The sequence below is a fragment of the Alligator mississippiensis genome, chromosome 1 (genome assembly GCF_030867095.1).
Source record: "Alligator mississippiensis isolate rAllMis1 chromosome 1, rAllMis1, whole genome shotgun sequence".
NCBI classification, from domain to species: domain Eukaryota; kingdom Metazoa; phylum Chordata; order Crocodylia; family Alligatoridae; genus Alligator; species Alligator mississippiensis.
In genome coordinates, this window is record NC_081824.1 from 256,485,029 (window position 1) to 256,629,207 (window position 144,179).

General features: G+C 42.2%; 2 protein-coding genes across 9 annotated transcripts in view; both read right to left on the bottom strand.

The window, feature by feature from the left end:
* ABHD10 (abhydrolase domain containing 10, depalmitoylase) overlaps positions 1-1,543 on the bottom strand; it is a 9,850-nt gene extending 8,307 nt beyond the window's left edge. Inside the window, exon 1 of one of the 2 annotated variants that reach the window (XM_059720530.1) lies at positions 1,357-1,543. In XM_059720530.1, coding sequence (XP_059576513.1) covers positions 1,357-1,528 — 172 coding nt within the window. In that variant the 5' untranslated portion in view covers positions 1,529-1,543. Of the gene's footprint in view, positions 1-1,306 lie in introns of both variants that reach the window. The other variant, XM_014599186.3, reaches the window with a different exon arrangement.
* Positions 1,544-6,470: 4,927 nt separating this feature from the next.
* Positions 6,471-104,900, bottom strand: PHLDB2 (pleckstrin homology like domain family B member 2). 7 transcript variants are annotated; one of them, XM_059720528.1, is made up of 21 exons: positions 104,801-104,876; positions 104,127-104,393; positions 84,624-84,733; positions 79,427-80,775; positions 67,916-68,299; positions 64,626-64,769; positions 63,641-63,778; positions 50,511-50,639; positions 42,002-42,157; positions 39,507-39,617; positions 38,782-38,871; positions 34,811-34,954; positions 32,496-32,636; positions 31,876-31,975; positions 22,669-22,704; positions 20,319-20,526; positions 17,396-17,486; positions 15,425-15,571; positions 13,124-13,343; positions 10,000-10,085; positions 6,471-9,106 (listed from the first exon to the last, which is right to left on the bottom strand). In XM_059720528.1, the coding sequence occupies exons 3-21, from the start codon at positions 84,670-84,672 to the stop codon at positions 8,966-8,968; spliced, it is 3,864 nt and encodes a 1,287-aa protein (XP_059576511.1). In that variant the 5' UTR covers positions 84,673-84,733; positions 104,127-104,393; positions 104,801-104,876; the 3' UTR covers positions 6,471-8,965. The 7 variants fall into 7 exon arrangements, with proteins under 7 accessions (XP_059576511.1, XP_059576512.1, XP_006270635.1 ...); XM_059720529.1 differs by lacking the exon at positions 104,127-104,393 and having other exon boundaries at positions 84,657-84,733; positions 104,801-104,900; XM_006270573.4 differs by lacking the exon at positions 104,127-104,393 and having other exon boundaries at positions 104,801-104,900.
* Positions 104,901-144,179: the final 39,279 nt, after the last annotated feature.

Below are 144,179 nucleotides of genomic sequence, written 5' to 3' on the forward strand. Positions count from 1 at the left end.
AATGATGCCAGCATTTGGACTCAAGCAAGCACCACCAGCATCAAAGCCATGTTTTATATAACAGAGCTGGTGCCATATAGGACATGTCATAGGTGCCTGATAACCAGATCCCAAACAAAACAGGTCCTATACTCCCAACTCATTGATGGTCACTGCCCTGGAGGTGGGCAAAAGAAGAGATTCAAGGACACCTTAAGGCCAACCTGACAAAAGGCAATATTAATTTCAATACCTGAGAGACTTGAATCTGTTCTGACAGAGCCATGCTGTATGACAAGACATCAATTATTTCAAGGAAACTTACCTTGCTTCAAGACTTCACACAAAAGGTAAAGAATTTTTTTATATCTAGGGAGAGCACACAGGACATTACCTGAACTAAGCCACCTAACCCAGTTAAAGACACAGTTTAACTAAATTCCCCTGTACAAGCAGGTTTTGATAATCTGAGCACATGCTCTTATCCGGGTGCTAGACACCTCCAGAATTTCTGTGATGGGCACAAAACAGACAACCAGTTCGATCTGAGCATCTTGCTTTGCAGCAAAACCCAAACACATCAGCTTGTGGTCCCAGGCCTCTTACAGCCATACAGTTTCACCTGGGAGAGTCGCTGCTCTGCCAGGAGAAGCCAGAAGTGCACAGTTCAGTTTTTTTCCCCTGGAGTAAAAATGGCTGCTGCAGGATAAAAACAACCAGATTAGCTCCCTCCCAGATTTTCTCCTCCAAAAGCAAAAATGCCTGTCCATGCAGTGGTGTCTCTCAGAAGACAGCAGCTTCTGCTACTCCCCCAAAAGGGATCCTTAGCCTTGCTGCACTTAGACTCACTAGACTCTGCTGCACCAGCTGGGAGCAAAAAAAGCAGTGTTGCCAAGTCTCAGGAGAAAAAAAAAAAGCAGCACTGCCTTTAAAAACAAGCTCAACCTATTTCAAACAGATAGAAGTGGGTTGAATCTATTTTTTTAGTTTTTTTTTAATCTAAAAAATTAAAGCGAGTTAAAATCACAAAACAGCCCAGTTCTTCTAAGTGGACTTGGCCACACTGAAGCCCATCGTCCCCACTCAGGCCATAGGCACCGGAGTCCTGGGCACGGCTAGCCAATCAGGACCGCGCACGCACCGCTGCCACCGGCTACCAGACAGACTAAGGGGGCCTGCAGCGCACGAACTGCGTGCGCACAGGGCCCCCCTCCCGGTCGGGAACACCTGCACAGGGTTCCGAGAGCCCCAAGACGAGCACAGGAGAGCTGCCCTGCCCCGCACCGCCTACACCAAGACTCGCCGCCGCCCCCACTCCACCACTCACCCGGCACAGCCCACAAGCCATCCCCAGCTCCGGGGCACCAGCGCACTGACCCCCGCCACAGCGCCCGTGCAGCCGCCGCTGCCATCTCACCGCCCCGCCCTCCAGCACTGCCAGGTGCGCATGCGCCCCGGCGAGCGCTCCTTTCCTTTCACTCCCCGTTTCCGCATGCGCTCTGAACCCCAGAACAGCTTGGAGGTAAGGCGGGGGCGAGGAAATGCGCATGCGGAACAGATTGTCTGGTTAGCGCATGCGCCACAAGCCTGATGCGCGTGCGCATTGAGCTGCTTTGCACCGGCCTGAGGGGGTGGGAGGGCGGTAGAGCGTGGGCTCTGCGCCTGCGCGGCACTTTGGCTGGTTCGCTCAAGCGCCTCTAGCCTCTCAGGATGACGGAGTCCGCATGCGCCTGGAGCCTGATGCGCGCAGAAGGTTGCGTATGCGTTTGGAGCTTGTGAGACCGTCCCCGCGCACTGCCCCAGGCCTCCCGCGGGGCGGGATGGGGGAACGAGGAGCGGTGGTGATTGGTGGGATCGGGGGACGGTCCGGGAGCATGCAGGCGTGCAAGCGCGGCCCGTAAGCGGCACCCGGGTCTTGGCTACAGAAAAAGCTGGTCTTAGTAGTTTTGTAGGAAAAAAAAGCAAAACAGCAACCTCCCTCCACAGGGCTGCCTGTCTATAAAAAGTCGAAAAGCACTAGAGGGTGTAGGTTGTAGGACGTAGGACATAGGCGGACAATGTTCTTCGGGTGAATCCTGCATTTCTTATTGGACTGACTCAAATAGTTGGAAAAATTCTTTGCAAGGTTTGGGGTACAAATACCCCTTGATGCTTCCTAAGCCTCCTGAAGGACATTTGTTCCTGAAAGCTCACAAAGAAAGTTTTGTTCTAAGTATTTGAGTTGGTCTAATAAAAGATACTGGATTTACCCAGACAACCTTGAGAAGCCCTACACTAACTCATTGGGGCAGAAGCTTTCCTAAGCCGTGGCTCACTTCAGCTGCCCTGATTTAACCTGTGCTTGATGGCCATTCTCAAGGACAATTTAGGACCAGGCCAGGGAGTTAGCCAGGGAACGCCTGGGGTGCCATGTGCCCCATTGGAAGTTGCCTCAACATTTGCATGGCTAGGTGACCCGTGAGAGAAACCCAGAAAGATTTCAACCAGGAATCCCCAGTGCCCAAAACATTTTTCACCTGTTGTGGGTCCCCCTGAAGTGGTTGCAATGCAAGACCTGCTCTATAATTTTCCTGTAGTAAAAAAACAAGTGACAACCAAGAACTGGCATTTTCCAAAGGGGTGTTTCAATGTGGAAACAAGTTGAGAGCTACTGGATTGGTCTTTTTGTCTCTTGTGCCTCGGTGTCATCTGCTCTTTGCTAGCTACTACTCAACTGCTGTATAAGGGTGAAGTTACTGTCATGTAGAAAAAAATGCTTTAAATTTCAGACTTGACAAAGTTACAGATCATACATACTAAGGGCATGTGTTCTTCTTCTTCCTTTTAGCTTCACTTGGGTCTGTCATTGTTTCCTTACCACCCTTTCTGCATAACATTTAGCCAAAGTAGTCCAGCAAGCAAAATGCAGCATGTTTACTATTTCATATAGCTACCTGATTTTGATCACAGTGAGGGTCATTTTTTAAATTCACGCTTGTTCATTGTGTTAAGGTTTTTCACCTCATAAGTACAAACCTTAGTTCATTAAAAATAGTTCATGAGACAATCTGATAGAAAGGTTAGGCTGAGCCTGAACTGCAGGTCATCTCCTGCCCTCGTATTTTGTACCTGAAAAGATACACGTACATGTCAATTGCTTTGTTGCTGTTTCTTCCGCTTATTAATCAACATTTGGATTCAGCAATTTCTCCATCTAGTGGTTGTTTGCAGTCAGTAGCAATTTGTAAATTTTTTTGCCTCAAATTCTGTCTTAAGTTATCTCCACATGGTTGTCACTCAGGTCAATTGGGCTGAAGCTCCTTCATGCTCCAGCCAGCCTCTCTCCAGCACATTCAGAAATGAGGAGCAGCGCTGGGCTGGCAATTTGACCCCCGGGATCCTTGCCAGCTGGGACCCCTTGCCAGCCAAGGCTGTTCTACCCAGGCTTCACGTGCTGTACCTGAAAACACTGGAGCTGATTGCTCTGGAGTTAATTGCTTCAGGTACAAGTTCAAGCAGCATGTCCAAGAGCAATTTACTTTGAAGCAGTAAGCGCTGCAGTTTATTCAAGTGCTATAACTGCATGTGTAGATACACCCAAGGAATACCAAAACTTCACTGTGATACACTGGGGTGCTTGTACATGAGACATTTACTGCGGAGTAAACTAATTAGCTCTGCAGTAAATGTCTCAGTGTCTACACGTACAAGCTATTAGGTTGGAGTAAACTAATAAACCCTTGTACTTGTAAATACCTAGCTGAATTGGCTGTGGCACAAGTGTGCTTCAGTGTGGGGGCTGCCTGTTGGCTAGCCCCACACTAGCCCTTGTGCCCCCTGCAGCCCCTCCGGAGAACGTTGAGCCAGCTTGGAACAGCCCCAGGTTGGCAGGCTGAGCTCCAGGGCTCTCTGTCAGCTAGGGCTGCTCTAACTGGGCTCAATGTGCTGCAATCCCTGATGCATGTGTAAATGCGGCACCCAGGGGCAATGAACTCTGGCACGACAAGTGCCAAAGTTTATTGCATTGCATTAATATGCACATGTAGATGCACCAAGTTAGAGTTCAAATAGTTCTATCGTGGTAAATCATGAGTCTGCTGCTGAAATAACTTGCAAATGTTCAGTAAATTACGACATCACAGTTTGGGGGCAGGAGTTACATCAGAGTACTGAAATTTCAGAAAAGACTTTTGATATGCAAAGTAAATTTTGAAACCAATCAATAGGTTTTCAAATTCATAGATGCTAGGGTCAGAAGGGACCTCAATAGATCATCGAGTCCGACCCCCTGCATAGGCAGGAAAGAGTGCTGGGTTCATATGATCCCAGCTAGATGCTTATCTAACCTCCTCTTGAAGACCCCCAGGGTAGGGGAGAGCACCACCTCCCTTGGGAGCCTGTTCCAGACCTTGGCCACTCGAACTGTGAAGAAGTTCTTCCTAATGTCCAGACTAAATCTGCTCTCTGCTAGCTTGTGGCCATTATTTCTTGTAACCCCCGGGCGCGCCTCGGTGAATAAAACCTCACCAATTCCCTTCTGTGCCCCCATGATGAACTTATAAGCAGCCACAAGGTTGTCTCTCAACCTTCTCTTGCTGAGGCTGAAGAGGTCCAGGTGCCCTAGTCTCTCCTCATAGGGCTTGGCCCGCAAGCCCTTAACCATATGAGTGGCCCTTCTCTGGACCCTCTCCAGGTTATCCACATCCCTCTTGAAGTGTGGTGCCCAAAACTGCACGCAGTACTCCAACTGTGGTCTGACCAGCGCCCGATAGAGGGGAAGTATCACCTCCTTGGATCTGTTCGTCATGCATCTGCTGATGCACGATAAAGTGCCATTAGCTTTTCTGATGCCTTCGTCACACTGACAACTCACGTTCATCTTGGAGTCTACTAGGACTCCAAGATCCCTTTCCGCTTCCGTTCCACCAAGCAGGTCATTTCCTAGGCAGTAGGTATGCTGGACATTTTTCCTCCCTAGGTGCAGCACTTTGCAATTCTCCTTGATGAATTGCATTCTGTTGTTTTCTGCCCATTTGTCCAACCTATCCAGGTCGGCTTACAGTTATTCCCTGCCATCCGGCGTGTCTGCTTCTCCCCACAGTTTTGTCATCTGCAAACTTGGACAGAGTACACTTCACTCCCTCGTCCAAGTTGCTGATGAAGTATTGAAGAGTATCGGTCCAAGGACCGAGCCCTGCGGGACCCCACTGCCCACACTCTTTCAGGTCGATACCGACCCATCCACTACGACTCTCTGGATGTGACCCTCTAGCCAATTCGCCACCCACCAGACTCTGTAGTCATCCAAGTCACAGCCTCTTAACTTGTTCACCAGTATGGGGTGGGATACCGTATCAAAGGCCTCCCTGAAGTCTAAGTATACGACATCAACCCCTACTCCTGTGTCCAGGCGTTTCGTAACCTGGTCATGAAAAGAGACTAGATTAGTCAGGCATGATCTACCTGCTACGAACCCGTGCTGGTTTCCCCTCAGCATAATTTGTCCTGCCGGGCTCTCGCAAATGTGAGCCTTGATAATTTTTTCGAAGACTTTGCCTAGGATGGAGGTGAGACTGACTGGCCTATAGTTGCCTGGGTCCTCCTTCCTCCCCTTCTTGAAAATGGGGACCACATTGGCCCTTTTCCAGTCCTCCGGGACCTGGCCCATGTGCCATGAGTGTTCAAATATTTACCGCTAGTGGCTGTGCAACGATGTCAGCCAGTGCCTTCAGTACCCTCGGATGGAGCTCATCCGGGCCTGCCAACTTAAAGGCATCCAGTTGCTCCAAGTGACTCTGCACCATCTCAGGGTCTACGCATGGCAGTCTGGTGCCTTTCTGCTGCCTCTACAATCCCAGTGAGAGCCTTGTCTTGCCCCTCACTTAGGAACACTGAGGCAAAGAACTCATTGAGGAGTTCAGCCTTGTCCCTCCTGTCCGTCACCAATTGCTTCTGCTGATTTAGTAGGGGTCCTATTCCTCCCTGGGCCTTCCTTTTACTCGCTATATATCTAAAAAATATTTTTTTGTTATCCTTTACTTGGGATGCCATCCTCAGCTCCATGGTAGCTTTGGCCCGTCTAACTGCCTCCCTACAAGTGCAAGCAGAGGAGGTATACTCTTCTTTGGTAATCTCTCCCCATTTCCACTTTTTATATGCCCCCCTTTTAGTCCGCAGGCTGCCCTGGGAATTCATAGAATCCCATTTTAATCCTTAGTTTCCAGGACTGGAAATTCACAAATTTATTCAGCGTAAAATGTATTATATTATATAAAGAAGCCAGATTAATGAAGGTATATGAAAAGGGTATATGAAAAGGGTGGGACTACTAAATCTATACTTATTTTCCCCATAATTATTTTATGGAAGATTTGTAAAATAGCTTTTCTTTTTTAAATTTATCCTCAGTATTAAAAATATGTGCAATACAAATAATTATACTGAAAAGAAAGGCAAAAATATTCCATAATGAAAAGAACAACCACTACTATTAAAAATTCCAAAAAGAAACATCTTTTTAAAAACATTTATTTTACCATCTTCATTGCATCATGCAGGATACAAAAATCTCAATTAGAAAACTTGTGTAACCATACTTAGAAGTAAAATCAAGGTACATCAGAAAAAAATATATAATTACAGAAACCAAAGTAATTCATTTCTGATTTTGTTTTTATGTTTTAATCTCATTAGATTACAAGATTCTTGTAGTTGTGATCTGCACAGAAGAGAAACATTATCCTTTGTGATAAATTCAATCTTTCAGGATTCATGTCAAATCTGGTGCATGTCACATCTAATAATATACTTCTAGAACTGTGTGACCTGTGTATACCACAAAAAACTATTTCATACCTGTACATGCCAGATACTGAAATTTAAATCGTTCAATATATTGAGTAAGCATATTTATTTCTGCTTTCAGCTTTCAATTTGCTTAATCAAATGCCATTATCTTTTTTGGAGGGAGGTAGGTCATTATTTTGTCTGCTTCAATTACATGTTCATTATGGCACACAAAAATCCAGAATACTAAAAACTTCATAAAATTATATAAAAGATTTCCTTTAAGTTTAGGTTCCATTCATTAATATTTTATTGTTACACAACAATTATCAAGGGTGAGAAAAAGATTTAAAATAGAAGAATATTTGCAAGGAACGTATCCAGTTTAACATACAGATCCTTTTATCCTCTTTTGTTTAAAAAAAAAGTGGGGGGGTTGTCACTTTTCATAGTTAAGTTTTGTGTTTATATTACTGCTTAGCACACACTTAGGGTTTGACCCCTTTCAGCTCTAACCTACTGTATAACATAACCAAATTCTAAGCCAACGCCTACCTTGAAAAATTTGCTCCTTAAAATACTTGCCTCACTTAAGTCAATAAGAGTTCAGGCAGTGACTTCAGTAGAATCAGCCACTGGTATCACTGAGGTCACCACATCATGTTCAACTGTCTTAGATTTAGGCACAGAAGCTGCTGCCTATACATGTACTGGTTTAAATTCTAATTAGAATGCATCAGAGCAGACTTGATTAATCGAGTCTGTTCCACATTCTAATTAGAATGCTCCAGCATAGCCTCACTGTCAAGTGTATAAACTCCTTTGTGTTTTACAATGGCTGTAGGGGTGCTTTATTTAAACCTTGTCAAATGAGGTTGAGATAAAGTGTTCCACAGCCATTTTTAAAAGTACAGGGGGTTAATACATGCGACAGTGAGGCGTTTTAGTTAGAGCAGCTCTCCGGAAACCACTTTAATTAAAACCCTACTTCCCACTCCTAAGCATGTGTATAGGCATCCAGAAAAGCCATTTAAGATTAGTGATTTTCAAGCAGGGTGTTGTAGCACCATGGGATGCTCTAAGATACTTTTAGGGGGTGCTGCACAGTATTAGTACTGTTGGGTGTGCAAACACCTACATATGTTTTACAAGATAAACTCAGAGTTTTCACACAGGAATCCATAGTGCCAAAAACATGATGACCTGTTGTGATCCGAGTTCTTTGAGCTTGTCATTTTTCCATAGTCAAAAAAATTAGTGAAAGGTAAGAGCTGGCATTTTCTGAGTGGTGCCTTGAGTCTAACGGAGGTTGAGAACCATTGGATTAGAATCATATTGATAGCAAGACTTAGTTGTATGAGACCAAAATTGCTTAAAGATCCAGACAAAGAATCAACATAGTGTATTCAGCATGTGGAGCTCAGAATGCCTCTAGTTTAGCTGATATTCTTGTTTCAGCTCAATTTTACCTTGTTCTATAAAAGTTACACTGCTGCTTTTTGTTCCTGAGCTGAAGTGGCTTTATACATACAGTTTGTGCCACTGGTAATTTAAGAATACTGTAGCAATAGAATTATATTAAAATTTAGGGGAAAATGGCATTGTTCCACTACAGAAAGCTAAAGCGCAGCTAATAATTTGAAATCATTCCTGAAGAGGAATCATGTAAATCTTTGGCTTGGTAGTAATACACTTAACTACTAAGGTAAGAACTGCATGTACTGTCGGGCTACTTTTTTATTAAAAAAATACTTAAGTGAAAGAAATTTAAAAAGTCAGCTAATCACTTATAAATGTCAATTACTGCATATTAAAATATATGCTATTATACCTTTCTGTTCCATTACTAAAACATCTGCATATCAATGAGCACACACAAACCATTTTGTAAACTGTTTAGTATGAGTTTATAAGCACACTTTCTGTGTAGGAGAATTTGTAAGAAATAACCATTCAATCAAAACACTATGTTTAAGTCAACTTGGTTATCCATGTGGGTGCACAATGATCCTTCTACAACTTCAGTTCTTTTGTTACCATAATTAGCAACTAAAGTAAGCAACCAGTCCCCCTTTTCAATGCGTTCATAAACCCTTTCATTTTCAGAGCTTGCATGCACATCATAGGGAGGATACTTGTGAAAAATACCAAAACTTGATTGCATATGGTTAAATGCATAAGATGATTGCAGTATGTCCCATGAATGAGCTGTTACTTGATTTTATAACATAAAATGTGTGTAGCCTTCTGCTCCTGTAACTATTACATCCATCCATATCCTCATGGCTTCTGGTGTTGGGGCAACCATGTAATATATCCGGTCATGTGTCTTAACACTGAAAGTGAGTAATGGATTAGGACTCTAAAAACAAAAAAACAAAAAAAAAGAAAGAGAAAGATAAAAGCTCAAATGATTAAATGAAATCAAGTTACAGATACTAGAAAAAAAAGATGCGTTAGGTCCTGCCTTACTCAGGATTTGCTTAGCTCCTGCTATGTGTAGGGGAAATGGAGAGGTGTTGGGAGTGAGTGTGTAGATACTCTGTGGTCATATCTACATGTTATGCTTTACTGTGTGGTAAAGCGCCACTGTCTACACATTCACATTTACTGCGCAGTAGTCTACTGTGTGGTTGCCTACTACTAAATACACAGCACCTATACACGTGCACTGAGGTTCCAGTGACAAGCTTTAGTTAAAGCCCCCCTGCTGCCATTTTTCAGCACAGGGACGCTGATGTGTGACGCTCTGGGCACTTTAGTTACAGAGGCTCTGAGAGCTGCTGTAATTAAAGTGCACCTCCATGTCTCCCGGAACACATGTATAAACGCCCACAGGTAGTAGATCAATCATGCAGTAACTACTGTACAGTAGCACATATGTAGACTGCTGACCAGAAGCAAATTGCTCCTGGTCAGCCCAGACAGCAAGGGGTGGGAAAACTGTCCTTTCTCCAGGGCAGCTGCTTCCCAGCCCTGTGCCCAAATATCAGCGCATCCCTTGTCAGATCAACTGTCTCTCTTTTATTTCCTGTGTCATTTTACACAGAACTGTCAAGATAAAGTGTGCCAGTCTTTGGCCACACAGTCTGTACACATCTATACCCATCTGCACCGTGTGTGTGTGTTGTTGTTATTAAAACTGCCAGCTTGCAGGGCATGTGTATTCTTATAGCTATATAGCTACTAACATTTTAGATGTTACTGAATGATAAAAAACAAAAAAACCCCAAAAACAACAATAATGAAGTTTACCTTATAAGCATTCTTTAAGTGATCATAATAGACTTCTTCAATGGCTTGGAAATATATTACTCCTTTTAATTTAGTTTCATGTTTGTCTGCAATGACAGAGTTTTGAAAACTGACATGAATAATAAACCAGAATGACTGAAGGGTTAGAAGGCTGTGTATGGTCACTCAGAAAGTCACATTGACTGGGCAAGCACCCCCACCCCATCCTCCCTATTTGAATAGACTATTTATCATAGATTAGCAAGGTAACAGCCAAAATTGCTGCAGTAGAGAGAAAAATCTTAGAAAACTGACACTTAGCAATTCTGTTTTTAAAGAAATTGCCAAATACTTTTTATAATTTGAAAATATCCTTCCTGTTTGTGAAACCTCTAAAGCTTAAAACAAAAATTGGTCTTTTTAGTCAACAATGATATAAACAAATTCAGGTGATTCTGAAACACTACTGTAGTAATGGTGGCAGGAAGAGATCAAAGAGAGGTTTAGTGTTTTGCGTCACTTTAATAAGCAGAATTAAATATGGAAAAAAAAAATTAAAAAAGAAAACAATCTGGATTTTCTGCACAGATTTTCTCCAAGGTAGTGTCCAGACGAACACAGCCGTGTGGTATGTGGCACCACACACACACACACCCCTGCAATGCCATACACCACATATTCAGCTATACGCCTCGCTACTGACCCCACTGGATATCCAGGGGTCAAAAGCCTCGTGCAGAAAATACCAAAAACCCAAAGTGGCACACATGGGGGCAATGCACGCCACTCAAAACCAGAGCCTGGCCAGCCAGAGCCACACACTGTCTGCCAGCCAGGCTCTGAGTGGCAAGATTGCTGCTGCTGCGGCCCTAGGAGGCCCCCAGGGCCCCATTAAGGCTGGTGGAGCCACTCAACGCTGGTCCCAGCCTCCCCCACCCCAGCCAGGGTAACCTGCCACACTCGAGAGGGCGTGTGGCACAGGCATGTCCCTCTGCTAGTTGTCCCAGGGAACCAAATGTCTGTGCTCATGTGGGTGCAGCCCTAATGGCCACTCTTTTGTGATTTATTCCTGTTGTATATGAAGACACAACCACACAGAATGTGTAAGGTATATTACATGTGCCTGCAATTTTGCCCTAAAATGGGAAGCTTTAAGTCTGGCTTTACAAACGCACGTTGCCTTGGAGTACAGAAACTGTTCTCATAGTTTTGGGACAAACGTCACCCTGAAAATGAAATATCCAAGGCTCAAACTATACATGCACAAACTCTGTTCCAGGAAAGTTCTGTATCATTTTCAAGTCAGGAAATAAACACATTTTACTTGCTACGCTAAGTTGAAGGTTTTGGTGTCTATTATTTTTTCAGTATACTTGGAGTCCTAAAGATGTGATTATGTGAGAGCCATATACTATACATTTATAGCATAAATATATATATTTTCGAAATGCAAAATGTTTTTTGAGTCACAGCTTCTAACTCATACCCACAGCTGCATTTCTGTTTAGCTGGTATAAAATTTGAATGAAATGTTTGATGGCTCGAATCCTCAAGACAATGAAAAGTTTTTTTTTTGGTAACTGAAATTATATTACAGCAGCTGTACTACTCAAAACTGAAGCTGGTAACTATAAACTAACTACTTTTTAAAAATCAATACCAGATGGGAGTTCTACACTATATCCAGTGGTTTATTCATTTGCTAATGAATAAACCAGATACTGTTAAAAGTAAAATTAATGTTTGCATTTTTCATAATTGATATCAACTACTGCTGTAAATCTTATGGAATTTTTCTGCATATTTAATGAATACAGGCACCAATTATTTCCAAAAGATAGACTGCACAATTTGGAAAAAAAAACATTTCCAGCACCAATGTTAAATACTATTGAGCTAAAGTTACTTTGTCTTTATATACTCTTGATATTGCCTTTATAACATCCTTCACTCCTTTGTTAATTTTTGTGTAACCAAGATCCGTTTTAGTTTGCTCAAATAACTGTAATTTAGCCCTAGTTGAGACTCTGTTTTGATTTTTACATTGCTTAGCATAAGTATAACAGTCATTTTGTTTTATGATTTTGTAGGTTACATATAGTATAAGAGACATAGTATAGCGTATATGCAAGGCCTGTGGTATGTCTGGGACGTTTGAAAAGAGGTAATGAAAGAATAAACAGTACATGTGGAAATGCGTATGTTGAGACAGTCTGTCTTGCACCTCAGACTAGAAGGATAGAAATAGCCTTCTGTGATTTAACAGTCAAAGGTTACAACAATGTCCAAGATTATCAGTTAAAAATTACAAAATACAAGATCATGTTTTGTTCCAATGGCTGAAGAAATTGCTGACAACAGATGGAAGAAATTGCAGACTAAAGCCTGAAGAGTCTGGCAATCATAACATCACAACAGAAGAGGAGGATCATTTTGTCACTGAGGGGATGTGACACAGCAAGACCCATAGACTTATATGGGGAACAATCACTATAAAGATGGACAAGAACAAAGACGCTTTGGGTCTGTCCTGCACAGAAGCAGCAGCAGCATTGGTACATGTCCAAGAAGACCTGGCTTCATTCTCGTGGTTAACTTGGCTGGCCACCAAGCTAACCCGAGCATTTTAAGGACTGGTAATACCTTAATATTTGCAGGACTGTCTCTTTTTGTATGTATGTGAATAAATGGGTATGTATGCGAGTGTATGAGTATGTATGTGTGAGTGTATGAAAGAAGAAACACCACCTTTTTGTTGTTGTCCTTAATTTCCTTGTCTTATGTTTTCGATAAGTGCGGCGTTGTGCCTTATCCCCTGATAAGATTCCCATTTGTTTTTAATTCACACTTTATGCCCCATCCATACAACAATACATGCTTTTAATAAAGTGTCCCATGAAGAAGTGGAGATGTCCTATTTTATCCAAGATATTCCTTTGCTTGGAAAGGAACGTGTCAACTGTGGTTACATAACACCAAGCTTATTAATTTAATGGGATCCTGTTCTGACCACAGACTTTCCAAGTATCCACAACATGAACAAATACAAATCAATAAAATTAGGAAAATGATGTGACCACCCTGCATGACAACAGAAGAATGGTTCTCTAACAATCAGTCCTAGGTATATAAGCCCCAAACCTACCTGAATAATATGAAAATGTTCTCTTGTTTCTGTCAAAAACAAACCATCGTTTTTTCCATGTTTTAATTTTTCCTCCCATCTTAATCAAAAAGCCTCGGCATGTCTTCTCAGTCAGTGAGATGTGGTAACAGGTTTCAATGTTGTGTCCAGCTGTTTCAATGTGACTTCGTAGATCAAAGTCTTCTTTTCTAATTGGCAAATAGCGAGTTAAGGGACGGGCCTGCCAGAGAGCAGAAAAGAATAAATCTCTATCTTGTATCTTTTTTTTTCTTTTTACGTGCTGTAAATGAGTAAACATGAAAGCAACACAAAATATCAAAGGATGAAGGTAGCGAAAACTAACTCCTATGTTGCAGCTTTATATACTCTTAAAAGAACAGACGCTTAAGAAGTTTGCGATGAGTAACTGTATGACGTCTTGAATGCTTAAATAGGAATAAATTCATCAGGAAAGAATATTGGTTGCTTGGAATCATCAGGTAAGTAAATTGCTAAGATGAAGACCAAAGCAAAACAAGGATGTTTGGGGATTAAAGCACAGATCTATAGGTGTAAATACCACATTCACCTGAATCCAAGATGATCTGAACTTAAGACAAGCTCCAATAATTAGATTCTATGCATGTAAAATGTGTTATAATTTTCCATATGTAGAATCTAATTATTGGAGGGAGGGTCATCATAAGTTGCCCCCCATCATTGCTGTAGTGGAGAAAGCAGTGGTAGGGAGGGTCAGGTGGTAGGGGGGCAGATGGGGCAAGTGGCCTGACCTCTACCTCTTTGCCCCCCGTCGCTCCACCACTTGTCCCCCGTGTTGCCTGCCTCCCATGGTGCCTGCATCCACTGTCTCCCCCTCCCCACTCCTTGCCTGCCCCTCTGTACCTATGTCCCCTGGTGCCTGTGCTCCCTGCAACCTGCCCCACTGTTGCATACTGTCAGTTTTGATGGTGGCCCTATTCGGGCCTGGGGCACAGAATACGTAGAAGCACTGGCTCTGACTCAGCCACACAGCAGCAATTCCAACCCCAGGATGCTGGAGCTGGGGCCATGATTGCTGCTGCTGCATGGCTGGGCCAGGGCTGGAGCTTCCATGTGCTCCATGCCCCAGGCCAGAATAGGCTGGAGCTGTGACAGACAATAAGTGGCTGGGGGGAGGCAGAGGTTGGTGGGGGAGGGTGGGTGTAGGCAGGGGTGGGAAGCAGAGACTGCTGTGGTTCCAATTCCAGCCCCAACCCAGCTTTGGGGTTGAAGTTGGAGCTGCAGCAGCCATCTGCCTCCTTCCTCTTCTCCCCTGAATCCAAGGTGAGGGCATCTCTTTCCCATGTTGAAAGGGAAAAATAAACCTCACTTTGGATTCAAGTAAATATGATACCGGTAGCAGGTTGGGGAGGGGAGGGGGGGCGAGGATGAGGGGAACAACTAAATTTATCTGGGTGAGTTGACATAAGTTGGTTAACTTGTGCCACATTCTCTCCCTGTCTATAAATGAGTTAGTTCAATTATCTCCCATTATTGTTTTTCAAGTACTTGGAACAGTTATGGGAAATACTGTACAAATGCAAAGTATAATTACTTTAAAAGGTAGAAGTGGCAAGGATGGAAATGAACTGCACTACATAAGTTCTTTTACAGCATATCTGAACACAGAATTGTAAAGAATTAATTATAATTAGTGTCTAGTCCACCTGTTTGGAATACAATGAACAGTCAGGCATATCCCTTATGGGACAGAACTAGACACAGAGGTAAGCCATTACTGCTGGCCTGGCAGGAGTGTGGGAAATGGAGCCTCCCATACACTTATTAGACACAGAACTCAGTCTCTTGTCATAGCTAATAAGGACGGTCAAAAAATGTATGCTGTGTCTTGCTGGGATTGGGACTTGGATGTGAACAAAGCAAAAGCAGCAGAGATGATGCAGACTTTCGTAGTTGAGAGTTTGCTTACTTTTTATAAATTCAATTCAAATTCATAAATCAAATACACAGGTTCAACAACAAACCCATTAGGATTAATATAGTGTATTTACAATGCTGATGGAAGCTAGAAATAAACACTAATGTTTATTCAGATTTAAACAGCTAAAAAGACAATGCAAGATTCTAGATAACCCAACCTATAATCAACATTATAAACAAACCTCAAAAGCATAATATTAATTGATTTAACAGTAATGCAGCCAGCCAACTACATTCAGAAGCCCCTTTCCTCCTTTTCATTATTGTAGAAGTTTGCCATGTAAGTTTGCTATCTATATAGACAGACCCATGTTATACAGCCATACACGATAAACAGCATACCTGTGCTCTTTGTTTCTCACGTATTTTGACTTCTTTTTCAATTAATTTTTGTCTCTGACTAGTTTCTTCTTCTAATCTTTTCTCTAGTTGTTCTCTGCGACGTTTTTCCTCTTCCAGTGCTCTTTTTTTAGCTTCCATTTCCCTTTCCTAAATATCATAGCACAAGCAAATGTCAGTTACAGGCCAGGTAAAATTATACCTGCTAAACATTAAAAACAATTTGATCCCACAGGGCGTGTGTACACATGCATTTTTGCTATCTTTACTGCGCAGTAAGTGGGAATAGGCTGGTGTCTACATGTGCAAGAGTTAAAGCGCATTAACGCTGTGTGTGGACTGACTTGGGACTAAAGTCAGTCCCAATTCAATCCACACACAGCGTTACTGCACAATAATTAATTGAGCATAAATTGCCATATTTACTGTGCAGTATGGGTGTGCACGTGTAGAAACATGCCCCTACTGAGCAGTAATTTCAGTTACTGTGCGGTAAACGCGCACGTGTAGACATGCCCACTAAGAACTCCAATAAACTCCTTTGTGACTCTCAAGAAGAAAAAAAAACATATACAAATAAACATACACACACCACCTACTCATATTTACTCAATTCTAAGACAAGTTTTTTTCCCCATTTTTCCATGGGAAAAATTAAACTTCATCCTATAATGGAGCTGAGTCCTGTGCTGCTCTCTGCCTCTGGGCTGATTCCTCCAATTCCAGGCTGGGCCAGGAAGCAGTAAGGGAATCAGCCCAGAGCCAGAGAGCAGCCCAAGAGCCGTGAGCGGCATTCCCTAGCTGCATCTAGCCTGAGATCTGAGAATAGCATTCCCTTGCCGCACTCTGGTTCTGCACTAATTCCCCTGCTGCTCCCGGGCTCAGAGAGAGCAACAGGACACAGGATGTAGCCAGAAGACAGTGAGGGTCTTGCTGTCCTTTGCTCTGTGCTAATTCCCACACCACTCCTTGGCTCCCTGCTAAGCTAGGGATCAATGTGGGACCTAATGAAGTGCCATCTGGGAGCATGGCATGTGGTAGTAGGGGAAGTAGGTGGTAGGGGGTGGCGGCTGAGTGGCTGGGGGCAGGCAGGGAAAGGTACGTCGGGAGGGGAGGGGCAGACACTGGGTATAATATACCTATATATTTTCTGGACAAAAAAGACCCAAAACAAAACTTAGGGCATAAGACTTAGAATCCTGCAGATAATGAATTAACATAGGTGATCTATGTAGAATAGATCTAAGACAACAGTGACATTTTAAGGGGGGTAGGGGGACAACTGGAAACCCGAGGAGTAAAGTTGACTGCATAAATTCAATACAACACAGTTCTCAAATAGATAAATATCGAAGTCCATGTTAATGACGATTGTGCTTAGACTCTGGTGACATTTATTAGTAGCTACCTGATTCTAATAACAGTATAGGCAAAGCCATATTAAACAGTGTGATAGAAGAAAGTAACTTGCTATTAAAAGAACTGAGTTATATTTAAACTACATATGAACAACATAATTTCTTCATACTAGACTCCACTCCTCATCCTACATACTGGTATTATAAACAGTTGACTGGTTGACAAGGTCTAATTGATTTCAGTGCTCAGATTAACCTGCCAAAAGTATCCTGCCATTTGAGGTACACTGGTTCAATCCCTGGGGCTGGTATCTTGTTTCTGGACTCTAGCTAGGATCTTAGAGGGATAGGACAAGCAAGTGCTTCTCATCAGCATCTCTTCTAGCAGAGGAAAGCACATTATTAAGTTCCCTCCAGTCCTCATCTACAAAGATGGCAGCTGGCACAGGTTTTTAGGGTGGTGGGGTGGAAGTGGGATAATTATGGGAGAAGCAGAGGAGGAATTCTGTACAGCTCTGTTGAACAAAAGCACTTAAAATATAATGACAAAATGAAACGTGTATGATAAGAACAAGAGCATCTGCTAATTTTCCTGTTCTATACATTCTTAAATTACCCTGGATTCCAGCAGTCGGTTTTTTTCAGCATGAGCTTGTTTCAAAAGTCTCTCCATCTCTTCTATTCTTGCAACATTTGAAGTGCTGGCACTGCAATAAGTGAAAAATGAAAACTTTAAGCAAGTCCTTTTTGTTTGAAATTACAGGGTACAGATGTAACTGGATAATTTAGGAAGAGTTGACAGTGTTATGGTCTAATATAGCACAGCTCACACCATTTATAGTAATGCACAAAGTATTGTATACTCCATTAATAAACATACTCTCACATCTAGAGATGCCCCAGATGTAGACCCAAGAGTCTAAAAATGCATCTTCTCCACTCCCTGTAGTTTTCCATCTCTACAGAACAGAAAAGGAGCTACTCTTTCTTTCATATTGTACTGAGTAATGTATCCAAATGATTAATGGTCCTTGGTGACCTGGATTCAAAACTCCTGGACCCTTGTGCTGTGACACACAACTTCAAACAACTTTTGGGGGATTTTTCCACTTTTGACTGGCAGATGGCCTGACATGAATAATTTTAGGAAGCAGTTTATATTATACATAGACTAAAGTGCAATGAAATGATTCATTTGTACTGTCAAACTTTAGGCTTGTTGGTTGTGGTCGTGTTGGTCTAAGAATACAAGCAGGCAAGGTTCTTTGGTAGATGCAATATCTTTATTACACCAACTAAATAGTTGGAAAAATTGTTCTTTGCAAGCTTTTGGGCACAAATACCCTTCTTCAGGCAATAGGGAGAGTCTGTATCAAACTTGGTATTAATTATCATGTTTACAGTCAGAGTAAAGTGAAACAGGGGAGACAGGAACAAGTTGTAAGAAATCCAAATATATGTCTAGGGTAGAGAACAGTTATAAGACCATACATTTATCTCTCAGCATATGCCTCTGATTCTTGGAGATGTTTTCTCTGGCATCTCTAAACCAAAAAACTGTAGATGCCAGGGAAGGTATTGAATAGGGCTAGTCTCTAGAGATACCCAGTTCGATGTTTTCCCTGCATAGCATTCACTTCTGATTATAGTGACAGGGAAATATTATGCTTTTGAGGTTTGCTTTTGGAGGCATAGGTACTGGGCTAGATGGACCATTGCTATGGCCCAGTATGGCACTTAATATGTTCTTACTCTTTGTGGGACTGGGATTCTGTCAGCAGTAGGCCTCCTGCTTTATCTAGTGAGTTTTCTTCATAACAGCACCAAGTAGAAGTTTAAAAATATTCAGATTGTGATCTCCAAAAAGAGCTTGAAGGAATTCAGTGTTCAGATGCTAAAGAAATCAGATGAAAACTTTGGTACTTAATTCCCTTTGGTACATTCAACCTCTCAGACCAAAACTTACATTTACATGCTGGCCTCTTGGCAGGCTAAGCATGTGGCAACCTTCTCAAAGGGAATCAGAGTGCAGCAAGTCAGTATCAGCCAAACTGGCATACCATTAGCAAGTGTAATGAAAAAAAAATCACTGTATAATTATTCTTGATGAGGTGCCACTCAGCCCAGAATCAGAATCACTGCATATTTATTAAAAAGCCTATAGCATCTGAAGCTATGTACATATATACCTATAAAAGAAGAGCACATCAACAATAAAAGAGGAAAGTAAAGGGTTGATCCTCAAATTGCTCTCTCACAGGAAACAGATGCTACAGAAACATAACAGGACAGCCAAAAAGCTGTCCTTGGAATAGAGGTCCTAATATTGTGATGATGTTGCATTTCATTGATGGTATCCGCTTACTTTCTGACACTACCCAAATAGCTCTTTCATCTCTGTCCAAAATCCTATCACTGGAACAGTACAGTAACAGGGGAAAGGGTTGTCTACAAGTAGTTCTGAGAACAGCTGGGCTAAGTACAGACGGTCAAAAAGCCTACGGCTGAATATATTCAATCTTCGCAGGTCAGTCTAAGCTGCATAGATTGAACCAAGAAGCTAGTGAACAGACATTCACTTTTGATTCCAGAAATGCAGCCATATGCCTGCAGTGGCCCAGGCCAAAAGTACGGGGGTGCTAAAGCACACACCCCTGCTAGGCTGAAGCAGATGGCTTGGGCAAAAGCTAGCCTGCCTACCTGGCAAGGAGTTGGGGCGGGGGGGGGGGGGGTGTCGCAGGGGAGATGCAAAGCATTCTGGGATGCTGGGGTACTGTGAATTAACTTGAATCTGGAGGGGATCTGGGACAGAAGTCCAATAAGCCAATTTAACCTAAACCAGTTAAGTCTGATACTACATCTGTTCAGGCTGATCTTAAACCAGTTTCAGCCATTTTGGCTAGGGATAGAAATTACACATAAACAGATATAAATGATCAAAAACCGGTTCAAATCTAACACAACAGAAGTTCAGGGCACATAAACCACTTTCAAAATGGCTGAAACCGGTTTCAGTAAACCCTATTTACTCATCCAAGACAAAGTTTTTTTCCCATTCAAAATCTTGGATTTGACTATTGGGCCTAGAGTAGGTGGTGGTTCAGCTCAGTCTTTGGCTCTGGGCTTGGGACTGAAGTCAGAGCTGAGTCACTGCCTGCTCCAAGCTGGCGTGGCTCGTGCAGTGGGGAAGCGGGATTATGGTGGACAGAACACAGGGAAGACTGCATAACCTTTCCCCCTCCCACCCTCCCCTCACTATCCACTTCTCCCACTGATTCTGGCCCTGGCCTCCCCAATAAACAACTTTATAATCTTCCAGGTATAGAATCTAATTATTGGAGGGTTGTCTTAAATTCAGAGTCATTTATGACTGGAATAAATGTGGTACTTCTTTTCTCACCCAGCTAGTAAAATCTTTTTTCCAATATAAAAGGTAAGCAGAACGTTTCTGTGGCCCTATATTCAATATGAATAAATGATCCTTTATCTTAAATGTTTACAAATGTTTCTTTTTTAAATCAGGAGTTAACATTATTTACCTGGAAATATTATCAGGTGAACATGCAGATATGCTGGTCTCCATACTGTCAGAACTATCTAAGCTTAATGTATCAAAAGCATGATCTTTGTAACTGTGATCAGGGTAATGAAAGCTATTTAAATACACATTAGATTCAGATGCAGTTCTGCTGTAGAATTCAGGAGACTTCTGTCTTTGTTCTTCACATATATGTTGATGATTATACCCTACAGAACAAAAAAGGCAAAATTATAAATTACAGTTTCATCTAATTGTTAACACTTAAATGTTTTGGAAACTTTTTGGCAACTACATGGGTGAAACTAAACAGCAGCTATGCACCAGAATTAACTTTCACGAAAGAATATAAAGGATAGAGAGAGAAACTCACACACACGCCATTAGGAGCACATTTTCAGAACAACTACTCCCTCTCTGACCTCACTATCCTTCTACTCAAGGGAAATCTACTTAATGCCTTTAAAAAGTGAGCTTGGGAAGAAAGATTCATAAGCTGACTGGACACTAAGGGCTCCTACGCACATGCAGGGAGGCTGCTCCGATGCGCTATAATTACATTGAGTCAGAACAGGCTCAATTAAACAAGTCTGCTGGAGCATGGTAATTACCTTGCTCCAACAGACTCCAGCGTCACGTGTATCAGTGCCCCCATGCTGAAAAATGGAAGTGGGGTGCTTTAAACCAAAGCTTATTCAACAAGCTTTAGTTCAAAGAGCCCTACCACCATTTTTCAGCATGGTGATACACATGATGCTTCAGGTGCTTTAATTAGTGCAGCTCGCAGAGCTGGGCTAATTAAAGCCCCCCCGCAGTATATCTATAAAAGTCCTAATAATCAATGACTAAACAATGATATTGGCTTTATGGCATATTATAATTTACCTGACTTCTGAATTCTTTCCACACATGAAAGGCAAGAATGACCCTTCTCCTTTTTGATAGGTTTTGCTTCCTCAGTATTCAACTTCTTTTTTTCTGCTAATTGTCTTCTGCTTTCTCTGGCAATTTCTCACCTCCTCCCACAACTGTTCTTTACTATGCTGGGCTGGGCTTGTTGTGCTCAGACCTGATGAAGAACGTCTTGCATTCAAAAGCTTGTCTGACTCTGGTCTTTCATAGTTTCTCCTGGAAGAGCGAATGTCTGTGGTTTCTCAGCTTCACCCCACCCAGGAGACAGCGTGTTGCTCGCTGGACTCTGCTGCTCCAGAACACTTTCCCTTCACAACCCCTCAGATTATACTATATGGAAATATAGGGTGAGCATGAAATAAGTCAACCAATTAGGGCTGCCTTATGAGCTGCTGTGATCTGTTACCAGGCAGACTAAGGAAGCCTGTAGAGTGTGCATGGGGCCCCCCATTCTTCCAGCTTATTTGAATGTGTGTAGGCAGCATCTCTCCCAACTGTTGGTCCTATAAAAGATATCACCCTAAGAAATCCTTGCCTCTAGCATAATTTCTGGATTCTTATGACTACAATGTCATTTTTACACTACCACTAAATATAGAAATATCATCTCGAATTGGGAACATGTTTCTGCTGGTCCAGTGTGTACACGCAAGTTCTTTTTGCTGTCTGATAGTTTCTCAGATATGACAGAGTAAGCAAAAATCCATTTCACAAAGCTAAAAGATGTTGCCTTCTTTTTCGTTAAAAGAAGAGCCAAAATACTCTCAAAAAGAAAACTGAAAAATGCATGACTCACCCCGTCATTAATGACACTAGTTTATTAAGAAAAGCATGCACTATGCACATCTTAATTTTCTCCCTCCCTCCTTCCACTCAGCGGCTGTATACTTTCACATAAACAATGCATGCTGATCCCTGAGATGCTAATAGCATTGCAGCTGCTACTTAAAGAGATATTAGATTACAATAAACTTTCACGTTAACTGGTTAGTAGATTTTAAGTGCCATAAACACATTTCATTTTTCATAGGCTACTTCCAGACATGGAAAAAAGCAATCTAAACTCTGTGCACCCCTGCACCACGCCCAGTGCAGGCCCAGAAAAGTTATCATGTTAGTTGGACCTGGCTCACCCAATGTCTGTATAGATTAGGCATTTCAGAGGGCTTTTATCTAATAGCTGATTCAATCAGATTTAGATAAAATTGCCATAAAGCCCCACTGAAGCACCCAATCTATACAGATGCTATGGAGCCAGATCAAACTAAGTCATTGCTTCTTCCGGTCTTCTGGTAAACCATGTTATTTTTTCTCCCCCTCATGTCTGTCAGCATCCATAGATAATTGCACCATGGAACACAGATTATGTGTAGCTTGTTTTTATCACTGTCATGAGAAAATGCTGCTAAGATGTTATTTGCAACATTTGATAAAATTACCTTTAATACTTGAACCTTTGGAATGACTAATTGCTCCTTTTAAAAGGTTTTCAATTATTCATTATGCAAAAGAAAGAAACAGAAATTATAAAAAGGAGAAATATTATTCTAATGGACATATTATTTATAAATCCATGTTCATTCATTCAAGTTACTTACGAACATTTCATTTTACTTGAAAAATTAAATATGCTACATTTCACTGCAAAAAACAACCATCACCATCTACAACACACAGTGAAACATAAGATTTCTATTGGTAGCAAAGGTAAATTGAGTCTTAGCTGTTGTGTGCATGCTTTTTGCCACCTACAGTTCACCTACCTTCACACACACACAAAGAGAAATCAAGATTCATTAACTGTATGAAGAATAGCAGAAAAAGTGCTAAAGAAAAGGATAATACATAACTATGAGTCCTCATTAAACTGGAAAGAAAAAAGTAACACAGGAGAAAAGGAAAATGCATAACTATGAACACTAATTAAAATAATAAACACCATTTTCTGGGAAAATATTCCATTTATTAAATGTTAAATATTGTTCCTTTAGGTAAGTTTATTCAATTTTCCAAATATAATTAACTAACGAACAACAGTATTTCATTCTTTGTACTATAGTATGTAGGTCACTGAACTACTACATGCATTCAGCTACAGAAAATATAATACCATGTTCTCCTCTTCTCTTCATGCCCTAATGAGTCAGGCAGTTCAGTTTATTTACACTGCCAACACTGTTCAGTACCAGCTACTAGGGGCACCAAAATAAAATAAAACAAACACACAAGCATCCTATTTCCAATTAAAGACCAGCTAACTTTTCATTAGCTGCCACCAGAAATCTTGTCAGAAACAAAAATACCCCAGTCAGCATTAAAGTATTCTCTGAAAAGTGAAGTACTGACTTAAAGCTTCTAGTTTAGATATTTAAAAAAAATATCTAAGGAAAAGGTTATGGAGGAGACAACAAGGATCAACACAACCCTTTACTTAAAAGAATTTCTGGCGTTCAGATTCCCAGCCACGAAGTGTGATACCAAAACTACTATTTTTTTTTTAGTTAGAGGTCACGTTTCCTGAAAGACTGTGCTGTTAGAGCAAACTGACATCAGAACAAAAGAGCAAAATTAAGTTTTGCTTCTTTAGTAAAAAGTAACCACACTGCCAAGTCAAAAAGTACATCAACAACCACAAAAACAGATAATTTAAAGCACTGTTGTATTAGAGCCATAAAAACATCATTCTATCACCACAGAGTAACAGTGAGGTGAAATTAGAATAAGCTGCTTCCTACATGCAGTTTCTAAAGGGGCACTGTCAAATTTTCTTAAAAAATGGGCTTTTAAAAACTCTTTAACATATTGTTATATACAGAGCTAAAAATGCCATCTTTTTTCTAGTGTTCTGCTTTTTTTTTTTTTTTTTAATGCAAACATCAACATCTAAATATTAAAACTTATTTTAGTGGAACCCAAGTGACACTGCTGTATTTATTTTGATGTATTCAATTACAATAGGCCAGCTGATTGAACAGTCAGCTCTGTGGTCCCCTACATACTTCTAAGCTAGGAATTAAAATTATTAGGCACATTCCTGGGCTATGGCTCTGCAGGTACTTCTTGACAGTGACCCTTAATATTAATTATTTCAAGAAAGCATCTCAGGGACACACACAGCCAGATAAGAGAATGTTCTCATACCTTTTTTGTTTTTTCCTTTTGTTTTTTGTTTAATAAGAGGGAAAAAAAATAAAATAAAAAGTCACATTGTGTTTTTTAAAGCCTCATGTTTTTTGAAAAAGATATTCTGACTATTGTTTGTAAGTAAAATGAGTTATGCTCCAAGATTTGAGACTTATAAAAGTGCTTAAGTGACACACAAAATGTACAAGAAAAGCTTTCCAAGTGGGTGGCAAAGTGACATCATAGAACTTACTGGTGGGAATGACCAATTCATTATCAAGGCATCATACTGGTAGTTGATGCTTGAGGACTGCCAACACTAAGCTATTTATTGCTTTTGTAACTCCCAAGCAATGGAACCGTGATGACTTCCTTTTGGAGACCGCTCCATAACACCATAGAGACAGTGGGGTCCCAGCTAGCCTTCTAACTGCACAAGTTTCTAACTGTGTAGACTTCCATGTCTCCCTCTCACTTTCTCCTCTTCCTCAGGTGGCTGATAGTCTACCTTTTGCAGACTGTAATGTAGATTGCAGCAACTTTCTGCTCCCAGTGGAACTGTGTTACCCAAGCTACATGCAGCCCAGACCTAGAGGATAGGGCTGGCTTTTTCCCTTTGTTTCTTTTGATGGTCCACTGCTTGAGTCAAGCCGTGTGGTGGGGTCGGCTGTGGCCGTGAGTCAACCTGGGTCCTTTTGGAGTTTGTCCTGCAGTTTCGCTTCAGCAGGCCATATAATCCAGCCCAGAAGTTTTGGGGTGCGTGCATGCTGGCTGCAGCAGCAGTCACTCCCCACACACACACGCACGCACACACACACAGCCTCTCCGTTGGAGCAAAGATTGGCACTCTACCACGTCTCTAGGAGCAACGAGGGGCAATGCAGAAGGACCCACACACTCGAGCAGTTCCCCACAGCACAGCAAATCCAAGAAGCTCAGGACTTTGGTGTGGGCCCTCCTCTGCAGCACACTGCTGAAGGGCAGGTATGGGGGTGCAGGCCCCCAGAGCTACCTACTGGGGAGTCCCAAGTCCTAGACTGCCTGGGTATGGGTGAGGCCCCCCCAGAAAGATGCCACCTATAGACTTTGCTTTGTAGTTAAGAGTGTTTTAAAATTATATTTAATGTTTTCTTTTGGTTTGTTTTATTCTCTGTAATAAATCTCGGTGCTTGGGTATTTATACTGCTTGCAAGAAGGGTTTTTTTTGTTTTTGTTTATATGGGACACCCCAGCAAATTTAGGGTTCCCAGATTTCTGGGTGGGGGCTTGAGCCTCTGATATAATTTATGAGGGGCCCCAAAATTTGAACTCGGCCCTTTTTGCTGCCAACTGGTACCTGGCAGAAGGGTTACATAAATAAAGTTTATTAACAGGGCTTAGGCAAAATTGGTTTAACTTCTGCTCATACTGATTTTGGTTTCATGCTCAGTGTTTTAGAGGTCCTCAAGTCACCCAAATCCAGTTCTTTTTTACTTTAATGGAAGCCCATGTATCAACAGTAGTTGAACAATCCCAAATATTTTAATTTAACCATATTATTTACAACAGTCTGTCGATCCTCAATCAGCCTCATTAGCCATCTTCAGACCCACAGATAAGTCATTCATGGAAGACAATCATCCTCAACTGTGAGGGAGTGTGGAAAAAGAAAGTTTAGTATATTTAAATAAACTAGCCTATATTTGGTACCTGGATGGTATATTTAAATAAAAGGACAGACTGACATTTTTAAACCAACTTGCACTATTCCAAAGCCACACACTTTTCCCATTTCTAATATAAAAAGAGAATGTAAGCTTTTCCAAAAAAGTTGGGTCAGGTCCTTTGTTGTTCTTGGATTCTATCTGCATGCATCTCTTAAGTCCTAGGATTCTCAGTACTTGAAACTTGGTCCTCATGTTTGACTAAACGTTTTTTTTAAATTTGTTCCATGAGTTGTTCATTGTAAAATAATATTTAATAAAGTAATCTGTAGAAGTATTCTGAAAACATTCTGGGGCAAATATATGGGGGTACAGACATTTCCAAATCTTAAAGAGATTTTAGGAACAGGAAAAATTATTATAATCTTCCAACTCCTTCCACAAATACAAATCCCTGTACTTTTCTCTGGATGGAGAAGGTAAACAGATGATCAACTAATTACCAAGAAAGGTGACTGAAATGGAAACTGTTCTGATTTTTTTTCAAGATCCTGGTTGTTCCTATTTTATTAATCCTGTGTCAATGCAAGCAAAGCAACTGGATACAGCAAACAGCTCTGTTCCTTCTTCCAGATCCTTCAAGTTAGGCCACCTCAAAAGTTCATTTCTTCCAGTAAGTATCAACACAACCTTGTAATCCTCCCTTCATTTAGGGTGCTTGTACACAAGTGTAGAGGCTGTTCCAATGCACTGTAATTACAGCGTGTCAGAGCAGATTTGATTAATCGAGTCTGCTGGAGCATGGTAATTACTGTACTCCAGTAGCCTCCTGTGTCTCATGTATCAGTGTCCCCGTGCTTCGAAATGGCAGTGGGGGTACTTGAACTAAAGCTTGTTCAACAAGCTTTAATTTAAGCGCCCCACTACAATTTTTAAGTGTGGGGACACCGATACATGATATACTATGGCATTTTAATTAGGGTGGCTCTTGGAACTGCTCTAATTAAAGCGCCACCCCCACACCCTTGGAGCATGTATAAAAGTGCCTTTAATGTCTTCTCTTTGCTATCCTCTTTACTGCCTTTTCGATGGAAATAATCATAATCCTGTGGTGACGGCAGTTAACAAAGCCCTCATTATTGCATAGAGCATGTAACAAATGCCTTACACTATGACAAATATACCTCTTTCTGTATTCTCTCTCTCTCTTATTCAATCTAAAGTTATTCTTTTATTCTTTCTTGGCTACAATATTACTAAGATGATTTATTTCAGCAGTTCATCTGCCCACACTCATCGCTTTTTCTTTATACATATATGAAAGCAATTGTTCATGTAGCATACCTTGGTTGAAAGCCAACAAAAGAGAACTGTGTTAGAGCTTGCAACATCAAGGTTGGGCAAATTCTTTCAGAATTAGCGGATCTATCCTTCCCTGAGGGCCAATGTTGTCAATTTCTACGTTCTTAAAAATTCACAGATGTTTTCAATTACCTTCATTAAATCCCATCCTCAACTAAACTACACTTGTAAAAACATTCCAGCTTTCACGATTTGCAATTTCTACTTTTGAAAAACAAAACAAAAAACTGTTCAACATACATCTTGTATATATTTTCTAGCCAACACAAGCAGACTATTGTAGACCAGAGAGGAAAAGTGTACACATGGGCAAATTTTCTAAGCTACACCGTTTGCTAAATTCACCGAAGTTTTCCAAGCTCATAATTAAGTCAGTTTGTCTGGCTGCAGGTGAAATAATTTAGAATGAAAGTTACTCAAATACAGCAGGTTTCTGCAAGACTCCCAAGAAACTAAAGCTATAAAAGGGACATATCCACCAAGTCTGGTTCAACTTTGTAAGGTAACTGAAAAATGCTGCTTTCTTTCACAGGAAATATGCTCCATATGTATTTAGCCATCTCTCTTAATTTTCCTATACTCTTGCTACTTTTAAAATCTATCAGTTCTGAGTAAGCAAAATAAATAAGGGAAGGTGAAGTCGATTCCACTGCAGGTCATTCATGCACAAATGAAAAATACTACACCTGTGAACAACCTTCCTACTGCTGAATACTTTTGGCAATCATGCACATGCCAGAAGCAAAGGAAACTGACTCTCAGCTCCCCTTTATTGAGGGGGCTCCGAGCTGTGGGGCTACACACAGCCAGGATGGAGTCCTGCACCTGACAGGGCTCTCAGACCCAGCTGTGCCACATAGGCAGCCAGCATCGAGAACCCCGCACCTGACAGGGCACTGCTGCACCATGGGGTGCTGCTGCAATCTCCTGGCCACAGGGGTGCATGAAGCATTCCAGCACACCTTTGGGGCTAGAGACAGAAATTACACAAAAACCGGTTTAAAGTGATCAGAAACTGGTTTAAACCTGTAACAGAACGGAAGTTCAGTGTGCATAAACCAGTTTTGAAATGGCTGAAATTGGTTTAAGATAAACCTTGTTGAATGTAGTATCAGTAGTATTAACTGATTTATGTCAAACTGGTTTATGAAACTTCTGTCCTAGACCCCTTCCTGGTCCAAGTTAACTCACAGTCCCACAGCATCCCAGAATGCTTTGCAGCTCTGCTGCCTGCTCCAGAGAGCAGGGTTGGCCCCACCCCTCTGCTCCCTAGCTGGAGCAGTGAGGCCTGGCTGACAAGGGGCTCAGCCAGAGTGGGAAACCCGGCAGGGATCCACAACTGGGTCTGCCTGTGGTGGGGTTGCAGCCCCTGCCAGATATTTCCCCGCTGGAGCGGCGGGGTGTGGGCAGGCAGGATCAGGTAGAGACTGAGGCAAGCAGTTGATAAGGGGAGGGGGCGTAATACCCCTCATCTCCCCAGGCCATGGGGGAGAGGGAAGACGCTGGGAAACTGGGGCTGGAGGGATTGGTGCCCTACCACCAATGAGTACAGGGCCAAGCCCTGCTGGACTAGACTGAGAGGTGGGAGGTGTTGGCAAAGACCTGGCACAATCATCACATGTATGTGCTGGAGATGGAGCTAAGGGAACAGGAGAGGGTCCCAGGCTGCTTGAGCTGGTGTAAGCAAAGAAAGCAGAGCACTACATTTACATTATAAAGCAGAACCTGTAAAAGGTGGGAGACTGGAATACCTAAGCAGAGACAACAGACGCTGAATGCATAGGAGTCCTGCCGAAGGTGCTATAGGTAACAAGCATCTAATGTCAAGGCACCCAAGGGGGAGAAGTGGGTGCAAGTGTGCCTGTAAAAACCCAAGTAGACCTGAGGCCTGTGGGATCTCCACTCCAATACCTAAGACCACCTGCTGGTTCCCCAAGAAGGACTTTCTGAATACCTGGCTGTAAGCAGACATTCTGCCCTCAGGATTACATAAGACTTATGCAAGGCTTTCTCTGGTTTTCTTGGTTTATTACACTCTATTTTAAGTTAGACTAAGTTGTATGTGCTCTCACTGTGTTTTACTGGGCTGCATCTTAGCTTAGGTGAAGATTGTTGGTTGTTCTTTGTTGTGTGCTTGAGGTTGTAAATTGCTGTGTTCACTACATGCTCGCTTCAGAGAAAGGGCTATTCTTGTTCAAGCTTTTATGAATTCAATGTCACTATCTTTTCCCCCTCCTCATCCCCTCCTCATTCCCCCCCAGCAGGAAGCAGGGGGTGGAGCATAAGCCTGGCAGACGTTGCCCTTCTCCCTCCCCCCCCCCTCCAACAGCACACCCTTGCTGGGGTCCTGTGCGGGTCAAGGAGGGGATTTAAACCCCCACCCTCAAGCATGCTAGCTCCCAGGCTCGGGCCCCCTCTATTTGAGCAAGGATGAGCGAAAAGCCTTGGAGCGTCAGTCCCTTCCCTTTGGCAGTGGCTGGCAGGAGTGCTCTAGCGCCCCCACCCCGCCAGCTTCTGAGCCACTGCAGGCATGTGGCTGCATTTCCTGACTCAAAAGTGAATGTCTGTTCACTTGTTTCTCAGCTAATCTCTGCAGTTTTAATTAACCTGCAAAGACTGAATAGATTCAGCCTAGGGCTTTTTGACTATCTGTACTTAGCCTGTGTGCCCACATTGACTGTAATCTCCTACCCTTGGGGGTGTGTAACAGGGAACCCTAGCCCTGTTACTAGAAGGCAGGGCAGTCCCTTCAAAACCAGAACTTTCTGGGCACACTGTGCTGGTAAGGTGTGTGTGTGTGTGGGGGGGGGGGGGGGTAAAAGCTGAGCCAGGCCAGCCAGTCAGGTGACCAGAAGGGGGCAGGCCAGGACTATAAAAACCCTGGGTTTGGTGAGCATTCCAAAGGCTGAAAGAGGGGAACTATGGAGAACCTTGGAGAAGTGGCAGCAACCCCAGAAGGACTGTAGCTGATGGTGGGGACCACAAGCATGAATCCCTGCATAAATGTAAGCTGGCGTGCTGCCTTCTTTAATCATATATCTTTTGGTGGAGGTTATTGCCCATGGACAGGACTGTTCATATTTTTTTGTTACTGAATAAGACCGGTGGTTTGGATGAGGCTATTGGGGAAGGAGGCGGCCTCATGGGAGCCTCACTATAGCATGGGGCAGTGTTTGGGGTGCACAGGCCCAGCGACAGAGGCGCAGTATTTGAAGGCACAGATCCGGCACCAGAAAGGACAAGCCTAAAAGGCCAGGGTGGCCTGGTGCACTGGGGGTGTGATTATGTACGTTTTTTTTGGACTGGGATGGTGGAGGTCCGGGGCCGTTGTCCAGCTTCACACTTACGACCCCCTGGCTGTGGGGCCGATGGATGGACCTCTGGGCCAGGTAGGCTGTGCTCCAGACTGGAGCAAAAAGGAGGGCCACGAGCCTCAAGACTAGAGAGCTAAAGCCTCAGAGTCAAACCCTATCTGGTAGGTTTAGATGGGGAGACCTAGGTGGAGAAAGACTGGGGTCAAGGCCAGTGGTGGTGGAGGACTCCAACATATAAAAACAATAGGCAGTGTCCTGCTTACAAAAAACAAATCGGTATAAAATTTCCATCAAGACGTGGCAGACGAGTAGAGAGTATGACATGAGAAACCTTAAAGTGGACTCCAAGGGCGCCCCACATAGGGCTTGGATAACAGGAAAGATGGCGCCGGGGAGTTGTGCTTCCCAGTGCCTGAAAGATCGCAGTAGCTGCCATCTCCCTGCAGACTGCCTACACATGCAAATTAAAGCTGGATAGAAACCAGCTATAAAGTTATTACACATTTTTGAACAATAACTTCATAGCTGGTTAAACTTTTTTAAGGCAGGATAGTTAATCTGCATATGTAGCCAGTCTAAATTTATTGTGCAATTAACAAGGTGATTGCACAATAGATATAAGGTGTAGAGGGGGCCAGAGATGCAACTGTTCATCTTTAACAACCAACCTCTTTTGTTATCTTGACCACACATTTACAATAGACTAAGAAAGTTGTACCCTATCATAATAATTCAGCTGTGAGTCAAAGTCATTAATCTAGCAAGTTACTCTACCCAGGCAAAAGCATTTACCTATAGAGAACAATTTATATGATAAAAAAATTACAGAGAATGATTCTCTACAAAATAAAAATGTAAAAAGCAACGATAGCCTACCCCCTGTTATTAAGACAAAATTAAATGGACTAAGTTGTCCAGTTTACCCGACACATCATATTCAGCATACCTTTTTAGCACTATATTTACAATAATTATATGCTTTTAAATTAAAGTAAGAAATTTATAAATAGATACTTGTGCTCCTTTAATACTACTAATATCATATCTTCATCATCTTTGCTGGAGACTGTAAATTGTATATGAAAGTTCCTATTTTCATTAGGAGAAAAATATACTATTTTAAAGCCCTACTACTTTTGGAGTTACTAGTCATGAGATTGAACATTGCATATCCAGGAATAGCAATGTTTTAAAAAGACCTTACCTTTATGCATTCTTCTTGGTTCTGACTCTTTGGTCATGGTTGCCAGACAGTGAGGAAGTACACTGCCACAGCTGTTGCTCTGTCCTAGAGGTAAATGACCCTGCATGAAATTTTGTAAATACATAGTTAAGAACTGCATACTTTTGCACTTATGTCAGAAATTTCCTGAAAAACAAAAACACTTTTTTGGCATGAACTCATCTGAATCAGTTTGAGTTATTTTAATTATATACATCCTCTACTTACTGAGAAGCTTTCAAAACAATTTCCCCGCTAAAGATTATATGAAAGCCCCTCTTGCTTTGTTAACTGACACTGCTACAGTTTAGATATCATTTTCAGTTGACATAACCTTATCTTCCCCCTCCAATAATATCCTGAGGAAACCAAAAATGATACAATTAACAGGCCTCTGAAATCAGTTTAATCTAATCAAAGTTCATTTTTTTTATCTTAACAGGCTTAATTCATTTCCTAGGTTTACTATTTTTAACTTCAGGAATATTACAACAAATTTATAATGTCTTTGCCCTTATGTTGACCAAATTTATTTCCAACTCAAAATATTTCTTACATGGAAATTAGAAATGGGAAAATCTATATATCAGTACATTACTTACTTTGGGATTTACACTTCGTCCAAGAGTAGAACTATTGAAGTGCGGTGATACAGAGGGAGTAGTTTTCTTGCGAGGTAAAGTATCACTCATATACATGCCTTCCTTGTGCTGTTTCTTTCTTTCTTCCAGATTTCTAAAGTGCTTAAAATGTAATTTGTAAAATAGTTTTGAAAAAATGTCCAACTTTTTAGTGAATTATGTTTCATGTGGAACATGCTGAATCCTACAGTTTGGAAACTTCATTGTAAATCTAAATATTCAGTTTTATATTCTTGTTCAGGTTGATGCAATATGGGATTTCACAATACACACTTTTCATAGAAATTATACAGTGAATGGTAAACCAAGAATCAGTCATTCCCAAAGTCAAACTATCAACCAGTCTTGGTTTACATGAATATTATGAATTCTGTAATGCTAATAATTCATGTGCAGCCTACAGATTTCTCAATTAAGCAATTATTATGAATGAATTCTACCAATATGGAAGTTAAATGGCCAAGATAAGGTAAGGTAAAGAAAAAAAACCCAACAGCCCAATATTCTAAGATATAACTTTTTAGAGGCTGGGGCCCAAATTGAGGACAAGGGGATTATTTTTAAAGTAACAGTTTCAGTTCCTCATCACCCTAACCCTTAAAGTTTGTTTCCATAAAGGTAAGCAATTTAGAGATTCACCTTAAACGCTGTTCTGAAAAAAAGAAATCACGCCTATGGAATCAAAATGGTTTTCTGAACAGACTGTAAAGCTGAATGTTAAACAGTCACCAACTAGCAAGTGAATCATGTTATAAACTAATTGTCCGTAATTTTAAGAAAATTTTTAATCAGTAAATAACATGCATAAATGTAGAAACATGTTATGACTTGCATCTATTTTTACAAATTGAATCTTATTAGGCCAAACCTCAATAAATTCCAAAGAACTGGCCATTTAAAACTGATGTATTTTTGGAATGGTTATACTTCAAAAAATGATAAAATCCCCTCAATATAATTTTGATTTTAAATTTAAATAATTCATTATTGCAAATGCTTCTGACCACTGAAATGGCATTTCCCATTGTGTTATTCATTTATTTGAATGGCAAAAAGACATAGCCCATGTCTATTTTGAGATCTAGATTCTTTGTTGTGAAAACTATTTTTATTCAACAGCATCTAGTAATAATCCATATGAAATTCAGCAAAACCTTTAGGTGCAGTACTCTGAAAGTTTGATGAAGAAAGGGTTCTTACTAATGTTATACTGAAAAGTTCATGGGTAAATGGCATCTTTGTTACCCATATTAAAAATCCCAGATGGTCAGCTTTGAAGTTACCTGTGGTTGCCTGCGGTGTTTCTTAGCTGGGAGAGGAGGAGGTGTATCAGATAAAGGTAAAGGATCTACATGTGTAACCATGACCTCAGGCCAATGGACTGATGGAAGTTGAGCAATAGAGCGAGGAGAAAGAGAGTGAGGAAACACAAATCCAGAACAGAGAGGTGATCTTAGCTTTATAGGAAAAAGAGAAATTACACACAAAGTTTTCTACTTGGAATTACTCAAGAGGCATGGCACATACAAGCTGCAGTTTATAATATGCTTTTATTTGGAGAGTTTAGCACAGATGGAGACTTGTTAGTAGAAACTGGTGAAATACATTTTTAAATATTTAAAACAGTGTCCAAAACAACGAAGTCTAAGTTAAATGGTAAATGATAGTAGCACAAAAGTAAATATTTTCCATTCATAAAGTTAATCCATTTTTAAGCAACTGGGCTTATTTGGAAAAAATAAAGATAGCTATAATAAAGCAAAAAGTCAAAGACAGTATAAAAAAGCCAGAAAGAACATATTGGAATAACAAACACAAGTAAGAGGTATTCATCTCATCTCCTCTCCCCTCCCATGCCCCCTCCCCCTGCCGCCCACAATCCCTACAAAACCCAAGGTCAGTATGTTCCTTGCATAACATCTCTAAATGAACTACAATAAACTGTTCAGTGAACACTTTACCCTCCACTGTACATATGGACATTAAAAACATAACTACAGACTACTTTTCAAAAAACATGCTACCTTTTAGCATTTGAAAGACAATGATCAAACTAGTTTCTGATTGGCTCATTATTCTTATTGGCCTCTAAACCACTATCTTTAAGAACAAAGACATTTTATAGCTGGAGAATTCATTTGGGTTTCTTATCCAATCAATACCTGACCCTACATTGCTCACAGTCTGTTTCAGGGTTACATTTACTAGATGATGGGACAAAAAAAGCAGCCGTGAACAGAATGATGTAAAGAAAGGGAAACATCTCTCAAACAAACCTCTTTATTTTGTGGCTGGCTCACCAGCACAGCCGTGGAAGGCTCGGTAGCAACAGCGTCAGCATCTGTGGGGGGCTGAGTGGAAGGGGGTATATTCGTGGAATTGCCATACAGCTCACTAATTTCACTTACACTGATATAACCCTAAAAGGAGGAATTCAGAAGTTAAACACAAAAAAGGAGCAAAAGCCAAAAGGCATGCAAGAGTATTAATGTACCCAGTACAATGAAGGTTAGTGTAGAGTGATACAGCCAAATATATCTGTGTTTATTATCAAAATGATAGTTTAAAGCAGTAATAAAATCACCACCAGAATTTCAAAATATTTGAATACCGAAATATTAAAAAAAAGTGTTATCAAAAGGAAAATATACTTTAGATAATCAAGAGACACTATTCAAATAACGCCTTTAGCATTTTTTTAGATTAACATGCTTTAAATTTAAATACCATCTATAGTGTATCCATCACCTAGATTTTAAATATAGCATTGACATTTCTTTAAAAAAGGAAAAGAAATATGCTTGCTCATTTTTAATTCTTTGCGTTTCCTTCTTTTCCTTTTAATTTCCTGTTAATAATTTTGTATTAAATACGCCTCTTGTGACTTGTAACTGTTGTTACTCTGTAAATTGCTCTACATACTCTCTAAATTCCTCTAATCAGTAGTGTTTAACAGTTGCTACCATCTATCTGATACCTGTTGTAAGACTCAACGTTGATGATATAAGTGTAATTCTATTAGGAAGTAGCCATCCAAATTTCTATTTTTTATTAGCAATGGTGGAAGAGGGCAGAGGCCAAGGACTAACAGAATATGGATACTAGAGAATACATCTGGCCCAGAACAGGCTCATCTAAAAGAGATGAAACAGGACAACTGTTATACATGTTCTGCTGTGAAGAGAAATTCGGTCTTCAGTGCTACCAAATAAACCTCTAGAATAAAAACCAGAGATTCAATACAGTGGTCTAGAGGACATCAGATTACACCCAAGTCAAATGTCCACTTTTTGATCTGTAGGAGGGAAAAAAAAGCATTTTAAAAAGCGAAAAGGTCACTGCTGAGAGACAGTGTATATATAGGTAGGTTGAAATGTATTGTAAAGTTATCAAGACAATGCTCTGCTTGTAAGCTGAACAGGTGAAATGGGTATGGTTATAAAACTGAACTAATAAATTATAGCAAGAGAGATGTCATTTAGGAATTAAGATGATCAGAGCAGCGACAACCTATTGCTACTGTCTCCTCAGATTAAAAATACAGAAATTTAAGACTACACAAATAATTTTGGGGCTGCAGGGAGAACCCGCTGCAATGATTCACTAGCAGTTAAGAGTATTTTATCCAGGTTTTCTTCACCTGGAAAACAATTTGGGAAAACCAAGCAAAAGCCCTTGTAGAAGTCTCTGATACAAGCTAGAAGGGAATGCAAGTTAGCCTTCAAATACAGTAGAGCACAAGCTTTATACTATGAATTATTTACTAACAGAAGTGGACAATCTAATAAACTGTTTTCTCAAAAAGAGAGGATAAATTGGAAGCAAGGTCAAATCAGGGCCATAGCAGTAGTATATATGTATAATTAACTTTGCTACATGGTTAAGTGTTACTATTACGCATTTTAAACTGGGGAAAAATCCACAAAAAGCACAAAAGTACAAGGACTCAAACCATTGTGCAGAGACAATACTGCATTCATTTCCATTGGCCATGGAAGGGAAATCCTGAATGCTGCAGAAACTATATATATATATATATATATTTTAGCAAAGGCATAGCAGTGCACCTCCACATTCAGGGCAGCCATGTAGCATGTGGGACAGTGCCAGTGCCTGCCATGCTGATTGCAGCACTGCTATTAGCTGCCACTGTGGCAGAAGCTGCTTTTCTGCCCTGCTACAAAGGTGGTGCACAGGACTGCTGCTCTGGTGGCCCCACTTCAGTTACACTTCTGTAGCTTAAAGACTGTAAAGCTTGTTCCCAATTTCCTTGAAGTCAATGACGTAAGTCAGAGATCTCACTGGGCACTAGCTTAAGTCCTGTAGCCCAAGTGGATTAAAGGATGCTTTAAAAATCTCAGCCTTGTAGAAATATCAATATTCCCATCTTCTCTCTCTCTCTCTTTTTCTTTTGCTGTGGGCTGAACAAGCTGTCTTTTTACTCAACAGGTCTTCTAGTTCCTTTCTTACGCGTGCATGTGCATGCAAATTCTCTCTCTCACACACACACCACACACACAGTCATGGTTTCAGAATCAAGACTTCTGTTGGGGGAAGGAAATAAAAGAGAACAGTCTGTGTCTCCAAATGCTCCTTGGGATCAAAATGGATCAATTCACCCCTAGGCAGAGTCAGCCTAAGGTCTATTTGCCACTAAATGACAGATTTTTAAAGCTATCCAGGTGTCTATCACTCATCTGAATAAAATACTTGGGACAAATTAATATTCAGTTGCCATGTCTACACGAGATGCTGACTGTGCAGTCATTTAGTACTTGTTTATATAGATGACAGAAAGCATTTGTTTATATAGGTACTAAATGACTGTGCAGTAACAACTGTGCAGTCAGTGTCTTATGTTGCTAAACAAGTACTAAATGACTGCACAATAACTGGAGTTATTGTGTAGTGGCACCAATGAAGACCAGTTTTGTGACACTAATGCACAGTAGAGTTGTGGCACGGGTTTTGCTATGTGATGCTACTGCACAATAGTATCAGGCTACCGCACAGTCTGCATCTCGTGTAGATGTGGCCAGTAGGTGCAATCACTGAAACTAAGACAACTGGCAGGAAGAACAACTTTCATCTTATACAAGTTGGACAGTATAAAGACTTAAATTATATAAAACATTTAAGATGTTTCTCTTATTTTACCTATTATAAATTATAAGTAATTTCATTGAAATGAACAGAATTACTCTGCTAAGAAACCAAGTGAAATAAGAGGAAAATCTGTCTCATAAAACAATCTCAGCCATTTAAAATATTGAAATGAGTAGTTCATAATTCTGGTGCAGAAATTAAGTCTAAGAGAGCATGCTTTTCTAGTAAAAAAATAAAATCAAACTAGACCCTTTGACGGAAGATAAAAATGTAGACAAATATATCTGAAGAAGACTACCATTTTCTGTTTCTTTGATTAAAATTTAATATTTAGCCACAATTCAGAGACGCATACACTTCATTAGGATGAAATAAGATGATGTTGACAGAATTTGATCAACTATAGTTTAGCTGAATCACTACACCTACAATTACTAAGGACTGTGGTTCATATTTATTCAGAATTCTTTCAAGGCTTACAGGCCCTCAGGTTGTGACAGCATGCAGTTGTAAGCTAAAAGCTATTAACCTTTAATTGGGTAGCAGTAAGTTGTAGGTCTCATTTCACAGTATCACCAAATTAATACCTCAAGCAAAAATTATAAGATCCTAAACAGTTTTTCAATAGGTAGATCTAAAACAGCTCAAAGTATTTAGCCCCATATTTAAAATGCTAAATACATGTTTATAATACATTTCTTTCTATCCCTAATAAAAATATGACCAAAAATATGACCAAAAATGTAAACATCTAAAAAGCAGGAAGACTGGAATTCATTCATATTTGTCTGTAGCTATTTCTGGATTTTGTTTTTCCTCTCCGTTATATTTAATGCTCTATTTAGAGAAAAAACAGATTCTCTAATGAATGTAAAATGGTAATTTATTCAGGGCAGAAGTCTAAGGCAATGCCCACTACAGCTGGGAAAATGTCAGAGAAGCTATTTTTGCCCTAATTTGCATGTTCATATGTAACAGAACTAAGTTACCTAATCACGGCAAAAACAGTATATTGAAATTGCAGGAATACCACTTACCAAATCATACAAGATTTGCCAAACTCTAAATAACTGTTGCATCAAATGTAAATAAAAAATAAGTTTATCAGATGATCAGGAAAATAGCAGTTAACACTGTTTACCTCTTTCAGACTACTTGGACTGACAGGAAATCCTCTTCCTCCAGAAAGTCCAGAATACTTCTTTTCCAGATTACAAAGATTCTCTTTTTCCTGTGAGTAATTGAAATAGCTTTATTTTTAATGTGAATATTTATTGAACTAAAATTAATTTCTATTTATTTAAAAGGTAGAAACAAACCTTCTGGTGAGGCTTAATACATAATAGCAATTTCAGTGTCATTTATTCACAGCAGCACTCAGACTCTGCAGCAGTTCTTGACACAGCTGGGATTGCCAGAAGTGATTAATGATTTCAGGCATCTCATTTTTGGGAAGTTCCATTTTGACAACATAAAGAGGCCTAATTTCATAAGTGAGGGCTCAGTACTTTCTGAAAATTAGGTTTTACTTCAGGTGCTCCATGCTGGGAAATCAGAGGCAGCTGGAAACACCAGTCACTTTTGAAAACACTGGACAGTAGCTGTGGTCAACCAAATAACTTCTGCTTTCCATTCTCAGCCTTCAAGTAGACAGAGCAAACAGAATTTGAATCCCTGGTTGACATGCAACCAAATTTAGGACCAACAGAAAGTACAGCTTTTCAACCCAGATTTTTATTAGACAGGAGCTAGACAGACAAACAGCTTGATTTGGGAAATACTGCCCACAATATTGTAATTACTTTTATTGTAGCATTGTTGTTGATCTTTAAACTAAACATATCTTACAAGATAAGAATTGCCTACCCTTTGCAGCATCATTATTAAATTATTCTTTTCTTTTACAAAATGATCCTGTTCTCTCTGAGCTTGCTGGACAATATGATTAGCTTGCTTCTTGAGAGCAGAAATCTTCTCCTAATATGAAAATATAAGAAAATTTTAGAATATTCCTATTTGATAGCACAATACATATCCAGCCTAGATCCTGTTCACAGATGGTACACACAGCACAGGTATATTTCATCCGTGAACTCCACCAAACAGATCAGGGTTAGTTAATAATTATTTCTTAAAATTAAGACTACAATAAAGCAACTTAAAACATTTATAAAGTAAATATCCTTGGGGAGTCCCCTATCTAAAAATAAAAATAATTGTTTTCCTCTTTCCCACATTTTCTTCTTCTTTGGCAGACCCTTGCCATCAAGGATGACTGTTGTCCATGACCGTCTTATCTATGCATTCAAAGATGGCTGATGCGGCCTATCTAAGATCAACAGACTCTGCTGTAGCTCACATACGTGTTTTGTTTCCATTCGGGGTGGGTGGTTCTGGAGGTTTCAGGTCCTGAAAATGATGGTGTGCCTTTGCTGGTATTTTTGACTACTGTAAAGGTGATCTCACTGAATGCAGTTATCCAGCCAGGAAGAAATACAGAATACTGTATTAGACAGACTATGTTTAGGACACCTTTTCTAGCCCCCTCCCCATGTGGGGTGACCAGAGCAGATCCTGACAAGGCCTGCTCAGTCACAGTTACAGCAGCCGAATCACACTCCTGTCTCATCCAAGTGCTAGATGACCTTCTTGTAACTGCCGCCTTCATGCTAGTTCATGACTAGGAGCTTCCAGACCTCACAATCCTGCCCCTGTCGCCCTTAGGGGGTCGGCCAAGTGTTTCAATGTTTTGGAAAAGCTGTTTTCATGCAAGGCACCTGTGCGTAACTTCTTTTACCATGAAAAAGCTGCTGCACATCAACTTCCACACAGCTCTTGACAGAATGGGACCTTGATCCAATGGCAAGGAGACCAAGACAACTGGGGATTTCCCACATTATAATATACAATAAAATAAATTATGACTTTTGCATAGGAACTTGTGAACTATAGTTCCTGCTCTGACCTTTATTTTCTCTAAGGCCCTAGACCAGGGGCAGGCAATTGTTTTGGGCAGAGAGCCGCTTACTGAGTTTCGGCAAGCCATCGAGGGCCGCATGACAAGCAGCCCAGGGCAGATTAATATTAATTTTCTAAATTTTTTAGGGGCCCCGTGGGCTGGATAGAATGGCCTGGTGGGCTGCATCCAGCCCCCAGGCTGCATTTTACCCACCCGTGCCCTAGACACATAATACCTCTACCTTGATTTCTGTTCTGACAAGTTGGGATAATAATACTTGCCAGACATTTAATTACCAGCAGATGCTACATATTGTAAAACTGAAACATGCTGTGTAAGTCTCAAAATTTAAGAGAGCAGTGCACAAAAACAAAGAAAAGCCCATTTATTATCAACTGCTCGTTCAAGCTAAATGGGGATGACAGTCTAGGATGTAGATACTAAGGACATCTTCTCATATGCTGAAGACAGGAAAACCAAACAAGAAAAACTGCAAAGATATGGACATTCTTAATTACAGTAGAAGAATTAAATAAATTAAGTTGTAGTCTGCAACAATGCTTAAATCTATTGTCTAATTTTGTTTAAGAAGAAAAGTTATGAAATCGAGTCCAAGTATGAAACAGTAGCAAGAATTTAGCAGTAGTAATAACTATTCTCCAACTATTTGGGTTGGTTTAATAAAAGATATCAAATTCACCCAAGGAACCTTGTCTGCAGTAGTAATGAAACATCTTTCCTTTACTGACCTTTGAATTGTCTTTACAAGAAGATAGTGAAAATGAGCCAGCAAATATCAGCTCACCAAGTCATTCCATAGCAAAAAGGGAAAGGAACCCAAGACCTTGAATGCAAGTGCCCCTTTACTCAAATAAATCCTTGAAAGAAATGGGTGGAGGTAGTGCAGGGGGAAAGTTTCTGCTCCGTGGGAACAGGGGCCCAGGCTTAGAACCAAAGGTCCCACTTCCTTTCAGGTCACTGAGTCAGATGCCCCTCATTTGCTCTCTTTTCTGGCCCAATACAGCTCTCTCTCATGGCTGCACATGGGGTCAACTTCAAAAGGAGTGCTGGAAAAGGGACTTGTTAATACTTGACCTGTAGTGTGGCAGAGTGAGAAAGACAGAAAAACCCAAGTTCAGACTTCTTCTAGGTGAAGCTGGGGCCTACAAGCTAGGTCTTCTGGCCTCCTAAGTGAGTACCCTAGCCACTGAGTTATTTGGAGGGAAGAGCAAGAAGCATATTTTTCACACTCTTCCTCTTGTTGCCAGTGTCAGTCATCAATATGCAGCAGGGATAGAATTTCCTGTAGACAGCCCAAAAATGGCCACTTAAACAACCAGAGAATGTTACCCTTATACAAATCAAAGAAACATACAGCTGAACCGAATTTTCATTCTATTACCTTTCTACTGACAATGCTGCGCTGATACTCAGCTACTTCACGCAGCAGCTGCTGTGTCAGATTCTCCTTCTCCTCATCTAACCTACTCTCATGCTCAAGCTGCTGAAACTCCAGGTCTTCAAAGTGTTTGCTTTCTATGTCCAGCAGATCAGCATCCTTTAAAGAAAAACAAACAAAAACATTGCATTTATAGCGCTCACCAAAGAGATACGTAAAAGCCAAAAAATCAGTCTGAAATGATTATTCAAATTAATTCCATAAACATGTCTATCGAGTAGCTCTTAAGAGCTACAATCAAAGTGAAGCAGACACAGCTGATCCTTTATTTTGATTTTATTTCTTCAGTTATATCCAAGCTCCAGCTACTCACTTTTACAGGTGAATTTTACCTTTAAAGTAGAAAGTGTTATTGAAGCAGTTGACCATAATCTTCATCCTAGAGGGACAGGAAGTCTTTAGATCTGAGCTGAATACATTGAGCTCCTGTATTATGAAGGCTCAAAGTTGATTCAAAATTATATAGGAGCAGAAGAGAGGTCTGATACATTTCTGTTGCTTTTCAGCATTCTGTACAAGCTGAAGATTCCTAAGTGTCATGGGCTTTACATAGGTCACACTATTGCAGGGCTGGGAAAAATATGGCCCGCAAGCCAGATCCCGCATGCTGTGGATTCCTTCTCCCAAGGTGCAGCACCCTGCATTTATGTATGTTGAATAGCGGCATCAATTGTGGACCCAGGTGGGGCTTCCACCACAGTAGCATCAGTTGTGGACGCCACCAGCAAGCAGTAGCAAGCAGTGGATGCTGCCAGCAGGTTCAGAAGCCTTGACGCAGAACCTGCTGGCAGTGTCCATGGCTGACAACGCTGCCCTTCCAGGGCAGTGGAAGCTCCCATCCATAGCCCTGAGCTGGAACTGTTGGCAGGGTCAGCTGTGGACCCAGGCAGAAGCTTCTGCCATGCCTGGCAGGCGTCAGTGTCAATTGTGACACTGCTAGTAGATTTTGTATTGGGGTTCTGGAACCTGCCGGCTGCGCCCACAGCTGACACGACCGCTGCCCGCCTGCCACATTATAAGTCCCTGTCTGGGTCCATAGCTGAGCTTTGGGGCTCCTGGTAAACTACAGATCCAGCTGGGTTCTGGAAAGAGGGATGGAGAGAGGGAGGGAAGGGAAGAAAAGAAAAGACAGTGACAGAGACCAGACCAGAGAGAGAAAGAGATGGAAGTGGCCCTTGACAGGTCCCCAGAATTCACTCCTGCACTATTGAATTCCAACCAATAGATGAAAAAAAAGAAGTGTGAAAGACAATGATGAGGTCCATCATTAAACAGGTAGGGAAAGAATATGACTACTAATCGATAATGGCAGAAAGCACTAATCACAGATGCTGTTTTATGAGAGCTCAGTACCACGGAGAAATCCAGGACCACTACTAAGCTACAGACAGAATTAACTGTGGGCAATTACTTCAAGGGCCATGACAGATGTTACACTTATGGCACAATTAATATTCTAATAATACCATAAAAATTGTAAAATGCCACATGGTCAGACAATTTCTAATCCGAAAAACCAGCCAGAAAGATATTCTACGTGCAATATGGAACATCCTTGTGGCTAATTTGTATCATGTTTTAAACTGAATGTATGATGTGTCCTGCACCCAAGGCTGCCCGTGCCCCACCCCAAAGAGAAGCTGATTGTCAGGATGGGGCACAGGATAGCCCTGTCACAGAAACAGCCACCCCATGCCTGATCTCTGGGATTGGGCATGAGGCAGCCCCAGGTCCCAAATCAGGCCCCAAACCACCTACCTGATGCCAACCATCAGCTGACACAGGGCTGTATCCTGCTCAATCCTGGGAGCAGCCCCAAGGCACAGACCCAGAGCTGCCCCTGCTTGTTGAAAGGTTTGCCAGTGTAGCTCAACCCAAGTTTTGCAATGCTGGGCTGTATGTGCACTGCTGGGTACCTGCAGGATGCCTGGCATGGGGGACCAGGTTGGAATCTCAGGAATTTTATCGCCAATCTCAAAAATCATGTGTCCTGGTGTGTATATCTGGCAATATGGCTAGTTTCCACTGTGGTAGCATGCAGACATAGAGCAGGACCCAGAGAGAAAAGTGACCCTTGTGGGACACCACTGATGAAAATGCAGTTTCTCGTTACTATTTATTGGGTATGACTATCCAGGAAGGACTATTTAGTGAACTATCTTGGCTCTCTGCTGTCTCTCTCAAGGAAGACAGGAGCATCTCCTATTGTTGATAGTACTGAATGCTGCTGGTGGGGAAAAGGTACAGGAGGATGAGAATGGATGTTTGCCTTCTCTGTTGCCAGCAAAATATTGTCCCTTGGTACCCCTAATTACAAAAGACATGAATCCCGTTCACTAAAAGCTCAATGTATTCATAGCAGAAATCCTAAATTATAAATTCTACTGTCCCCACAGGAAAATACCAGTTCAACTTTCTAATCACATATTAAAATTAAATTCTGCATCTTCTGCCACAAGCTTATATGCTGCAAGTAATTTCTCATTTTACAGGAGTGAAGAGAAAGAACTTATAGACTTATATCTTTTAAGTCTGAAGCCAAGTTTTTTTTTTTTTTAAGTAGTAATTAAAATGTGTGTTCAATCTTAGGTACCTTAAAGGAGATTTTATTTTTTAAAAGCAACCTATGTATTAACTGACTTACAAGGCTCTCCCTTACAATATATAACACAACTACTTTAGGAAAGCCACACCAAATTAGCACAAAAAAAAAATAAAAAATAAAAAGAAATATCCCACTTTCATCCCAAAACCTACAACATAAAATTACTCCATCCTTCCAAATAACTCAGTTATCTCCAAAAGCCTGAATAAACAGATGGGTTTCATAGCATGCCATGAAGGTCAACAATTTCAGACTATTACATAATATATTAATTGCTACCCAGGCATTACTGCACTAGGAAAAACAGGCTTTTAAATATGCAGTCAATGAATATATATAGAGGTCAAAACTAGCACCTTAAATTCAGAAACCAAGTAGCAACCATTTCAGCTCAAAAATCACTATAGTCAGATGAGATAATCTGTTGAGCAAGTAGGATGCTACATTCTACATTGCTTTGTCCTTCAGGTTGTGACCTTCTCCATGGCCACAACTGTATGTTGAATAGAAGATAAGAAGAACAGTTTCTTCACAGATCTTTGAAAGCAAAGAACAAAGTATTTTAAAGACTATCACAGGATATTCCCAGCTGTTTCAAAAACAAGGCAACAGTACAATATAAAACCAGCCATCAGTGGCATACGGCTCTAGTTACGCTGGCGTACGCTGCCATGAGGCTAGTTATAATCAACAGTTAATTCTTGGCTGCTACAGGTCAGAAGCCACAGCAGCAAGAATGCAGGAGCCAAATTTCAGCAACTGCAAATATAATCTCACCACAACCTTCCCAATGTTCTTTCTTAGAATATCTGTAACAGGATAATTGCCCATTGTCCAAGTGATGGTTTCTTGGATCACAGCTGTACAAGAAGTAAAGCAAGCAATTTGCCTTTCCTAAATGACCCAATGACAATCTATTATTAAATGTAATTTACTAGTAAAAAACCCAATGCTTCTCCATTGGCCTATACCCAGCAGGAGGAACAGGGTTGCAAAGAACAACTTTCTCCAATTTGGCACTTCTGTCAAGAAATGCTTCTGCCTGTGCAGAAACAGATCAAGTGGTCCAAATCAGAACAATTTTATCTCAAGAACCAAAAAAGTTCCTCAGTTGGCAGGGATATGATCAGATTTGTGAATGGACAGATGGGATTAATAAAGATATCCATCAACAAAAAAGAGTATTCAAAGTCATCAGTGCTCATACTTCATTTACTGCAGATCATTCATAAATGCAGATGACTCTGAGGGCAAAGAGACAGCAGAAGGCTTTTAGGGTTTTTGTACTGATTGGTGAGTGCAGATGGTTGTAATTAATAAACTATCAAGAGAGATTAACAGCACCCACAACCATCTTCTGAAAATCTGCAGTCTCATTAGTCTAATGAAAGACCATGAAAACTGTTCCCTTACCTTAGCAAGAAAGAACGTACTGACTTCAAATCCCAGCAGACAGTGATTAGTCTAATTTACAACTATAATTTCCCCAACTCCCAATTTCTAATCCTAATCCAAACTCCAGATCTGGTCAGTTGTTTGACTTGAGCATGTAGGCATCTAAAATATTTCCATGATCATTAAGGTCAGTATGAAACCCTAAACCAGCTCAGAACAGAATTTTATGGGGGTGTTCAAATTACCAAGAACTGTCAACCTCAGGAACTAAAGTGAACATGGCTAGCTTCCATCATAATGAGTACAAGCAACCCCCGCTTAACATTGTTTCACTTAGCGCTATTTTGCTATAATGCTCATTTGAAATCTATCCCCTATTTCACTTAGCGCTCAGTGAGTTTCATTATAAACACTCATGGTCGCCATCTTGGGTCATTAAAAACAATTGTGGTCGACATCTTGGGTTGTCAAATACTTTTGGTTTCGTTTAACGCTTGTTTCACTAACACTCAGTTTTTCAGGAGCCAATTAAGAGTGCTAAGCAGGGGTTGCCTGTATAGGAAACTCACATTTCGAGCATTTTCCCGGTTTTCATGCCATAAGTGTAAGCTAACAGGTGTGAAAGGAAGAAAGACATTTATTAAACAACAGCATTTTTGGGATTTCTTTGCAGTAGATGGTAATTGGCATTCCAGGAATGACTACCATCCCACCACAGCACTGAGATTGTAAATTTCTTGTAAAAAGTGGCAAGGGCAATAGTTTAGCACTCAGGAGATCAGGGAGGGAGCAGAGCAACAAAATCAGGGAAAGGTCAGGGAACAGGGGACGGTGGGAGCATCTACAAGTGAGCTTTATGTGTAGTTACGCTAGTTAACTAATTAGCTCCTCAGTAAAGCATCGCTGTCTACACATGCAGTGCTATTACGTTAAAAAAAACCTAATTAACTCCTCCATAAAATAGAACTTGTGTCAGGCAGTACTATCCTATGATGGAGTTATTTAATGCACTGTAATGCACGCATAGCTAGTGACCAGAGCTGGTTTGGGCACAAGGGTGCTACAACGTGGGGGCTGCCTCCCAGCTAGCCCCACACTGTATCGCCCTTGTGCCCCAGCCAGTCCCTCTGCAGCACACTGAGCCAGAGCACAGCAACTCCAGGCTGGTAGGCTGACCCCCCGCAGACTACCTGCCAGCTGGGACCTCAGCTCAACGTGTTGCAGTCCTGGGCACCTATGTAAACTCTGCACCCGGAAGCAATGAACTCCAATGCAAACTCCACTGGAGTTTATTCAGCTGTGTTAATTGCATGTGTAGATGTGCCCAGTGTGGCACATCAGGCAGGGAGTAGAGTTTAACTTGTGGCATGCTTGGGCTGGACTTGTGGCATGTCTATTAAAAAATTGGCCATCAATCTTAGAGTATTTGAAAGCAGAAGGAATGCTGCTTTTTTTCTTTTTGTTTTGTTTGATGTTTATCAGTTAAATACCTCATTTAGCTTTTTAGAAGTTGGAATACAGTAAAAACTTCAGTTTTTAGAAATGCTGCAGTTAATATTATTATTGTATATTCCCACAGCCCCACAGTTATTACATAAACTTTAAAAATACATTTTAAGAAGAAAACCATTTTGCTGTCCTGCGGCTGAATCCTGCAATTGGAGGTAGGTCCAGGAGCCTTCACAGAGCTTGACAAAAGCCTCCATAGCTCTGAGTGACCAAGAGAAACCATATGCATAGTGTCTACTGAAAGACTAGGACCCACCTTTATTAGAAAAACACACTGAGAGAAATAGGCTGTGAATTCTTCTAGAGGAGGTATTTGCAAGACTTGCTATAACTAGAGAAGTTCGTAAGAAACTATTTTAGTGAGTGGCTCAATAATCTAGGGGTATGCAAGTTTCTTTGGATTCAAGAAATCCTGGGTTTAAATCCCAACTGATCCCACAAGGAATAAGGGGGCTGGGCCCCTTCCTTTTTTAAAAAAAGGAATCTGAATAAGTATTGGACAAGTATGATTCAGGACTCAAAGCATCCCTATGTTTGTGTAGGGGGTTGGACCAAAAGATGCTTGAGATCCCTTCCAACCATGATTCTATGTATTCCTGTTTAAAACAAACTCCTACATTAACACTTCCAACAGCAGAAACCGATTTACCAGCCCTGTTATAGCCAAGCCCTTCTTTTAATGAACTTCTCTTGTGGTCCCATGGAAGTTCATTAAAAGGGGATTGTACTGTATTCAATTTTTATAAAAGCTAGCTGATAGGCATTCATGAACATCCTATACTGAATAGAGGTGGTCTTTAAAAGGATAATGTATAACCTACTGGTATTAAAACTTGCATCATCTTAATCTGCAAGTCCTATGAGGAATGTGGCAACTACAGTCTAGCAAACTTGTTCTTTACCTTGATTTAAAATTTCAGTGCTAAATGGTAAAGCCCGATTAGTAGCTGTGGTAACTGAAGTCAGGATCCAAAGAGAAGTTACATCAGAGGCCAGTAGTCAGCTGTGTAACAAGAGGGAGTGAAAGGGGTACTAGCCCTGGCACCAACTTAGGAGGGATGCCAGAATCATCCCCCACCCCCATGGAGTCTGTGCCCCAGCAACAAGAACAGCCCCACAGCGCTGCTTAAGAACAAAAGCGAGAATCAGGACTGGGAGAGCATATGGTAGCTGTGGTTTTGGATGGTTTTGAAGTTTCCAGCATGGGTAAGACACCTGTGCCCTCGAGGCCTCCCTGCTCTCAGAACTGCATGCGTACCACCTCCTAACTCCTAAAACCCGCTCATGCCCCCACCTCACGCTTGGAACCACACGTCCTTCCCTGCTGTCCCACAGGATTTGCCCAGGGCACAAACTCTGTTCGTTCGGAGGTGGCAGCAACTTCACAAGCTTATCAGCGAAACTGCCCTGCCAGCGTGCCTTCTGACCTGGAGACTGTCACCTCTAATGTTTAGGTTCATTTTAACACCACTTCAAACCTGGGCTCCCTTATTGTAATCACTGTTAGTTCACATTATGTGGCTCTTTCTAGACAGGCTGTGCTCATTTTCAAATAGTACTGTATAAGCAAAAGACAGATCGCCTGTTTATACACTTCCAAAGTTTATGCTTAATACAACCTAAAATCATTTGTTTGTTTTTCTATAATGCTTCTATATCCAGCACCACTTTGTGTTGGCTAGTATTTTTTATTAATCAGTAAACACAATGTATACTTCAGGACCTATAAAAGAAGGACCTGAATATACACCCATTCGAAATTTGTCAGATTCTTTTTAAGGGGAAAAAATATCACTTTGGACTCCATATATGTTTTCCTAAAAAAGATATCTTTTCCCCTACTTTTTTTTTTTTTAGACTTTCATTTTAAAAGGGAAAAAAAATGGTTTTGGAGAACAGAAGAAGACAAGAAAGGAAAGCTGATTCTTCATTTTTCACTATGAAAAGGCAAAAGTCCAGATATGAAAAAATAATATTTTAAATATGCCATGGACTATAAATGCATTTTTGTCCAGCTCTATCATTAAGAAAATTACAGCCAGAAACTTTATTAGTAGTATTAATGCTCTTACCAGAAAGAGCCCAGTTTAACTTTCAGATGGCTGGCTGTGTTTGCAGGGCTGGCACTTAGTAAAAAATGTTGTTTTATTTTTTTTACTTAGTTATATTTCACACAGAAGTCACTGAAAGGCAATGAATATAACATTTTTACAGTATCTCTTTAGAATATAACTACACTTTAAGTAGAGTGCACAATATGATATTTCCTTAGGTTATACTCAAAGGCAAGCTGCAGTCTGTATAAAGGTAGAACAAAATGCTAGTGCAGAATTCTAGAAAGGTCTCTGCTAAGAAAAATCACCAGATAATAGACTTAACCTTAAAAATGACATTTTCAAGGCCTGGCTCAGATTACAGGCTAAATTATATGCTGAAGAAAATAAGTATGCACAGTATCCCAATGACATGCTTACAGTACAGCAAAAAAGCAACAGACTATTGTGTCAAGTAGAAATGAAAGTTAAGTGGCAAAATAGCCCAAACCAATTAGGATCAACACTGAAACAGTTGATCCTAATTACTGAAACCAAGTATTTATCTTTGCTTCTTTAATTACATGGTGATGTTCTAATGTCCATCCCTGAATAGCAGTTCTAAGGCCTGGGGAGCTAATTACATGCAAGTTGTCTAAAGCTCTTAAGAATATTTAGCATAAATCTATTTTAATCCAGCTATTTTCAGTCGACTCATTTCTCACCATGCAAATATTTATTATGAACATGCTAAAACAAATACTTAACTCTCCCAACTATCAAAACTGCAACTATTTGCAAGATGCTTTTTTGGATGCTTAAGAGCAAACATATCACAATTAACTCTGAAACGAAACAAAACAAAACAAAACAAAAAGTAGTTCATGCAATCTTGGAACTTGCTACTAACCCTCTTGAGCTGTTGCTGTAATTGCTCCCTCATGGACTCAGGGCAATTATCAAGTTGGGTCTTCTGCTCGGAGTAAAGCTCCTGAAGCCTCTCTAGTTTTTCCCTCTCAGCCTCAAGCTTTATTTTTTCCTGAAGTACGAACCAGAAAATAAAGAACAAGATTACCTTCAAACCCAAGAAGCTGTTAGTGATTAATCACGGTGGGCACCAACATCTTCATTAAAGTTCTTTGGAAGCCTAAACATGTAGTTCAAAGGTAGACAGCTCTCCTGTTAGTAGAAACAGTAATCATGGGATGTAAAGGTGACAGAAAACAAATGTTAATCACCACAGTAGAACTGTTAAGTCTGTTCCTAATCACTATTTTTGTAGACAGGAAGAAACACTTCTCTAATCACTATACTCAAAAGGAAATGGCAATTCTTGACCCCATCTTTCCAGTAGTGCCTTACCCAGTGGAAAAAGGTGAGGCATGTTAATGGAAAAAAGTGAAAAAGTACTTTTACTAAAAGAGATCCAGGTGGAAGAATGGAAGAAGATTCCCCCAGTGAGTATGCCACTTGTCTCCTATCTCAGGACAAATGAGTACATTTAGCAAGCAGAAAAAATGGCACAAAGCAAGGTATAGCTAAGAAATTTGTTTGGGGGGGAAAAATGTTTCAACAACTCTATATCAGATTGAGCCAGTAAGATTCATGCTGTACAACGCTGTGGGTGCATCTACATGTGAACGCAACGCAACACAACGCAACGCAGTAAATTCCAGTGCAGTTCAAGCTGGAGTCAGCTACTCCCCAGAGCAGTGTCTATACATGTGCCTGGGACAGGAGCAGTTTGAGCCAGGGTGGAGCAGTCCCAGGCTGGCAGCAGGTTTGGGGGGGTCAGACCCAGGCTGCAGGTGGTGGCACTGGGTGGCAGAGAAGCCGGCTAAGGCACAAGAATGCTAAGGAGCAAAGTCATGCAGCAGACAGCTCCCGTACCTTAGGATGTCCCAGCCAGCCCGTCACCATCTACAAGTGAGTTTCATTGCACTTACTCTGTCATAAGACAGTCCTGTCCCCAACAATACTATCTTACAGCAGAGTTAATTAATGTACTGCGCCCTAATAGCAGCACACGTGTAGACAGCGAGCATGTTTATGTGTTCATTAATGTGCCTTAGAGACTTCACGTTTAGCTTAGTATTCCTTAATAAAGTACTAACTAAATGTGCAATACCTAAAGTTCCTGAGCAGTAGCACCAGCCAACAGCTTTTTAGTGAGGCTTACTGCGCCTTAGTCTAATAACACTGTGCAGTAGGCTATTAGCAGTATTTTTGCCGTGACACGCTACTGCACAGTGTTATTAGGCTAATACACATTAAGTGTCTCATGTAGATGCACCCAGTGACGTTTTACTGTGGAGCTAATTAGCCTACTCCACAGTAAAGCGCATGTGTATATCTTGTATTCTGGGGCTGCTTTACATATTCCTTTCTCAAATTTCCAGCACATTCCATTGTTCAGTCTCCTTTTTGTTTCACTACAACAGGATTTTTTTTTATTTATTTTATTTTATTTTTTTTACATGTACTGGTAATTTATTTGCATTCACATTGGCCAATATACTTGGTGTTTGCCTCAAAGCTTCTTTGTGACATGTTGCTAAAAATAAGATTGTGAATATAGCCAGGACTTTTTAACATTTTCTGTAGCCATCTATTACTCAGAGAATCATGCAGATATTACTAAGATACTGCTTCTCCCCTTTCAAAACCGTCCTCTGGAGGGCTTCCATTTCTTCTTCATATAAAAAGTTCTAAACAGTTCCACCCTCTTCCTTTGGTATTTATAAGAGCAGTCAGATGTCATACTCCTAAAGCATCTACTCATTTGCTTTCTTCTCTGTCTAGATTTTTGAGATGCACCTAAAAACAAGCCCCTCATTTTAGCTCCTGCTCACATCCAGGTTTTATGGTCATATTACACCCCCATTCTTTGTTGGCAGTGAGCAGACATTTCTCTCATTGCACATTCAGGGCCCACGAATGCTCTCTGAATTCTCGTTTTGTACTGTATTTTCTTGCATTTTCTGACTTACAGGGAGCAGCAGAACAATGAGCAGGTTCTGCTCCCTAGCTTCTGCTACTCAGTTACATGCTACAAGGACAGATATTTTCCCCTTCATTCTGCTTTTCAAAACCAAAGTGCATATTATATTTGGAAGTGTTATAGTTGGGACACTGTGGTATTCTCTCCTGTAAAAATGGGGTAATTTTCACCTTTTTGAGACTTAGGATTCCCCACCAACAATGTCAGAATCCAAGTCCAATGTGAAATGAAACAATCAAAGCTAAAATATCTTCTATTAGTTCAGTGTCTCAGCCCTGCATTACCCGTGATTGTTCCACAAAGGATATTTTTTGCAAAAACTGGATATTGAACCAATTTATTTAGTCATCTGAATTTCACATACCCTGTCTTCTCAAATGGCAAAGACAGAACTCAAAAGTAATGTAAGGACATAACTTCATCCAAGTCACACAATGGAACAGCGGCATATAGTTTGGAAGCAAACCAGATGATCTCTGTCATAATCAGTATGCATTAGTCCCTCTTCTCGTTTTTCAAGTGTCCTGAGATCAAACTTGTTCCATCAAAGCAGTCAGTGACACCTCTGGCCCTGACAGTGGACAAAGTACCTCCACTCCTGCTTCATCCTATTTTCAGCCCTTTATAAAACTACCTATTTTATACAGCTAAATCCATATCTTTCTAACCCTCACTTTCAGTTTCACAGTAATCCTAGCCTGTCACATGGAGATGGGAAAGAAGAGAAAAACCTACAGCACTAACACATTTTCCAACCTCTACTTTAGTGCCATTACTCTCAAGTTATTAATAGCTTCTTGGATAGCTAGGCATCCTGGCAAGCATATGATCTCATTCAATAAAAGGCAAGTCAATCTAGGTGTGAAGAGACATCAGCAGCAAGTGTATAAGCTCACTGAGGACCATGCCAGAGAGAATCTTACTTCCATCCAGAAATCAGAAAGGTATTCCTTTAAGACTGAAAAGTAAGCAATACCCATCTCTTCCACTTATAACTCAGAAAGTTTAAACATCCCAGCAAGCTGGCTCCCTTTAAAAAAATTGCAATCATAACAGTGAATGCCATTCTAGAGCCATTATGTTCTACAGCAGTTTAGTGAAGTCAACCAAAACTACTGACTGCATTGATTTAGTTCACGTACTTCATAGTCTTCAATCCAAAACTAAATTAAGCACAGCCTGGATAGTCCTAATCAATATCCAACTCTGCATAAGAGAAGGAAAGCCTTGCCAAACTATCCATTTTGTGCCATATTTGCCTTCCACTGTGCATGCACATCTGCCATCAATTAAAACTGCAGATGCACGTGTGTATCTGTGGGCAGAATTAGGGTATTTAGGAATGCTTTTTAAACAGATAGTTTTGCTCAGTATTTAATCATTATGAAATATGAATCACATGTGATAATAACATCTAAATATTTATGTATTTAGATGTATTAAAGAAGGAAAGAAACTCTCCTAAGGAAAGTGACCACCTGAAACACTTAAATGTTTCTGAAAACTATCAAGTGTCTTCGCCTACCAATGTGAGGTGGATCCCTCCTGGTGTCAAAGCTGGTAGGCCAGCAATCCAAACACCACCACTGCTATGGCTGTCCATTGTGCGACACCTTCTATGCCTTATTTCTCTGTTTTTGTGAACCAGCAAAATATTAAAATCAAAATTCAAAGAAGATAGTATTCCTTTAAACCCTGAGAAAATCTTTAGTAAATTGGTGCAATAAAACTGGCAAACCAAAATGAACCCAAAACTCTGGATTTATTATGCATATACTATTCAAGGTAGAAATCTAGATCTAAACATTGATACAGCCCTCTCTTTTGGTGGTGTTGAAAGAAAAAAAGTTTGATGCCTTTCCTTAAGGCCAACAGATCGGAAAATGGGAGAAGGAAAAGGTGGGAAGAAACTTAAGAACAACTACAACTGGCAAGTTATAAAAAGGCCACATTTTCTCACTGGAATGCATGACTGGGGTAAAAATGTCTAACTCAACTACCTTACAAAAATAAGGTTCTCTTTATTTCCAAGAGAAACAACAAAGAAGAAAAAATAAACAAACTACTAGTCACTCAGTAGTAAACACTTACCAAACACCTTGGCTTCTAAAGTTAGCTTTTCTACTTGAAATGCTCCAGTCTAGAATACCTCAGGGTATGCATCAGTCAGCAGTTTAACCTCAATCTCAGTTAACTCTATGCTATGGTAACAAGTTTTATATAAAAGATCTCATTACCCTTCATACTTAGCACCCTGCCCAACATGGAAGTACTAATCTAACCATCTCTACCAGAGCTTTCACACAAGTAAGCAAAAAACCACATGGATCTATATTCCGAATATGCTCTCCACATCTTCCACCTGTTTTCGCTTGGGGCCAGAAAACCTTAAGTACAGACCTGTAGAGCCTGCCACTCACTTTATGACCAGATGGAGAAGTGTCAAAATAGCTTGCCAACTATTAAACAAAGAGAAATAATACTACAGACATACATGCATGTCTGAGGATGAGAGGTAGAAGAACTTGCCTTAGCCATCGAATAAAATCATTCTCTGCAGCATTGCTTTCTGGTTACTTCAAGGAAAGAAGGGGAAGCTCTCTCTTTAGTGACTTACTAGTAATACAGCTACCATACCTATAATGAATTGTTTGGAATATGTTGGCTGCGATCCTCCAGCTAGATAGCAGGGACAGACAAGAATGTCCCCCTCAAAAGCAAAAATAATAGTACTGAGAAAAGGTTAAATTTATGGTTCACAACCATTCCAGTATCTCTTTGACATATTCTCCAGAATTGGAAACATTTATAATATTGTGGCTGTTACTTAGGAAACAAATATGGCTAGTAGACAGACAAATACAGGGAAGCAATTAAATAGACTCCATAGTATACAGGTCATACTTGCTGTTCTTTTTCCATTCCACGCCCTCCAACCCCTGTGTTTTCCACACTCCTCCCTCAGAGAAGAAAAGAAGCACAGTTACTGATAAAAACATAAAAGCTGATGTAATTTAACCAATGACGCTAGAAGACAAGGCTGTCTCTGAGGGCCTCCTTAGACCTTATGCTGTAAGCCAAATAAATGTTAAAATCGGCTTACTGGAGCAGTCGCATGGTGAATGAAAAACATCTCTGAGTGTCCTTCACCTGCACAGCTCTGACTTAGAGGTTTGGTGAGCAGGAGCAGGATGACAAACAGGACCTGCTCACTCACCTGCTAGACAGAGAGCAGGCCCACCACCATATCAAGTTTCAGAAAGACCAGAAGGACCCAGGGAAAAAGCTTCCCTGGGGCTCTCTGGTCTCACTGAAACAGACACAGCAGCTCCATGCTCAGAACAGGGCTGTCTGTTATGGCTTAAATTCTCAGTGCAGAGCCATTTTTTTTCTCTTTTGCAAAAACTTGAGTAAAAGGAAAATCCATTTGTTACATGCTTCATAACAGATTATATGCATTAGCTCTGGCCTTAGGAAGTGATCATTCCAATCAGTTGTGAACTTTCTCTCTCATGCAGCACACACAAAAACTAACACTTAAATCTAAACAGTTCAAACTGAACAATACTTTTGTTCTAAGTATGAACCCCACAGTAGCTTTTTTTCTAAAGCAGTTGGATTTTTTCAAAGCTATTGATGCTTTTATAGTCAGTGCATCTACAGAGCTTCATATTTTCAAATTGCTGTACAAATATTAAATAGTTTAAGTGTGGGAAAGCCTCTCTTTCACATATGGAGAAACAGACATAAGTTGGCAATTTATTGGCAGTAACCAAAGAAATGAGAAAGCTAGGATTCATTCTGACCATTAGAACATATTACCTCACTGATGGTAAAAAAAACAAACAAACCCCAAAACCAACCTCTCTCTGAAAACTAGCTTTCTTTCTACATTTTTAGTGCAGAAATTCAAAATTATCACAGAGAACCATGTACACCGAACACTTACCAGAGGAAATGTTAAACTACTGGGCAATAACTAGAAAGAAATAATGGTTTCAGGGTAAGCTTAATGTTTCAGAGTTCTAAGGATTATCTCACTATCCTCTTTTTTTAAATAAGACAAACTTAAGTAACTGGCTCACCTGATGCTTTATTAATACATATTTAAAGGATCATAAAGCATTAATTTGATTGACTTCAGGCTTTGTATATTTTTGTTGCAAAAAAAATACAATAACCTGAATTATGGACCAAGAGGAAAAAAGCTTCATTAGAAATTACCAACTGTAACAAGTAGGCGTCCTGGGGCTGATCTCTATATAGGCCCACCCGCTTGTTTCCGGGCTAACCACCTGCCCATCTCATCTACCACGCATTGATGTTCCTGACTGTCTGATGCTAATCAGGTGGAAAGCTGCCCTTTACCTGCCCTGATGACAAGGGCCTCTGTACACGCTCCAGCCTTCCCTTGACATGTCCCATGCCTTGCAGATGTTTCTTGGCCTGGCACCCAGCCTCATCATCATTATGGCCTAACACCTGGACTCATTATCATTCTGGCCTAACACCCAGCCTCATCATAATCTCTACATGTACTGGGCTCCCAGCCCCATCCCTGGCCTACTAGCCCCATCTGCTGGCTCCAGGCCCCGTCCCCAGGCCACAAGCCTCACCTGACACTAAGCCCCATCCTCGGGCTCAAAGCCCTGTCCTCGGGCTCCAAGCCCCATTCCTGGGCATCACCCACTGTCTGCATCTCTGGGCCCCAGGCCCCCTCACTGGGCTCCAAGCCTGTCACAATGGGACTACGGCTCCAAGGCCCATCTCCATTGAAGCCTAACACCCAGCTCCATAATGCATCCAGGCTCTCCTGAGAGACTGGGTGCTGCCACAGGTCCCTCCACCAGCCGGGGCCCTGCCTCAGTGCTTGCAGTGAGCCTTGGCTCACCCTGTCTCAGGTCTCACCCACCAGGGATGTGGGGGCTGGGGTTTTCGGGCAGCCCTACTCATCTTTCACCAGGGAGGTAACTGGCCTGGCATTTCTGGGGGGCTACCCTGCTGCAGGTAGCTCTACCAGGCCACCCTTTCCTGGCAGGGTGCAGTTTCACATCATGCCCAGGACCATGGGGCCTCCTCCTTCCCCACAGCCCCATCCCTTACCTCCAAGATGTTCCAGGCAGCAGCTCAGCTGGATATTGCCTCCTTGGCTGGTAGCACCAGACTCCTGCCCTGCAGTTCAGGAACCCAGCCCCTACATATTCCAGCTGGGCCCTGTTCCCCAATCAGACAACTCTGCCTGATTACCACCACCAGCAGCTGTGGTCTACTTGGTTGCCGCTCAGGCCCCTGACAGTAACAGAGCACAGAGTGCTCTGTTACACCAACATATATAATTTAATTGTTGGAATAATGGATTGGCATACTGTCATTTCTTCCATTGTTTAATTTCTGTAACCTGCATAGTAAGGGTTTGTCCATTGGGCCAAATGTTTGTCTCATACAGGATCTTCTAGTTTGTAATTGGAAACTACTTACACAAATATCAAGAAACAACATTAAATATACTACAGGATGACAAGTTACCCTCTGCCAATTTTTCCTGATTTCTGTATGGAATTTGCTCTTGACGATAGACAGGAAACACTGTAATTGATAAGAGACATTGGTTCCAGAGTATACATTTCAGCCAGACACAAGGCAAGTGTCCCACAGGAGAAGAAAGAGTACTCTTTACTCATAAGTTAAGCCTTCAGTCTCTCAAGGCCATTTATTCTGAAGCAGAAGAGAGTTTCCTTCCGCATATTCTACTAATCTGTGCCAGTGTCCATCAGCACCATTGTCTTATCTGTTTATTCATTATTTAATGTTTTTCTTTTAATTCTGATCCCCATGTTTTCAGAATGCTTTCATTCAGATATCTCAGACCTAAGTCACTGAGTTTCAGCACCACAGAAACTTATGTTTTATGCCCAACTGCATAAAAAGATTGATGAAGCAGGTTATGAAAATGACATTACTTTTACATCTAGATAATAGAAAGGCTATTTTCTAGCACAGGTGAAGACCTAAGGGTGAACTAGCCAGTGGAAGAATTAGCTAATGAATCTGCTTTCTTGTGAAAATATCATTTCATCCCATTGAAAAATGAAATAAATGGATTTTATTTTAAAGTGTTTTATTTTACCTAATTTAAAACAATGTACTGTTATGTTCACAGCAACAATATGGCTTTTTTTTTTCAGAACCGTTCTGCAGCAGAGTCTAAAACTGACTCCAAGGTATCCTTAGTGCAAGTCTAGGACCCTGATCAGATTGTCATCACCAGAATCCTCCCCTCTCCCTCTTCAAATTCTAGTCCTGGGTTTCCCCCATACCAAGACTACACATTGGGTGTGTCTAGATGTGCATTTAGGCATGCCTAAATTTAAATATGCATTAATGTGCATTAAGGCAATTTAGACTTGCATCTACACATACACATGTTAAAGCACATTAACGCCATGTCCACGCAATGATGTGGGACTAACTTCAGTCCCATGTCAGTCCATACACAACATTAATACGCTTTAATGTGTCTACACTTGCACATGTAGACGTATATCCTTAATGCACCTTAAATTGGCCTAAAGTGCCTTAAATTGGCATGTGTAGATGCACCCATTGTGTCTCTAATTTGTTATGATTGTCTACATTCTGAAATAACAAAGCTACTTACTACTTCAATATTGAATAGCAAAGCCAACTCGGTGTTCAAAACAAAGAGAATCAGTCAGCCCTATCTACGTTTCTAAGACTGCCTTTAAAAAAAGATGGAAATTTTTAGCATAGTAAGATTTTTTTCTTTGCCCTCTAGCTTCTTGGTCTGTAAGGTGCACCACTTCCTGTTTCAAATGGTCTTATACCACTATGAGGGCCAGCAAATACTTTTAAGTGAAAGCTGAAATGATAAAGCAATCATTTCACTCCAGCATCAGGAACTTCGAGAAAACAAATCTGTGAAATATCTACTGTTTTCATAGACATTAGGGCTGGAAGGGACCTCAGAAGATCATCGAGTCCAGCCCCCCACCCGAACAGCAGGAAGTCAGCTGGGGTCATAGGATCCCAGCAAGATAAGCATCCAATTTACTCTTGAAGGTGTTCAATGTAGGCGCTTGAACCACCTCAGGCTGTTCCAGACCTTGGGGCCTCGGACAGTAAAGAAATTCTTCCTTATGTCCAGCCTGAAATGGTCTTGCAGTAGTTTATAACTGTTCAACCTCGTCATCCCTTGGGACGCTCTGGTGAACAAATGTTCCCCCAGATACTGGTGGTCACCCCTGATAAACTTATAGGTGGCCATCAGATCACCCCTGAGCCTGCGCTTTTCCAGGCTAAAGAGCCCCATGGCTCTCAGCCTGTCTTTGTAAGGTCTGTTTTCCTGACCTCTCATCGTGCGCGTGGCTCTTCTCTGGACTCTCTCAAGCTTCTCCACATCCTTTTTGAATTGTGGGGCCCAAAACCAGATGCAGTACTCCAGCTGTGGCCTCACCAAGGCTGAGTACAAGGGGAGAATGACGTCCTGGGATTTGCTTGAGAAGCATCTATGGATGCAAGCCAGCGTTTTGGTCGCTTTACTAGCTGCAGCATCGCATTGCAGGCTCATGTTCATCTTGTGGTCAATGATGACCCCCAAGTCTCTTTCTTCCATAGTGCTAGCCAGTGTAGCACTGCCGAACCTATAAGGATGCTGCAGGTTTTTCCTCCCAAGGTGGAGAACCTTGCATTTTTCAGTGTTAAACACCATCAGGTTCTCGTCCGCCAATTTGCTGAGCCTGTCCAGGTCAGCCTGGATTGCCCCAAAGTTTGGTGTCATCGGCGAACTTGGCCAGTCCGCTTCTGACTCCAATGCCCACATATTGCAAGACTGAACATAAACAATACAAGAGTTTACAAGACTGAATACATTATCAACAATGAATTCTGCTCCAAGTTCACAAGGCTGACCACATTTACAAATAAAAAGGTAATAAGAAATACGAAAACTTCCATTCTGGTCTATTTTAAATATACAGATGGCATAATCATTATCTTTCTATTTATGACCTCTCTTTTTAAGAATTTCACAAGTTTCTTGAACAGGTGCTTCCATAAGGATCAAATTAATTCATGCAGGGGGTTTCCTGTCAAAACACCTGCTCAAATAAATTCCAGAAGACACTCAAACATTTCCATCAGCATTAAGGTAATGCCATCATGAACAGCACTATCATCCTCTCTCTTTCTTAGTGAATGATATTCACTATCCATGCAGACACCATTTCACATTAACTCTTTATCGGTACTTAGCCATGCAAAACAAAACAGATAGACAATGCTGTGGAAGAAATAACCAGATAAGACTGAAATGTAACTGTCACAAGTAATCCAAAGTACTAGCATTTGCAAAAGCCATGCCACAGAATCATAAGGACCTATCCTAAACATGATACTTATTAGCAGCAAAACTGAGACCTGATGTTATTACAGGGAATATATATTCAGTACTTTCTCAGAGAAAAGTGCCACCTGGGAAATCACCAGCACCTCAGCAGGCATCCTAGCCCAGGATACACAAAAATTTGTTTAACTCATGAGACAGTCAGAGAGCTTTATCTTATGCATAAATATTAAACACAATACAGAAAACTATTACTTACAATTAGCTAAAGAATTAATTGGTCCAATCTATTTGTTAACTTTTGCTTTGTTCTTTAGGAAATCCCAGCTATGACTTTATGATATTTATTTTGCAAAAGTTAGTATTTGTTTTATATTTCAATTTTATTCAAACATTCCAGGCCCCAACCAGAACACATATTTATATTCCCTCATTTTTTTTATTAAAAAGTAAAAAAAAACAAAGAAAAAAGAAAGAAACTTTTAATATTGGCACAGCTGAGGGTATAAGATTTGGGAAACCATTCTGTTATCCAGGGAAAGGGACACTCAGGACAAAACTACTTAAACTATTTTAATCCATATGAGAGAGAGTGTGGCATTGTAAACAAGTATTGTAAATAAATTCACCCATCAAATAAAGGTCATTTTCCTAATCTTCTATTTTCTGCTTTTCATTCAGCTGAAAAATGAAACCAGATTTGCCAGTTTTGTTTTCTAATCACCAAAACATGGTAACTTTTGATAAAACAGGAAATCATTTGATGCATTTTGGGGTCAAAGAAAAGCAAAATATCACTCCAGCAAACTGAATGCTTCCTAATAGATTCACTTCAAAGAGATGCAGTGTGCAGAGCCATAAATTCTACTGCCTGATTCAGACTGACCCTTGGACTACTAAAGAAAACAAACTAACACAAAACTGATTCACCATCCAAGTTAAAATACAACTATAGAATTTGCATAGAACTACTGAAAGCTGCAGGATCACTAGAATTTAAGGCAAGTACAGATCTGAAATAGAAGGCAGGGATAGTTTTGCTGCTTGCAGATGTTTAACCCCCCTCCCCCCCCCCCCAAAAAATGGCACTTTAAACTTGGTACACCCCTGCACCAAACCCAGCACATGCCGAGAACAAGCATCACATTAGTTGGACCCGGTTTGCCGGACGTCTGTATAGATCTGATGCTTTAGTGGGGCTATTTTGGTGCTTCTAATAGCTGATTGACTCAGCTTTAATTTTTTTTTTTTCCAAATCTATATAGATGCTGTGTAGCCAAGTCGAAGTAACCTGCTACTTCTTCAGGTAAAGGGCGTTTTTGTTGTTGTTGATGTTTTTTGTGGTTTGTTTTTCAATGTCTACAAGCAGCCAAGCTTAATTACACATGCATGTCACTTCTCAGAACAAGGAGGTCACAAGTACCTCCCTTACAGCCTTAGGGAACATTCAGGTTCAGAAAAGGGAAGACAGAAAAAGAGACCTCTGAGAAATGCTACAGTATAAATACAAGCCAGAGGCTTGACTTTGAATGAATGCTTAAGAGAGATTAAAATGTGCAGCTTATTTTAACCAGTAGAATGGAGGGGGGCAGATGTAAAGGACTGCAAATATATTTTGCACAACTAGAAAGGAAGGGGGAAGAAAAATTAGTAAGTACAATTCCCCAAGAGACAGGTTTACACTGAGTTATATGAAATTAAAAAAAGGAAACATTGTTGGCTGAACATCCAGAAAGACTTCCTGACAGTGAGATATAACAGGCTGTGGAATGTCCTCTCAAAAAAAGAATTGATTGACTGGAAAACATACTTGACCACATGTTAGAGGACGCCATCTGCCTCTGCCATGATGGAGAAAAATTCACCTTATAACACTTTTTCCATTTCTGACGTAAAATTTTATTAAACAGTCCATTTTTTTTTTTGCAGGAGCAACTGCATATTAAAAAGTAATTAAAATTATGGACTATATGTGTGTGTGAACCAATGTATTAATTTGCCCTGGTGTCCAGAGAACTCAATGTAGAGTACCAACACTTCAGCACAGCAAGCTGAATGAATTTACATGGTTGTATTAAATAAATGTTCATTACTTGAACAGATGTCTTGCTTATCATTCTGTGTAGTCCAAAAAGCCACGCTAAAATTCAACTACAATAACATGGTCCTAATTTTTTTGCTAAGAAAACAGTAAAACCTTCAGGGGGGAGGGTGCAGCAGAATTAATGATAACTTACCCTAATGAAGAGTTCTAAAATAATACTTATGACACAAACCTTAGGCTAATTCAAATTAATACCCTTATTTAAACAACAGATACTATGACTGCAATCAGATATTGTAGTCCAAGTTATACGTGAAAAAATATGTGCTGAGCGCAAACAGCCAGCATTTGCTCTCTTTCATTATCCTTTAATGCCTCCCAAATATCTCAAATACCTTTCAGATGAGAAAGTAAAAAGATCTGATCACCTCATGTTGCTAATCATAATCAAACACACCTTGGAAAACCAAGAGCATTTCAAGAACAAAGTTTGTAAAATGGTTATCTTCTTCCAATTATAAGTGAAGCCACCCACATGAAGCAAGAACATCTCTACCCATATTAAAAGTGTAAATACACTTTAAGACCAAGGAAAATTGAGTACAAATTAGCAAAGATCATTACTGTGTTTACCTTTGTCTTTTCGCCAATAACATTTCTTTCCAGCTCAGCTATCTTCCTGTTTAGATGATCCAATATTTCCTTCTCTTTCAGAAGTTCTGTTGTTTCAGATTTCTGTTCCCCATCCAAAAGGGCACATTCCATATCCAGCTAGCAACACAAAACATTTCTCAAAAGCAGTCCAGTTTACAAAGAAATCTTGAGAAACGATATTTGAGATGATCTGAAGTGTGGTTATTCAGTGTATAGCTACATTTAAAAAAAAAGCAATGCTGATAACATAAGAGCATGGTAAAAGGAGATCACAAATACGTATAAGGAATTTCAACATAAACACTGCAAAAACAAGTTTAAACGAACTTTACTTTGTACATTAATTTTTTGCATTCATTTTTATTTTCTACTTCCTCTCTTCTCTGCTTCTTTCTGCATCATACTGTACCTACTGTCTGTGCAGAGTCTTTGCACTCACCAGTCTTAGAACAGCTGCTTCTTTCCTGTTGTTAATAATTAGAGGCAACATAACCTAAAGACCTGTCCAGCTTAGTTTGCAAGTGTGAGATTCCAGAAATCAAGAGAGCATCACAATCTTTTCAGCATGGGGACAAGGACTTTTAAAGGGAAGTTACCTCACTTCCTTACTCTTTCACAGGCTACATGAGACACCAGTGTAATGCTCCCAAATGATATGAGGTACTCAGATGAATCCAGAAACCATTCAATAATTAGGACTAGTGTAATTTCAATTAGTAGTCAGAGTTTGTAAAGGTTGATACAATCATGGGGGCCATCCTTCTGCAAATAAAAAAGCCCCTGATTCCCCATAATGCATAAATATCAATTAACATTATTGCACTAAATTTTGTCCAAAAGACAGTAGTAATAAAAGGTATGAACAAGAATATGCATGCATCACAAATCCCATGCACATTTAGCAAGCAGGACATTTAAAATAAAAACATGTGAAAAGAAACAGGAGATTCTTATCTGTTCATACCTCTCTTGAAGATTCATCCATCTGGTCATTTAAATCTTTGATCTTCTGTTCAAGTTCCTCCAAATTATTTAATACTGCTATGCGCTCCTCCTCCAGCTGACCAAGTTCGTGCCCTCTTTGTTCACTGCTTGTGCGTTCTGATGTCTGCAATTAGCCATTGTAAGGTGTTTAGTAGCACAATTCTAACACAGCATGTTTTTCCTCTTCTCACATTGTGTTGAGCAAATTTGTGCACATTGAATCATTAAAAGTTCTGCTTTTATATGTACCTTATTTTACATGAACCCAAGATGAGGTTTTTCACCCCAGTCAACAAGGGGGGAGAAAAAAGCCTTATCTTAGATTTGAGTACTAGCCCAGAGCAGGTGGCAGCTCAGCCCCAGCTTCAGCCCAGGGGCCAAAAGCTGGAGGTAAGCCACTGCCTGCCTCAGGCTAAGGTGGCTCATGTACTATGGGAGGGAGTTCATGGTGGGGGGAATGCAGAGGAGATCTTGCAGTTGGGGTGGGTGCATAAGGCGAGACCTGCAGTGTATGGCTTGGGATAGCCCAGGGAAGACTACTCAACCTGGTCCCCCATCTGCCTGTCCCCCTGCTACCACATACTTTCAACTCCAGCCTGGCCCTAACCAGGTGATCCCTGGAGCTGCCACCGCTGCTTCTCCCTGATTGGGCTGGGACAGGGTTGGGGCCACCGCCACTGACTGCTATGGTACTGAAGTTGGAGCCAGAGTTGCAATGGAAGGTAAGTAACAGGGGTGGTGCAAGCAACAAAGGGATCATGGGTGGGAGGGACAAGTAGCAAGGGTTCAGGGACAGGGGGGCAAGAGATGCGGTAGTATGTCAAAGGTGACTAGGCATTGGGTGCAGGTACATGAACAGGGGGGCAGGCACCAGCTACAGGTATCACGGGGGGAGGCAAAGGCATGGGGGAGCAAGAGACAGGGGTCTGGCTCGTCATCCCCACTGCTGCCTTGTCTGCCACAGCAGTAGGGGGATGAATTTAAGACAACCGTCCAATAATTCGATTCAATATGTGGAAAATTTTAACATATGCTCTTCTTGTTAGTTATATCCTTCACAGTTAAACCAAGATAATCCATCATGAGGATGTAAAAAGTCAAATTCCTCTTTGCTGAAGTAAAGTAAATATGGAAAGGTAAATTTCTTTTAAAGTATACATTGAGTCTACATAAACAGAAACCTATATGTGCACTACAACATAATTAACCAATTATTAAGGTTTTTAAAGATAGAAACATAATCAATTACCACGTTTTTGCCTCATTTATCTACTGAATTATTATGAGAGATCTTGGAAAAAACAACTTTTGCAGCCTTTTTTTTTGCCCAGGAAAGCCTAGTGTAGAAGTAGCCCCTGATTTTAAATTAATTTTGCATATTATCCTGTTTTCAAAACAGGACTGACTGAGGTAACAGAGTCAAATTACATTTAGAAGGTCACTCATTCATTGTCTCCAGTTGGAATTAGAACCATGTTCTGGCTCTTAGTCATTGGCTTTTAACTGTCAGATCATATGGCCTCCTTCAAAATGGGTACAGTTCAGTTGCCCACTTACTATTCTAAGAGAAAGTGCTTTTTAGCAGCAGAAATCTGACTTTGATATTTTAAAACAATGAGCTATATTTCATTAATATTCAGATGCCTGTTGCTGCTGTTCTCTGTGGTTAGCAGGGCACCCTTTACAATAAATGAATGGTATTCCTTAATCACTAGTGCTAGTAATCCTAGCAGGAAAGCTTCTTTTTGTCCGGTATCCTGTTTGGATCATGCTGACATAACATCTTCAATTTCACTTCCCGGCAACGATTAAATATAGGATCTCCCACTTACGGAAGGAAAGCAACACTCACAAGCATTAAAAAGTTGCAAGACCACAAAAACTTGCACACAATATGATTAAATGTAACTGTCAAATAAAAAAGGAAAGAATCAATATGCCAGGGTACAGCTAGAGGAAGCATGTTTCTGGTTAAAATACCTGGAAGCTACAAACTGAAACCTATCATTAAACCAACCAGTGTGAGAAAACTGTTGTGAAATTATGGTTAAAATGACTGATTAATTCTGTCTTGACTTCTTGTGTTATGGATACCCCTAAAGGGTTAGTGTTAATGGATTAGCTGTTGAGATAAAATGATTACTTGATATTGCAACTGGTAATTTTTTATTATTTCTGCAATAATCTGGGCACAATCTATTTTAACTGTGTCAGGCCAAAACCACTCTGAAAGGTTCATTGTACAACTACAGTAAAGCCTTTCTTTACTGTGGTTTCTTTGTCCCGGCTATCTGCAGCACAAAAACAAACAGTATACCTACAACAACAAAGCAAGATCCCAACTATAAAAGGATGGAGGAGGGGAAAATTGTCAAATCAAATTTGGTTTAAATTTACTAAACTAAAACTCTAGGAAACTTCCAATAGAACACAGTCCTAAAATACAGAAATATACCAGAGATTAGACTTTCACTGTTCTACATAAAAGACATTTCAGAAAAGGTAAAACAAATAAATGGGAAGAAACATGTTAGATTTTTAAAGTTTTCATCATTGATAAGACTTCCACAATATTTTTTAAAAGAACTCTTTCAACTAAAAAGAATGCCTATGAAACAAATAGGGAATATTTTAAATTAATTTCTTAAAGTGAAGAGCTGCCAACTGAAAAAAAAATCCTTAGCCTGGTTTCTGCTGCATGTGAATAGGCAATTCACCACAATAGGCTCCACAGGAAGCAGCAAGTTGATTTGAAGGGCAGCTCTGTCCAGAAAAAGGAAAGGGAAGGGGGACTGTAAAGTCAGCCCAGGGAATTCCTCTCCACCCACTTTACAACTATTCTTGGGAGCTGGCTGGTTAGCAGGAGTAAGTCTTAGGAAAGGGGAGGAGAAATTTTCAGTTCTTTGCCTCCTCACCCGGTCAGAGGCTCAAATGCTTGAAATGGTGTGGTGCGACATTTAATTTTCCTTAATTAATTTTCCTCATGAAAACCAAACCAGCCTGTAAAGTCTGATATTCTGCTTATTTAAATATTTTGAAATTGGTATTTTAGCATATATCACTCCCCTCAGAAATATAAAGCCACACTAGAGTTGTTCATCACTTTTGAGAACATGATTAGAAGATACACTTTTCAGAGGAAAGAGGTCATCACAGTTTTAATATATCTTGGACCAAGTCAAATGCACTTTGTTATTATGACTCATATTTAACCGATTTTCATTGCGATTCAACTAATTGTACTGAGATTGTACTTCTGAACAGCATTACCTTTGGTGTGATGCTTAGGTAAGAAGATTCATTGGAATCCTTCAGGAAAGCAGAAGAAACTAAAGGTGGAGTTTTCATATTTTCACCAATATGTTCATCAGCTCTAATGCCTCTAGAGGAGAGGAAGGAGCAAGCACTTCGACTGACATTACTCAACTCTGAGAAATCAGAATCGCTTGTTGACAATTTCAAGTGGTTTCTAAATCTCGTTTCTGGATTAATTTGAGAATCTTCAAATACTGAATCTTCATCTGACAGTTGAAGTTTTTCAAGTTCTTTGTTAATTTTCTGAACATCAGCAACAGTGGCGGCAGCAGCAGGGTCACTATCAGGTTTGGAGTATTCTGCACACAAACTGAGGATAGTCTCCAGTCGTTGTCGCTCCTTGTTATTAAAAAAAGAGGTGGGAGTGGTAAGTTTCACAGAAAATTTTAACCAAAGGAAAGATCAACACTATTCAGGTGCAGTATTTTTTTAAATGTACAATCAAGTTACCTTTGTACTTCTAACAGTGATGGTGTAGCATAAAAAGTAAAGTTCGTAAATCCAGTTAAAGCTGGAAAATAATTTCAGTATAAATGAGTTCTATGTAAAAGTATAACTGAACCAAATGCAAGCTCTAAAAGAGAAGAGAAGATCTACATGTTTGAAAAAGATAAACCCAACATCTGAATTTCAAGATTCTACCTACATCATAATGGATGATTACTATTTATTTCCTTTTGTATCCCACACATATATGGCGCTGTCCCACAGAACTTATTCTACGAAACTTATGTCATCCCTTCTTGTACTTTAAACTATGCCTTGGTAATCATTACATTATTTTTCATGTTTTACTTGAACTAATTTATACATTAGTTCCAATTTTTAAGATTTCCTGTTCCATTAAATTTTTCCTCCTTCCCCTATATCACAGTTTTCAGTATTACTCTCCATCTTCAGACACCCAACTTTCATCCTTAAGAAGTTTGAAAGGAAAATAAAGTCCTTCTGGTTTTATTTTGCCCAGAACGGAGAATAGGCATTTCTCTTTTTATTAGTTAACTCCTTGGTTGTAAAATCTCATGAGAAAGTCATTCCATTTTCTAAACTTAAAAATCTTACTAACTGTGACAGAATTTAAGCTGTCATCCATCACGCAATTGTAATCATGTTTTCTGCAGCTCTGTTTTAAAAAATTACTAAGCAGTAAAACTAGTGTTGTTCTATTGCACGCAATTTCTTGTAAATACTTGTTTAGACCAATTTATAATGCTTAACACATAGTAGTTTAGCTTAAGTTTATATTCATTTTGTTACAGAGAAAAAAATAACACAAAAATTGCTTACCATAAACCTAATTAAAGACACCTGTAAAAAAAAGTGCTTCACTGTAAAAAAAAAATCAGGCTTTGTATTAATGATAACACAGACCAAAGAGTTTCTCTAAATTATTTAATCTTATCATTTCTCTTGGAATAATTTCTAGACCATCAGTCATCAGATTAAAAAGCAAAAAAACAATCTCCGCTCAGCCCCGCTCCTGTGAGAACCACAACAGGTTTATTCAGTTTCCACACACTACCTGGCAGCAAACTTGAATTCAGAATTTCCAAGACAGCTAATCACTTTATCTCTGCCTCGCTAGAGACAGTGACAACTGGTAACAAGAAGAAAGTAAAAGTATCAGACTATTCCAGTTTCTCCGATACAAGCCTTTTTAAAGTAAAATAAAACCTATTGTGAATTAACAAGTCCCTCACTTTTAGCAGGATTTAACAAAGAATTATAAGGTTGAAAAGAGCCTTAGTTATGAGAAAATATATGTACTTATTAAAGTACAGTTCTAAGTTTTCCTGTCTCAAGGCATAAACCAACTGTTACATGACAGAGGTTAGGCAGAAATCTTCTCCTTGGGAAAAGTATTTATAGTTGATCACTGTGACTTATCTTGCATGTTCCTGTAGATCCTCTACTAGTGGCCTGTCAGACAAAAACTATTGACCTAACTGGACAAGTTGCTAGATATAGAATGGAAATTTTTAGCTGATTCAGCAGACTGCTTTCAACCCCCAACCAATGGCATTACCCCAACCCTCTAAAGCCTTGTTTCCCTCCAAATAGTCACTCCCAAACTTTCTCATTCCCAAAGCATTTTCCTCTCCTTGTAAACCTGTACCATCTGGATATGCAACCCAATTCCTTATAGCACAAGACAAGTGCTGCCCCTGAACTCCACTATTTATATGTTTCCTGCTGTTGCAACAGCACCACTCATCCGGCTCTCTGATACTATCATTGCGATAGTAAAAGGTGGAAAACACAGTATTGGAATGGAGTGTCCCACCACTTCAACGACAGGTGTTATTCCTCATTTTCACATCAACATCTACATTCCCATCAATTAAGGACATACGAGATTTTAAACTGAAACTATACTTCGTCTTATCTTCAACAGGTTAAAATAAGAAAATCCCTTAAAGCAAGCTCAATTATGGAAAAAGGTAGGAAGAAGATTTTACTTTTTTTTTTTTCATGTCCTAGCAAAGCAGAAAGCCCTCTCTACTGCTTGGGAAAACATTAGTGGAAGAAAAACTTGACTCACTTCAGAAAGTGCCTGATGAGTCTCAGTATCTCAAAGCACACATTACAGAAATGCCTATGTCTATCACTTCTACTTCAATAGGTATTAAGAAGTTTATGCATGGGAAGCTCTTTCTGTTGCTATTTTGTATACTCTATCCTCATCATTCATGGCAGCCAGTTCCATCACACCTGTATTCAAGAGTTCCAACCATAAATGTTTTATGTGAATAACCGAGAAAATATCCCAGCAACTAAAAATACAAAAACAGCTGCATGTACATGAAATACCATCACACTGCAAACTACAAAGAATACAGCATGCTTATTTTCTGGTTAAACAGAAACTATGGCATTATTATTGTTGCTGTTATTATTTAGATTTGTGTGTAAAACTGTACTATCTAATGGGTACATTCAGCTGAGAATGAAAACTTTTAAGGATTTTTCACTATATTTCTTCCCTGAAGGCCACTCTGCTGTTTTTAACAATACAGCCATCTGCAGTGAAAAGGGATAGATAGTACTAGCATGAATAACATACCAGCACATCTACCATTGCTGGCAAGGGGGTACCTACATCAGAGACACTGACAGTTAGAAATTCAACATATACTCAGCTTTGCCATGAAGGCCATGTGTAGATGAAATGAGGGGCATGTGTGCACAACACTTTAAAGCGGGCTTTAACCATGTCAGTGTTTGCATGCATTGGTGGCATATTGCGCATTAATAACAGTCGTTATAGCAAATCGGCGGCATAATATGCCTTAAATGACTTGGGGTGCAACAAACCAAAACTCCTCTGACAAGTTTTAGTTTGCTGCCCCTACAGCTGCGGAGTGAAGCACCGGGCTCCGTGCAGCTCAGGGGTTCTGCAGGAAGCCCTGCAGGCAGCCTGGAAGCAGTCTAGGAAGGCTGGCTCCCCGCCTACTGCCTCCCTCCCTACCCTGAGCCTGCCTGCCTCCCTGAGCTGTGCAGGGGTCTGGTGCTTCCCTTCACACCTGCGGTGCACCCTGGGACTGCCCAAGCTGGATGCCTGCAAGCGGGTGCCACCTCGGGGGGGCTGCTGCTGCCATGGAGTGAAGCACCAGCCCCAGCTGCAGCCCAGGCACCGCTCCGCCCACTGGTAGCTGGCCCTCCTTTCCCTGCCACCGGAGAGGCAGGTAAGTCAGTGGGTTGTGTGCATGACATGGGGGTTTAAAGGGCCCTAAACTGAAGCGGTGTTTTTAAAAACCCACCACTTCAATTTAGAGTCCCCGTTTTGTCTACACATGCCCCTACTCACTGCATGGTCCCTTTTTCTGATATTTAAAAACAAGGATTCAGGTTTTCAAGATATGACATGGTGGTGGATTCTGATTTCACATATGGTATATAAATGCAAGCTAAATCCATTAAAATGAATTTGTATTCTAGTCCACACTTTTCCTTTTAATCAGTTACAAGACTGAGCATTGAGCTAAGTATATTCCATTAAAATGTTAATTATCTTAGAAAGAAAATAAAGATAACAAGTGGCTTGTATTTAGGCCTTGTGGAAAATACATAAAACTAAAGACCCTGCCGAACTGTCTTGCAAAAATAGGTCCCATATATTAAAAATTTACCAAGACACTGGGGATAATTACATCCTGTATATCTAATGTACCTAGTGCTTTCAATCTGATGTGTCATTTGTTCCTTTACTAAATTAAGTTGTTGTTAAACAGCTGTTCTGCCTTAACACAAAGACTGCCAAATATTCACGGCATGATAAATTACCTTTATTTGGCCTTCCCTACCTTGCAGGGGTGTTGGTAAAACCTAAATTAACAATGTTTTTAAATTATAGTGTCTGAACCTAAGATTATAAGAACTATAAAAAGGTTAAGCACAATAAAAATTTCAATCATGTGTTAGACATTTTTAAACTGTGCATGAGGCCTAGACATATATCTTTAATTAATTTTAATGTTTAAATAATTTCACTTTAATTAAAGTGAAAGATAGTTGGGATAATCAGCTCTGTTTTGAAAATCCCAACCTATATTTATTGAATGTTAATCTATGTGGCCACATCACATATAATGAGGGAACTACTTAACTTGCAGTTTCAGAGTTTTTGCAGAAAACGCAAAATCTGGATTTGTCCACAAAATCTGTGAAATCAACAACAACAACAAAAATAATAAACCAAAAATGCTGGTTCCCCAGTGGGAGCCAGTAGTCCTCACTGGGAAGGGAAGGCATCAGCTGGTGGTGTAACATGAATGGCAGGAGACAAGATGGCAGCTGCCCCCTCACCCCTCCTCCCAGCACCAGAGCCTTTCCACCAATCAGCGCCAAGAGGCAGGGCCATACAAAGGGCATCCAGCAGTCATGCTGGACCCCAGCTTTCTTCCCACCAATCAGTGCCAAGGGGCAAGGTGGCCACCAGATGACCACAGACAGAGATGACCCAAGCAGGGTGTGGGGCCTGGGGCAAATCAGCCTGTGCAAGGCCCCGCCCCCTGTGCCCCAGATGCAAAAAAGCCAGTGATGGGTTTGGTGACGAGGGAGGTGGGGTACCAAGCAGCAGGACACAAAAGCAGCGGCAGCGCTGAGTCACTGCGGCTGCTCTGCTCAGTTACGCAGGGCCCCCCAAAGCACAGGACCCAGGGTGGTTTCCCCAATTCACCACCCCCAAGGAGGGCCTTGACTATAGAACTAGAACTTTATGCCTAATCAACCCATGAAAATTGGTAAGTCTCCCCACAATTTAGGTAGACCCCTACATATAATCTTTCTTGGTTCATACTAATTCTCCATTTTTTTCCACAGTTATGGAATTAACACAGATGAAAAAAAAGCTCACTTAACTGGGGAGAAATAGATTCCTTTAAACATGTTCCTTCCAACTGAATTTTCATATTGCTTGTAAATTTATTGCTCATTTAAATTAAAATCTCTCATGAGTAAATTCATGGCTTTTAGAAACTCTGCGAGACCTATAAATATATGTTCTACAGATCCATATCTAAAGCTAGGTAATGGACATTATCTAATTCTAAATCGTATTTCTTTAATATGTAGCACCATCTAGAGGCAAAATATCATACTGTCTGCAAATCAACACTAGATGATCAAGGCAGCTGCTATTTCAGGCCCCTAGCAGACATTACACTTAAGACATGATTCACTGTTTAATCATTTCTTAAACAGTAATCCGACCACATGTTCAAGCAATTAAAGATGCAATAAAACAAGGAATAAGCTACACAGTGATTAAACAAAATATTTGTAATATTTGTATAATAACCTTGTGGCTGGTTCCCATCATGTCTTAAATTGCATATGTGGCTGCTCCCAGCCTTGGGATTGAAACCCTTCAAGACTGAGGTTGGAGTAACAGCCAACTGGTCAGAGCTCCCAACTTCAGGGGCACACTAGAGCTATGGCTGGGAGTGCTAGTCATCTGATCAGCTCCCTTCAAGGCTTTTGTGTGCTCTCTAAGGCTCCCAATCAACTGACCAGTGCTCCCAGCCACAGGAGCACTGGGCCCTCATCTTGCTACTTGCTGGTAAAGGATATTACAAAATGACTGAAAAGTGCATTATTGAAATCTGCAAGTATTCAGAACAAATTGGAACAAAAGCACTTTTTCATCTGAAAGGGAAGGCAGGGGAGGAGGGGAGTGTGTTCTGTGTGTGTAGATATCTATCTATATGTTTTGTTCTGGACTATGAGAGCAGACTAGTAACTTTCATGACTAGGCCCTGGTAAAGGCTGTATTTTCAATGTTCGCAGAGGGCTGTAAACAAAAATGAATTCCACAGGTTTCTAATAAAACAATATGAACATTATTCATTTAAAGGTTTCTGTAAGAAAAGAAAAAACGCAAAAGGAAGACATTGTGGTAGACAATGGCCCTTTAAAGATTCCCTATGGCTTATCCACACTACAGTCCAGTAGCATTGACTACAGGTGGCATACACATACCCAAGCAAGTTTTAAACTAAACGTAGCTTGGATATTAATAACACGATGGTTATGGCTGCCCTGGCTTTGGGCAAGTACCTTAAGAAAAGTATGCAGCATCTGCAGCTCCATTACTATTGGTATTCTATGAAAATGACAAGGATAGATAGATATGGGTAGATATACCTGATGTCTACTACAGTGGATACTGTTTCTAATAAATTTCTGCCATCAATCCCTGAATCTCTCTAACTATAGTTTGTCCAGCTCACTTCAACACAGTATTAAAAGGTTAAATACTTGGACAGAAGCTAACTGCCCTACACAAATCATTCACCTCCCAACCTTTCAACCCAGATTTTTACTCAGCACTTTGAACCCAGCAATACATGTTTCTCTTCTTCACAAGCAAGACACACATGTAAACTTGGGAATCCTGCATTAAACTGGAAAAGTATTTTTTTTGTGAACTCAAGTTCTGAATGGCAAATAGGAGGTCTGGGTGCTCAGTCGTGCTGAAAAAAAAAAAATCTAGCCCCAAATGTAATCCAGTATACACAAAAATACAAAACGGAACGTTTTAACATAGTCTTCCACCCAGGACCCTACTAACCAATTATCTTGGCTCTTCAAACTCTCAAATCATTGAAAATGGACTGTTCTGATTCCCAACCCTTTAACCAGATGACTTTAAAAAGTAAAGTTTAGCAGGATGATCAGCAGAAGATTACATCAAAGAGAAGGAAATTCCTTTGTGTTTAAGCTATATAACGTATAGAATATACCATTTTCAAATGTTTCAATATGTTAAGAAAGAATTAGGATAATTCCTGTCAAGACTTTAAGAAAGTGTGAAACCAAGAGAAACAAATGCTGAACTAAAGGAAAGATTTTTTTCACTTCATCTAAAAATAACACATGAACATTTCTTTACCATTACTTACTGCAAAAGCATACTCCCAATGCCCAAAAATCTTTAAAATACCAGTACATCATGCTTTCTTTCCATTTTAAATGACTGAACATCTCTATCAAATTGGTTGCACTGCTAACTCAAGAGCCTTCTTGTAATAAGAATCAAGCAACTTTAATAGAGTGAAAACATTAAGCCAAAATCTTCTACGTTAGTTAAAAACTGGCATCAAAAACTCACCTGATTACAAGAAATAAGATCTCTCAGAAGAGGACAATGTTCTTTCCAAATGGAGGGAAATATGAAAGGAGAGATATTCTATCCTGCTTGAACTATCTTCCTGAAATGTTTTTGCCTTTCATGAAAAACTGTTTTGTTTTTTTTCTGTGTAATCCAATTAGCATTGTTTGTAACACCTACTGACTTTAAGGAGAACTAGGAGAACTCGATTTAATTTAGAAACTTAATTATGGATTTAGGGTATCAGACTTCATGCAAATAACTTGGAAATATTTGTAGTTATCAACATACCAGATTTTACCTTTTAGAGTAGAAAATATTCAGTATCTCAGAGGCAATGGTAAAATAGTTGTATATCTTAACTTAGTACAAATCCCAAGATTGAGTGGAGGAAAATCTATAGGATTTGATGCATAGAGTTGCACAGATACGAATCCTCAAGCAGAATTCAACATAACATTAGTAATGACCCCTGACTATGCAGTATTGTTTCTTGAGGGCACTAACATAAACATATTTAAGGATTAGTCAGCCACCATTCTTTTCTCAAATTTCCACATGTATCCCTGCACTTTGCTTTAGAAGCAACTAACACACTAGACCATTGCAGAACCTAGCAAATTCCATGGCAGGCTGTAGGGTCTTTCTAAACACAAAAACTGTATCCATATAGCACAATTATTTAAATCGAGTTTACATCATCCTTTAAATAAAGAATCAATTTTAATATGTCATCACAAGTTATTTGAGGGTAGAGTGGGGTGTTATTGTCTTAGGAAAGATTCCAAATATAAAACTCTTTTAGACAGCTAATTACTGCACAGTAAGAGTTACCATCTACATATACAGATGCTTATTAAGCAGTTATATGCTCTAATCATGAGTAAATTTCCTACCTGTAAATACAAGTAGCAAATTTACTCTTGATTACTTACTGCACAGTACAGCACATGTAGACGGCTGTAGACAGCACATTTGCTCCCAGTCGGCTGGGCAGCGGAGGGTGGGAGACTGCTCCCTGTCCCCGAGAGCTGCCTGTTGCTGAGGGGAGCTCCACCAGTGGAGCCTGGGTGGGGAGCTCCCAGTCCCTGCTTCCCAATCGCAACTGGGGAGCAGCAGCTGGGAGATTCTTAGCTCCGAGCCCTGGCCCTGCAGTTGTGGAGCTTGGGCTAGGAGATAAGAACCTCCAAGCCTGCGCCCCACGATTGTGGAGCAGGGTCTGGGATCTCCCTGCTGCTGGGATTGCGAAGCCCACCCCAGCAGCAGGCAGCTCCTGGGGGCAGGGAATAATATCTCAGCCCCTTCTAGGAGACAGCTGTTTCCTGGCCCCATGCTCCCTGCTAGCCCCTGGGATAGCACAAAGGGAGAGCATAGAGCTCTCCCTGGCTGCTGCAGGGGCCCAGTACAGGGCCACAGGGAGTGGGAGCAGTCTGTTGCTAGGAGCAGCAAATCTACTTCTGTATCTCAGCATGTGGAGATGCATGCCCAGGACAGGTTACTCTAGAGTACAGGCAGTCCTCAACTTACGACTGTTCGAGTTACAACAAATGTCACTTACGACCTTTGTAAACTATAACAGTGTTTCGAGGCTCTGACTGGGTTTCAACTTTACGACACTAGATACAGCTGCCTCCAGCTGGTAAGTCTGCTGTAGTGAGGCATGGGTGCACAGATCAACGCCCCTGCAGCAAGGGAGGGACTCAAGCTGTGGCTGGGATAGGGGCTGCCCAGTGGGTAGGAGGTTGCGGGGAGTTGGTGGGGTGGCTCCTGCCGCTGCATACTGACCGTCTGGAAGAACACCAGGTGGAGGGAGGAGGAATGTGCCCCCGGATCTGCACAGTGTGGGCAGGGCCAGGACTGCGCCGGGCTGTGCTCTGGGCTGGCAGTAGAAGGCACTGGGAGCAGGGGCTATGCCGTCCTGCTGCTAGGTGAGCAGTACCAGGGCATGGCGGAGGCATGTGCCCTCAGATCTGCACAGGGCAGGTGGGGCTCCACTGGGCTGTGCTCCGGGCAGGCAGCAGGGGCTGCGGCAAATTTTAGGGTTGCTGCAGCCTCCTCACAGCCCTTGCTTTGCCGCCTGCCCCGATCCGGGGGCACCTCCCCCAGGGTGGGGTGGGGAGAAGCCGTGGTTTGTCCACGAGGCGCGGGGAGGCCAAGGCGGCTCCAGCCGCTGTGCACTGCTTGTCCAGAGGCAATGCAGTGGCTTTGCTCTGTGCCAGCTGGGCGAGCGGCAGGAGGGCACAGCCCCACTTTCAGCACCTTCCTCCACCGGCCCAGAGCACAGCCCGGGGCAGCCTAAGCCATGCCTGCCCCGTGCAGATATGGGGCCACACCCCCCTCCATGCCTTCCCGGATCAGTGGCGAGAGCAGTGGTGAGAGCCGCCGGACGAGCTGCCAAACGAGCAGCTTGCGGACTGGTGGGCCACAACAGTGGGAGCCGCCCACCCCCTTCCCACGCCCCCCCTGCCCTGGCTTGCCAGCCATTGCCCCAGCCCCTGTCCTGGCCCTAGCCCCAGCCCCAATCCCTCCCTTGCTGCGGGGGCATTGATCTGCCCCACCACCCCAACAGACTTACCAGCTGGAGGTAGGTGTATTGAGCGTGGTAAAGGAACCAATCCCCCATTTATAACATTGTTCCTATGGGAAAACTGATTCCGACTTACGATGTTTCGACTTAAGACGCGGTTTTCAGGAACCAATTGTGTCATAAGTCTGAGGACTGCCTGTAGTTTATTCTGAGTAAACTGATCCCACATTTTTTGCATGTGTAGATGCGCCCTTTATGTTCTACAGTTTTGGGTTTTTTCAGGGTTTGATTGCATTACTAGAATTAGTTCTCTTATGATTCAGTTCTAACTATTTTTATAGGTGTATACTTTCATTTGTTTTCAATTCACATTCTTGATATCCCTACAGAAGGATAGATAGTCATTCCTTTCCAATTACCAGAAAAAACAAAGTAGGGAAACCTATGTTTTGAAAAATATGTCAGTTCATCAAGTCATTGCTTTAATTATATAAAATAAAATGGTGCTCACTGGACACGTTATTGGGGAACATCAAATAATTTTAGTATTTGATTCCTTCTGCAAAATACATGACCTTTGACCTTTTATGGTGGAGATATGGGTTATTTACCAACTTATCACAATAACATGCCATCAGTTAAAAAAAAAGAAAATGTTAGATAAGGGAAGGGCAATTTGTAGGGTTTTAGATACATAGAGTGCCTGTAGATGTGCAGGACACCTGCTCTGACATGCGACATGCTGTACTTAGAGCACATTGGAGCAGACTTGATTAATTGAGTCTGCTGGAGCGTGCCACCAGCCTCAGAATGTCATGTATTCAATGTCCTGCTCTTCAAAATGGCAGCGGGGATATTTTAACTAAATCTCATTGAACGAGCTTTAGTTGAAGTGCCACCACTGAAATTTTGAAGCATGGGACCCTGAATACACGAGATGCTGCGGGCACTTTAATTAGAGCGGCTCCTGAGAGCCGCTCTAATTAAAGTGCCTCCCCCCCGCCCCAGAGCACATGTAAAGACATCCGTAGGTATTTTGACAGAACCCACAGAGGGAACTTTCATAATTTTTAAGACTTTTTCCATTTGTTTTTCTACATAACTGAATTACACCATTTGAGATGCTGAGGCAACTTACTAATAACCGTTAAGTTTAGAGACTGACAGAGTAAACAACACGTCCCCAGGATATAAGGTCATGCATTTAAATTTCAGAGCACAGTAACAAATGTTTTTCATCTACTACGTACTCTTACTAGGTACATTTGGAAAGCCAGTTTTGGAAACATTAACCATTGGTAAAATCTAAATGAAAAAGTAAAATTACCAGTCGTTCCATCTCCTGTTCTCGAAGCCTCTCTTCCCTCTGTCTCCGGTGATAGTCCATTAGGTCTTCTCTTCCAGTCACTGAACTAATACTGTTCTTTCTCTCTCGAATGGAAGGGGGCAAAGAAGTTGGTGTTTGTCGGAAGCTTTCCAACTCCGTTTCATCAAACTCCATGGAACTAGTGGAAAGGTTTCTTCTGACAGAGAATGATCTGTCAATATCCACAGGGGAGAATGAGTTACTGGGGCTTGTCCCTGAGAGTCCAAGTCTATCAAAATCATCAGAAACATATGAAGAAGAAGATGCTAAAAGCATTTTTTTAGCTAGCCTAGGGCTTGAAGGAACACAAAGAGCTGAGCTAACATAGGAATTATTATCAGATGCAGAATTTATAAACGGTGAAACCTCTGAGCTGCAAGAAGAAAAATTAAGGTAATTATCAGCATCTAGTGCACTTTGAGGTAGATCTTTTTCTCCATGCTTTTTCCTCTTGGAGTTACCAAGAGAGTTTCTTGGTGGCAAACTTAATGGCATCAGCTGGCTTTCTGTCGATTTGTACAGTCTAGGCAGAGAACGACTATAAACTCCCATATGACTAAGAGACCCACCAGAATATTTCCTAGCTCTTGAACCCAAAGCTTCAGTCATCACCTCCTTGTGTTTCACTGGTCTTGGATGAAGATTTAGACTATCTTGAATATTCATCCTCCTGCTCTGCTTTGGGCTGGAAGGCATGCTCGCTGCTCCTGAAGTGCTAACAGGTGAAAGCATCATTTCACTCCCTGAGCTTCCATTCCACATTGTAAGAAGAGAGCCTGAGTTTTTCTTCCCGTCCAGTGTTCCTGGGAAGTAGACATTGTCATACGATTTATTTTTTTGACTATACTTGGAATAGTGAAATTGATCCACATGTCCAAAGGATTTCTCGTTTTCTCTGTTGACATGAATGTCAAAGTCGCTCCTTCCTAGATTGTACCCACTGAGGGATGGAGAAGTACTTGAAATGGAACTCATGGGCTTTACAGAGACACTTTTTTCTGAAAAGTAAGGGCTGTCACAAGAGAACAGCTTACCTCCCGGAATTCTGGTAGCAGAATGCATATTTTTTACACTGGATGAAGGACTGGATTTAGTTGACACAGGTTGTGACAGGGTTAAATAGGAACCAACGTAATCCCCATTTGTTTTAAATTTAAGGCTTGATGAATATTTCTTTGAGCTGAGGTTATCCATAATATCTTGGAGATCGTTTTCAAGGGAATTTGCCACAGAACTTTTCCCTAAACTAGCATTTTGTAATTCCATCTGGTTTTGTATGAGGCTATATTCTGCCATAATCTTACTGGGATCTGTAAGAAAGAAGAAAAAAATAGCTTTCAGCAAATAAGTGATTAACACAATTCTGCAATCAATGTCAGAATAATTAGTAACAATAATTACACAAGTTATCCATACTCTACAAAGGTGTTGGAGTCCTCTAACTCTATTTTACAGGACGGGAAACTGAAAGCGAGACATTTGACATGGTTGCGTATAATTGGTAAAGACCCTGGGTGCCCTGTGTGATGCCCTATCCATTTTAGAACACTCATTCTGTCCTTTTGTTTCCCTAGAAAAGGCTTATAAAAAGTATATAGCACAGAAGCAGGAACCAATAACTCCTGAGGGGTTGGAAGGTCCCAACCCTTCCATCTCTGTAACATTTATGTGCATGGCTCCCAGCACTGTAGTATTTATGCATCTCCCAATTGTTAATATACTATTGATCTTCACAACTCCCCAGTGGAAGCATGAAATTGCCATTATCCCCATTTTCCAGAAGAGAAATCAAGGCATGGAGAGAATGATTAGTGATTTGATTAATGTCATGCAAATTCTACAAAAGAGCAAGGAATCAAACATCTCTCTCAAGTCCTAGACAGCTGCCCAATGCTGGACCATACTTTCAGTCTAATCATTGTAAGCCATGCACTATAGGCCCTATCCAAAGTCTGTTGTGTTTCCATTTACTTCAGTGATTTTTGGGTATGAATATAAACAAATCTTCCTCAGCCTTAGTTTCCTCCACTGCTAAGTAAAAATATCACCTGTTTCTCAATGGCATCAACTGTTTCAGTTTAGGTCCCTAATGACTACAGAGTACTCAAAATATGAAAAGCTCTATAGATGCAGTAAATTATGTTACTTAAAATACAGTCTTAAAGACATACAGAAACGTGAAGTGAGATACTTTGTCTTCATTAAAGGAGAATTAAATATTTGTGATAAACACAGCTGTTTAAAACCACAGACACCAAAACAGATCATGACACATCCTTATTTTGTTGTTGTTTTTGTTGTTCAATTACATACCAAATTCTATCCTGCCAGTTTTGAGTTTCTCTTCCTAGCAATGACATCTTTAATACCTAAAGCACAGAGGAATGCAAACTCCTACACTCCTTCTGTTAGTGACAGCATCAGTCGTTGCAGGAGAACTGCAGAACCATAAGGGGACTTGATTTTCGGCTTTGGCTGATACAAAAATATGTCTCAGTTACCCTTTAAAGCAGCACTTTGAAGAGTTAGGCAAGTTAAGGCAAGCTGCATTTGAACTAAATGAAGCAACTGCTTTTTCAGTACTGAGGACCTATGGGTGTTTTTATACGTGCTCCAGAGGTAGGGGATGTGCTTTAATTAGAGCAGATCTAAGAAACCACTCTAATTAAAGCACCCACAGGGTCTCATGTATCAGCATCTCCACACTTCAAAACAGTGACGGGGGTACTTTAACTAAAGTTCTTTCAACAAGTTTTAGTTAAAGCACCCCACCACCATTTTGAAGCGTGGGGACACTGATACACGAAACACAGAAGCTGGATGGAGCATACTAATTAGCACACTGGCAGAATCAATTAATCGAGTCTGCTCTGATACGGTGTAATTATAGCATGTTTGGAGCAGCCTCCCAGCATGTCTACAGGCACACTATAGTCCTGCATGAAGTCAATGGAAGCTATAGAAAGCTGACAATAAATCCCTACTTTGTTTCTACACTTGGTTCAGTCAAAATTCATCTGTGACCTTCATCAAATAATATAAAAATATGCCTACATAGTGCAACCCAAATACTCCTTAGTATATGAAGTATTTTGAGTTCTTCAAATTAAATGTATTAGATCAATCCTCTTGGAAAGATCAATCTTCCCAAAAGGTAGCAAGATACAGAAAGTTTTAGAATGCTGTCATAATCTTGAACAACAACAACAAAAGTAAAGGGAAAGGACAGTGCCATGGATAATGTGACTGAACAGGTAATGAATTAAATTAATATACACTCTAAAAAGAAAATACATATGAATGTGAAGGGTTACCTCATTTCTCTTCACCACATGTACACAGTAAAATGTTTCAACAGTTACTAATTACAGTATTATCAAATGTCTGAAGGGACTACCTGTAGCTTCAGACACAATCCCAACAGTCCATCTCGACATGTGCCTTCATGCGTTAAGGTTGTTTAGCAATTTATTTTACAGAGTCAACTAGTATTAAAACATTAGTGCCTCTGGGCATGTCTACACATGCTTTTATGCGTGCCTAAACTTAATGCACATTAGCCTAATGTGCATTAAGGCAATTTAAGCAGGCATCTATATGTGCACATGCTCAGGCACATTAATGCAGGTGTGCAGACTGTTTTTATGCAAGTATCAAATTTAGGCTTGAATAGCTTAAAATTGCCATTTTTAAGATGCATTAAGGGCACATGTGTTGATGCTCACCTTAAATTGGGCTAATGCACATTAAATGCACATGTGTAGACATGCCTTTTGATGACTAATTATTTGGATTGAACCAAAGAGTTTACAACTGAAAGGCTTCATATCTTAATATCACTACTTTGAGCCAGACTGTTAAGGGATGTGAAATTTTATTTTAAAATTTAAATACTACTTGTGCAAGTTTTGATAAAGAACAAGCAAACAAAGCTAAAAGTATTCTTTAACACAACATACACAAGTAAAACAAAATAAAACCAGCCTTAAAAAATAATTTTAAGTAGGGTTTAAAAATTCAAAACAGGAATACTAAAATGTGAAACTTATTTGTGATTAACAAATTGCTCTACATATTTATCCCTCTATTCTTAACAATGCTTTGCATCTAAGTCTTACTACCCCTCTTGCCTAAAGTTCTCTGAAACGTTCTGTTAATCTCACAATAAACGTTTACTATTCAAAAGAGTATCATGACACAACTGACAAAAGTAGCTTTCAAGCATTTTTAATGTTTCCAATCGCTCTCAAATTGAACAATATAGAGGTAGATTCATGGAATTTTAAACAGAGTTTATTACTTTTTTTCAACACAAGGAGGATCATATTTAATCTTGTGAAGAATAAAACTGTTTGCCAGAAAAACAAGTTAGCTCATGGAAATCTTTCCTGAAAGTCTTACGATAAAGAGTTCATTGTACTTGAAATCTGAATGACAAAAGCAAACAAAAATCAAAAATCAACAATACCTCCATTGTAGTCAATTGAATTGAACTATTCCTTAGTTTTTACCTTATGCCATTTCCTCTGCATTTTGGCCCCAATTCTTCAAACCCTTAGGCACATGCTTAAGTGCTGAAAAACATCAGTGTATATCCAGTATACAACTAACTGTATTTAAATGTCTGTCCATAAATCAAGCCTCCTTTGATTGTTTTTTAAAGTGTTGTGTCAGATAACACACCAGGACTTTTTAGACATTCTTGTTGACACTCCCTCCACATGCTATTGTGAAGACTAGAGGCAGGGTGTTCTTCGTGTCATGTAAGAAATTTGTTCCCTCTGGAGGTCAGCCAGGGCTCTAATTGGTTAACCTCCAACACATTGTGCAAGGCTCCTCTTTTGAGCCAAGTGTTTTCTGGATGAAGTTATTCTAAGGCAATTTCTTTCCTTTTCTTACTTGTCTTGTCTCCCTGACTAGGTGGTTAACTGATGCCTATTGTAGGCAGCAAATACTGAGCTCTATTTTTTTTATTTGTTTGTGATGTATGCCAAAGCTATAGCAATGGCTTACTGTTTGTAGGTAAAATGAAGTAGAGAGATAAGAGCAGGAAAGTGACCATTTCTAACTGAAGATTAAATTACAGGATCAAAATCAAGGATGTCTTTAGAAATGTGCCAATTCCATTACAAAATAACTGATTTGTTCCATTTGTTACCTGTTTGAATGCTCTGGAAAGAGGAGAAGTTACCTCGGTTTGGCATCATATTTTTCTTCTATCCAATGGTTAAAACAAAGATAGCTTGAATGAGCCAGGTAAATACTGACCTGCAAATAAGTAATAGGAGGAACAATATTACTTTAACAAATACATGTTGAAAATTGATTTACAGGTACTTTAAAAAACACAATGAAATTAAGGTTCTGTGATGCTGAGAGTCTTCTGGCTGAGAGGAACAACACAGACATCTGGACCCTTCACAGGTCGGTCAAAATTAGGGATGTCAAAATTAGGCTTGATAGTAGAGATTTATTTTATCAGTATGAATGTCTGTGCAACTTTTTATTGGCTTCTTTTACTCCTCAAATGAAAAAAAAAATCATTAGCTCATCCTCTTTTCCTGTAAGAGAGGGAGTGCCTGTGGTTATTCATCAGGACTATGATTTCTTTGTAGAGCCTTGTCTAAGGGTTTCCTTAAAAATCATTAAATTCTGAAAACTTATCTCAGTGGGCCTCTTTCTGAGACATGGCAGGAAATAAGTTGAAAAGTGCTATAAAAACAATGCACTAGAACAATATCTAATATCAACAGCCCCACAGTCAAAACCTTATATCTAAAACGGGTGCACAAACTAACACTCTGTAAATATTTTGGCAGACACAAATTCCCCTGGTAAAAAATTACACCCTTAGAGGGGGAAAAAAAAGATGTTTTCATGTTTATAGAAAAATGTCTACAGATGGTTACAAACTTTTAAAAATAATTTCAACTGTGATATCTGTGCCATTATTTAGAGATCCAAAAATTTAGACACACGAAAACCACTCTTGGAAGTATCAAGTATGTTTTTCTGTAAAAAGTAAAGAATAGTAAAATGCATTTAACTAATTTGAATGCACTTAAAAAATGGCTGTAATAAAAAAAACTCTACTCTGCATCAAGTTATGTTCTTCATGTCTGAGTTCACTGTACTTCAAGGACAGTAATAACTAAAGGAAAACAGCAAAGAACAGAAGTAGAGACATAATGTTTGTTAAAAGTCAAGGCACCCATTTAACTAATAAGTCAGAACTTCAAATTACACATCTTAGTCTTTTTGCCTGGAATTTTCTTGTGAGGCCTTTGTACATTATTCTCTTGACAGAGGTCCAGAAGGTCAAGCCTGGCAAAGTACAGAATAATTTCAACAAAGAACTTTTCTCAGAACAGCTTATATCTCTTCCTATCATATGTGCTTATACAGGGAAGCCCCATTTAGCGCTCTTAATTGGTTCCTGAAAAGCCGAGCGTTAAGTAAAACAAATGTTAAACGAAACCGAAAATAATTGATGATCCAAGATGGTGACCACAAGTGTTTTTAATGACCCAAGATGGCGACTGCGAGTGTTATAGTGAAACTTGCTGAGCGCTAAGTGAAATCAGGTATCAATTTAAAATGAGCATTATAGTGAAACAGCACTGAGCGAAATAGCTTTAAGCGGGGGTTGCCTGTATAGTTGGAACATGTTCTCTGTCCTTGTTCAACAAGCCCCTTCCCTATGCTTTGTCATATCCTCTTTTCTTAGAGCTCACTTCCATGAGTAATTTCTAGGCATTTTCTCAGTGAAAAATTATGCTTTTTATGGTCATTTTAATTATTTTTTTATGATGCTTTTTCTCAGCGACTTCTGCCCGAGGACAGTTTTCACTCCATCAGTGTGGTAAGGAGGGACTTGTCCTTCTGCCACTGTTTTCCTTGCAAGAATATAAAAGTTCTAATATTTTACAAAAAATATTAGGTAGGTCACTCCAGAAATTATCTAACAGGAAGACACAGCCATGCACCTCCTTAAAGGGACTCCTCTGAGCATTCCAGCTTGGAAGAGGCAGGAAATCCTGACCCTCAGTTTTAAGTTCAGCCTATTAGCGCTTCATGTCAATGTGTCAATAACTCTGAGTTTACTGCTACTTTCTCCCTTCTATGGATTCTCCTTAGCTCTCTGAAGAACTAAGATTTATCTTTGTTCCCTCTATCTTCCAGTTCTTCCAGCTTTTACTCACAGCTGCTCCAGTTAACTCCCCCTACTCAAAACACAGCTTTCCTCAGCTCCTCTTCCAGCTGAGTAAGATGAAGTGCAGAAGTCAGTCCATCAGGAGTGATTTTCTTAGTCAGCCAATGAGATCATTCAACCATAAAGATGGTTTTAGTCCCTCTAGGGGCTCAAAATACTTCATGTACAATCCCTGTGAACTGACTGAGAGCAAAGCAAAATACCAAGCTTTCAGCCCTCTGATACTGTGCATGACACTGGGCATGTCTACAGGTGCTTTTATGCATGCCTAAACTTAATGCACATTACCCTAATGACCATTAAGGTGACTTAAACACGCATCTACACATGCTTGAGCTAAGGTACATTAACGCAGGTGTGCAGATTGACTTGGGACTAAAGTAGGTCCCAAGTCAATGAACACAGACCACATTAATGCACATTAGCGCATCTACACGTTCGCTAATTCAGCTTAGCTATTTGTGCATAAATTTAATGCAGGTATCAAGTTTAGGCTCGAATAGCCTAAAATAACCATTTTTAAGGCACATTAAGCACATTCATGTGTACACGTGCACCCTTAATGCGCCTTAAATTGGGCTAATACACATTAAATGTGCACATGTAGACATGCCCACTGTGTAGTCATTGTGGCTAAGTACAGACAATCAAAAAGCCTGAGGCAGATTTGATCCAACCTTTGGGGGTTTCTCTAAGCTGGGAAGATTGGATCATGAGCAAATGTAACACGTTTGCCCTTGTAGGGGGGCAGGGGAAGCAGGCAAATGCCCGCTCTGGCCAGGCCAGAAGATAGGGGGAGGGGACACTCCCGCATACTTCCCAGCCTGGCAGTCAAGCCCAGTCAAGCAGGGCTATCAACGATTGGCTCTCAAGCACATGACCCCAGCTCCCCGCGAGGCTCCAAAACTGGTAGCTATGGTGGCCCCAAGGGAGGCAAGGATGAGAACGAAACAGAGCCCCCACACCATGGGCAACTCCTTCCCCCAGAGGCTAGGTCCAGCGTGGGGGCGGGGCTAGTGTGATTGCCCAGTGGGGCTGAAGGAGGAGGAAAGCTGGGATGAAGAAAGCTCCTGCCATGGTACCCGCCCACACTGTGTAGATCCCAGCTGGGAGGGGCTGTGGCAGGGGCCTCCGTTCCCCTCACTGCTGGCCCTGCATGTCCCCCACTGGCTTTGCTGCTTTGGCTCTGTGACAGCCCAGGGGCAGGGCCAGCCAGGCTCTGCTAGAGCAGACAGCAGGGCAAAGGCCTAGCCTACTCACCCTGTGAGAGCGGAGTTGGTGGGGGAGCTGTAAAGCATCCTAGGAAGCTGGAGGATGGTGAGGTAACTTAAGTCAGGAGGGAATCTGGGACACAAGCTCAATAACTGATTTAGGTGAAACCAGTCTAAGTCAGATACTACATCCATCCAGGTTTACCTTAAACCAGTTTCAGCATTTTGAAACCAATCTATGTGCACTGAACTTCTGTTCTGTTACAGGTTTAAACTGGTTTCTAATCACTTATACAGTTTTATGTATGTCTGTCTGTCCCTAGCCTGTATGTTTTTACCTAGCAAGATTCCTTGTTAATGGGTGGGATCAATTGTTAACTGTATCGTAAATTAATTAGTTGGCAGTTTAAAAATACAAGAGCCTGAGCTTCCCATATAGATACCCTGATAAGTCTCATCTGTCCTGATGACCTTTATTGCAGTTCCTTCTGTTTATCACATGCTTGCTGTACTGCTGCATCTCATTTGCTCTACATTTCACTTACATTCTCATCCATGGACCCATTTTATACTTTGCCAATCCATCCTAATACCAATGAATGACACAGAAATCCTATTTAACTATGTATTTATTAGTATGACATTGCTGACATGGTACAGTATGTTGTATAAAAATATTGCATTGTAAACTTTTGTGTAGTAAAAAACAAGTTCTCTGAGCATCTATTAGCAAGCCATGGCATCTTCTTAACAGGATTGTAAGAAGGGCAAACAGCTCTTTCTTCAACTTTGCACAAAATGTAATGTAAATGTATAACAAACTTGAGAGAGCTGGCAATGATGGAAGACAGAAAATTTTCATGGATCGTGCGCAACTGATGCTAACACAACAAGAATGCTATGCTAACCTCTCAATATGTGTTCTATTACTGTCCAAAGAGCAAAGTCACATAAATGTTTGAAGTATTTGACCATTCCAAAAGTATAATTCATACCCAACAATCAGAAAAATAAAAGCATGAGAACTAATGGGGAAGTACAGAACAACAAAAGAAACTGTTATCCTTAAGCATTTCAACTGCAGAATTTGAAAGGTGGCGTTCAAAGAAAATATATGCCTAAGCTTGCATCCATTTTTGCTGCTTTGTGATGTAGGAAGATAGCTGACAGCAGAGGAACTGCTTGCTTTTACATGAGAAAGTTACATCTCTGCACTGAAAGATTGGGGAAGCCATATAATGAACAAATTTGTGATACAGCAAATATTTGGATACCTGATTGAAAACGTTATCTTTTGTTCAATTTTCTGACTGCTTAATTTCACTCAACAGTGTAACAAGCAATAGCAAAAAAGAAGTCTAAGATTAGTAAGACACCATTTCTCAGACTCATAGATTTCACAGACATTAGGGCTGGAAGGGACCTCGGAAGATCATCGACTCCAGCCCCTGCCCCAGGGGCAGGAAGTCAGCTGGGGTCATAGGATCCCAGCAAGATAAGCATCCAAATTTCTCCTGAAGGCATTCAATGTAGGTGCATGAGCCACCTCTGGTGGCAGGCTATTCCAGACCTTGGGGGCTCGGACAGTGAAAAAATTCTTCCTTATGTCCAGCCTGAAATGGTCTTGCTGAAGTTTATAACCGTTTGACCTTGTCATTCCTTGGGGCACTCTGGTGAACAATCATTCCCACAGATCTTGGTGAACACCCCTGATAAACTTATAGGTGGCCATCAGATCACCCCTGAGCCTGTGCTTTTCCAGGCTAAAGAGTCCCATAGCTCTCAGCCTGTCGACGTAAGGTCTGTTTTCCTGACATGAGCGTGGCTCTTCTCAGGACTCTCTCAAGCTTCTCCACATCCTTTTTGAATTGAGGAGCCCAAAACTGGACACAGTACTCCAGCTGCGGCCTCACCAAGGCCGAGTACAGCGGGAGAATGACATCCTGGGATTTGCTTGAGAAGCATCTATGGATGCAAGCCAGCATTTTGCTTGCTTTACTGGCCGCAGCATCACATTGAAGGCTCATATTCATCTTGTGGTCAATCATGACCCCCAAGTTCCTTTCATCCGTAGTGCTAACCAGCATAGCACTGCTGAGCCTATAAGGATTTCATAGATTTCATAGACATTAGGGCTGGAAGGCACCTCGGAAGATCATCGAGTCCAGCCCCCCGCCCAAAGGGCAGGACGTCAGCTGGGGTCATAGGATCCCAGCAAGGATGCTGCAGATTTTTCATCCCAAGGTGGAGAACCTTGAATTTTTCGGTGTTAAACACCATCAGGTTCTCGTCTGCCCGTTTCTTGAGCCTGTCAAGGTCAACCTGGCTCACCCTCTTGTCCTCAGTTGTAGATGCTTTACCCCAGAGTTTGGTATCATCAGCGAACTTGACCAGTCCGCTTCTGACTCCAATGTCCACATCGTTAATGAAGATGTTGAACAATATAGGTCCAAGGACAAAGCCTTGGGGGACCCCACTGGGCACAGGGCACCATGACGATTGACTTCCATCAACCCTCTGGGTCTGACCACAGAGCCAATTCCCCAGCCAGCAGATTGTGGTGGACCTGGGATACCAAATCGAAGGCTTTTTTGAAGTCAAGATATATAACGTCAATCTCCTCTCCCTTGTCCAGGTGATAGGTCACCTGGTCGTAAAAGGAGATAAGATTGATCAAGCAAGACCTACCTGCAACAAACCCGTGTTGGCTATCCCTCAGGATGTTGCCGTCAGCCAGTCTGTTGAGAATGGCCTCTTTAATAATCTTTTCTAAGACCTTCCCCGGGACAGAGGTCAGGGTGATGTGCCTGTAGTTTGCCGGATCCACTTTCCTCCCTTTCTTGAAGATAGGCTCCACATTGGCCTTCTTCCAATCTTCAGGCACTTCACGTTAATGCCACAAGTTCTCGAAGATCTGTGCCAGGGGCTGGGTTATGATGCTAGCCAGCTCCTTGAGTACCCTGGGGTGTAGATTGTCAGGGCCAGCTGACTTGAAGGTGTCCAGCCTCTCAAGGTGTTCCTGCATGAGGTCAGCATTGATGGAGGGCAGGGAATCTCCTTCACCCGGCCTCCCTCACCCAGTCCCCCATCCTGTAGTGGGCAGGTGCGTCCTTGGGACTGATGAAAGACCGACACAAAGTACCCATTTAATAGGTTGGCTTTTTCCTGGGCGTTGGTTGTCAGTTATCTCATCTGGTTTAGCAGCGGTCCAATGTTGCCCTTGCTTTTCCTTTGGCTCTCCACATATCTAAACAAGGACAATAAAAAGTCCTTCATACTTGTAGCTAGTTGGAGTTCTGTCACAGCCTTGGCTTTCCTGGTTTGCTCCCTGCAGGACCGGACCAGTGCGAAATAGTCCTCCTTGGAGGTGGATCCCATCCTCCATCCTTTGTAAGTCTTTCTTTTTAGCCGCAGGAGGTCCGCTAGTTCCCTGGAGAGCCAAGGGGGCTGCTGTGCCCTTTTGCTGCCTTTCCTCTGAGATGGAATAGCATTAGCTTGTGCATCGAAGATCACTCCCTTGAGGAGCAACGACTCTTCCTGAGCTCCCCTCCCCTTGGGGTTGTGGTCCCTTAGGGCCTCACCGACAAGCGTCCTGAGCTTGCCAAAGTCAGATTTCCTGAAGTCTGAAGGACTTTCCCAAAGGACTTCTGTATTGCTGACTGACTTGCCAGCTTTACGGCAGATGGTAAAGGTGATCAGCTCGTGGTCGCTGTCACCCAGCTTCCTTTCGATCATTACATTGCTGATTAGGTCGTTCCCGGTCGGCAGTATCAGGTTGAGCAGCGCTTTACCTCTCATTGGCCCATAGACCTTTCGTGTCAGAGAGAGGTCATCCATGCAGGAGAGGAAGCTTTGCGACCACTTGGATTTAGCCGAGATCTCTTCCCATGAGATGTCTGGGTAGTTGAAGTCTCCCATGATAACCATGGACCTGGAGCATGCGGCCTCAGCAAATTCCCTGGCGAACTCCTGGTCAAGCTCTTGATTTTGGGTGGGAGGTCTGTAGTAGACTCCCACCATTGTGTCCCCTGTGCCATGTTCCCCATGGATTTTAAACCAGAGGGTCTCCAGCCATCCACCCTGGTCACCAATGTCGGCTTGCAGGGATGCATAGCTCTCCTTGACATAGAGAGCTACACCCCTGCCCCTTTTGTCTACTCGATCTCTCCTGTACAAGGTATAGTCATTTATACCCGTGGTCCAGTCATGGGTGGAGTCCCACCAGGTCTCCGTTATCCCTATGACATGGTAATTTTTTGCACTGAGCAGGAGGACAAGTTCCTCCTGTTTATTCCCCAAGCTCCTGGCATTTGTGTACAGACAGGCAAGTGTCCCCTTGGGGGCCCTTGCCTTGCCTACTGGTTGTTCCAGGGCTGGGGCATGGGTGGGCTCCCTTAAGTGCCTTGGCTTGCTGGCTTTGCAAGGGTTGCTCAATGGGCCAGCAGTGGCGGTAGTCCCCCCGTCCTCTGGCAGGCTTAGTTTAAAGCCCAGTGGAGCAGGTCAGCCAGTCTGGCTAAGAAGAGCCTCCTCCCCAGCAGAGAGAGGTGGAGGCCGTCCCTTCCCAGCAGCTCGCTGTCTCTCTCACCAAAGAGCAGACTGTGGTCATGGAAGCCAAAGCCTTCCCGATGACACCAGCGCCGCAGTCTTTGGTTCACTACCTCGATTCTCCTCTCCTTCCTCAGTCCTTAGCCCGAGACTGGATCGCAGAAAACACCACCTGTGCCCTCAGATCCTTTAGCCCAGCTCCCAAATCCCTGTAGCACCTCACGACCCAGCTGGGAGCGCTCCGAGCCGTGTCACTGGTGCCCACATGGATAAGGAGCATGGGATAGTGGTCAGTGGGCTGGAGGAGTTTATGGATCTACTCCGCAATGTCTCGGATGCAGGCTCCTGGGAAGCAGCAGACTTCCCAGGCTAAGGGGTTGGAGCAGCAGATTGCCCCTTCAGTCCCCCTCAGGATGGAGTCTCCCACGACAAACATTTTGCGTTTTTTCTTGGGTAGAGCAGGGGCAGTAGCTACAGCAGTGCCCATGTTGCCTGCGGGATCTGGCAACTCAGCAGGCTCTTCTAGGGCTGCAAGAGGTTGCAAAGTTCCAGTGGGGAGAGGGCCTTGGTATGGCAGGCCTTGGGGCCCTTGACCACCTTGGTCCAACCCTGTGGCTGGACAGAATGGGAGGTCCCTGAGTCTTCCCTTGTCCTGGAGGGGGACCGTGGTCTACCCTCCACCTCCCAGGGGAGAAGGGCCTGGAAGTAGGAGTCGATCTCCTGCTCACAGTCCCTGATGGCACGCAGTCTCTGGACTGTGGCCTGGAGCTCCTCCAGCTGGCGTGCCAGAGACCCCAGGAGGGAACAGACCACACAAGGGGCAGTGACCATGCTCCCGGGCCCCAGATCCTGAAAAAGCAACAGGCAGCCCCCGCAGCCGAGAACCAGGGGCTCCGTCTGCATGGAGCCCAGAACCATGGGCTCGTCTGGGTGGCGGCATCCGAGGTGCTGGGGGGAAAGGGGGCCGCAAGCCCCGAGGGGACCCGAGGGATACGGCGTATGCCCATCAGTGTCATGCTGCTGGTGGGCTGGCTACGGCTGGGACTGGTTTCCCTAGGGTGGGGGTGCGTAGGCAGAACCTCAGGCCCTCCTGCTCACCCTCCTGCGCAAATTCAGCACTAACTCATGTGCTGGGCAGACAAGCGCGCCTGTTTGCGCGGCCTGTTCGTGAGGCTCTGGTTGCATGGCTCCGGCAGGGTGAGACTCCCCTCGGCTCCAGCTTAGCTGCCTCCCTGTGGCTAGGCTGAGGCTAGTCTCTCCCACCGCGAGCCCCCGCTTACCTCCGGCTGCTGTTGGGGGCCAGCAGGGGTGCTCTGTGGCAGTTGGGGGTCACTGAGGCCTTTGGGGGAGTGGAGGCACAGCGGGCTTGCACCCACACATCTCGCACCACTCCCAGAGCCTGTCTGGGTTTTTTTTTTCCTTTTCCACTCTTTAATTTGTGCTTGAGAGTTCACAAAACATATCTGGGATAGCCTCATTTACAGCCTTGCAAGGAATCCCCAAACAAAAACTGGTGCCTCCAGACTTGACATTTCTGATGTTTCTAATGTAAAACAGAAGCAGATTTTTTTTATAACTCAGGTAATGCGGTGAACATAAAATTAGGAGAAGCTAAACAAATGACCCAGACAAAAAGCACAATGAATCTGCTGACATTCACCTATACACACTCTATAATAGAGATATTTAAGACCTCATCCAACTTCCACGTAAGTCAACGGTAGTCTGATTCTTGATGAGTGTACCCTGCACTTTGTCTTGGCTGGAAGGAAACAAAGTGATTTCATCTGGGACTTTTAAAGTCATCTCAAGTAAGTGTACACACTATTACTAGGCAACTTTATAGTACCGAGGCCAAATTTAAGTTTTGTTTTACTAACAACCAGAAAAAAACAATGATTCACTAACCAAGCAGGCCCTTATTCAAACAAAAGGTTCCAGTTATAACAGATAACAACAGTATTGTTTTGCATTAAAAATTCTCTCACCCAGTGAGAGCTCAAGAAGAGCACAGCTTCAGAAGAGTGGAGCTCAAAGTCTAGTTTATAAATTATATACAGCTTTCCAGTATAGGAGGTCTTCTCAGTTATAGAACGGTTTGTCCCATGTCTTTTTTTTTGTCATTCCAGGAAGTCTTCATGTATGTGTTATTCTTCCTCTCATTTCTTATGGTCTGTTTACTTTCAGCAAAGCTACTATACAGTTTGCTTTTCCAGAATGGAAAATAGAGTAATTTATGAACAAATCAGTTACAATTCCTATCCCAAACAAATCAAACAGGAATAGCTCGAATGCACCTTTGGTTAAGCCAGTAACGATATTAAACTGACCTTTGCTTCTCGAGCTTTTCCACTATACCAAGTTACTGCTTCAGTATAGTTTCTTTATCAAGTATAATGACTCCTTGGAAAAAATACCTATTCCTCTCTCTCCCCCTCCCAAACTGTTTCCTTTTCACAAGCTGCAACACCATCATACATTAAAGACATGATCCACTGTAAACAGAAAAAAAATATTTGTCACCTCACCATCCTATAAGGAGCTTATCTATCACTGTGTTTTAAGAGCCCGCAAAATATCAGTATGTTTTCTTTGTTCTTACAAAAAAGATTTCTTGAATTATTAGACCTACCTCATCTTTTGTAGTAAAATAGAAACTACCCAGGTCACTAAGTTCACATTTTTTCCCAGGCCTTAAAACAGCGATAAATGCTTATACTGACAGTTTCATTTCCTGGTATAGCATTTTTAAGCTACACCGAATTTTAGTCCAGAGGTCCATTCCCAAAGTTGATTTACATACTTCCTGTATAGTCACAGCAAATCACTGATTTGGAAAAACAGAGAGGAAAAGATTTCTGTCTTACAAACATGATGGAATGATCAGCTAGACTCTTGCTACTTGTGGGGGAAGAATGTGACTGTCTGGGTGCAGGGCTGAAGGAGCCTCGTGAAGCATCAGCTTTTCCTGAGACTGTTATAAATTTCTTGCACTCTTAAATCAAGCCCTGGGCTACATGGTACACTAGCAGAGTATCCACTGGGTGAACCCAGCAGATGAGCACCTTAAGGTTAGGGGCAGAAATCACACATAAATGGGTATAAGTGATCAGAAACTGGTTCAAATCTGTAACACAACAGAAGTTCAGTGCACATAACCTGTTTTCACAATGGCTGAAACTGGTTTAAGATAAATCTGGATGGGTGTATTATTAGACTTAACTGATTTAGGTTAAATCAGTTTTTTGAACTTCTGTCCCAGATCCCCTCCAGTGTCAAGTTAACTCACAGTCCCCCCAGCATCCCAGGATGCTTTGCATCTCCTCTGCAAACCCATCCCCACCCCCTGCAGGGTGGGCAGGCTAGCCTTGGCTCTGCTCCAGCCAAGCAGGGAGGTATGTTCTAACACCACCCCTCCAGTTTCTGGCCTGGGCCACTGCAGACATGTGGCTGCATTTCTGGAATCAAAAGTGAATGTTTGTTCACTTGCTTATCACTTCTATCTATGCAGCTTAGACTACCCTGCAAATATTGAACTGATTCAGCCTTGGGCTTTCTGACTGTCTGCACTTAGGCTAAGCGTTATAGATTCTGCCCCCAAAATAAGTGGTGTACATAGCAACCAGACTTCAACCATATAGTTATTTAACAGTAGGAACAAAGCACTTCGAGAAGAGAAGATTTTAAAACAAACAGTATACATCTGCCTTTCCTAACTAATGGATCACCATCCCCAATGAATTGGGCAGTCTTGGCAGGCCTGAACTCTGCAGACACCCAACTTGATATCTCTCTGGTGCTTCCAATTACCTCTTCACTACTTGAATTGAACTGGAAAGAATGACTGCAGAAGTATCCAAAGGATGGATTGCAACTGCACTAGGGTAGGAGAGGTAAACAAGAACAAAGCTAGGGACACCCTTCCTTCCCCCAGACCTCCCTGTGTCCAGAAGAGTGCAAAGAGGACCCTGACAAACAGAGGGCTCATCGGCTCATGTGGTGTTCCTACTCCCAACTATGTGGCTGTGGAGGGAAAGTGCAGAAAGGAACTCGCCAGTAACTCCAGTGAGTAGGAACAGTTGCAGGTACAGCTGAGCCAGAGATCTTGGGATATTCAAGGATCCTTGCACAGGCTGAATTAACTTTGCTGCCACATGGTGATGGACCAACCTTTTCCCCTCCTGTTTCTCCTCACCCTGTGCCCCTCAGCTTCACTTTGCATCTCTCACTTCAGTTTCTTTCCCTCTCTACTGTCCTCCTTATCTGCTCAACCTTCCCTTGTCTTCCTATTTCCCTTTCCCACCTCTAACTAAACAGCACTTAACTCTTCAAACTAATGGAACTCCTGACATTTGTTCCCAACAAGCTATTTCCTCTACATATGTATCTTACTTCTTTCTTCCATACATGGGTATCTTGCAAAATCTCCAGTGCACACAGTATCTACTATTCTGTGCTTGTACAGTGCCTAGGCACAAGGCGCCCCATTGTTGTTCAGCTCTTATGCACTACTGTAATAAACATGAGTAATAGCAATAAAGTCTCTTTTAAACCAGTCAGAGTTGCTTTGTTCTTGTCGGTCTTAGGTTCTGGGTCTTCTACACACACTTAGTTTACTACGCTCAGCAGGTGATCAGATCAGGGTCCTGTGAGCATGTGGTCTGATTGTCCTGCAAGAATCCTCAAGGGTTTACTCAGAAATGAATAATTCCTTATCCTTCCCCCCTTCACTGTTTTTCTTTTTTCCTTTACAGCCTACAGTAAAACAAACCAATGTATGCACCCAATAAACGTCCCAATAACCAGGTCAACATACTGTGTTTGGATACTATTGTAGGGCCAAAACACTAGCTACAGCTTGAGCAGAGATTTGTGACTACCTCTGCAGAAAATTGGGGAAAACTGCAAGGCTGTTATCTAAAAAAAAAAAAAATCAGACTGCACACTTCACCCTTTTCCTCCTAAACACAATAGATTACAACCTTAAGCTATATCAGATATCAAAACTGCCTGGCACATGCTCAGTCCTTAGCTGCCTATGCTACAGATGGTATGCTTTCCTTTTATGCTAATGAACAGAAGGTCTAATTTAATTACATTGATAAAAAAGATTTTGGTCTCCAAACCCAACAATTTTACATTTTTCAAGAACATCAGATTAACTCTTTTCTCCCTTTCCCCATGAGTTAAATTCAAAATCCACTTGGCTATGTGTGTGCATGCATCAGATTTGCTACTGCAGAGCCCCTCCCTTTGCAATCCTGTGTATTTCCTGCTGTGGAAAAGGGAGTGGCAGAGGAAACCCTCTTATGGCTTATCTTTTCCTCTTAGGAAATATCATGTGGGATATTTAAGGGAGAGCACTAGAGTACCATAAAGCAACATCAAATCTTTTCAAGCAGACTCAGCTGCTTAAATAAAGCACTTACTGGCTACTGTCATGTAATTCATTCAGCTATTTCAAGAAAGTACCCAAATATTAAACACCAAAACTAGGCTACTTCAAAATGAAACATATATATATATATATATATATATATATATATATATATATATGTTTATGCTACTTTACAAGGATGCTGTGACTGTTGTCATATTGGTTATTGCTGCTATTTCTGGCAGACTGAACAAACACAAACCACATGTCCCACGTAAATTGACAATTTTAGCTACGTATTGGAAAAGGAAAACAGGCATTTCCATGTGGGTATTATGGTTCACTGATCATAAATTGAGATACTTAAAAGTTGACATAAGAGAAAATTTTGTTTGCCAAGTGTGTTCAAATGAAAATTGCTAGTGGCGATAAGTTCAAGATTTACTGTGTAATTAGAGGTATTCATGGGGGAAAAAGTTACAACTTAAGCATCTTCTAACCAATATATGTCAATAGATTAGGGCTGGGCAATTATTTGGGTTGAAGGGGCACTTAAGGACTTTTGGTGAGCTGTTGCAGGCCAGTGGAAGGAAGGGGTGGGAAGTGGTGGTGCTGACCTGGCCTGATGCAGCAGGGGGGCAATTTATCCTATCTGGTCCTGGGCTTATCCACCCTAAACCCACCACTGGGGGTACAGGATGGAGTAGGCTGGCGGGCAGGGTCTCCATGGACACTGGCTGGGATACCTACTAGCAGAGTAAGCTTAGCCAGACAGATGGGATGGGGCCATGAATGGGTGGGGAGTGACATCCAGGAGTGGGCTGGGCAGTGGGGGGCATGATAGCATGGGGCTAGGGCTGAGCTGTGATCCGCAATTCACTCCTCTCACGCCCCTGCAACAGGCAGGGACATGTGAAGAGCAGATTATGACTCTGCCCTGGGCCGCTGATCCTGGCCCTGGCCCACACCTGCCCATCCTACTCCCGGATGCCACTTCCCTCTCATCCGCGGCCCCACCTCGTCCATCCAACTGAACGTGCCCTGCCCATGGGAATCTGGGGCTGCTCTCTGTGGAGATCATGCCTACCCACCCACTCCATCTGGCACTCCCAGCAGTGAGTGTGGGACAGATGGGCTGGGGTGCCTGGGCACTGGGGCCAGATCTGGCAGCAGCAGTGAAAAAGGCAGCAGCAGCTAAAAGCTGCCGCCACTGCAGGAGCTACTAGGAAGTTTGAGTCTGGCCACCACACTGTCCCCACCCTACTGTGTGCCCAGGGGTGGTAGGATCAGCTGCACGTGCCACAACCTAAGCTGCTCCCTGCACCTGGGCCAGGCAGGGCCAACAGACCTGCCACAGGCCAGGCAGAATCCCTTGGTGGGCTGCAGCCAGCCTGTGAGTCATATTTTGCCCACCCCTAAAATAGATCCTTCCCTCAACCCACTTAGTTTCCACATACTCTGAATATGAATGCAAGAATTAAAGCATGCTCAGACAGAGGTGGTACAGTCACCCAACCTGGCGATCTTCAAACAGCATCTTAACACCCAACTTAGAACCATCTGATCATCTGATCAGCAGGTCATCTGATCCCAGCAGTCTTTCCTGCCCAAACGCAGGGGGGCTGGACCTGATCATCTGTAAGGTCCCTTCCAGCCATCTCTGGAACTATGAAACTATGAAATGGTATTATCTAACAACAGATTTGATTTCGTCCTTAATTTGGAGATGTGCAAACTGTTGTTTTCTCTGTCCTCTTTTAAGTAATTAGATGGAAACTTTGGGTGACCAGCAATATAGTTAATTTATTATACACAAACACACACACACACACACTACCACCAGAGTAAAACACTCTTCCCACACAAACAATTCCAATTAATCACAAAACAAACATAGGAATGAAGAAGAGGAAAAAGTTGTGCCTAACTTTAGTTTTATTTTTATTTTTGGAAGTGGTTAATAGCCACTTGCTTGCTAAAACTAAGAACTCATCATTTTCATCACGACTTTCTTATCCCATTCCAATAGCATACTACTACACATTTAAAAGTATTTTGTTAAAGCTTTGGATATGTTCAAAAAATTGTAAATTAGGGCTTAAAAATATAGTCAGTATCCATTGTGGCAGCTGGTCTAAGTCACTTTAAATCCATACCTATAAATTGTCACAAAACAAACAAACAACAAACCTGCCTGTGTGGTTATGTGAACACAAAATAGGTTGAAAATACATTAATCTAATTCCATAAACAAGGAAAGGTAAGACTAAGAAGATATTTCTGACACTTAAAGTAAGCTTAGATAGGTGGAAAAATTGGAAAAAATGTGGCTAACTATTCATCATGAAAGACTGGAAAAAAAAATCACAAAGAAAAAGTAAAAGTAAAAGTAAAAAAAGTTCTCCTATCACATCCTATTTTAACTGACATAATAAAACTTGCTTCAGGGGCTGTGCACCTACCAAATTTAATGAGAGTTTGCCACACAAAGAAGATAAATAAGACCCAGAATGTATTAGCTAACCAGAACAGCTTCAACGGGTTCCTGCTCTCACATTTCTTTCCACCTGTGCTTTCCTATTTTTCCTGTCTATCCGCTGCTCCTCTTTTCACTAGGTCTTATGATCTGTTTAGCCTTGATCTAGTCCTCTTTAATTCTGTTTCTTTCACTGACAGCCCATGTATGTCACTTTTATTTAGTAGTGTTCTTCAGCACCCATTTATTCTGAGGCAATCTGTCTCCTTTGTTTCTTTTATCCATTTCTCTTCATTTTTGCCTTTCTGTGCCACTTGTCCCTTATCGCTGAGCATCCCTACCCCTACCCCAAACATCTTCATTTTCTTGTGTTTTAAAGGAGCTCTCACAGTTCCACACTAAATGTTCCTTATCAAAAATGCTTTACAAAAAAAAAGTAACACAGACAGTTGAAGTGGCTCAAAACTGGCAGGTGGCATATTGTTAACTACTATAATCCTTAACTATGAACAATTATGCCATAATTACAGCAACACCTAGACTGAATCCCATTGTACAGGGTATCAGATTAGAAATGTTTAACTGAAGACATTATTGGTTTGCCAATAGATGTCCTATATATACACCACCATTTACTGTACAGTAGAAGTAGCAATTTGTCCTGAAAAATTAAAATGGTATGACAATTGGCATAAGATAAGCACTGTAGCAATTCTACAGGGCCACTGCCAACAGCACATATCTCTACCTTCTATTCCCTCTTCTCAGGATCTTCAAGTGGATGAGGTAGATGGGACTTGCCTTGGCCATTCTTCATGCTTTATTCTGTTAGCTCAAGCTTTGACTTTGCCTTCTACATCCAACCAACACTTGGCTTCCTTTCGAACCGATACCCCAGCTCCTTAGGTTGCGCTCAATTGCCATGTCCAGATGTGCAGGGGTGTGTGCTTGCAGCAGCAAAAATAGTAGCAGCCCAGCTTTGTGCTGCTACTTCTTGCCTCAGTGCATGCTCCTGCACATGCACTTTGTGGAGGAAAAAACTGTCCCACTGGGGGAAAACTGCCCTTGCCCAGCTCCTCCCAATTCCCAGCATGCTGGAGGAGCCAGGGCACAACTGAAGGAGTTGAGATGCTCTGGCCAGCAGTCAGAGCATCTTCCTGGAGAACCAAGACTCCGTGTGGTTGGGCACATGCTCCTGTCACATGCACTGTGACAAAAAAAAAAAAATGTCCTGGTCTTTTTTTATTTATTTTTTTATTTGCTATCAAGATTCCCCAGTAGCAAATTTTGGCCCCACACTGTCAAACTGCAATGCACATTTTAACATTTCCCACTTGCAGCTGCTTGTGGCACCAAACATGAAAGCCCCTACTCATCTGGCCATGGCCAACTTCTCCGTCACAGGATTCAGCAGTATCTTTAACACTCCATATATCATCCCCATTCTAACTCCTGTTCTAATTTGTCTGGAGTACACCATCCCTAATTCACAATTTCTTTTCAAATGGCATTTGCAATGAATGAGACTGTCTTTACACCATTAATGCAAATTGTTTCTCTCTGGCCATTTCATCATAACCAAATCTAAAGCCTCAATCTTCTTCTCCTTTGATCCTTCCACTACTTTTCCCACAGTTCATCTTCGTCTTGTTCTGGATCTGCTTTTTTAGATGATTTCTATGGTCCCTTAATCCTACAGTTGTTCTCTCAGCAATCCAATCCTATGCCTTTTCCTTAGATAATCTCATCACTTCTAAAGACCCATCCTGTAATTCATCCTCATTAGCTGTTTTTACTATATTAGCAACTAGAGGCACCAAAACCTGAGACCTACTGTGCTGGATATTATTTGAACACATGAGACAGCCCTTGTCCCAGACAACTTGTGATCTAAGTAAAATAGAAATACAAACAGCTGGAAGGAGTGATTTGCCAAGTATCACAGAAAGTATCACAGGTCACTGGCAGAAGTAAAACAAAACCTTGGCCTCTTGATTCATGGTCCACCGCTTCACCTATTACTTTGAATTACATCTCTAACCACTATCACGGTTGCCTCTTTCACACACTATCCTGGGAGCTCCACTCAACACCAGCTCAACAGAGCAAAAACTGAGCTCATCCTTGCTTTTATGTTCCCTTGCGTTCTTCATTGCTGATGACCATATTACACCCTACTTCTTCTTCTGGCGGTGCTGATGACCATCACGCACCCTACTTCCCCTTCAGCGAAGGAAGCAAGATTGGTTTGATCATATGCTTGCTGGACCCGCTGCAGAGTTAGACAAGAGGTTGGACAAGCTCTCAGGCACAAAACACCTTTCCTCGGGTGTGGGAAAAAGCCAGATGCAAACAGGGCAAGCCTTAAGGAAACTAGCACCCTGGGCAAACTTGTATTTTGGCATCTCCCCCACCTCAAAGTCAGCAGCAGGCAGAAGCAGAGGCAGGCTGGCAAGGGTACAGAGCACAATCCAGCAGGGAAGCAGAGCAGTGCAGTGCGCCAGGCAGACACTGCTGCCACTAAGCAGGGGCAAGGTGGGTGGACTGGAGCAGGTGCCACCTCACCTGCATGCATCCATCCCAGTTCTTCCTGAGCAGCAGCTGGAGATAGGGAGTGGGTTGGGCTGGGCACTACTGTTCCTGCTTGGGGCGGGGATTGGCCGGGTGGAGTGGGGCAAGGGAAGAGTGCTGCTACTCACACGTATGGACACACGTGTATGCATGCATGCCTGTAAGCATGCTGCCCCCAACCATGGTACCTTCATTGCCCACCCATAAGGCTGGCCCTGGATACAGGCTTCAGCTATACATGTTTAACCCCATTATGTTAATGCAAATGGTCACTTAAAAAAAGGAAGGGGGCTGTAAATCTGTTGCTACTGGCAAGGTCACCATTCAAGTTTGCAAGTCTAGTGATGGTGCTATTTTCAGCACCTGTTCTCCTGTCCCCACAAAAACAGGACTTTACCAATTCCTGTTGTTTCTTTCACTACAACTTTAGGAAAATTCTCTTTCTTCTACCCGAAGAACAAAAGCTACTCCATTCTTGCCTCTTTTTTTCCCCCCTTCCCTATCATTGCTTTCAAACACTGCCAAATCTATCCTCCTTGCCTGCTCTACCGTGTGGCTCTGTCAGTGGCATTCCTTCTCTCCAAATTGGTGCAATGCCTGTGCAGCAGGGGATGGGGACCTAGAGAAAGAATTAAGTAACCGCCAAGTTTGGAGGCAGTATTGCCTCTCTGCCTCCTCACCTCCTCCTCCCGAAATACAAGAGGGCATCACTAAAAGAGCATTACATGTTTGCCCATGTTCTGGGCATCAGCATCTCTACACAAATGCCTTTGAGAAGCAGGGATATATCTAACTGGGGGGCTAGTCAAAGAGTACAGACACGGTAAGCAAATAAGAAGGGAGCACTAAAGTGATTCACCCAAGCCCATGCACGAGTCCAGCAGCAGAACCAAATCAGAAGTCTGGTCTCCTGACTCCCTGTAAAAGTGTCGTCTGCATGCCTGAACCCCCAGGGTCAGAGCCCTGGGGAAATTTCTCAGAGCTTTTTGTGGTGGGGAAACTTCTGAGTGCATTTTGTGGTGGAAGGAGACAAAAGCAAGCCAGCCAGTTTTCCATCTCACACTCCCACTGCCACTTGGAGACTCTTGTGGCTGTGGGGGGGGGGGGGGGGGGGGGGCTCAAAACACAATTTGTTGCAGAGGCTGAATCTGAAGGGGACAATTTAGGATCTTCACTTGTCCACAGCCTCCACCACTAGCACAGCCACAAGAGTTGGCAATCCATCAGCTTGAACCCGCCGGTGAATTCAAGGCCATCACTTTTCCTACCAAACTCCCACTGTCATGTGTTGACTGTGCCCAGATGGAAGGGCTCGCGTGTCGCTTCCCCAAGGCAGGCAGGCACGTTGGGATGACGGCTGCACAGGAGGAAACTGGACAAGGCACAGCTCAGACAAAGAGCCGCTGACTTAGCCTTGCGCTGCTTGGATAAGAGACCATTTCCTTCCTTCCCATGCTCTCCTCCTCCTCTGCCCAGCCAGGCGGTGCAGTCTCCATCCCCTGCGGGCAGCATCCCTGCCTGCTGGGGCACAAACCCTGTACAGGGAGGGTGGGGGGAGACGGACGAAAAAGCTTCGTTAGCTTTGAGGGAAGGAAGAGAAAAGGGGCCAGGACCGGAGTGAAAAGGGCTGGAGGAAGTTGACGGGCTTTTCATCCAACCCGGCTAAACAGAGCAGGGCACAACAGGGGGCTGCCCAGCAAAGCATCCCCACGCTGGGGGCGGGAGACGGGGACAGGGCAGCACTCAGCCCCGGGACACACAGGGACGTTGTCCACGCGCCAGATCCGAGCAGCCCAGCGCGGCGGAGGAGAGCCCCGCAGACAAAAGGCAGCGCAAGAGAGCTCCGCTCATGTCCCCGCGGGCGCGGCTGCAATGCGCGCGGAGCAACTCGGAGCAGCCCCTTCCCCTTCCCCTTCCCGCCCGGCCCCGGCCCCGCACTCACCGCCTGCAGCCGCAGCGCCCTGCGCCCCGGCCCGCCAGCCCGGCTCTGGCCCCGCGCCGCCCAGCCCGCCCCGGGCTGCCGCCCCTCCAGCAGGGCGGGGGCGGGACGCAGGGGGGCGGCGAGCACAGCCCGGGAACCAGCGCGGGGAGGGGAGGGGAGGAGACACCGCGGGGAGGGAGGGGAGCCGGGAAGGAGGAGGAGGGAAGAGCGAAGTCCAAGGAGCAAGCACGAGGGGGCGCCCAGCGCTTCAGGTGGCAGGCAGGCTGGGAGCTCTCCTGAAGAAAGCACTGTTTCTCACCCTCCTTTTAAACCCGTGTGAGGACAGAGGGAGACAGGCTAGGGGCTCTCCTGAAGACTGCTTCTCACCTGCCTTTTACAACTGGGTGAGGGCAGAGGGAAGCAGGCTAGCAGCTCTCCTGAGAGAGGCGTTGCTCCTGCCCTCCTTTGAAGTCTGTGTGAGGACAGAGGGAGGTGGGCTGGGGGCTGTCCTGCGGGAGGCACTGCTTCTCAGCCTCCCTTTCAAACTTTTTTTTTTTTTTTTTTAATAAATATTTCACTTTCCAAGTCAAATCAGGTCCAAATCCGTACATGGTCCCACAACCCACAAACATCCTCCACGCCCACCTGGAGCTTCAGATATTTCCAGCATCTTTTGGCTGGTGTCCTACGTGCTGGCCCAAGCCCAGATGCCCCCAAAGTTTCACCTGCCCTCAGTCATGTGGCCACAGGAACAAGCTGGGGAGGACAGAGGCAGACAGCATTTTGCTCCCTCCGCTCCACACACACGCACACGCACACGGTGTCTGATGTCCCCCCCCCCCCAGGGTGACACAATGAACACTGAGGTACACACCTCTCAACTTCCCCTCACCCACTGCCCCCCCACACACACACACACGGTGTCTGATGTGTCCCCCCCTCCCCGGGAGACACAGTGGACACTGGGGTACACACCTCTCAACTTCCCCTCACCCACTGCCCCCCCCCACACACACATGGTGTCTGATGTGTCCCCCCCCCCCCCCCCGGGAGACACAATGGACACTGGGGTACACACCTCTCAACTTCCCCTCACCCACTGCCCCCCCCCACACACACATGGTGTCTGATGTGTCCCCCCCCCCCCCCGGGAGACACAATGGACACTGGGGTACACACCTCTCAACTTCCCCTCACCCACTGCCCCAAAGGAGCTGGGTGTCCCTATTAGGTCTCCAGGCCAGGAGTGCACAGAGGGAACATTTGGGGTTGTGCAATGTTGTGGCAAGACATGTTGCATCCAAACCCACAGTGGTTTGCAGCTAGCTGTAAATATTTGTTCTGAGTCAGTTTCCTATCCCTGATACAAGCCATGGAGAAGGCTGGGTTTAGTGAAGCCGCAAGACAGATGCTGGTCATGCGGAGGCTAGGATGTGTGCGGACCAACAGGAAGAGGACGTGTGTGCATCTCGCACACGGGCTTGCTCAGGAACGTTGCTGTATTTATCTGCCCTTTTCCTACCATGACTTCAGGTACCATGGAGGCAATGTCTCTTACTCAGAGCAAGGAGCTTTAAGTATACCTCCAGAGGCAGCACTGTAACATCTGGGCGTTAGGATACTTGGCTGGGGGACATTCAGTTGTCTGGGCTACTATACAGAGAACCTGAACAATCACAGCACAGGCTTCTACGGAAGTAACCTGTCTCACACACAGAGTCACAATTGCACGGCAAGCAAGTGGCCATTACCAAGAAAGTGTGGCAGTTACCAAATGCTTGGCACCCAACTCCTTATACTAGTAGAAAGCAGGTACTTCAATAACTTTGGGGAACTTCAGGGATGTCCATTTCATAAGGAAAACCCAAGTGATGAGTGACAACTGCATTTCATAAATTAGGCAGCCCACCCGAGCCTCCAGAATACTGATCTCAAGTCTTGCCGTGTGGCCTCATCACTTTACCTTCTCTATTTCCCAGAGAGTACAGGAGGGATTTTAAAACTTACCTCCCACACAATAGTCTTGAGAGGATTAGTGAACACTGGCACTGCACTTGGCTAATAGAAAGCACAAAATAAAAGTGGCAAGTAGTATAATAATTTGCTCAAACTTTTTATACTTGTGGCCTCATTCATGCCTTGGAATGTACAAGGGGTATTTTATTTGGCTAAAACTACTGCTGCACCACAAAGTAAACTTTTTAATCACTCTTAATTCCTAGATTCTAGTGTATATAATAGGAATGTCAAACTCAGAATCCAAGGGTCCAAAAATGTGACAGCTATCCTGAAACTTACTGTAAGTTTCCTGTAGAGAGCAAGCCTTTTAAGATTAATGATTCTAATAGGTCAGAGCTCAAATCTGCTATTCCTCTCTAATGTGTTTGCCAATGTCTGGGGAATTAACTTTCATTAATTTTTAACTGGGCCACTGCTTTTTGCTTATCCACCAAATAAGGAAGTACTTTAAACAATTAAAACAAACAGACAAAAACCACCCATTATATGTCTCAGTAATGCATGTAAAGTTGAGAAAATATTCCAATTTTAGAACCTTTGCTATGTTCAGAATCAAGGGCTAGTTTACAATGTCTTCTTAAGAAAGATGCAGCCTGGGGTAATTAAGCTACTACCATAAACTGTACAAGCCAAACAGCCCTTCTGCCAGTTTAAATGGCATCTACTCATAACAGTTTAAGTTGGGGCATACTTTTTTCACACTCCAAGATATCACAGGTAGTCTAGCAAAACTTCATGCTTGATACATGGCCCGAGTCTGTTTCTTGGTCACAAAGAAGGAGATTGAGGGTGCTGTCTGTATTTTTTAAATGTCAAAAGGAGCTCAGAAACTGCAGTGGAAAGAGTAGACCATATTTCCCTGGTTTCAAAATGGGATACTGCCTCCTTCCCTCCTTAACCCCTACCCTAGTACAGTCAGCTGTCCCTGAGCTCCAGACTCAGCTGAGCACACCAGAGAGCAGGAGTGCATGCGTGCATGTGCATGTGCATGTGGCGGTCCTGTTTTTGCCAGGAAAGTCCTGTCTTAAAAATCTGTCCTGGGCATCCTGCTGAAAACAAGACCAAAAAAAAAAGTTAATTTGACCAAAATAACAGAATAACAGGACAAATGTTTAAAACAGGGCTGTCCTGACAAAAATGGGATGAAAAGCCATACTAGGTAATGGTCCTAAAATTAGGTAAATAATTTACATTTTTTCTCTGAATAAATATGCATTTGAATTATTTATCAATAAGGAAATAAACTGAACTTAGAAACACGTGACATGGCAAAATTCAGAGCTGAAAATAGTCAACCCTTGTTTCAAGTGACCCTCAGGTACTGCCATTAGAACACAGTAGAATATCAATGTGTAACTCAACAGTTGCACGGAAATAAGATTGTCAGTTGGGCTTTGGACATCAATACCTCACCGGTTTGTCAAAAGCCTTGCAACCCATTCTTCATATTACACCAGTTCTATTATGACCCCTCTCACATGAACAGTGACAATGATATTGTTGGATACAAAATACAAGTGACCTGGTTCTCAGGTCCCTGGTCAAATCTCTAGACAAGCCACTTACATAAAGCAATGAAAAAATCATTATCTTTAGTCACTGATCTTTTAAAGTGGCACATACAGAAGGAAACGAATGAATTCATAAATACATGCATTTTCTTGATACTGTCATTCAAAAAAAAAACCATAGCTTTCAAGCACTGTTATCCAAGTACTTCTTTATGTGTGGAGTTAGTCCTGATTAATTGTGTGTGTGGACACTCATATTCAAAATAAGAGCACCTATCTGAATGATAGCATTCTCTCCATTCTCTTAGACCAGGCCTACATTAGTAAATTGTGCCACCATATGTTTTGACACTATGCAACAGCCATCATTGCTTTCTTGATGTAGGGGGTGTTATATTTATACTGAAATCCTCATCATATATGATTGTTGTGTTGGATCAAGCCATAGTTCCCTACAAAAAATGTATGCATCACAGTTTCTCCCTATGCTACCAACCAATGCAACGCACTACCAAATATTTTTGCAGTGCTGGTACGCTGCTTAGTATGATGAAGGCTTGGGAGCAACATCTCACCACCTCACTTTTTTCCACTTCATATTTTGGGCTGTATACCATAAGTGTCACGGGATTTAAAATGTAAAACCCCATAGTTCCTTGTGTTTTCCTCTCTTCTCAGATTGCAACGTCTTCTGTATTTGGCAGAGAGAGCACATGTTTCTTTTACATTTGTGGAATTTGAATATCCAATTCTACAACAGCAACTGGTGGGTCAGCGAAGGTATCATAGGACTGGAGAAAAGGAGCAGACAACATAGAAAATGCATAAAAATTACAGACATTCACTCACCAACTGAACACCATGTGGTATTTATTGGTGGGATCATTCTGTAATGCAGACATGAGATCGTCAGTGGTGGCTGGAAAACTCTCAAGTAAGGAAGTCATGTCCTGATTCCTCCAGCTCACAGACACCAGAATGAGACCTGCTTTGAAGAGTGCAAGATGAGCCTACTGTGAAAACTTGTGGCACCAAACTTTTTTTCAGTCAGCGAATTTAGAGCTGGAAAATCTACAGTGAGAGTACTCATCATGCCCATGCCTAAAGCCATTTAATTGTAAACCATTGTACAGGGTGTTGACTCCAGCCACGGTGAAGGAAATAACACAGCTCTTTAATGCAATGGATTTTTTGACCTGTGAAGGGGAAAGAGGTGCACATTCTATTGCACCACCTTGCTTTAGAGTATATGAATACATAGAAATCAGGGTAGGGTAGCACTTTAGAGACTAACTAGGTCAGAGAGGCATGAGCTTTTGCAGGCACTTCATTGGATGCTAAATAGAAAGGGCTACTTTGACATGGTTATCCAAGCACTGGTAGATCACCAGGGATGTTTCACAGGCATTAGTGGCGGCTCGTGGGGAAGCTGAAAGAAACTCATCATCCAAGAATACAGGACCTTTCTAGAAGATGCAAGCAGTCATGGCACATTCATATTGGTAGTTCCATGGTGATTCTGGAGGACCTTGGCCTGCCCTGACTCATACATTGGACATCTTAACAAAAGCAACTGTCCATGCAGGTGCAGGATGATGGCTGAATCTGGTTTGGCCATTTGAAAGAATGATGGCAAATGCCTCTTGACTAAGCAGAACCACAGAAAGTCAAATATTATTGATGCATTTTGTACACTGCTCAATGTTTGTTATGCACATGTAGTCATAGTTTTCTTGGTTTTCCACCAACATGCTGTGGAATGGGAAAGGGTAGTAGAAATTCCTGTGCCTTGCATGTGTGTAAAACTCTTCATATACAGAATTGCTCATGGAGCACAAAGAAAGCTATTAGGGGTGCATCAATAGAGATTTTTGGGGCCGATACCAATATCCGATTTTTAAGGAGGCATATCAGCTGATACCAGTCCGATTTCCAATATAGCATGGAGAGCTGCCTCCAGCTAATAAGTCTGTTGTGGTGGAAGGGGAGGGGGGAGGGAAGGGGCGTGGGTGGAGCAGATCAAGGCCCCCATGGTAAGGGAGGGAGAGGGCAAGGGTAAGCGCTGCCCAGCTGAGGGGAGGGAGGGGGGCAGGTGTGGGATGGAGGCACAGCTCATGTGGGGGGTGGCTCCAGCTGCTGTTTGCACCCTGGGAAGGCATGGGAGGGGAGGGGTGTGCCCCTGGATCTGTGTGGGGCAAGCGGGCAGACTGCAGCTGAGGGCTGGATCCAGGCTCTTCTCGCCAGGGGCTGCGTTCAGAGCAGGGGCTATGGAGGGGGCTGCAGCCACCCCAAATTTTGCTGTAGCTCTTTCACAGCACTGCCATATGCCCAGTGCAGCCCCAGCTCTTCCTGGCTCAACCCCTGCCTCCTCCATGTTCCGGGAAGAGCCAGGCCTGCACTGGGTACACAGCAGCGGTGCTGGGAGGGAGTTATGGTGAAATTTGGGGTGGCTGCAGCCTCCTTCATAGCCCAAGCCCAGCCTCCAGAGAGACAAGCCTCGCTCCGGCCTGTAGCTCTAGCCCACCTGCTCACCTCATACTGATCCAGGGGCACACACCTTGCCCACGTCCTCGTGGAGTGCAAGCAGAAAAGCAGCAGCGGGAGCCACCCCCCTCCCATGAGCTATGCCTTGGTACCGTGCCCTGCCCTGGCTGGGCAGTGCCTGCCCCTGCCCTCTCCCCCCTTTACCGCAGGGGCCTTGATCTGCCACCCTCCATGCTTCTTTCCTCCCCTTCCACCACAATAGGCTTACCAGCTGGAGGCAGCTCTCCACACTGCCAGGCTCTGCTCTTCACTGCCTGAGTGCTGCACTGTGGCTTTGTGCACTTACTTGCATTTATTGGCCAAATTATCAGCCCCATCAGGCTGATTTCTGATACAGCCAATTTTCTTTACCGATCTGATATCAGACTGATGTATGGGAACACCTCTAGAAGCTATTGCAGTAGCCTCTGGGCACTGTGCTCCATTAGCCAGCAACATCTCTATTCATTGGCAAAGGAACTTGGATATGTGCTTTTGCAATTCCCTGTTCTTCTGCTTCCCATATCATGCTGCTCTTCCACTTCTGGTCGTTCTCCAGTAACTTTAGCAGATGGCATCTACATTGCCTATTCTCTGTGTTTGTGGCCTCAGAGTAAAGCTGAGAGAACACGCTGTCTCTTATACACTTCTCTTCTTTTCCCCTGAACCAATCCTTTAGCAGCTCTTGATTTTGTTGTGCTCAAATGCAGCCTATCTGAGGACACTGATAAAGACTGGCAGACTCATAGATTTAGAGTGGTAATAGAAAGGATAAGATGACTGTGAGGCCAATTTACAGGTCAACTTTCTTTCTGGACAGCTTCTTTGTTGCTGCTCTGCAGCTGGAGGCATGGTGAACTGCAGAGGGTTTCTATAAGTCCATACCCATAGGGCAGAAGAACTAGTGATGGGATTCCCAAGGCCTGAATACAGGCACCCCTGAATACAGGAAGAGTGCAGTAGACTGCCAAACTTGTTATACACCATAGTGATTGTCACTGATATATTGCTTCTGAGGGGAACAAAGTCTCAATGAAAGCAGATGCTACAGGGGGTCTAGAATTGTCCTAGACCAGTGGTTACCAACCAGTGGATCTCGATCCACCGGTAGATCTCGGAGCCTCTTGCGGTAGTTCTCGGAGCCTCTTGGAGTCAATCCGAGGCTGGGGTTGGGGGCTGAGTGCCTGCGTGCATGCATGTGTGCACCCCAGCCCAGCAGGTCAGTCCATAGAGGAGGAAAGGGGTAAGGGCTAGATCAAGGCCCTGCAGTAAGGGACAGTGCTGCAAAGGCAGCAGCAGGGGTAAGTTGAGTGGGGCTGGCCACATGGGAATTACCTGCTGGGGAGGCATGCCCCCATATAATTTTTTCTTCCTCTGCCTCGATCAGCCCACCCCCCACCTTCCCTTCCCTTCCCACAGACTTACTTGCTGGGTAGGGTTGGGGGGCAGTGGCACATGGTAGATCTTATGTTGCTTTTTAAATGCCAAAGGTGATCTTCTACTTAAAAAGGTTGGAGACAACTGTCCTGGACTGTTTGTTTCCTGGCAGTTTACTGAAATGATACCAGTGGAATGCATCTCAGATTGGTATGGGAAAGTTTCTTACAACAGTGAAAAAATCCACTACCTAGAAATCTAAGAGAAAAGATCAAGGAGTATCAGCTTCTACCCAAAGATAGTTTTCAGTGATACAAAATGAGAGAGAGAGAGGAGATGCATGCAGGTGAATAAGGTACTTTACAAAGAAACAAAGATTTTCCATACTGCCTAGCATTGCAAGCTGAAGATTAGCAAAATACCAAGCTAGGAATGCTGCTTCTCACTCTGCATGACCCATTTCATTTAGGACTCTGGGGGTGTGTCTACACAAGATGCTGACTCTGCAGTAGCAGAAAAATACTGCACAGTAGCATGTCACAGCACGGACAGCACTAATATGCTACTGCACAGTATTATTAGGCTACTGCGCAGTAGCGTCACCTAAAAGACGTTTGCCACTGCTACTGCGCAGTAACTTCAGTTACTACAGATTTATTTTGTACTTGCTAATACAAGTACTAAATAGATGCACAGTAATGACTGCTCAATAGCGTCTTGTGTAGATGTGTCCTGGCAGCACTTCTGACAGTTTTGCAAACTTTATGGAAAAATTAAGTCTCCAGAGCAGCTGTCTCATAACAGGTCTGCTGCAGACCCGGCACCTTTGCCTGACATTTCTTCTGGTCCCTCTCATAGCCTCTTCAGCTTGATCTCATCTGCCATATCTACTGAGGTATCCGTTCTCCTGAAGTTATCTAGTAACTGGGCTGTCACAGACTGAAGAGATTGCACTATGCTCCATGCAGGAGCACAAAGTTCAGGTGACAGACCATCTTTCTCTCTGTAAAGCCTTTACAAGTGAAGTCAAACCTATCTGCTTGCCAACATGGGCTAAGAAGGAAAGAAGCATTTCCAGTGCCTTCTGGGGACTTTAAATGGGGCACCAACTTTCAGCCACTGTAACCTCAGGCTGTGGAGTTCACAACCATGATCTAAGCAGAAGGTAGGGGGCAGGATGGCACCTTAGAGACTAAGAAGGTAGAGGGCAGTGTGGTACCTTAAAGACTAATCAACTCAGATAGCCATGAACTTTTCTAGACAACAACCTATTTCATGAAATATGTTTTTGCCTATGAAAGGTCGTGCCTCCCTGAATCAGTTAGTCCAATGACGTGTGTACAGAAGTGCTTCAGATGCATTTTACAGCACTGTAATTTAGAGCACTTTTTACACCACTATAAAATTACAGCATTCCAAAGCATGACAGAAGTGCAGTGTTGGGGTGGGGGAAGCGGGGAGAGAGGCTCTAAGCCTCCCTGAACTTTCCAAACTAGGGAGCAGGGGGTGCTCTGCAGCTTCCTAGAACTTCTCCACTGATCAGAAATTTGACCAGCATACAGAAGTTATTTAAAGTATTGTAGGTTGCTAAAGTGCTGTAAAATACAGCATTTCAAATTGAATACCTTATTTAAAAAGGATTAATTTAAACCACTGTACCTATTTTTAAAGTGCTGTAAAGCTGTGCACTTCTGTTAAGTCACAGCACTAAAGTGCTTTAAATGGCAAAAAAAGGAACTTCTACATACATCTGCTGACATAGCTGGACACTGAAGCCCCTTTGTCTCCAGTAAAGGGGTGCCTACCTTTACTGAGTGCCTGGGGCTTGTGTGCCATACGCTTACCGTGGGTTGGCCACCCCCAAGTTAGCCTCTAAGGCTTACCTGCCTTACCTTTGCCTGACTTCAGACTAACATAGCTAATCAACTCTGTAGTCATGATCCAAGCAGTTGTAGGAAAAGGGGCACCTGTAGATTTGAGACGGAACTCATACAACAAACACAACATTTACACAGGCATTGTGCCAATGGGGCTACATATTGACTTAGAACTTGTGTCATTCAGGGAGGTGGTGTTAGCACACTAGGCAGAAAGGTTGAATTCTGCCCAAATTACATCAAATGTGTGTGTGTACATATTCAATCTGGTAGTGAACAAAAGTCAACTTCTGTCAACACAACTTCATATCTGAGAGAGAGTAGGCCTTGGTTACAGGTTGAAACAGATTGATCCTGTTAGATTGTTTTATGTCTTTATACTAGTCTACTCTCAAAAGTCAGCATTTCTCTTTCTTCTTTAGTTTGGAGTGCTGCTACATTCAATAAGATATCATGCGACACCTCCCCCCACCCATTGCCAATAGGGCAAAAGCATGCACAAAAAATTACATTGGTCACTTCAATCTTAATTAAAAAATATCCTTTAATTTAGGTCATAAAGAAACACAGACAAGTATCAAGCAACAAGAAAAACACATTTAAAGTCCAAAGCAGTTCACTGTTCCTTGAATTAACTGTTAACAGACATGTCAACAAGAAAACACATACCTGAAGTAAGTAACAGGCAGTCATGTTTCATGGTCCAGGGCACAGGTCAGTTGCTTCACAGGGATCAAAAAAGGAATTCCTCCTCTTTCAGCTTAAGCAGAGCCTTACACAATTACATAGGTATATAATAGCAAGGCAAGGAGGAGGCTTTGTTTTTCATTCCTCAGATGGGAGGCCTTATCAAATGTTGGACACTTCTGGGGATGCATTTTGAATTTAATAGGCCAGTGGTATGGTCTACTATAGGCAATCCCATGCTTCACTTCCATGAGACTTCACCCAAATGTACAGGGTAATTTTAGTATCAGCTCTTCTCCTGATATCAACAGCAAAGCTCATAGGTTCTATTTCAGAAACATCCTTACTGGGTGCATCTACATGAGATGCTTTACTGTGCATCAGACTTATTTTTTGCACAGTTAAGCATTGCCAGCTACATGTGCACACCAAGTAGGGTACAGCAGACTAATTTATTGCACTGCTGGATAGTCCCATCAGATACAAGTGATATTTGGCACTGCAATAAATTACTGTACTTAAATGCACGTTGGTGGTAGTGTTGGGATTAGTTTACTCTAGCTCAAATTAAGCCCAAAAGGAGATGTGGTTCATCTATGAATTAATTCACTATCTGTTAATAACGGTGAGTAGATCAAAGTGTCTCCATCAGCAAGGAACATAACTCAGAATTATTTACAACAAATAAACCGTGCTTTAAGCTATTAAAGGAATTTCCACTTAAGCCAAAAATCTAATCTATTTTAATTATTAGGTTACTGATCCATTAACGTATGATCAGTAACCTGATAATACGGTAACAGTCAGATTAACAACTTTTCCTTGCTACTATCTAAAGGCTACCGTGTATGGGCATAGGCTGATGATTTAATTAATTGACTTTGATAGGGTCACTAACCCCCCTGCAGGGGGTTACTGAGTTTTACCATACTACAAACCTTTTAATGATTTTCTAGCATGCTGTAAGAGCTACCAGTTTGCATACAAGCAGATAAGACCTCTAGGTTTGGGATTAACTCTCACACAGGTCTAATAACTAGATGAATTTTCTTCAGTAAGGTTATCAGTAAAAGGAACAGTACAAATATAGCAATTACAATGGTTCAGGAAGTTAGGATCAAAGTTTAACCTAGCTGAACTGAGTAAGACATATAATAGTGCAAATCATGGTGAGCCACTACATTGCATAAATTTTGATTTCCTCTTCACTCTCACAGCTGAGCTGCATCCTCCTTTCCAATTTCCAATAATTCCCATTTCTTCACCAGCCTTAAGTGCCTGGCAAACATCACAAAACAGGACCACAAACAGCTCACCCAGAATCTCTCTGTCACCTCTTCTCTCAGCCTGGCACATATGATTAGTATGGCCCTGCCCCTCATGAGGTGAAGCCAGACTAGGTTGCCCTGTGCCTCATCTGCACATAAATTTTTAGAGTACCCCAGGGCTCATGACAAGAACACTCAGATCCAGTTCTGAGTGGGACCTAAGTAGCACATGGATCCTTTGTGAGGGTATCTGAAGTATGCACACATACTGAGCAGTGCATAGTTGTATGGTCATCATGGCTTGAAATCCTGCTGACTGGTGGGGCTCAGTCCAATGAACTATGTGGTAAATCATGAGCCTTTAGCTTTAGGCTAAAATCATGCATAGTTTGTACTCTATATAAGGAGGTGCTAAAATGCTGTTAAAAATGTGTGTATGGACTATATGTGCTAAAACTTGCAGTTTCAAAAAAGGTAACATGCATTAATTCTAGATGAACTAAGTAAATGGGGGCTATATATAAAGTGCAACAGCCATATTTAATTTCAAGGTTATTGTTTTCAGATTTGCTCTTCACTTTCACGTGCTCTGGGATCTGACAGTAAGAAGAGGGGAAAGGGGCTGCCAGAGGAAAATTCTGGGGGGAAGCAGAAAGCAAAGGGATTATCTGACCCCCCCCCCCCCCGATTTATTTTCCATGCTGTAGCAGGAGAGGGGAACCAATTCAAGGCAAGCCTACAATAATTAGATTCTACACTTGGAAAATTATATCAAATTTATACTTTTCCATATAAAGAATCTAATTATGGGGGGAGGTGGATCTTTTTATAATCAGGATTATCTTCTATTCAAGTAAATATAGTATTATCATTACACATGGAGAAGGAACAATAAAAAAGTAGTAATATATAAGAGAAGCAAAGAAAAGGATGCACAAAACACTGTGATGAAACCAAGAATTGAACCCAGGTCTCCCAAATTCTAACCAAGTAGCCTAGCTATTCGACCCTCCCTCTCTTCCTTAAATCTATTCTTCTCTGGTCCCAATATATCATTTTCGTTTCCCAGGCACTTAGGCTAACAGGTACATACAGATCTGATTTCCTTTCTCTGCAAAATGATCTGGGGCTCAAGCTCTCTCCCCTCTAGCTCACTCAGGTGCAGAACAATATTCTATATACCTTCCTGAATTAATAATCAAATAATCATACCAAATTTCTTATCTGCTCTTTTTAAAAGTTTTTGATCTAAATTAAACTGGTAGAATTAAAAAAAAAAAAGAAAACTTGAGTATTTCTATTAATGAAGAGAACCGTCCCACAAATCATGCCAGGTGCCTTTGTTGAAAGCTTGTAGTAAGGATAAGAGAGACTGGACTACCCCATAACTAAAGATGATATTCATTTCCCCTGTTAGCTCAGGTTGGCTTGCTTCAGAGCGTAAGGCAACATTTTTATTTCATCAAGCCTATGTCTGACAGCATCTAAATATTTGGAGACATGAGCATCTAAATATTTGGAGACATTCTAATCTTAGGTTTCTGTTTTTTCCAGATAAAGGTGTCATTAAAAAAAACAAAACCCCAGAATTTATAAATTATAAGCCTTTTCTCCCTTTCACTCACTCACCCCATATTGCTTTAATGCTTTGACAAACATCCAAAACATGCAAAAGCCAAGGAAAATATCCAGAAGATAAACACATTTCCTATGCAAAACCAACCCTAACTAAAATAGCTCTCTCAGCCAAGCTAACAGCCATCCACTACCTAAACATCCTGCAGTTCTAGGCCTCCATCTCCAACAAAAGCTTGAAAAAACAAAGAACTTTTGGCAGCATGCCCTGAAAGTGAACAAATCCAGGTTCTGCTAGACCATGAATGGTTTGAAGTGGGAGGAAAGGAGGGCCACTTCCTGTCAACTTTCTAACTAGTCTGAGCTGTATGTGGGGAGCAGCTAGTTTCTAACCTCTGTCCACTCTATAGCTAATAGCAGGGTAGGACCCTTTTCCTGTTGACGCATGAAATGAATGCTTCACACACCCAGAGCTCCTTTCTTGAACACATTCATCAGGGAGGCCTGGTTCCAGACTAAGATTTCATTCTATTCAGACCCCTTCTTAATTTCAGTATGTGGCACACTGAAGCCTGTTCTAGCTAAGCTGCAGATGTATGAAACCATCCTTTGAAACACGCTGACATTGTTGCATCCCTTGATCAGGGGGGATCCCTTCTGCTGCTGCTGATGTAATGCAGTCTTTGTAATAGGGCTTAAGAATGGTGTAACTGTAAAAATGTGTTTTGGACTTTCAAGTGAATCACAGTGGTCACAAGACAGGTTGTTAGCGGTATCTATCTATCTATCTATCTATCTATCTATCTATCTATCTATCTATCTATCTATCTATCTATCTATCTATCTATCTATCTAACACTGACTTTGAAATAAACATGCCTATAGTAATTTGTATATAGGCGAATTACTAAGGGTACCCAGAAATGGACACATCCAGAAATGCTGCATTTTACTTTTTGAAACTGCTACAAGTTTTAGCATAGGCACTCCATAAGCACACGTTAAGCCCCACATTTGTACCGACATACATATAAGTGGGTACAAATGTGCGGCTTAACGTGTGCTTATGGAGTGCCTATGCTACAACTTGCAGCAGTTTCAAAAACAGTAAAATGCATCATTTCTGGATGTACTAAGTCTCTGGGTACCCTTAGTAATTTGCTTATATGCAAACTACTATAGCCACATTTATTTCGAAGTCAGCATATTCAGATTTTCCCCTTAGTTCCATGTGCTCAGGGAGAGCAGGATCTGACAGTAAGTGGGGGGTGGGTAAAGGGCTTCAGAGGGAAGAAATCTGGGGGACAGAGGGAAAGGAAACACCCACCCCGAACCCAGATTTATTTTCCCTGCTGTGGCAGCAGGAGAGGGAAAAAAACCAAGGCAAACCTCCAATAATTAGATTGTATACCTGGAAAATTATAAGAAATTTATAAATTTTCCATATATAGATTCATAGATTCATAGATGTTAGGGTCGGAAGGGACCTCAATAGATCATCGAGTCTGACCCCCTGCATAAGCAGGAAAGAGTGCTGGGTCTAGATGACCCCAGCTAGATGCTCATCTAACCTCCCCTTGAAGACCCCACAGGGTAGGGGAGAGCACCACCTCCCTTGGGAGCCCGTTCCAGACCTTGGCCACTCGAACTGTGAAGAAGTTCTTCCTAATGTCCAGTCTAAATTTGCTCTCTGCTAGCTTGTGGCCATTGTTTCTTGTAACCCCTGGGGGCGCCTTGGTGAATAAATACTCACCAATTCCCTTCTGTGCCCCCATGATGAACTTATAGGCAGCCACAAGGTCGCCTCTCAACCTTCTCTTGCGGAAGCTGAAAAGGTCCAGTTTCTCTAGTCTCTCCTCGTAGGGCTTGGTCTGTAGGCCCTTAACCATACGAGTGGCCCTTCTCTGGACCCTCTTCAGGTTATCTGCATCCTTCTTGAAGTGTGGCGCCCAGAATTGCACGCAGTACTCCAACTGCAGTCTGACCAGCGCCCGATAGAGGGGAAGTATCACCTCCTTGGACCTATTCGTCATGCATCTGCTGATGCACAATGAAGTGCCATTGGCTTGTTTGATGGCTTCGTCACACTGCCGACTCATGTTCATCTTGGAGTCCACTAGGACTCCAAGATCCCTTTCCACTTCCATGCCACCCAGCAGGTCATTCCCTAGGCTGTAGGTGTGCTGAACATTTTTCCTCCCTAGGTGCAGCACTTTGCATTTCTCCTTGTTGAACTGCATCCTGTTGTTTTCTGCCCACTTGTCCAACCTGTCCAGGTCTGCTTACAGCTGTTCCCTGCCCTCCGGCGTGTCCACATCTCCCCTTAGCTTTGTGTCATCTGCAAACTTGGACAGAGTACATTTCACTCCCTCGTCCAAGTCACTGATGAAGACATTGAAGAGTATCGGTCCAAGGACCGAGCCCTGAGGGACCCCACTTCCCACACCCTTCCAGGTCAAAACCGACCCATCTACCACGACTCTCTGGGTGCGACCCTCCAGCCAATTCGCCACCCACCGGACTGTGTAGTCATCCAAGTCACAGCCTCTTAACTTGTTCACCAGTATGGGGTGGGATACCATATCGAAGGCCTTCCTGAAGTCTAAGTATACGACATCCACCCCTCCTCCTGTGTCCAGGCGTTTTGTAACCTGGTCATAAAAAGAGACTAGATTGGTCAGGCAATCAGGCAATATAGTACCTAATTATTGGGGGTTGTCGTATATTCACGGACATCGTATATTTGAGTAAATACAGTACTCATCTCAGGTCTATCTGCAACTGTTCAGTAAACTTTAATTCAGTTCCATACTAGTATGGCTGTAATCCTGAATGCCTTAAATGAAATTCCAGCTGACTAAATACAAAATTGGGCCAGATGGAAGCAATTAAATAAGTGCTGCTTGTTCCAGAATATCACAGGTAATTAATGCATAGGAAGTGGAACCTCTAACAATTTTTAAATATGCACAGTTCTGTTAGATTTTTTTACTTCAGAAACCTATTTGTTAAGTTTGAGAGGAGAAGCCAAGAATGGCCTCCCTTCCCTTTGCTCCTAAATGGTTGCAAATTGGATGTACATTTTTTTCTAACCCAAGTATAGTATTTACTCCTCAAAAACTGTCATGCAAGCAATCTAAGTCATGGAAGTTCCTACAATAAATCAATACATCAATGGTGAATGTGCAAAGGAGGAAAGAGAGAACTAATAAGGGACTAATTGCAGTTTCAAACTCCCAGAGTGTTATTCTAAACAGTAACAGGGAAAACATCCTTTTAAAATGACTAGGAATAAATCACCTGTGCAATGTGTTTTGCTTTAAAAAAATTTAGTAGTAAAATGGATAGGGCCACGCTAAAAATATTAGTTGTACTTAAAGCCACATGAGTAGGAAATATAAAAAGGAAAAAAGTTGGTTGGATATAGCTGAAAGTTTTACTCATGAGTTTAGCTCATTGCTCACTTGCTTTTAAAACCAAAGAAGCTTAATGGAAGAAAAGTATACATTTACATTTAATGCTTCTATTTTATAGATCTCTTTTTCTCCAAGTGTAAGCTCCAAGCCCTTAAACTAAACAGGCTGCCAAGATTTATGAACACTGAAAAGCAACAAGTTTATGTTAAGCGTTACTTCATGCTTCTGGTATTAATCTAGCACAACACTAGACAGGGAGCTGGGAGAGAAGCAATGAAAGCTGATTTTCTTGCACACAGTGAAAATCCTGAGAAAACTGATATCTAGGACTAACTAGAACAGCTGTGCAACTGCTTTGGTTTTTAGGAACGTATAGTTGCATAATCTTTTACTGTAATAAGAAGAGAACACACAAACTTAAAGCAGTATAAAAAAGGACACACACACACACACACACTTTAAGCATGTATGTAGGGAGGAGTGTATAAAATAAAATGTATACAAAATAAAAATAAAAATGCCTTTAAAATTGTGCTGTAATGGGCACTATTTGATTACCTGGTTCAGTTAGCCAAAGTGGAGATGTTTGGACAATAATGAACCATATTTGGTCATTAAAACGACTGCTAAATTCCTCAAGAAACTATTTGTGAATAAGCAACACCAAAAAGCCTATTTCACAGACTTTGCCATCTCTTTTATTCCCTTTGTGTTGTTTGTAATGGAAACAGAAACTATGCAAGGAATCATCCTACTAATGTGAACTTGCACAAATATTTACCCAGGAAGTCCTCCAGCAAACACTTTGAAAAATTCTTTGTGGATCTGAGGGTCATCCAATCAGGGAGCAGAAAAAAAAACCCATGTACTTTAGGTGACATGACAAATCATGGCCTGTATGGTAGACTGTGAAAATCAATAATAAAAGACATGGCAAATAGCTCTTGAGTAATCCCTAAGAGAAAACAGTGTTACATATAAATAACCCCCCCCCCCCCCCACAATAATTCCAAATAACACATTTGTAAAAATCTAAGTCTGATTGGGGGTGGCAGGGTGGGGGACAGGTCAGGGGACGGGATGGGGGTGGGGGCACATTTTAAAAGGCTATATTCATTAAGCTATTCATTATAAATAGGCTGTCCAGTTCTTCCAAGAATAATAGCATGTTCACTTATTTGGTTATCTGCCATAAACATGAATATGATGGGGGAGGGGGGAGGGCAGGAGGAGGAGGGGAACAATAAACAAAAGGACACAATTTCTCTTTGTTACCTTCTTTTCATACTTTCTTGCTCAGTCTTTGTTCCGCGTGTTTCTCAGATGCCATATGGTACAAAACATATGTTGCAGTAGCCAAGATTCTTCTGTGTTGATACAAAGAGAAGCAAATAATGGTACATATGTTTCAGACTGAACTCTGAATTCTGGTTTTCTACCATGGTAGATTAATGATTGATACTTCTCTGGAATAAAAAATAAGCTTTTTTTTCTTTCCCAAGGCACAGATTCTGCATCTTTCTTTTGGCAAATAATCGTGGATTACAAATCTTTATCTGTGTGCTGGTATGAAAAAGCAGTACATTAAAGAAGATAATTTTAAGTTTTTTCCCCCCAGGGAGTTAACCTCAGACAACTATGGCCAATTATTCTTAAAAAGCTTTAATGTTTCCTGCCAATCATAGACCTGGTTTTAAAATAAACAGAAGCAGCATTTAAATGACCCCTTGTGTACTGATAACTGAAATGGAAGCCATCATACAAGACAGAGAGCAGTATGCCGAGACTTGAACAGAAGATAAGCCATGTGCGCCAATGGATCTCCTAAGGGACTGAAAATAAATTCAGGGATTGGGACAATGACTGGCTGAATCTGGTAGCACCTGTGGGCACTGATAGACATGCAGGCCCCGGCTCTAACTCATAGAGCTTTACATAAAGTGCCCCTTCCGCCCCCTCTTCCTAATAGACATTTGCCTGTTGAGTGGGGTAGAGAATGAGGGAGGAGAATTGAGCCTGAAGCCTGCCTTCAGGGGAAGAAACAACTAATTCCCCCAGCCCTGCCCCCACTCTCAGTTCTGGTGCTGTTTGCAGGAAGGGATGGGGAGCAAACTGTGGTCTGGGTTTTGCCCAGCCTGAGCTGGAGGGGGAGGGCTGAGGGGGGCTGTGAGGCTCCAATCTACTTGCCCCAACTGTGGGCAAACCCCAGCCCACAACTCACTCCCCCTCCGCTCTTCCTCCAGATAGCCCCAGGGTGAAGACAGGACCAGGCTATATCAGCTTAGCCCTGATCACATGACAGATTGACCCTAGGGAACAGAAGTTCCCTAAGGCACTCTAAGCTGGAGCGCCTTCATTTGACCCCTTATTTGATGAGAGTTAACTTGTTGTGGAATTGGCCCCTTTGAAAACGCTCTGCAGCTACGCATGTGTCACAGCATGGCTGTAGACCCCTTTCAGGGGGCCGGTCACATGACAAATGTAACTTCTGTCTGCACCCTGTATGTGCACAAAGGGGAGAAAGCAACTGTAAAGTAAGTGGACAATGAGCAGTTGTGGGAATATGGTCCAAGGAGTAAATTAAAGGATAGCATATGCATAATATTCAATAGAAAGACAGGCTAGGATTTCTGACAAGTCACCTGCAGGTTCGCACTAAAGAACCTCATAACAATTTTTCCTTCTAATAAAAAAATCTTAGAGCAAATTTCTTGGGCAACAAAGGTATATGATACGATCAGTTACTTTTTTGATCATGCAAAGATTTTATCCAAGTATAATGTAGCAATCCTTACAATGGGATGCAAAAAACCAGGGAGAGAAAGTAAATAAGCTTTGAAGGAAGCATGTAAGCAGAATGTGATTTATTTACTTATAGTGGAATTTGATCACAAAGCAAACATCCTTACTTTTATAAAATAAGCTCTGACACTTTAAAGGACCAAAAAAAATACAGGGGAAGAATAGGACTTTAGTGGAAAAAAACTGAAGCAAGTACATGGAACACTTTTTTTCAAACGACGACAAAACTGTAGCACAAGACATGAGAGACATTAAAATATGTAAAAGTTGCAGAGTTTTTTTTCATTTAGATGCTCAACCCCCCCCTTCCCCGTCCCCCAATAATCATCTTAATAGATCAAGTAACTGAAAACCTGAATGGAGAAATCCAAACATGTAGAACAGTTTCAAACAGTCCTTTGTACTGATGACTGATTTAAAATAAAATCTATTTCAGCAGTTATTAAACAGTTCTGAATTTAGGACCTTTTCCATATTTAATAGAAAGGGTTAATCCAATAGAACTGGATATTCTGCTTCCAGTTTGTTCTAATGTTCCACCTTAATGGGATGAATAAGGTCTTTATGTATTTTGTGTTTCACTGTCTGTGGCATTTTGCCTGGATTTACTAATTAGATTTGGGGCTCATAGTAGCCTGATACTCTTATCTTTAAGGGTGGGAACTGACTGTCCCTTAGTCTCCCCCTTTTAAAAATAATAATATTCCCAAAATTTGTAATGAACATATGTTGCCAGCTTTTTCCTATGTTCCAAGGTACATACAGGCAACAAAGTTTGGTTCAGTTAGGTTCATTTGGACTGAAAAAACAGGGCCCCAGGATTTTTAGCCAGCAACTCCAGATGGAGAAACTTTCTTTGCAGACCTCACATTTTATGATGTTTCTGTTACAACTCAAGATCTGATACTAGAAAGGCCGCCTATTTCAATTGTTTACAGATTGACTCTGCCTTACCCTATTTCTTACTCTTTCATTTTGCGGTCTGCCATAATTACCCTTCTCTACCAACCATGTTTGTGTGTGGGAATGGAGGCCTGATATAAGCTGATTTGACATCAGGACCTGATTTTGAGTCTACACTAGTCAATGGATTTAAATCACAGTGTATGACTAGTATAAATAACAACAGAACCAGGTCCATGGAGGGCCTCCAACTATTCTGAATCAATTAGCAGATCACTGATAATATACAAAGTTTCCACAATAAAATGTACAAGCTCTAGAATAAGTGCCTCACAATTCCCAGGTTTACACTGATTTGTGACTCAGCAAGCTGCAGGCACCATGCTGCCAGAGAAAGAGAATAATTTATATGTTTATATCAATGAGACAAATATTCCCTAATCATTTTTGAAAGTGCTCTTTTCAAAAATAAAACCATAAAGTAACAATTTTCTAAGCTTTTTTAAAAAACAAACACTTCTCATGGCAAATTTCTTCCCTTTCCAGTCAATGGGTTAATCCAAAGAAAAATGAAGCTTCTCTCTCTTTTTTTTCCCCCTTCATCAGTGCTTTAGGGATTTACCTCCTCTCATTTTGGATTTCCTGTCTGCACTCCGAGGAAACAATTTTCTATGAAAAATATCAGATGCTACATTGCTAATTTGTTTTCATGTCAGGCCAAACAGAATCCTGTTGTAACAACGTTCAAGTCAAAAATCATTCCTCTGGAATCAGAAATATAGATTTGTGCACTTGTCACAAGTTATTTCACTCTTCCCTACTTACTGTCAGAGTAACTGAAGTCTATTTCATTTCATATTACCTTTTAAGAAGAAATTTAATAGAGTATGAGATTAGTCAATGGCATATGGAAGTCCCCAAACCCCACTTTCTTTGCCTGTGTCGTGTGTGTGAGAGAGAGAGAGGAATGAACTGGGTCAGAAAAAATAAAGACACAAACCTAAACCTTGTCCCAAACTTAAAAGGAAAACTGAATTTTTTTTTTAATGTCCCTATTTAAATTGATTAATTGTGTAATCTAAATGCATCCCAGCATTTAACTTTTTTGTCAACTTGTATTGCAAGTCCATTCACAGCATCTGATGATGTAGGCTTGCCATCTACAAAAGCTTATGCCTTTCTAAACAAGTTAGTCTTTAAGATGCCACCCTGCCGTACCTTCTGCCTGATTTCAGAATAACATAGCTAACTACTTCTCTCTGCAAGTCTAAAAACAGAGGACCTATGGAGATGAAACACCTGCCAAGAATAAAGGGGGATGCTTAGCTGGAAGGACATAGAAATTAGTAACTAAATGCAGAGAGAAATCATCTCTGAAGCCACCTAGGAAGTTTTCATTATGGTTGAGCTGTCACATCCAAGAACTGAGCCAACCCGAATGGATGGTAGGAAGGAAGATTATAAATATAGGCAATGAAAACATCTTTGTGAATTCAGCAGCTGATCAATGCAGTGTCAAGAGACGCTTTTGCTTTGAAGGCTGGGTCCCAAAATCTGTATCCCTTCACTTAAACACAGATTTCATTTCACCAGCAAATAAAGGGTACCTGTCAAGGTCTGAAATGCTTCTAGCTGTGGGAGAACTTAAGATGGTTGGCTTGCTAATAGGGTTTTGAAGTGCTTGGAAAAAACGATGCTGCTGCTTTTCTGCTCAGGCTTTGAACAGTTAAGCTGACACATGCTGCATGGCCTGACCAGTTGATGAAGACAGAGAAATTATATCTGAAAAAGGGAAGAGGAGAAGGTGTTTATATGAGTGAGTTGAAGTACAGAAGTGCAGATATTATATCGAAACCTTTCATTTGAACAGTGATAGGAAAAAGATGAAGTCCATGTAGGGAACACCAGTAAATTTACTGTCTAAGACAGTGGTTCTCAACCTCTTTAGACTCCTGGAACCCTTTGGAAAATGCTAGCTTTTAGTTGCCACTTATTTTTTGACTATGAAAAATAATAGAGCAATTATTTTTGTCGCAGAGACCCAGAAAGACCATAACGAGTCAGAATGTTTTTAACACCATGGACTGCTATTTGAAATCTCTAGATTCACCTTGTGAATGATGTTTGTATACTTAACAGTGCTAACATTGTGTGGCACACCCACCCCCCTTGAAAGGATCTCAAGGCACCCCAGGTTTCCATGGAATGCTGGTCGAGAATCACTGGTCTAGAGGTTTGCATTTAAAAGATATTCATATTTTTCCAAATATTATTAACAGGGTTTTTTTTACTATTTAGTGAATTTTGTGTTAATTCAGTGCTTATTGAGAGTAATTGCATAGCATTTCTTTGACAGTTTCCTGGGAACCAATAGCGCTTTTCAGGGTTCTACACACAACAGACTGGCAGCTGAACTGTGTATCATGAATTCTGATAAGCTCTGAAGTAACAGTGATACCTATGCTTTGTCTGGAATGCAAAGAACAAGAAGAGTTCCAGTAGAGGCAACCAGATCCATACTCTTGCTTCAGTATTGCAATACCATTTATATTTGCTTTTTCTGCAAGCCAAACCTAGAAGCAGAAACCATTTAATGACTATCTAAAATCAGTTGATTGGTAGCTATGACAGGAAAACAAAAATGGGACTCAAATATGCTGAAATTATATTATGTCTATGGATACCATGCCTTGGCTTGCCTTAGCTACATTTGTGATGCACGACCAACATGATGCTGCAGTAGTCATGGCCCAACCAGCTACAATGAAAATCTACTGAGATTTTATTTTTGCACAGGCAGCAGAGAATCAGAGAGAAGGGCCCTGAATTATCACTTGTCCACCAATAGGTAAGGAGAAGCAGAGGCAGCATTTGGCCAATGGAATGCTAAAATTAGCCTATTGGAGAAAATGCTGTAGGACTCTTAGGAGACTGATGGCCCTTTGCAACCAGTTTTTCTTTACATCTTACTACAGATGTCTGAATAAAACATTCAAGATTCATTTGCTGGATTATGGTTGCAAACAAAAATACCACTGTTACAGTACTGGACACAATCGCACTTATGTGGAAACAGAAGTAACAATTTTTGCCCAATCCGGAGGGTGGGGCATGTGTATTGGAGTCCCCCTGAGGTGGGGGGAGCTCTAATTCACCCACTGCTCAGCACCAGCTGGGCAGCCCCAAGAATGAGCTTCCTCCGCTGCCTTTCCTCCCTCCCATTCTGAAAGCAACAAGCATTAGCAGACAGCCCAGGCCAATGCTATGGGAACCTAGCTGTAGGCTCCCAGCCCGCAGCTAGATTCCCTCCCCTCTGGAACCAACAGTGAACTTATTTGTTTGGTCTGGGGTAATGTTGTACCTCAATGCTTTGCAGAAAATGTTCTGAGTTACAGCTGGGAACTGCACTTCAGTCTGAACCTTTTGAATAGTTTCTGATAAGAGGAAAAATTGATGATGGATGAAGGTATTAGTTTGATATAATCCTGTTTACTTATACAAATGCACATACACTCCTGTTTTCTTCAATACAGCACAGAAGAGTTTCCTTACTCACAGGTCCAAGCATTTCTTTTACACAGAGGGTGCATCTACACATGGTATTAAAGTGATGTTATAAACTTTGGTACACTTTACAAGTGAATCAACTGCTTCCAGACTCAGTGTCTGCATGTGCACCTAGGGCTGCAACAGTTTGAGCTGGATCAGAACAGCCCTGGGCTGGCAGGGGATCCAGAGGGGTGGCGGGGGGGGGGGCAGTAGGGGCTGCCCCAGACTTTGGTTGTTGGCATTGGGCAACAGAGGGGCTGGCTGGGGCACCAGGGTGCTAAAGTGCTGGGCTAGGTGGTAGGCAGCCCCCAGACTTTAGCACCCATGTACCCCAGCCATCCCCCGTCACTGTCTACACATGCATTTCAGAGAATGTAATTACTCTGCCATAGGATAGTGCTGCATCTGAATGGGTTTTGAAAATAAGAGCAAATGCCCAGGTTTTCTGCTCTCCTGGGCTGGCTGCCTGGGGCTAGGAGCAGTGGATAAGGTGATTGGCTGTCGGGGGTCATGTGCTCCCCGCGCAGGCTCCGGCAAGCCAGGTAAACAGAGAGAGTGTGTGTGTGTGTGTGTGTGTGTGTGTGTGTGTGTGTGCACACGTGTGCAGACATGCACGCAATGCAGGAGCTGCTTGGGCAGCAGGGGTGGGGGGGGCAGTGGGCTGCAGGTCTGGAGTGAGGGGCACTGGCGGGACTGGCAGGAGCTGTGGATAATAGAGTGAAAGGCACTGCCAGGCCTGGGAGGGAGCAGGGGCTGTGGAGCAGGAGTGAGGGGCATAGGAGACAGGACAGGTGACTGTGGGTTGAATGTACAGGGCACTGGCAGTGCCAGGGGGCTGCAGATCAGGAGTGAGGAGCACCAGCAGGGGGTAGGGGCAGTGTACTGCTGTTTGGGAGTGAGAGGCACTGGTAGGGCTGGGGTCAGTGGGTCCAGAGTGAGGGGCAGCAGCAGGGCTGGGGGAAAGCGGGGGTTGGATTGTCAGTGAGGAGCAACAGAATGGGCAGGGGCAAGGCACTGTCACGTCACTCCCCCACAACACTCCTTCACCATCATATTCCCTCTGCCCCCTCTCCCCTAGTGACAGGTGTCCTCTTTCTTAGACATGGAAATATAGTAACTCTAATGCATGTTTAGATGCACCCAGAAACCATTTTTGAAGCATAATCCTGAGTATAAGCTAAAAAGTACTTTTCTGGCTGTATCTGGAGTTTCCTTGCTGCCTTCTTTACATGCCTTCATGGCATTTCTCCTGCTCATCTCTCCCACAGAAATGTCACCCAGCCACCTGCATTTGCATCTGGTACACAGTCAAACCCCTCCACCCACATAACTCAGATTCCTTACCAGACTTGCTGGTGGCCTGTGTTTTGGGCGGTGGTTCCTATTGTTTCAGCTCTTTGTTCCATAAAGCTTAATTGTATTTATAGTTAGTCTGAACGAAGAGTTGCAGTTACACCCACCATCTTCAAGAAGGCTTCAACTCCAGATTAAAAACTTTTAACAAAGATTAGTTCCAGAACCAGACACATGCATGTGAGTACCCAGCAAGCAACTGAAATTAAGAATCTGAAAGCTACTATAGCAACAAAGAAACTAACATGTCCACTAATTAGCATGTATATACCTGGAGGCATAACAGAGGTGGTCTCTTTGGAGTTGCAATCTCTTGGCCTAACCTGTAGAAAGAGATCCTGTACTGCAATGCTCCAGCTCCCTGCTCCCTTGGAGACCTTCCTAAAGAAAAGGAAGACTCTTTCCCTCTTTTGGCTTTTAAAAAATGCAGGTAACCCTTTTGTTCCATTAGATCTTCCAACAATGTATCCTCTTAACTGCTACAACTGCATTCTTCACTATCATAGACAAATACCCTTAATCTTCATGTCGACCCTTCCTGATAACTAACACAGTGGGTAAAATGGCATATTAGTCACATGAGTACACGTGGGCCAGAATATTTTTGGCAACAAAAAGTCCAACACCCATGCCCACTCTTATAGGACTGGCCTGAGAATTGGAGACCCAAGGTCTAGTTCCTGATGTGCCAGATTGAGAGTTACCTGGAAAGAAGACCATCTGCTCCTAGTCAAGGTCCTGACTTGGAGTATTCTGTCTCCTAGGCCAGTGACATAACTACCGAAACATATATGCACTCAGATTGTTCACATTTCAGTTCCAAATCAGAAATTGATTCAGTTTGTGCTAAAATGTTCAACATGCTTTGGTATCATCCCAGTGGAAAAAAACCCCAAACCCTAACTTCTAAAGCTGTTCCAAAACAAAACTCTTATCCACCAGTCAGCTTTTCTAGTAATGGCTACCACAACAAAGAGCCAGCTTGCACTTATTTTGTGCTGTTTCCTGTGAAGAGAATTTGAGTAAGCTTCAGAGAAGTAGCTAAACTTTTAAATGTCTACCTATGCCACCCTTCCCAAAAATACTGGGATTCTCCCATGGTCACTACTTTTCAGAGAGAAAATTAACTGTACTTCAGTGTGAAATACTGTCCTTTGCACAGTGAAGGCAGGTGCATAATTACTTGGAGATGGCTTCATTAATTGAAAGAAATGCATCTGTAATGCTGTGGATGACTTCCTAGACCAGGGGCGGGCAAAATGTGGCCCGTGGGCCAGATGCAGCCCACCAGCCCATTCTATCCGGCCCGTGGGGCTCCTAAAAAATTTATAAAATTAATATTTATCTGCCCCTGGCTGCCTGCCATGTGGCCCTTGATGGCTTGCCAAAACGTAGCATGCGGCCCTCCACCTGAAATAATTGCCCTCCCCTGTCCTAGACCATCTTGCCCTTTCTGGTAATCTTAGTTTCACTTTTCTCCTGGTATTGCAGAATCTTTCTGCATATTCATTTGCCATATGGAATGGTTTCAATACCACTAAACAATCCTTGCTTCTCCTGATGCCTGAACTGCAACAGGGATGACCGATCAATGACCCATTTGGCATGGGAAATTTGTTGGCTTCTCTAACCTTTCGAGCATGCATTTGCTGAATCATTTCTAGCTTTCTAAAACTAAAATAAAGGCAGAGATTATTTGAATGCTCTTGGCCAAGATTTGCTTGCATGATGAAGCATGCTGACTTTAAGTGAACTCTTTCTTAAGATTTCACTTAAGGAAATCTTAAGTGCCTGGGAATCCTGTTCCCATCCTCCACTATTAGAACCTCTCTGCTTGCCCTATTACTATTAACATTAACCTTGTGTATACAGGTCACTCAGAATGGTTGTGAACAGACGTGGGTTAACTGTGCAGGCTACCAATGAAAATTAAATATGTTGTGGGACTCAAACAGATGTCTCCTAGACAATGTCCATGTCTCAGCTCCATACAGCAAGGTAGGGATCATGACTGCTTGATAAACCACGAGCTTAATAACACCTTCATCAACAGCAGTCTCTCAATTGAGAAGATCTTCAAAATACTCCTTCCAATGGGCATTGATGGCTCCCCTTTTCTTGATCAGGTCTCCTCCAACCTTAGGTCTCAAGTGGGGTTGGTCCCCGAGTGCTTGGACCGTAGATGGCTTTGGTGGCCCTGAAGAAACCATGCATATTGTGGATGTCAATGAGATGTTGACCCTCCATAGCCTTGTCTTCCCACCACTTGTTCTTTGCATCATGAGTCCTCCTTTGGACTTCTGCCTTGGCTTGCTGGAGATTCAATTTCTTTTGCCTGGAGTTGGTGTCATTTTGCCAAGCACAAAAAGCCTTGAGCTTGTGATTGATCAACTCTTGGATCTCCTGGTCATCCTCATTAAACCAACCTTGATGGTTCCTGGTAGAGAATCCAAGAGTCTCCTCACAGGTACTGATGACAGTGGCTTTGAGGGCACCCCACACACTGCTGACATTCTCCCATTGTTGTTGATTGGAATTCACCAGTTTTTTTGTTGAGGCACTGGTGGAAGAGGTCTTGCTTGCCTGTGTCCTTGAGTCCTTCAATGTTGATCTTCCATCAGCATTGTTTCTGCCACAACCATCATTTGGGAGTCAGGTTGAGTGACATAACAGAGTGGATGACTCAATCATCAGTCCAGCAATCATCACCTCCTAGCATAGCTTGGGTGATGCAGAAATCTTTGCAATCCTGGGCACAGACAATAACATAGTCAATCAAGTGCCAATGCTTAGATTGTGGGTGTTGCCAAGATGTCTTGTGCCTGTTTTTCTGCTGAAACAGGGTGTTGGTGAAGGTGAGTCCTTAGTTTGTACATTTGTTCAAGAGGAGAATGCCATTGGAATTTACCTTTCCTACTCCTTCCTTGCCAGTGGTTCCATTCCAAAGGTTAGAGTTCCTTTTGACTCTGGCATTGAAATCCCTGAGAAGAATAAAGTCTATCTCCCTCTGGAACATCACAAAGAACTTGGTCAAGGTTGGCATAGAATTCCTCCTTGGTTTCATCGGCAGTGTCAAGAGTTGGGGCACATGTGCTGTTGAAAGTGACATATTGGCTTCTCACCAGTTTAAGACAAAGAGGTCTTAAACTACAGTTTAAGAGGTGATCATTAATTTTGATAGGGAACTCCATAAAGTTAGCATTCTCATTCCTGTTTACCCTTCAGAAGAAGGTATAGCTGCCTCCATGTTCTCTGAGCTGCACATCTCCTGTTCACTTGGTTTCATGTTGCAGCTACATCAATGTTGTGTCACCTGGGTTCTCAGGCCACAGTTGCAGTGCAGCACTCTGAGTGTTCATTATTAGGGTTGTCCACGAGGATCCTGATGTTCTAGGTCCTGAAAATGTTGGTGCGTCTTCACTGGTATTTTCAACTGCAGTGAAGGTGATCCAACTGGATGTGATTATCCAGTCAGGAAGAAATAAAGAATAATGTATTAGACAGGCTACGTCTAATGTTTAGGGCACCTTTTCTAGCCCCCTCCCCATGTGGGGTGAGCAGAATGGATCCTGAAGAGGGCTGCTCAGTCACATATACAGCTTCTGAATCGCACTCCTGTTTCACCTAACTGCTAGATGACCTTCTTGTAACTGCAGCCTTTGTTCCAGTTCATGACTAGGAGCTTCCAGACCTCACAATCCTGCTCCCATTGCCATTACCTGGCCACCAGAGGGCTTGAGGATTATGCTGGAAAACCTGTGTTCATGGAAGATGACTGTGAATCACTTCTTTTATCATGGAGAAGCTGCTGCATATCAGTTTCCATGAGGCTCTTGACAGCAGGGGACCTTGATCCAATGGTAACGAAACTAAGATAACTAGGGACTTTGTTCTGCTGAGGCCTTCATCTGCATTTGTGGCTGTTGAGATTCTAACACCTTCTTCTACCTGCTCCACCGTCAACAACTTGTAGACCCATGGCTGGGCAGGCTTATTATAATGGATGTACTCACCATAGCACAGTACCGTCAAAAGATATATGTGGCTTTTCAGGAAGGAAACTGTAACAGGGCACTGGGTCCTGGGCCCTGTTATGGTCCGTACTTGTCAGCCGAACCAAAACTCACCTGAAGATTTACCTCAGGGTCCAAGGGTCATGGTGCAGGCTCCAGAAATGTGTGGCCAGTCACCCAGAAAGTGGCCAAGTCTGAAGTGGTTGGCTGAGGTGGCGTGCTGCCATGTGCTACTGGAGTGGGATTCCATTTGTTTCTGGGAGTTCTGCCAGAAGCTCAAAGGGGCTACTGACACATCTTCAGATCCCCCAGAGAGGAGAAGACATGAGACAAAGCCAGAATGCTGGAGCCAAACCTGGAACCAGGAGCCAGAGTCAGAGATGGAGCCAGAGTGGGGGGGCAAGTCCAAAGTAGACCCAAAATGGGGCCTAAGGAAGGGATGTCCCTTGACTGAGTAGTGGCCAGAGGGAGTGATCAATATCAATGAATGAATGAGGACTGGCAAGATGGGTAAAGACCTACTGAGAAGACAGGTGAATACATCAGTGAACCAGCAGGGGATAGAGCTGTTGATTGTTGGCATTGTTAATAATATTAAGGCCCTCAGTGGGGCATGGACTAAGCAGTAATGAGGGGCATGGATATTTGATAAATAGATGAGTTGACAAACTCTAGAAAGAATACCGGGGGTAAAGATGACAGATGATTGAGTTAAATAAGCTGGTGCTTGATGGTGTATCATTTGAAGGCTCCCGGGGAGGGATGCCCATTACCAGCAACAAACTAAGGGGAACCTAAATGTAGAAAAAATGGGTCCCAATCCAAGCACGGGGAAAGATGAGGGCACCCAACGATAGGTCCCCACTGAGAAGATGAGCTGGGAGTTTTGAAGCATGGGTGGAAAGTCTAAGGCCATAACCAAGATGTATCTGGGAATGGGAAGGTGCAGGGGAGAAGGAGCCCTGCAAGAAAAGCATTACTCCCATGTCATACCACTGATCATGGATAACACTTCACCCCCCTTTTCTCTTTTCAAACTTTTGAAACATCAAGGCGTGGCAGACAGATAAAGGGGAGACTCCAAATGGAAGGAGAGTGAGTAAGCAAAATGTCCCAGGATGTGCCCACCTACAGAAACCATTGCCATCTTTGGTGGCATCCTGGTAGTGTTGGTGCTGCTTGGTCTGTGGCCACTTATTCATAAGAGTTACCTCTGCTTATTTCTCAGCTCACCTTCCCTGAAGATCATTCTACTATCTGCCCCCTGTGGATGTGCTGGGTAGCAGTACAGCTCTGCCCCACAGGGGTGTTACTGTAGGCTCTACTTACATCAAGGGAGCACTACTTAGGCAATGATTGCAAAGCACTTAAAATACATGAATCCTAATTACACTTTAAAATCATATTTATAGTTTTTATATAATATTTTATCTCCATTTAAATTATGGCACAGTGAAGTTTAGCAGTTTGTCTAAACCACACATTGAATTGAGACAGTGGAAGAGAGCTGAACACAGAGCCCAGGTCTGTCTCTCTGCTTTCTGCTTGACAAAAATGGCTTCCCTGCAAAGTTATAATATAATTTATAGCTTCCTATGCTGTAGCAGATTTCTTCACAAAGAGGTATCCCTTTTAAATAGTGAAAAATACAGAATGCCAAAACACAAAAAATATGAACTTGCTTACATACAGGTATTATAATTTAAATAGGTCTTGTTACTATATTAGGATCTGGGGTTGGAGAGCCAGGATTTCATTAGTGCTGTAACAAAACAAGAACAGAAGCCATTTAGAAGGCAAAATGATTATACTCTGAGTGCCAAAGCACACTAAGGTTGTACATAGTCTACTTGTTGTTACCTTTTGATTGGATTTGTACTTAGGAGTGAGATTAATTGATCGATGAGACCATTCCAGTCACAACTCAAAAGCTTTATTAGGATACACAATAGCAAAGACTTATTGGTACTAATAAAGACAATGCTTATGCAGCCTTAGATTCAGGAAAAACAGCTCTGCTGGCCACGTGTCTCTGCTTTCCTAGGGACTCTCACTGAATTGGTTTTTCCTACTGAGCTTTGGGAAAGGTCCAATTTGTTGCTTGCCCCAGACCCAATATTTATAGATTCAACATGCTAATGATTCATCAATGATTCATTTTATTCATATTTCTTCATTTTGGTGGAACTTTTGGAACTGGATGGAACCATATTTCAGCAACCCTGGGAAAGGGGTCAAGAGGCAACCTAGCTAAGACTCTTTGGGTGTTTATACACATGCTCCAGGAGTTGGGGGGGGGCAGTGCTTTAATTAGAGTGGCTTTGAGAACTGCTCTAATTAAAGTGCCTGAAGTCTCACATGTATCAGTATCCCTGTGCTGAAAAATGGCAGCAGCAGGGGTGCTTTAACTAAAGCTCATCAAATGAGCTTTAGTTAAAGTGCCCCCACCACCATTTTTCAGTGTGGGGATGCTGATATACAGGACTCTGAAGTCCACTGGAGTGCGGAAATTACCATGCTCCAACAGACTTAATTAATCGAGTCTGCTCCAACATGCTGTAATTAGAGCACATTGGAGCAGCCTCGCTGCACATGTATAGGCACCCTTTATTTTTAGGTGTTTGACCCCAGTCTGTTAATCATCTGGTAACCTTTACTTTAATCAAGATCTTGTTAATCAATTGAAATTTATATTTTTGAGACAGCAGCAGGACATATTTTTCAGTCTTCTTTATGGCTTGTCTTTTGGCCCTTACGCAGTTATTTACTAACCGTGGCCTATGGCCTGACAAGGCTGTTTTGATATTTCCATCCTCAAGGCTGCCTTTGTATCCATAATAATTTCAATGTGTTAGCAAAAATACATTCATTATAGATACATTTGGTCGCCTTAGTTATTAATGTTTTAGGATGCAATTGTAATATAGAGTATATAGGATACAGGCCCTTGGCTTGCTGTTCCAGTGCCAGATTATGACATGATGAGGCCCTAAACTATGTCCATTTTAAGAGGCCACATACAATAAAAATAATTCAATGTATGTATATTTTTGTCATATTAGAATGAAAATGTCCATATTTAGAGAGTAATTTCCCCATATCTCCTTTATTTACCAACTGATTATTATAAATCTTAATACTGAGTCAGGGTTTTTTTTTTTTAATTTAGGGGCCCTAAACTGTAGTTTAAGTAGTTTAAGCCTCAATCCAGCACTGTGCTGTTCAGTCATATTTCTCCAGCTTTGATTTAGGTTTCCTGTGAAAATGGCCAAGCCTGACATCCACACTTTCCCTGCAATTTGGTTATGCTTTGGATAGCATATATTTAATTCAAGTTAGTGTTTTTTGTCATCCATAGCTTATGCTGCACAGGTCTCAATTAGCATAAAATGATGCAATGCACAAAGTATCAGCCAATGCCGGAAAAGAAGGCAGAATAGTTTCCTTGACATGGCTGTTCTTGGGATAATCTACTTATGACTCAAGAGCCAAGTACTCAAGTCAAGCCTGACTGACTACTTACAGCTAATTAACTTTACATGGCCATCATTTATTCTTAGAAAGTGACAAGTGGCACCAACCTTTGTGCTGCTTATTACATTTAATTGGTACCAGACAAACTACATTTCCTTACAAATGTAGCATTTCACCTATTTTATTAATAAATATGTGCAAAGATTAAATTCACCATGGACGATGACTTATGTAAGAATTCTGGCGTGATTAATTTTATGCAGATGAAAGGATAAGATGATGAGGGTTTGGAGGAACATGTGATGGGTTGTGGTTGGCTCCTCTGTATGGTCATAGCACGAGTCCTCCTGAGTTACATAAGTTGGTTAGGAAATAAATCAAGGATATTTTAAAGTCACCATACAAAAATGTACATGGAAAAGTACTTACATTTATTTGCATGGCATGTGAAATCCTTTTAAGGTATTATTTCATCTAAAAGAGAAAAAGAGGCCTGAGTTCTTGTGTGAATGCCTTTCACATTTATTAGGTTTATTTTTCCTCATGAAATATCTTCAGTTGTCAAAGACTTGGCCCAGACCCAAAAAAGCACAGAAATCTAAGCACAAAGGCATGCAAATTTCCAAGAGCAAGGACCTAACAACTGGACTGGTGCCACCTTGTTCCCATTTCTGCACAGCTCATTTTGGTGAGGGTGTCATCTGGTGGGGGTGGGATTTTTGTTCAGGTAAAATGAGTTTGGAAAGCTGTACCTGACTGAAATGGTATCACTGTCCCCTTCAACTTCTTTGGCAACATTTTAAATCCAGACTTCAAAGGAATCACTCCCAATTTACATTAATCCGTGCTAAAATAGGATATGCCGTGTTCTTTATTACTCAATCTTGTGCCGAACACATGCAGTAACAAACTTTACTGAAGTTATACTAAAGATAAATCAGGTTTCATGAGTCCATGGGAGCAGATAGCAAAATATTTTTCTCTTTACTTAAAATCATAGAAAAGTATGGCTGGATGAGACCTTATGTCATGTAGTTCAAGGTCATGTAGGTTTAGGCAGAATCATCCCTGAGTAAAGTATCTCAGCCAAGTGTCTGTCTAATCTGTTCTTGAAATTTTACAATGATGGAGACTACGTAGCCTCTCGGGGTAACCTGCTCCAATGCTTAACTACGCTCACAGTGAGAAAGTTCTTTCTAATCTCCAATTTAAATCTCCTCTGCAGCAGTTTGAAGCTATTGCTTCTAGTCCTGTCTCCTATGGCTACAGAGAATAATCTCTCTCTAAATTCTTTAAAACACTCCAGCTATTTGAAAACTGTTATCAAATCCCCCATAAATCTCCAGACTAAGTAATCCTAATTCTTTCATACTTTCCTCATAAAGCATGTTTCCCAGACCTCTAGTTATTTTTATTGCTCTCTGTTAGACTGTGTCTAATCTGGCCAATTCTTTCTTGAAGTAGTGTAAGAACCACTTGGCCCTTCCTAACTGAAACCATCTAACTTCTCTAAGTAATTCCTTACCTGTTCTTCTATTTCTCTAAGACTCTTTTCTCCTTCCATATCCTGCCAACTGCATTCATCATGTGGTAGCTGACCATATTTACAAAGACTGAAGACAGCATTAAATACTTCAACCTTCTCTGCATCATCTATAACTAGATTGCCTTCTGCATTCAGAAGAAACCTATACTGTTCTTGGTTTTCCTCTTACTCCTGACATACTTGTATAATACCTTTCTATCACATTTTATGTCTCTTGCTACTTGCATCTCAAATCATACCGTGGCCATCCTAATTTTCCTCCTCCATGAGTGTGCAATCCACTTACACTCTTTACTACTACTATGACCAACATTCCACTTTTTGTAGGAATCCATTTTGAGTTTCAACTCATTGAAGAGATCCCTGTTTATCCAGGCCAGATTACCATTGCATTTCCCATTCTGTCATGGCATTAGGATAACTTGTTCCTGCTTCCTTAATACAACCCCCTTAAAGTACAGCCAGCTCTCCTGAACTCCTTTCCCCTTAGATTTGCTTCCCAGAGCATCTTGCCAACCATTTCCTTGTGTTTGTTAAAATCTGTTTCCTGAATCCAGTAACGTTATTTTGCTGCTCTCTTTTCCTACCCTTAGGATCTTGAACTCTATCATTTCATGGGCACTGTCACCCAACTTTCCACCTTCACATTCTCAACCGGTTCCTCCTTATTTATGACCAAGTCAAGCAGAGCTTCCTGCCCACCAGGCCCCTTTACCACCCATACCAAAAATTTATCCCCAGCACACTCCAGAAACCTGTTGGACTGCTTATGAACCACTGTGTTTCTCTCCCAGCAGATGAAACAGTAAAGTCTTCCATGAGAACCTAGTTCTGTGATTTGGAAACTTCAGTATTCCTTTAAAAAAAGCCTCATCCACCTCTTCCTTCTGGTTTGCTGGCCTATAGAAGATGTTTACCGTGACTTCCCCTTGCTGCTCTCTCCTCTGACCTTTACCCAGAGGCTTTCAATGCGCCTTCCTTCCACTTCTTACTGCACCTCAAAATGCATGTACATCCTCTTTATATGTAGGGCAACACGTCCTCCTTTTTTTCCCTGCCTGTCTGTTCATGCAAATTATTTCCCACCATGTCTCCATTATCCCAATTACATCAGAAATCCATGGCTGAAGGACCTCCAATTCTTTCTGTTTATTGCCCTTTGTAGCAGGCCCTGGCCCCCAAGGGCAGCAGTGACACCCTCTCTATCCTTGCCTCACTTTGGCTCCTCAGGGTACCCTTCTTGTCTGTCTCACCTGCCACATCTTGATGGATATTTTTGTCCTTAGGTAGGCTGCCCCAGGGCCTTCAGAGTCTCGCCCCTCAGACACTAAATTGCCTTACGGGTATTAATCATGGCCTCCAGACTCCCCCATGCCTTTTGGGTCTTACTCTTCACCATCCTGTATAGGTTTCAGCCCTCTTGGCCATCACACATTGGCTGTAGACTTCTAGACTAGGCCCACTTGCTGTGGCCTGGCATCTCAGTCTCAGTCTTCTTGTGTGCACATCTCTCTCCTGGCTTAGTCCTCATGCCTCTTGGCCCTAGCACATCTCCTTCTAGTCAGGCCATCGCCGTCTTGACCCTAGCCCAACTCACTCCCCATGCCCATTGGCAGGGATTGACACCCAGAATGCTCCATGCAGCCTGTTATGTGGCTTCCAATTCATTTCTACAGCTACAACCCACTCTGGTAAACTGCAACAAAGCTGCCACCAACCTGCCCTTAATTATACTCTGAAAGCCCCTCTGGGTCATTGCATGCTGCAGAAGCCCCACCCCTCTCACTGGTTTTCTCACAGATTATGAGTACCTCCAGATCTGCAGATTTTGTTGCCTGGAAGCCTAGGCCTACTGAGGTCCCTTGGTCTACTGAGCAATTTGCAGCTGTTCTGGTGCAGCTGAAGTTGTTTCTCTCATTCCTACCTGGAGCTCTATCCTATTTCCCTATTGCTTTGCAGTCTGCTACTAGGTAGTTATTTACAGCCCTTTAGCTAGCTGCTGTTGTGCTGCAGCTAGCCCATGTTCAGCTACCTGCTCCTGCCTGTAAACCCTATCTGATACACTCTCCACCTTAAAGTAACAGAAGCCTCTGGCTCCCTGTTATACCATGCTTCCTGCATTAAGATATACGCTTTTCTGGGTAACTAACCAATTGCCTTAATTTCTCGCTGAGAACACTGCTAGGTCTTTCACTATTGCCACCTCTTACTAAGCTTTTATCCAGGCCACCTGACTCTTTACTTACCTCTGGGCTTTTGCCTCCATCCTTCCAAATGAAACAAATTTAAAATGCTCCTCATTAAGTTAGAGAGCCTGTATACAAAGACACTCTTCTTCCTTTTTATCAGATGGACCCCATCTCTTTCCACTGCCCCATGGTTGAAGAAGCTAAAGGGCTGAAAGCAATGCTATCTATGGAGCTACTGGTTGATCTCCAGGATGCATCTACTTCTCACTGGGCCTTTACCCTTCACCACTAGGATCAATGAGTAAATCAGCTAGGCCCCATCCCCTTCACACTGGTGCCAAGAGCCATGTGGTCACTTTTGCTGTGCTCAAGATTGCCCCTGGCAGTATCATTACTGCTCACCTAGATGAGGAGCATGGGATAGTAGTTAGAGGGCTTGATGAGTCTGAGCAACTTTTCTAAGACATCTTGAATGCAGGTGCCCAACAGGCAGTAGACCTCCAAGGCACCATGTCAGGCTGGCAGTTGGAGGCTCCATCTCCTGCAGGAGGGAGTCACCTACCATCACCACCTGTTGCTTCCTCTTGGTATCCATGGTCTTGATCCTCCCACACCTTGTGGTACATCATTTGTCCTCTCCTGCTGCTGGAGTAGACTCTTTTTTGTTCAAAGCCAGGGCTTCATATTTGTTCACCAGCTGGACAGCAACACATTCAGAAGAGGAGTGCTGCCTATTGCCAGATGTGACAAGCTGCCAGCTTTCATGTTCCTGAATATCCAAGTCTTCTTTGTCCTCTAATGTCTTCTCTGACTGTTTCTCTTTCATGATGCTGGAGGCCTTGTTATGCACTGAATCAACAAAGGCCTCATACTCATGGAAGCCTCATACTCATGAACCTTTCCAACACCTTCTGCAGCTCCTTTACCTGGTTCCTGAGAGAATCCCTTAGGAGACACTTCCTACACCACAAGCTGTCTTGGCACCCCACCTGGCTGTCCCTGGCAGAGACACGGAGGCCTCAGTCTCTGCAAAGCCAGACCAAAACCTGGGTAGCACCTTCAGTGGTCAGTGACACTCCCTGCCCAGAATCTTCCCAGTTACAGGCAGAGGAAAGGCTAGCAGTGGCAGGGGCTTTGTCATTGCAATATTTTCCAGAAAGCCTATTGATTCTCCTCCTATTTCCTTCTTCCTCTTCTGTTGCTACTTCCTAGAAAAGTCTCTCTTCCTCCTTTACTTGCTTCCATTAAGCAAATAGACAGTGAAAGAAGGGTAAAAAAGAGCACCTGGGCAAACTCTTGCAAATCCCATTTAACCTCTCCCTCCTGGTTTGCTGGCCTGGTCATTCACTTCTGATGTTACTGAAGCTCCAGCTGGCCTAGCCTTTCTGCCTAGTCAAACCCAGCCTCTTTCATACTGCTCTCAAGAGCTCAGTTCAACAGAAGAGAGCTCCCTTCTGCTCACTGCCCCAAGCAACCTTGCAAAATGGAAACCAAGCTGAAACTATATCACCAAGTCTAAATCAGGCAAGTCTCCCAGGCTAGGTACAGACAGTCAAAAAACCCAAGGCTGAATCAATTCGGTCTTTGCAGATTAGTTTAAAATGCACTGTTTAAATTGAAACAGAAGTGAACAGACATTTACCTTTGATTGAGGAAATGCAGCCACATGCCTGCAATGGCTCAGGCCAGAAGCTGGGAGGGGGGAGAGGAGTTGAGATGGGGGTTAGAGCAGAGCTCTCTGGCTGTGTTTTCACTTCCTCTTCCTGCTGTCTCCAGGGTCTCTGGGATTTGCTGTCCAGAATTACAGTAGTAGGACTCTGCAGGGTTGCTCGTCACTTCTTCCTGCTTCCAGGTACCTCTGGGATTTGTAGTCCACAGTTGCAGGCAGCAGTAAATTTCATAGTTTCATAGTAGCTAGGGTCAGGAGGGACCTGAACAGATCATCTAGCCTGACCCCCTGCCACAGGCAGGAATGAATGCTGGGGTACCCCACTACTCACATCTCGCCAGATTGAGTACAACCCGTCCACCACTACTCTGGGTGCGCCCCATCAGCCAATTTTTTACCCATCCAATTGTCCAGACATCAATGCCACAGTCACTTAATTTATTGATGAGGATGGGGTGAGAGACAGTGTCAAAGGCCTTCTTAAAGTCTAGAAAGACTACATCCACAGCGACACCATCATCCAAGGATTTAGTTACCTAGTCATAAAAGGCAATCAGGTTGGTCAGGCAGGACCTGCCTTTGATGAACCCATGCTGATTGCCCCGGAGCATGATCTCCCCTGCAGGACCCCCACAGATGTGCTCCTTAATTATTCTCTCCAAGATCTTCTGGAGCACCGAGGTGAGGCTTACAGGCCTATAATTACTTGGGTCCTCCTTCCCCTTCTTGAAAATAGGGACCACATTAACCAGTTTCCAATCCCCCAGCACCCCCTTCTTGAAAATAGGGACCACATTAACCAGTTTCCAATCCCCCAGCACCTGGCCAGATGACCAGGAATGCTCATACAGCCGGGCCAAGGGCTCTGCGATGACTGCTGCGATGACCCCTCCTCAACACCCTTGGGTGGAGGGCATCTGGACTTGCAGATTTAAAAATGTCTAGCCCTTCCAGAAGATCCCTAACTATATCTGCGCTGACTGAAGGCTTGATAGAGCTATCCCCAAGATTGTCCCTACCTCTGGTAGGTGGGATATCCCGGTCCCTGTTCAGGAAAACAGAGGCAAAGAAACTGTTAAAAATATCAGCTTTCTTGTCTGGCATGGCCACCAGATTATCGTTTGTGTCTCACAGGGGGCCTACATTGCCTGGTGCCCTCTTCTTGCTCCCAATGTACTTGAAAAAGGGACTTTTTGTTGTCCTTAATCCTGGACGCTAGCCTGAATTCCATCTCTACCTTGGCCTTCCTAATAGTCCTCCTACACTCCCAGGCCAAGGAGGAGTACTCCTCCTTGGTGATAGCTCCTCCCTTCCACTGGTTGTACGCCCCCCTTTTAGTCCTCAGGCATTCCTGTATGCCCTTGCTGAGCCAAGGGGGTTTCTGAGCACTCTTACCCACCTTGCTTCTCTCAGGGACTGTTATCCTTTGGGCCTAGAGGATGTCTCCCTTAAGGTACGACCATCCCCCGTGGACTCCCATCTCCACTACCTTTTGGGCCCTTAGTGCCTCCCCCACTAGTCTCCTAAGCTCATTGAAGTTGACCCTTCTGAAGTCAAGGGCTTTAGCCTGGGTGTGAGCCCTAGACGCCCTGCGTTGGATAATGAAATCCAGTAGGTGATGACCGCTATTGCTCAGGTGGTCAAGGACC

Bases quoted from the DNA above. Each gene is read 5' to 3' on its own strand.
- PHLDB2 (XM_006270573.4), bottom strand. From the start codon at position 84,672: ATGATGCCAAACCGAGGTAACTTCTCCTCTTTCCAGAGCATTCAAACA. The intron at 80,776-84,623 runs GTAACAAATGGA...TCTTTCTTACAG, and splicing joins TTTCCAGAGCATTCAAACAG to ATCCCAGTAAGATTATGGCA. The intron at 20,527-22,668 runs GTAATTTTATCA...TTTGTTCTGTAG, and splicing joins CAAAGGTTCAAGTATTAAAG to GGTATAATCATCAACATATA.